General features: G+C 42.4%; 4 protein-coding genes across 6 annotated transcripts; 1 reads left to right on the top strand and 3 right to left on the bottom strand.

Moving 5' to 3' along the window:
* Positions 1-5,062: 5,062 nt before the first annotated feature.
* Positions 5,063-43,381, top strand: LOC110489192 (glycoprotein endo-alpha-1,2-mannosidase-like protein). Its single transcript, XM_021561815.3, has 4 exons — positions 5,063-6,472; positions 10,052-10,161; positions 25,386-25,462; positions 41,659-43,381. Exons 1-4 carry the CDS (start codon positions 5,977-5,979, stop codon positions 42,293-42,295), a joined length of 1,320 nt encoding a protein of 439 aa, XP_021417490.3. The 5' UTR covers positions 5,063-5,976; the 3' UTR covers positions 42,296-43,381.
* On the bottom strand, positions 38,296-46,513 carry LOC110533769 (threonylcarbamoyl-AMP synthase-like). The gene is made up of 7 exons (XM_036947870.2): positions 45,973-46,513; positions 45,519-45,716; positions 45,140-45,254; positions 44,831-44,950; positions 44,552-44,661; positions 43,642-44,340; positions 38,296-43,280 (listed from the first exon to the last, which is right to left on the bottom strand). Exons 2-6 carry the CDS (start codon positions 45,671-45,673, stop codon positions 44,277-44,279), a joined length of 564 nt encoding a protein of 187 aa, XP_036803765.2. The 5' UTR covers positions 45,674-45,716; positions 45,973-46,513; the 3' UTR covers positions 38,296-43,280; positions 43,642-44,276.
* Positions 46,514-48,982: 2,469 nt separating this feature from the next.
* Positions 48,983-77,850, bottom strand: LOC110489178 (metal regulatory transcription factor 1). The gene is made up of 11 exons (XM_090198962.1): positions 77,723-77,850; positions 74,636-75,157; positions 68,280-68,518; positions 63,952-64,083; positions 63,479-63,552; positions 61,478-61,614; positions 59,936-60,013; positions 59,621-59,727; positions 58,895-59,531; positions 58,723-58,789; positions 48,983-54,649 (listed from the first exon to the last, which is right to left on the bottom strand). The coding sequence occupies exons 2-11, from the start codon at positions 75,089-75,091 to the stop codon at positions 54,120-54,122; spliced, it is 2,457 nt and encodes an 818-aa protein (XP_090055088.1). The 5' UTR covers positions 75,092-75,157; positions 77,723-77,850; the 3' UTR covers positions 48,983-54,119.
* A 147-nt stretch (positions 77,851-77,997) lies between these two features.
* On the bottom strand, positions 77,998-111,835 carry LOC110489163 (type II inositol 1,4,5-trisphosphate 5-phosphatase). Of its 3 annotated transcripts, XM_021561777.3 has the most exons (23): positions 111,501-111,835; positions 110,435-110,514; positions 110,233-110,330; positions 110,093-110,122; positions 109,893-110,003; positions 104,751-104,894; positions 96,890-96,986; positions 96,104-96,298; positions 94,821-94,922; positions 94,070-94,184; positions 91,009-91,125; positions 90,104-90,291; positions 89,421-89,532; positions 88,915-89,024; positions 88,423-88,558; positions 87,850-87,960; positions 83,710-83,875; positions 82,379-82,614; positions 81,173-81,280; positions 79,907-79,991; positions 79,539-79,666; positions 79,172-79,283; positions 77,998-78,540 (listed from the first exon to the last, which is right to left on the bottom strand). In XM_021561777.3, the coding sequence occupies exons 1-23, from the start codon at positions 111,555-111,557 to the stop codon at positions 78,431-78,433; spliced, it is 2,748 nt and encodes a 915-aa protein (XP_021417452.2). In that variant the 5' UTR covers positions 111,558-111,835; the 3' UTR covers positions 77,998-78,430. The 3 variants fall into 3 exon arrangements, with proteins under 3 accessions (XP_021417452.2, XP_021417459.1, XP_090055079.1); XM_021561784.3 differs by lacking the exons at positions 104,751-104,894; positions 109,893-110,003; positions 110,093-110,122; ... (1 more) ...; positions 110,435-110,514; positions 111,501-111,835 and adding an exon at positions 103,837-104,062; XM_090198953.1 differs by lacking the exons at positions 104,751-104,894; positions 109,893-110,003; positions 110,093-110,122; ... (1 more) ...; positions 110,435-110,514; positions 111,501-111,835 and adding an exon at positions 100,732-102,125.
* Positions 111,836-112,081: the final 246 nt, after the last annotated feature.

Raw genomic sequence — 112,081 nt, 5'->3', positions numbered from 1 at the left:
TTTGTATTCCCTTACCGAAAGACTGAAACGAGGAACCAAAACCAATGCGTGGATGGTACAGACAACGCCATCAATCGTTATCTTCATTGGTTAATGAGCCATATATGGATGGTTCTGTTTATAACTTTAATTCTAGTTGGCAGTAGGTCCTGTGTCATCCATATAAACGTAATTGTCTTGTTCATTGTACAATGTGCTGTTTCTTGTTCGAAATAATTGAACAGCTTGATTAGGTTGCATCATACAATTACGAATTGACTCATAAAATGTAGTTGAGGAGAACGATGGCAATTGCTTCCAGTGGGGTTAAGGTGACACCGTCAATTCTGCAAAGTTTTCATTCTAAAAACAAAACACACAAAAAATAATTTTAAACTATAAGCTACAAAGTGCTTATGTTACATCTCTACGATAAACAAACTGTTGTATAAGGCTCCACACATCAGTAAGAGTTCATAATTAGCACAGTTGCACATAAGCTCCACACATTGAACTGGTTCACAACCTGTTGCTCAACTAAAGTTTACACAGGCAGACCAATTCTGATCCTTTACCTAATTTTTCGCAAAAACTCTGATCTGATTGGTCAAAATACTATTGGTTGAAAAAGGTCAGAATTGTGCTGCCTGTGTAACACATCAAAAATAATGATTTATTATTTCAAACCATGGATAAGACATGCAGTCATTTGCCAATATGGTCAAAAATAATATGCCCCGCCCCCCAAAAAGGAATGACCATCATGTATAGGCATATAAGACAGTGTTTCATCAAATGCGTTTGTTATCCCTTATTGATCCCTTATGGATATTAAAAAAATACACATGGCCAAAAGTATGTGGACACCAGCTCATCGAACATCTCATTCCAAAATCATGAGCATTAATATGGAGTTGGTCCCCACTTTGCCGCTATAACAGCCTCCACTCTTCTGGGAAGGCTTTCAACTAGATGTTGGAACATTTCTGCGGGGACTGTTTTCCATTTAGCCACAAGAGTATTAGTGAGGTCAGGCACTGATGTTGGGCAATTAGGCCTGGCTCGCAGTCTGCGTTTCAATTCATCCCAAAGGTGTTCAATGGGGTTGAGGTCAGGGCTCTGTGCTGGCCAGTCAAGTTCTTCCAAACTGATCTTGACAAACCATTTCTGTATGGACCTCGCTTTGTGCACAGGGGCATTGTCATGCTGAAACAGGAAAGGGCCTTCCCCAAACTGTTGCCACAAGTTGAAAGCACAGAATCGTCTATAATGTCATTGTAGGCTGTAGCATTAATATTTCCCTTCACTGGAACTAAGGTGCATAGCCCGAACCATGAAAAACAGCCCCGGACTATTATTCCCCCTCCACCAAACTTTACAGTCGGCACTATGTATTTGGGCAGGTAGCGTTCTCCTGGCATCTGCCAAACCCAGATTCGTCAATTGGACTGCCAGATAGTGAAGTGTGATTCATCACTCCGGAGAACAGGTTTCCACTGCGCCAGAGTCCAATGATGGCAAACTTTACACCATTCCAGCCGACGCTTGGCATTGCGCATGGTGATCTTAGACTTGTGTGTGGCTGCTCGGCCATGGAAAACCATTTCATGAAGCTCCCGACGAACAGTTATTGTGCCGATGTTACTTACAGAGGCAGTTTGGAACTTGGTAGTAAGTGTTGCAACTGAGGACAGACAGTTCTTACGTGCTATGCATTCAGGGGTCCGTTCTGTGAGCTTGTAGGGCCTACCACTTCGCGGCTGAGCCGTTGTTGCTCCTAGACGTTCCACTTCAGAATGACAGCACTTACAGCTTGGCAGCTCTAACAGGGCAGACATTTGATGAACTGACTTGTTGGAAAGGTGGCATCCCATGATGGTGCCACGTTGAAAGTCACTGAGCTCTTCAGTACAGGCCATTCTACTGGCAAGGTTTGTCTATGGAGATTGCATGGCGGTGTGCTCGATTTTATACACCTGTCAACAACGGGTGTGGCTGAAATTACAGAATCCACTAATTGAAAGGGGTTTACGCATACTTTTGGCCATGTAGTGTATATACAGTACAAATATATATCTGCATCAAGAGTTTGAAGACATAGTTGCATTATTGTGTATTTTATATTTCAACTGAAGTTGAAAAGGTACTATTCTGACTAGTCTCAACCATGCACTTCCCACCAAATACACATATGCACGTTTTTAGCACATTCACATAGATTGATGATCAAATCTGAACAAATAGGCTACAACGATATGCAGAACCATCAGGACCGAGTTTGGGAAAACCTGGTGTAAGCTACTGACAAAGCCAAACGTACACATACACAGGCCTACCAAGGCATAGTTAAAAAGAGGAAAAGATCCATTCACAATTCTCCCATTGAAATGCCCCAGTATAAAGGAGAGTCAAGATTTCATCCTTGAGTTGGTCTAGTTTTTAGAGTTGAGCATAAGATGCTGGATGTTCATGCACAGTGAGCCAAATATAATCTACCACTAGAGGCCACTGTAGTTCTTCCACAATACAGATAAGGTTTGCCATGTGGAATTGTTGAAATAATATGCTAATGACCACACAATACATGTTGGTAATACAGTAGGCCGCCCCCTACAATTAAAACGAAAACAGTATGTAGGTTTGACTTTCCAAAATGATCAGATGCACTGGGAAGGAATACCCTACTATGATGCTTGATGAGATTCATTCGGGGATGATCAAAACCTGAAGACTGAAATAATGTCATGCAGTTTGTATTAAACTAAGTAATCTCAAAACCAAATAAAATACAATGTTATTGGTTGCATACACATATTTAGCAGATGTTATTGCGGGTGTAGCGAAATGCTTGTGTTCTAATCTCGGTTACCCAGAAGTAAAATTCTCCCACGAGAGATTACACTCTGAGAGAAAAAGGTGTTATATAAAACCTAAAATTCTTTTTCGGCTGCTCCCCCCTTTAAAGAACCATTTTTGAAACCCCCCATCTAAGAGTGCAGTTTATTATCAGTCTTGTAAAAATGTTCTACAGTTGGCTTTACGCAATAGAATACAGTAGTCCTAGAACTGCTTTGTCCATACACAAATAGTTCAGGAAAGTCAAGTTGTGATGATGCTTTTGAAGTTTTGCAAACCAACGGACAAAAGCAAACAAACAAGAATCAGTCCCTATGAGTTATGCACAGCCCTTGCTTCCTACGCCTTCTCTTATGTGACTTTATTTGACACCTGACGTACTGACGCTGACCTCTGCGCTGCGGTTTATCCGTTGTAGGTAGACATACGGCTGCTGATGAGGATGTTGAAACAATGTGACAGACACCCTGGAGCTTTTTCCCTTTCACGAAGGTTAGAAATATGCCAATGAACTAATGAGTTCATACTGTATGTGTATGTATGTGTGTGTGTGTGTGTGTGTGTGTGTGTGTGTGTGTGTGTGTGAGAGAGTGAGTGAATGAGAGCTTATTGAAACCCTAGAGTCGATGTCTGCGCCCCTGCAGAAATCTAATTAGCATAATAAAAAAATCCCTATAAAAATCTGTAATTTTAAGATAGAGATAACTTTTTTGCATTGGATGCTTCTCAATCCACCACATCCGCCAATGTCACACTTCTGCATCTGTGGTGAAAGGTGACAGAGCTAGTGCTATGTTTGTCAGATCATGAGACACCCCCCAAAATCACCTGTACAGCCCAAACAGTTTGGCCTACAAACTATGCCCAAAGCCATCACAAAACTAATCAGAAGGTTCCCGGTACCAGTTGAAAAAAATAATGGAAGTATTTATGGAGTCTGTTTAGTGGCAAAAAAATAAAGGGTTAAATACATGTAAAAATATACACTACCGGTCAAAAGTTTTAGAACACCTACTCATTCAAGGGTTTTTCTTTATTTTGACTATTTTCTCCATTGTAGAATAATAGTGAAGACATCATAACTATGAAATAACACATATGGAATCATGTAGTAACCAATTTTTTTTAAACAAATCAAAATATATTTTAGATTTGAGATTCTTCAAATAGGCACCCAAGAAGGAGAGTGATGGAGTACTGCATCAGATGACCTGGCCTCCACAATCCCCCAACCTCAACCAAATTGAGATGGTCTGAGATGAGTCGGACTGCAGAGTGAAGGAAAAGCAGCCAACAAGCGCTCAGCATATGTGGGAACTCCTTCAAGATTGTTGGAAAAGCATTCTAGGTGAAGCTGGTTGAGAGAATGCCAAGAGTGTGCAAAGCTGTCATCAAGGCAAAGGGTGGCTATTGGAATAATCTCAAATATGAAATATATTTAGATTTGTTTTAAACTTTTTTGGTTACTACATGATTCCCTATCTGTTATTTCATAGTGTTGATGTCTTCACTATTATTCCAAAATATAGAAAATAGAAAAAAATAAAGAAAAACCCTTGAATGAGTAGGTGTTCTAAAACTTTTGACCGTAGTGTATATATATATATATATGTTTCCTGATCTTGCTTTTATTTTTTTCAGATATAGGACAACCACTTCAGAACAAACTTCCTTTAGATTATTTTTTGGGGACAATCTGTTATCCCATGTAGTGAATCTGTTATTCAATGCGTTTATATGGTCTAATAGAAGTTACGCCAAAAATAACTTTGCATCAAATATTTTTTTTATATATTTTTGTTATACTTCAAGGGGTCTTAACATTCAAAATCAAATTGCTAAATTGTCCTTGGTATGATCTTCTTAAAACAATTCCATATAGCTTAGTTGACCCCCATGGCTAAGACAGGGCTTAGACTGTTATGGGTTAAGTCAATACCACTTTCACAGATGACCACCTCATTGGAAAGGAAGAAGTTACGAGTTAAAGACTGGAGTCTATATGGCTTCATTGTTCATTTGACAGCATTTTCATCCTGTAGGCTACACTGCAACTTTCCAACCCTGGCTTTATTGTGTATGTAATTTACAGTCTATTATCATCATCAATAAGGCTCCAATATCCTACTGTGTATAGGTACATGCATAGCCTATAGTTGCCATCCACCAGTCCCCTTGCGCCAAACAAATCTCAGTATAACACCGGGCCGTTAAAAGCTCCGCCTCCATGTAGCAAAACATGGACGGTAAAAAGCAGCCATCGCTGATGGTGAATACCATGGACAGCGACCACGGAGTGTGCACGTCCAGGATCTTGTTGCATTGGATTTAGAACGTTTTCGTTGCTGTCCCCACGTGGGTTTACTTGCCAGCCTAATGTAAAGCATTGTGTAGGAGATATATCGAGCCAGCAGCGAAAAGCGAAATAGCGTAGCAGCGAAAAGCGAAATAGTGTAACAGGGTGACGGCAATTAAGCCATCAGGAGCCAACATCTGACTAGCCTATAGACGATAGAAAGATATCAGCGAGATTTGATCACTTGACATGGAGACTATTCTTAACTCGAAATGTGCACATTTTCTCCAAGAGCTCATATAATCAGATGGTGGTATAGCCTTCATCATTGCAATTGGGGAACACTAATACAAAATGTGTCATGCATCCTTATTTCACAATCTCCACTACAACAAGGTAAAGTGCGCTCCTTAAGACATCGATATTCTGTTAACTGATTGAATTGAGCAAGTTAACTCCGCATGTTAACCTGATAAAGGGCCAAATAATTTCACATCACTGAGATCTAAATGCAATGACAGATTCCACTGCGTCATGCAACGCGACCATTAGGCTTCATCCGCAATCATGTAGGCTAATAGTTAGGCTATTAATCATAAAGTTGTACATTTTCAGCGTTCCGACAGCGACTGCATTTATGAATACTCTATATGAAGGCCTGCATTGTATACTTTCCTAGAGTGTAGTAGGTGAACTTGTAAGATAGGCTAACTGTTATAGTATACTGCCTATAGGCTATACGACGTTTGGAGAAAAGCACGTTTTATTCACACCGCTGACTTCAGCCGAACACGAACCCCGGTTCACTCCAGCAGGAATCGCCTCTACGAGACAATCTATCCGCAATGGCCAGGCTGCGGAAGAAAACGTGCATAGCTCTGTTCTTATTTACACTCTTCGTTTTCGGAACCATGATGGGTTTGAGAACTCTGAAGCCGAGCGATGGGTTCTCGGACCTGGCCCCGGGGTTGGGCCTCCTGCCGATGATTGGAGGAAGGATGGACCGGCGCTCGGTGTCCCAAGACTCCGTCTCCTCCCCGGGGCAGGTACGCGCCAAAGTAGTTTTATCAAACTCTGGACCTGAAGGAACCATATTTTACGACGTCCACATATTTTACAGCGTGTGGTACGGGAACCCGTCGATGGATGGGAAATACATGCACTGGGACCATGTCCTCGTGCCACATTGGGACCCCAAAATCGCCGCCAGTTACCCTAAAGGGAGGCATATGCCACCGGAGGACATCGGCTCCAGTTTCTACCCTGAGCTCGGTCCGTACAGCTCGAGAGATCCGGATCTATTGGAGTCACACATGGAGCAGATTGGAGCGGCTGCTGCAGGTAGAGTGCAAAGGTGCAGTGGTTATTCTATACTGAAACATACAAACAAGTTTTAACATTCGCATTAGTCTTGCTGCTGCAGTGCTTGTCCAGTTAACTGTAAAGTTGTTACATTTGTTCTACTTTGAGCACAGCTACAATAGGATCTACAGTTGAAGTCGGAAGTTTACAGACACCTTAGCCAAATACATTTAAACTCAGTTTTTCACAATTCCTGACATTTAATCCTAGTAAAAATTCCCTGTTTTAGGTCATTTAGGATCACCACTTTTAAGAATGTGAAACGTCAGAATAATAGTAGAGAGAATGATCAATTTCAGCTTTTATTTCTTTCATCACATTCCAAGTGGGTCAGAAGTTTACATACACTCAGTTAGTATTTGGTAGCATTGCCTTTAAATTGTTTAACTTGGGTCAAACATTTCGAGTAGTCTTCCACAAGCTTCCCACAGTAAGTTGGGTGAATTTTGGCCCATTCCTCCTGACAGAACTGAGTCAGGTTTGTAGGCCTCCTTGCTCGCAAACGCTTTTTCAGTTTTGCCCACAAATTTTCTATGGGATTGAGGTCAGGGCTTTGTGATGGCCACAACAATACATTAACTTTGTTGTCTTTAAACCCTTTTGCCACAACTTTGGAAGTATGCTTGGGGTCATTGTCCATTTGGAAGACCCATTTGCGACCAAGCTATAACTGATGTCTTGAGATGTTGCTTCAATATATCCACATAATTTTCCTGCCTCATGATGCCATCAATTTTGTGAAGTGCACCAGTCCCTCCTGCAGCAAAGCACCCCCACAACATGACAACCCCGTGCTTCACGGTTGGGATGGGGTTCTTCAGCTTGCAAGCCTCCCCCTTTTTCCTCCAAACATAATGATGGTCATTATGGCCAAACAGTTCTATTTTTGTTTCATCTGACCAGAGGACATTTCTCCAAAAAATACAATCTTTGTACCCATGTGCAGTTGCAAACCGTAGTCTGGCTTTTTTAATGGCGGTTTTGGAGCAGTGGCTTCTTCCTTGCTGAGCGGTCTTTCAGGTTATGTCGATATAGGACTTGTTTTACTGTGGATATAGATACGTTTGTACCTGTTTCCTCCATCATCTTCACAAGGTCCTTTGCTGTTATTGTGAGATTGATTTGCACTTTTCACACATAAGTACTTCATCTCTAGGAGACAGAACGTGTCTCCTTCCTGAGCGGAATGACGGCTGCGTGGTCCCATTGTGTTTATACTTGCATACTATTGTTTGTACAGATGGATGTGGTACCTTCAGGCATTTGGAAATTGCCCCCAAGGATAAAAATACTTGTGGATGTCTACAATTTATTTTCTGAGGTCTTTGCTGATTTCTTTTGATTTTCCCATGATGTCAACAAAGAGGCACTGAGTTTGAAGGTAGGCCTTGAAATACATCCACAGGTACACCTCCAATTGACTCAAATGATGTCAATTAGCCTATAAGAAGCTTCTAAAGCCATGACATCATTTTCTGGAACATTCCAAGCTGTTTCAAGGCACAGTCAACTTAGTGTATGTAAACTTCTGACCCACTGTAATTGTGATGCAGTGAATTATAAGTGACATAATCTGTCTGTAAACAATTGTTGGAAAAATTACTTGTGTCATGCATAAAATAGATGTCCTAGCTGACTTACCAAAACTATAGTTTGTTAACAAGACATTTGTGGAATGGTTAAAAAACAAGTTTTAATGACTCCAACCTAAGTGTATGTAAACTTCCGACTTCAACTGTATATGTGCCAACATCACTCAATAGTTCCACTGACTTGAATGACTCACTTTGATGCATATAGTTTATATATCCTGCCAGATGTATACTGTTATGGCTCATTTGGAATACATTGCTTGCGTTGCACATTGCTCGTGATGTCTGTCTTCCTTATTCCAACAGACAACCATTCTACTGTATCTTTAGACAGCATAAGTGATGCCTCATATCTGAGTGATGAAATTTGCCTTCCTACATGCAGTGACTCTATAGACATTCTGTTTTAATCGTAATAGTAAGCGTCCTTCAGTACACGCATGAAGTGATAGCTCATACATGTCTATGTTGCAGCCAGATAAATTCTTGTCCACACCCTGATAGAGGGGAATATCAAAAACTGTTCTGTCAAGCAGCCAGCACAGCAGGCCACTTGCACACACAGTATGCATGCAGATAATTGATCAAGCCATGTCCACAAGCTGTATGGAATATTTGATTACAATATCTAAAAAGCCATGGTCGCGTGTATTAAAAAGTTATGGCCGCACGACTCATTTTTTTCACTTATCCTGCGGTTTGCCGGTTTATTTCAGCACTCATGTAGTGGACAGCTCCGCACGCTCACCTAATCCCACCAGCAGCCTTTTCTCACAGTCGTTTCGGAACTGCGTTTATCTTGACATCCACTTCCAAGCAACCTTGAACGTGAACAATTGAACACTTGAATAATATGTGTTTACTGCTTTTCTGTATTTCACTGAAATCGAACATACAAACAGTTGAAAGTCAGAAGTAGGCCACGCGAGTAGGATGTCCCCTTTTTACTCGAGAAAGTTATTGAAAATCCTTGGTCAGTAGAAGGAGATCTTAAGTATTATCAGTAAGTGGCCATGACTGTCCACTGCAAAGGTCAGCACTGAAAACCATAATCGGAAGTGGCATGTACATTGTCTGAAATAAGTAGCCTATGTTTTAAATAAAAACATGTAAGCTACTTTTATTGACCAAAATGGGAGTGTTGATGCCTTGGAGTTGGGTGTGAAAACAAGTGTTCATAAACGACTGATGGGACAGCCAATCGAGCCATGCTAATGTTGTCTGCCTTCGGCTGAACTGGTTATTGTACACCATCCGGGAAATTATTTTCCTTTCCCCTTTCTTTCCATTCCCTTCCCCCTAAACCGAACACTGTGACAGATGGAACACAGAAAGGGCAACTGAATGTGCTTAGTTAAAAAGAGTCCATTTAATTAAAGCCACTGGCACAAAGACCCATCAAAAATTCCAAAAAGCATCCTGCTGGCAGCGGTGACTGATACCACAACGCGAGGAGCCCATAATAAAATGAATCGTGCGGACATAACTTTTTAATACATTACTTTTTAGATATTGTAATCAAATATTCCACACAGCTAGTGACCAAAGTGGACATGACTTGATCAATTAGCTGCATGCATACGGCAGCAATCACATCAATAAGTCCTTCAAGCCAATCCGGAACCCTTAGGGGATGTAGGTAACGATCACATATATCAATGTCAACATCACACTGATCAATACGACTTAAAATGGTGTAACAGGGACATCATGAGGTTCAGGATTGGGTATCAGAGATGTGTGGTCATTGAAAGAGAATGACTAGAATGGACATTGAAGTCAATGTTCTGTGATAGGTGGACCAGCAGCCATATTGATTGTATTGTAAAATTGCCATGCTATGAGGGGCTTTTCCCTTTCTCGTCATTTTATTTCCCCATTCTAGTAATTATATGTTTGTGTGGGGTTTAGCCAACCTGAAATGTCCTGTGTGGAGACTGAGAGAGACTTGTCCTGTGTGGTCTAGGGGTGCTGGTGCTGTCCTGGTATCCTCCGGGCCTGGCCGATGACAACGGGGAGCCCACAGAGGACCTGGTGCCGGCCGTCCTAGACGCTGCTCACAGACACAACCTCAAGGTAAGGAACAGACCGACAGAGAGACAGACAGACACTTTGCTTTGGAATCAGTGTTTGGGATTCATGAGTTCTGGATAAGAATGTGTGCTTTGGTAAGGAATCTTCCAAAGAACACATTTACACAACCAAATGGTAAACAGATCTTAATACTGTACAATAGTATTGTAATACACAATAGTATACCATTACTTCAAAAAAGTTGATAGCCAAGTGTGCCATGACTTTGAGTAGGCAACGGGCAGGGAGGATGAGGACATCTCTAACTAAGAGCAGAGGGGACATAATAAAGCTGCCTGCGGGAACTGTTGTTTATGGGACTTGATGAGCAGGGAAACACATCAGGGAACTACATGACCTATTGCCAATTAGGTTGGAAAATGCCATCCCAGAGATAACGACTGCATCAACGTCGAGTCATCGAGTCCCCTCTGCCTGCTGTCACGGACTGCATTGAAGCTCATGAAACTTTTAGAGGGCCCCTTCTTCGTAATTCAATACGTGTAACATCAGATGGTAGATGCACATCAGATGCAGCAGAGACGTAGTAGCTATTCAAGATGTTTAAAGGAAAAAAGATACTGCAAGTGAGCTGTACTGGCTTGATCCGGCAGAATCTTTGATGACATAACCGATATATAAAAATAGCCACACAGCCGTTTGAGTGGTGTGTATCCATTCACCCTGAGCGGTTGGAAGTCTGTGAGAATGTGTCTAAGACCCTTTAAGGCAGTTTAAGTGGTGCATGCTGCATTTCGGTATATAGCACTTTGGGTGGTATATCCAGGGGTGAATTTTTCAAACACCTGAAACAGCATTTTCCAGCATTCAAGAGCAATAATCATTATGCATAATTCTATGTAAAAACAATGTATATTTTTCTGCCTGCGTTATCTAAGCATACCTCTTTTTGTGTGTGCCCCTCTGCAAAATACCGCTGACAGATATTTTTTTTAATAAAAAGTTATGATAAAGCGTGGGCTTAAAAATTAAGTTGAGTAATTCATTTAACATCTGAAAAATAAAAAACAGGACAAATCTGAGGGGGCATGTGCTCTTGTGGCCCATATGGGCAGGACACCTCTGGTTGTGTATCTGTGTGTCAGTAGACAGCTGTGCGGCAGGATGACTTGCATTTGTGTGTTTGTTTGTTTTAATACTGGTATGCCAGCAGCATACCACCCTGCATACCACTGCTGGCTTGCTTCTGAAGTTAAGCAGGGTTGGTCCTGGTCAGTTCCTGGATAGGAGATCAGATGCTGCTGGAAGTGGTGTTGGAGGGCCAGTAGGAGACACTCTCCCAATGCCCAGGGCAGTGACACTGCCCTGTGTAGGGTACCGTCTTTCGGTTGGGACGTTAAACGGGTGTCCTGACTCTCTGAAGTCATTAAAGATCCCATGGCACTTCCCTTGGCACTCCCTGTTCACCCACGACTGCGTGGCCACGCACGCCTCCAACTCAATCATCAAGTTTGCGGACGACACAACAGTGGTAGGCTTGATTACCAACAACGACGAGACGGCCTACAGGGAGGAGGTGAGGGCCCTTGGAGTGTGGTGTCAGGAAAATAATCTCACACTCAACGTCAACAAAACTAAGGAGATGATTGTGGACTTCAGGAAACAGCAGAGGGAACACCCCCGGATCCACATCGATGGAACAGTAGTGGAGAGGGTAGTAAGTTTTAAGTTCCTCGGCGTACACATCACAGACAAACTGAATTGGTCCACCCACACAGACAGCATCGTGAAGAAGGCGCAGCAGCGCCTCTTCAACCTCAGGAGGCTGAAGAAATTCGGCTTGTCACCAAAAGCACTCACAAACTTCTACAGATGCTCAATCGAGAGCATCCTGTCGCGCTGTATCACCGCCTGGTACGGCAACTGCTCCGCCCACAACCGTAAGGCTCTCCAGAGGGTAGTGAGGTCTGCACAACGCATCACCGGGGGCAAACTACCTGCCCTCCAGGATACCTACACCACCCGATGTCACAGGAAGGCCATAAAGATCATCAAGGACAACAACCACCCGAGCCACTGCCTGTTCATCCCGCGAGGCGAGGTCAGTTCATCCCGCGAGGCGAGGTCAGTACAGGTGCATCAAAGCTGGGACCGAGAGACTGAAAAACAGCTTCTATCTCAAGGCCATCAGACTGCTGCCAACACACTGACTCAACTCCAGCCACTTTAATAATGGGAATTGATGGGAATTGATGTAAAATATATCACTAGCCACTTTAAACAATGCTACTTAATATAATGTTTACATACCCTACATTATTAATCTCATATGTCTACGTATATACTGTACTCTATATCATCTACTGCATCTTTATGTAATACATGTATCACTAGCCACTTTAAACTATGACACTTTGTTTACATACTCATCTCATATGTATATACTGTACTCGATACCATCTACTGCATCTTGCCTATGCCGCTCTGTACCATCACTCATTCATATATCTTTATGTACATATTCTTTATCCCTTTACACTTGTGTGTATAAGGTAGTCGTTTTGGAATTGTTAGCTAGATTACTCGTTGGTTATTACTGCATTGTCGGAACTAGAAGCACAAGCATTTCTCTACACTCGCATTAACATCTGCTAACCATGTGTATGTGACAAATAACATTTGATTTGATTTGGTGATGTCACCAGGCAGGCTAAAACTCCATCCTTCCGCAACAGGCTGACATTTCAGGCGGTCTTTTCAAACAGGTCTTATACTAAAATGTCATTATTATGATTTTCACCATTTCACAATATTATTCCAACCAGAAAGTATTGAAATATATATAAAACACAGGAAATCACGTTTTTGACTGCACTGGGCCTTTAAAGACTGCTTTTAGGGGCATTGCGAGCCTCGTGCCTGTGTGAATGAATGTGGACCGAGTGCAGTGTGACAAGAGAGACAGGCTTAAGCTAGAGCCCTTTTCTCCAGCTGTGTTGCATCAATAATACACACGCTGTGTTTGCTCAACACACGGTCGCATTTAAAGACAATTGAGAGCGGATTCGTTTTTGTGTTTGCATGAGAATCTCTGCTACATAGAAAATCATGCAAATAATGCAGTCCGATTTTCAAAATTAATATTTATAAGAGCACAAGTATAGAAAATAAATGTCTGTTGTACATGTAAAGTTGTGAATGTTATTCCGTAATCCAGTCCGTGTAATTGTACAGAAATAGTCCAGTTCCATGTTTTACACAGGACCGATAGATGTGCTCGGAAGCCTCGTGAATAACCCTGTAATGCCGGCGTACTCTAAGTAAAGTTAAACTAAACTATATCAAACTCCCCGACCTCAGTCCTTATAAGCATAAGTAATCGAACAAAAAGCGGGACGTTACAGTACAGAGGTCCGAGCTAATTGCCTATATTTTTTCCACCAAAAAAGTGCAGTTTTACTAATAAGAGAGAGCAGTAAAAAAAATAAAGCCAAAGTAGGGAAAGATAACTTTAACAAGCAACAACTAAGTTGTTGCCACTTTTTTGTAAAAAGCTAAGGGATGGGGCCCAGATACACTATAAACACTGTATGTGGACACCCCTTCAAATGACTGGATTTGACGATTTCAGCCACACCCTTGGCTGACAGGTGGATAACATCGAACACACAGCCATGCAATCTCCATAGACAAACATTGGCAGTAGAATGGCCCGTACTGAAGAGCTCAGTGACTTTCAATGTGGCACCATCATAGGATGCCACCTTTCCAATAAGTCAGTTCGTCAAATGTCTGCCCTCCTAGAGCTGCCCCAGTCAACTGTAAGTGCTGTTATTGTGAAGTGGAAACGTCTAGGAGCAACAACGGCTTAGCTGTGAAGTGGTAGGCAACACAAGCGAACAGAATGGGACCACCGAGTACTGAAGCATGTAAAAATCATCTGTCCTCAGTTGCAACACTCACTACCGAGTTCCAAACTGCCCCAGAAAGCAACATCAGCACAAGAACTGTTCGTCTGGAGCTTCATGTAATGGATACCAGGAGAATGCCACCTGCCCAAATGCATAGTGTCAACTGTAAAGTTTGGTAGAGGAGGAATAATGGTCTGGGGCTGTTTTTCATGGTTCGGGCTAGGCGCCTTAGTTCCAGTGAAGGGAAATCTTAATGCAACAGCATACAATGACATTCTAGACAATTCTGTGCTTTCAACTTTGTGGCAAAAGTTTGGGGAAGGGCCTTTTCTGTTTCAGCATGACAATGCCCCTGTGCACAAAGCGAGGTCCATACAGAAATGGTTTGTCAAGATCGGTGAGGAAGAACTTGACTGGTCTGCACAGAGCCCTGACCTCAACCCCAACGAACACCTTTGGGATGAATTGGAACACCGACTGCAAGCCAGGCCTAATCGCCGAACATCAGTGCCCGACCTCACTAACGCTCTTGTGGCTGAATGGAAGCAAGTCCCCGCAGCAATGTTCCAACATCTAGTGGAAAGCCTTCCCAGAAGATTGGAGGCTGTTATAGCAGCAAAAGGGGGACCAACTGCATATTAATGCCCATGATTTTGGAATGAGATGTTCGAAGAGCAGGTGTCCACATACTTTTGGTCATGTAGTGTATCATTATTTTAAAAGTCCAAAAATGGATCTCCCTCCACCACTACACAGTTAAAACTGTCCAGATCTGGAATGACAACAGTATCACTTGTCTCCAGGGGTGTTTTGACTGTACAATGTGGGAGGTATTTGAGGACAGCAGCTCTGATCTGGATGAACTCACAGATGTTATTTCAGATGATGTAAACTTCTGTGTTGAGTCAGCTGTGCCTACTAAGACCTGTAAAATCTTCCCTAACAACAAGCTTTGGGTATCAAAACATCTAAAATCACTACTTGATAGGAAGAAGGCAGTTTATGCTGGGGGTGATAGACAGGCTTTAAGAGATGTACAACGTGAGATCAAAACATAGATACTGGTGGACAAGGAGGCATACAAGCAAAGGGTGGAGAGGACCCTGTCCTCAGGATACGCAAGGGTGGCCTGGCAAGGGATTAACGCCCCCCACATAGGCAGGGGGGAAAACCAGTGCTGACCTTGGGGGATATGAGGGCCAGAACATGGCTAATGAACTGAATGTTTTCTTCTCAAGATTTGAATCAGACATCTTCGTGTCGGAGGTAAAACAAATGGAAGCATCATTACAAATGTTTGAGAGAGTTGTTGTTCAACGGTCTGATGTTCTGAAGTTGTTCAGGGGATGAAACACATACAAAAGCCCAGGCCCAGACAAAATAAGTGGACATGTGTTACAGCACTGTCCTGAACAACTGGCTGGTGTTTTTACAGACATTTTCCAATCCTCACTCGACCAGCAACACGTGCCAATATTGTGGAAAAACTCAATAATTATACAATTTCCTAAAAAAGCATCTAATCCCACTGTGCTGAATGACTACCGCCCTGTCGCCTTGACATCCTTAGTAATGAAATGCCTTGGGAAAATTGTGAAAAGTCATATTCTCAGTGTCACCCAGAAGCTCCTCGACCCATTTCAGTTTGCCTATCAGCCTAGCAGAGGAGTTGATGATGCCATTCTTACCCTCCTTAACATGGTCTACAGACATCTAGAGGGGGCCAAATCCCATGTTAGGGTTCTGTTTGTTGACTTTTCTTCTGCCTTCAACACAATCCAGCTTTACATTCTGGCACAGAGACTCATTCGGGACTTCTCCTTAGATGGGGGGCTGGTTTTGTGGCTGTTGGACTTTCTGAGCCAACACTCACAGCGAGTCAAAATAGGTCCCCATGTGTCGGATATATGCAGGCTCTCCTCAGGGATGTGTTTTGTCCCCACTCCTGTACATCTTGTACACTAATAGTTGTACTAGTTCCCATACTGACAGACACCTCGTTAAGTTTGCTGATGACACTGCCTTGATCAGCCTGTTGCATGATGACGAGGAACATCATGGCCCGATCCTAGATGACTTTGTAGAGTGGTGTGAGGAATCACACTTGGTCCTCAATACCAACAAGACCAAAGAGATGTGCATAGACTTCAGGAAGCGTACAACACCTACCTCTGCAACATCTATCAGAGGCCAGAGTATAGAAATTGTAGAGGAATATAAATATCTGGGTGTCCTTTCGGACAATAAACTTCAGTGGAGTAAATGTACAAACCTGATCTACAAAAAGAGCCAACAGAGACTGTACTTTCTCAAAAAGTTGGGTTCTTTTAATATAGACTGTACTATACTGACTCTGTTTCACAAATCCTTTATTGAGAGTATTTTAACTTTTTGTATTGTTTGTTGGTTTGGCAACGCCACTATCAGCCAGAGAAACATGCTGAGAAGGATTATTACCACAGCAAGCAAGGTACTTGGAGTCAAACAGACAGGCCTGGATGAGATCTTTAAGGTCTCCATAAGGCTTACAAAATAATTTTAGACCCAAGTCACCCCCTGTACCTGGACTTTGAATTACTCCCCTCTGGGCGCAGGTATAGGGCACCCGTCAGCAGGAAAAACAGAGCGAGACAATCATTTGTGCCAGGTGTGATATCCCTCCTAAATAGCTTGGGCGAATGTTCCCCTAAGGTCAGCAGGCTAGTCTTTAAAAAAAAAAAAATGTTTTATTTCTTATTTCTTACTATTATTATTTTTATTGGTATGTAACTGTTATGAAAGTTGTATTGATCATTTTGTTTTGTATTTAAACGCCACTTTAAATGTGTACATGACACTGCAACAGAATTTCCCCATGGGGACAATAAAGTCAGTAAGTAAGTAAGTAATTGTTGGAGTGCCTTTAGTGAAAAATCTTCACAAACTGCTGACCGTAGAAAAATGTCTTGGGTCTCTAATAATTTTGAGCTGCGACGCACGCAAACATTTATTTTTCTGAAGCAAAAGAGGCCCTGTTGCATTACAATCTTCCTGGAATGTTCTGCAAAGACAAGGCAAATCAAAATGTATAATTGTGCCTCCTCTTTCACACCAATACGTAAGATGGGGGATGAGCAGTAGAATGCATAATCGTTCTTGGTTGAGTCCTAACATAAGATCCATGGGCATAACTTGACCCATTGTTATCAATGCATGACTTATGCAAAAACGTGTTAAGCATATGGGTTTCAAGGTAGGATTCGGACCTTTATTCTCAGCGGCAGCATCCCACCATCTCACTTCATCATAGTGCTCTTTGACTTCCATGTACAGTACATTCTATTGTGCTCCTTCGGAGGGAGAGTCTGCCGGATCAAGCCAGTACAGCTCACTTGGAGTATCTTTTTTTTTATTGTGCTCCTTCTGAAGGATCCTTCGGAGCAAAAGTGAGCAATCATTTATTTGAGGTCCCAAATAGCCTCTTCAAAGGAAATGTGAATGCAGTACATGAACGATAAATGATGTTATCTTTCATGGACACAAACGGTGTTGTCAAAGAAAGAGACTAGGAGAAAAAGTCATTAGGGGGCACCAGCGTGAAGTGTTTGTCACTGTTGCAGGTGAACGTCTTACATGGTACCTGCTCAGTCAGTCCATCTCTCTGTTTATCAGTCTTGTCATCCCTCTCCTGTCAGATCTGTCGTGACGGAACTTCTCTTTGCAGTCTGAGCTGAGGTGATCCCAATGAGGCTACAGAGCCTTTATAACTTGCCACTTAGCAGAGCAATCCAAGGGAGCTCTGTGTGTGACGTGGTCAGAATAACAGCAGACAGTCCCGAGACAGACACGCTGAATCTTCACAGTCTGAAAAAGCCTTAGAAAAACAGGCCAGAACAGGTCTAGACTAGTCTACCAGGGTTGGGGTCGTTTGTGGTGACGGTGGGCACGAGGGGTGTTGTACAAAACAAAGTCATCAGCGATTGGATCGTCTCAAACCAATCAGAGTATCAAACCCACATGTGTTCTGGCTCTGGCCCAACCCATCAGTTTTTGGACCAATCAGACGGCCCGAGTGTTCACATTTGGTGAAGGATTGAGGAGGTACTCCGATCCAGACTCATTACGGAAAATAAACGAACCTCTATGGTGGGTGTGGCGTAGCGTTTGGTCGGAGCGAGGAGTCTGGGTAGCCAGGCAATACTACTATGGCACTGACTTAGACTCCCAAATCTAGGACCTTACACTAGATGACATTGCAGAAAACAGACTGTTTTGTTTATATAAGAATAGCATCGGAAAAAGTCCCAAAATCAAGTATGGACACCCACACAGCTTTTATATTATGTATGCACGGTTGGAGTTTAAGAGCACATCCTCTTGCGGTTGAAGGCTCCAGAGCTCCACTGAGTTGAACAATTGTGGTCACACTCTGCTTGCTTGGAGAGTAGCTCAGGCTGAAACTCCCCTTTGGCCCTTGAGGGGCTGTTTGTGGGCTCGGGGGGGGGGGGGGGGGGAGAGATCGGGATAGGCGGGGGTAATGGTCCCATGACTCAGTTTTCCTCCCTGAACAATCCGGGCCCCAAGGGGCAGAAAAGTAGGGCATGTTACACAGCAGCAGCAGTACAGAGAGGCCCATGTGTGGGCAGGCCATGCTGTCAGGCACACTTCCCCATCTCCAGATGCCCAGCACAGCATGCAGCTACCATCTTCCATCTCACAAGACTTGGTTGTGTCCCAAATGGCACCCTATTCCATTGATAGTGCACTAATTAGGGGCCCTGGTCAAAAGTAGTGCATTACATAGGGACTAGGGTGCCATTTGGGGTGCATAGTTGGTGTGCCTGCTAGACGTTGATGTTAATGAGAAGTTGACAACTTAGCGTGTAGAACCCTACTGAATTGAACGAATATAACTGAAACGTTATTGGAAGTAGGAAGCGGCAACATCTCATGATACGTTCAATACTGTATGGTGTTGACTGTTTTGAAATGCTGTCTTGGTAGTTTAACGGATGGTTGAAATCCCCTCCTAAGGGCCTGTTACAGTGCATTAGGTTGTATTCTACTCGATTCAGCCTATTCTTTGCTCTGGTGATGGTGATAGGGCTGGGCCTGTCTGTGAGAAATGCTCTTGGTTTGCTTGGGTCTCTCATTTATGTCTAAATTGCTGCTGTGTAATGGGCTTATGTGTCTCGGGTGGAACATGAGCGGGCTATTCCAACGGTGTCATCTGCGGCGAGCGTGAGTTGAGATGGTGACAGCTCTTTCTCTTAGGGAGAAATAATTAGACAGTCAGTGAAACGGCAGGCTTTAAAAACACAAATGGATTATTATTTTTTTTTACAGCCGAGCCACTCAGCTTTTAATCCAAGTTATTAGCACAGAAAGAGTTGTAACTTTCTCTCTAATGATACCTTGCCTTGAGATGTTAATCAGATTACGGAGAGCTGTTCCTACACTTATCGCCTTCGACACGGATTTCAGAAGAATGGCCTACACAGCCATAGTGAACTACCCTGTCAAGGGGGCTCCGAATTCAAAGATATTTTCATCTGACACTGAAGCACTTAGCTGACACCATTAGCGATAACAACAATTTTCTCCCCATGTCTACATTTAACTATACAGGACAACAGTTTAAAACCGCCTCGCCTCCCATCCTTAGCCTGCATCACTCCAATCCATTAGCGCACTTCTGTCCCAATGTCATGGTGACACTTTGAGCCCTTGGTGTCACCAAGAGTTACATTACCACGGCAACTGGTAAGGAAGGCCCAGTAGCCACTCACTTTCATTTCACTACTGCCATACCCCCTACTCCAACATATCTTAATCGAATGCACTATACTTGGCTACAGTTCCTCGCCATAATAAGACAAAGACAATTCCCACTCCATGAAAAATACAAAACATGCATAGCCTAACAATGTGTAAAATGTTTAGAGCTTTATTCTCCATAGTGAATGGTATACTAACTCCATAATGATAAGTATTTTTATAGCATAAAATACATTTCCCAGTCATGAAAAATGCACAACATGCTAAACCTATACCATGTTTGGCACTTTAATCTCCACAGCCCGCGTTAAACACTAGCTAACCCCATAACGATAACAAAGTATTTAATAGTATAGTGCTACTTTAGAATTAAAATAAAATGTCACCTTTATTTAACCAGGTAAGCTAGTTGAGAACAAGTTCTCATTTACAACTGCGACTTGGCCAAGACAAAGCAAGTCTTGGCAGACAGAACCAGGGCGTGGCGAGGCGGAGCTCAGACAGGAATTTAATCAAGCGTCAGGTGAGAATGATGGATCTACATCAAAAGCAGCAGACGTATGTTATCAAACTGGCGAGGTGTTGCTGCTTCCATTCTGCTTACGGCTCTATCCATCCAGTTTCTTTCATGCTGGGCCCCTGCAGAACCCGTTGCGAGAGAAGAAAAGTGGTCCACATTGATCATATATAATTCAAAGTAGTGAAATTCTCCACTCTTACTCTTAAAAAATTCAAGTTAAATATTTTTGTATTTGTTTCGTAGCTGATCCATCGTGTGTTCAGCCACTCGGTTCCTCATGGAGGAATAGTCGGCTGGAATAGAACTATGATTCACTGGGCTTTAGGGGATGACGAATGAACTTGGGATATATGTGTCAGGTTATTTGTCATGGCATAACACCAGTGCTGAAACAGTCATTGTCTGAGACAATCCTATAACACAGTCTGTAAAGATTGGTCAACATATTAACACTTGTGAGTGTTAATATCGTATGAGGACATTTCTGGGCACCCACTTCGTCCACTTCTGTTGGCCGAGAAATATGACTGTTGCAGTTATACATGCTTGAGAGCTGGGGTTCAAATATCAGCCACAATTTGTGGTTCAATTTTCGATGATAAGTAGAGCATGGCATAATACAGAACATTAATAAACAAGAACAGTTCAAGGATAGAACTACCTCCATTTAAAAATGACACATTGGTGCGGCTGGCTTCCAGGTTGGATGCGCGCTGTGTTAAGAAGCAGTGCGGCTTGGTTGACTTTCAACCTTCATCTCTCCCAAGCCCGTACGGGAGTTGTAGCAATGAGACAACATAGTAGCTACTAACAATTGGATACCATGAAATTGGGAAGAAAAAGGGGTAAAAAAAATATATATCTCGGTCCAATAGGGGAGGGGCGTTGTGCCGGGAGGTGTTGCTTTATCTGTTTTTTGAAATAAGGTTTGCTGTTCATTTGAGCAATAGGAGATGAAGGGAGTGCCATGCAATAATGGATCTATATAATACTGTGCACTTTATTGAGTTTGTTTGGGATTTGGGGATTGTGAAAAGACCCCTGGTGGCATGTCTGGTGGGGTTAGTGTATGTGTGTCAGAGCTGTGTGTGACTTGACTATGCAAACAATTTGGAATTTTCAAGACATGAATGTTTCTTATAAAAACAGGAAGTGATGCAGTCAGTCTCTCCTCCTCAAGAGAGACTGGCATGCATAGTATTTATATTTGCCCTCTGATTACAATGAAGAACAAGACGTTCTGCTCTGTTCTGGACCAGCTGCAGCTTAACTAGGTCTTTCTTAGCAGCACTTGACCACGACTGGACAAGAATCAAGATAAGATCAAACTACAGTGGAGTGTGGTGTCAAAATATCAGACCATCTCTTTATCACAGACAGACCTATCCCCATCTTTACAACCATTGAACCTATATGTTTTTGACCATGACAGTTTGTAATCTTAGGTAACACCAAGTAATTTAGTTTCCTCAACTTGTCCAACAGCCACAGCATTCATTACCAGATTCAGCTGAGGTCTAGAGCTTAGGGAATGATTTGTACCAAATAAAATGCTCTTAGTTTTAGAGATGTTCAGGACCAGTTTATTACTGGCCACTCATTCCACAACTGACTGCAATTCCTTGTTAAGGGTTTCAGTGACTTCATTAGCTGTGGTTGCTGACATGTACAGTTGAAGTTAGAAGTTTACATACACTTAGGTTGGAGTCATAAAAACTTGTTTTTCAACCACTCCACAAATTTCTTGTTAACAAACTATAGTTTTGGCAAGTCGGTTAAGACATCTACATTTTTCCAACAATTGTTTACAGATTATGTCACTTATAATTCACTGTATCACAAGTCCAGTGGGTCAGAAGTTTACATACACTAAGTTGACTGTGCCTTTAAACAGCTTGGAAAATTCCCGAAAATGATGTCATGGCTTTGGAAGCTTCTGATAGGCTAATTAACATAATTTGAGTCAGTTGGAGGTGAACCTGTGGATGTATTTCAAGGCCTACCTTCAAACTCAGTGCCTCTTTGCTTGACATCATGGGAAAATCAAAAGAAATCAGCCAAGACCTCAGATTTTTTTTTTTAGACCTCCACAAGTCTGAAATATCCTTGGGAGCAATTTCCAAATGCCTGAAGTTACCACGTTCATCTGTACAAACAATAGTACGCAAGTATAAACACCATGGACCCACGCAGCCGTCTTACCGCTCAGGAAGGAGACGAATTCTGTCTTCTAGAGATGAACGTACTTTGGTGCGAACAGTGCTAATCAATCCCACAACAACAGCAAAGGACCTTGTGAAGATGATGGAGGAAACAGGTACAAAAGTATCAATATCCACAGTAAAACGAGTCCTATATCAACATAACCCGAAAGGCCGCTCAGCAAGGAAGAATCCACTGCTCCAAAACCGCCATAAAAAAAGCCAGACTAAAGTTTGCAACTACACAAGGGGACAAAGATCGTACTTTTTGGAGAAATGTCCTCTGGTCTGATGAAACAAAAATAGAACTGTTTGGCCATAATGACCATTGTTATGTTTGAAGGAAAAAGGGGGAGGCTTGCAAACCGAAGAACACCATCCAAACCATGAAGCATAGGGGTGGCAGCATAATGTTGTGGGGCTGCTTTGCTGCAGGAGGGACTGGTGCACTTCACAAAATATATGGCATCATGAGGCAGGACAATTATGTGGATATATTGAAGCAACATCTCCAGACATCGGTCAGGAAGTTAAAGCTTGGTCGCAAATGGGTCTTCCAAATGGACAATGACCCCAAGCATACTTCCAAAGTTGTGGCAAAATGGCTTAAGGACAACAAAGTCAATGTATTGGAGTGGCCATCACAAAGCCCTGACCTCAATCATAAATCATTTGTGGGAAGAACTGAAAAAGCGTGTGCGAGGAAGGAGGCCTACAAACTTGACTCAGTTACACCAGCTCTGTCAGGAGCAAAATTCACCCAACTTATTGTGGGAAGCTTGTGGAAGTCTACCCAAAACGTTGGACCCAATTTAAAGGCAATGCTACCAAATACTAATGGAGTGTATGCAAACTTCTGACCCACTGGGAATATGATGAAAGAAATAAAAGCTGAAATAAATAATTCTCTCTACTATTATTCTGACATTTCACATTCTTAAAATAAAGTGGTGATGCTAACTGACCTAAGACAGGGAATCTTTACTAGGATTAAATGTCAGGAATTGTGAAAAACTGAGTTTAAATGTATTTGGCTGAGGTGTATGTAAACTTCCCACTTGCTTTTTTTTCATTATTTGTTTCTTTATGCATTAATACGTTGGCTCACTGTTCGTTGTTGGCATTTTCTGCTTAAGTTTTCCCACTTTGCCAATGAAGTAATCATTCAAATAATTGGCAACATCAAATGGTTTTTGTGATGAATAAGCCATCTGCTTCAATGAAAGATGGAGTTGAATTTGTCTTTCTGACAATCATTTAACTTAAAGTACGGCACAGTTTTTTATTAAATGAATACAGTTTCTTCTTCTTTTTGTTAAGTTTAGTCACGTCATTTTTCAGATGTCAGATGTGCTGCCAGACTTATTCGCCTTTCCTTATGCCCCCTTTCGGTCAACCATACAGTTTCTAATTTCCTCATCAATACCATGGAGCCTTAGCAGTTCTAACAGTCAGTTTCTAATTTCCTCATCAATACCATGGAGCCTTAACAGTTCTAACAGTCAGTTTCTTAACAGGTGCATGTTTATCAATAACTGGATGAAGCAATTTCATAAATCAGACAAACAAATCTTTTTTTTACATCATCCACATAAGAGTCACAGCTAAATCTTTTGTATGATCTCTTTATACACTATTTTAGGCCCAGCTTTTTGAACCTTGGTTCTCCTAAATATAGCCACTATATTGTGATCACTGCATCCAATGGGTACGGATACAGCTTTAGAAAAGAGTTCCACAGTATTAGTAAACATTTGATCATCCATACATACTGTATGGATGATCTTGTTCCTTTAGTGTTTGTAAACACCTTGGTAAATTGATTAATAACCTGAACCAGATTAAAAGGCACTGGTTACAGCGAGAAGCTTCCTCTTGAGCGGACGGCTTGATGAAAAACAGTAAATTTTAAAGTTTCCAAGAAAGTAGACTTCTCTGTTTACATCAAATACACTATCAAGCATTTCACACACATATTATTTAGATAGTGTAATAGGCTTTAAATGAGGCAGGTGAACTTGAAGCCACACTACTTCAATAACACTTGACATGAGATCTTGTCTAAGCATTACTAGGATATGGTTCTGAATATATAGTACCAGTCAAAAGTTTGGACACACCTACTCGTTCTAGGGTTTTCTTTATTTTTACTATTTTCTACATTGTAGAATAATAGTGCATACATCAACACTATGAAATAACACATATGGAATCATGTAGTAACCAAAAAACTGTTAAACAAATCAAAATATATTTTATATTTGAGATTCTTCAAAGTAGCCACCGTTTGCCTTGATGATGGCTTTGCATACTCTTGGCATTCTCTCAACCAGCTTCATGAGGTAGTCACCCGGAATGATTTTCTCCTTCGATATAATCTGATTTCTCTGTCATTGTTATCATGGATTCACATACAGAACTAATGTTCTCTCTCAGAGGCTTACAGATTGTTGTCATCTTGCCGTTTCCCGATTAAACTCACCGAGCAGACCCTGGGAGAACTGCAAACTGTTCTTCAGGTCCTGGACCTCTCTGGTCAGATTATTTTATTAGTTGGCTCCACCAGTATTTGGACACACTTGAAGTAATTTTGCCGTTGTTGTAACAACTGCTTATTATAATGGCTGCATAATAATGGATGTATTGCTCCTGCTGCGTCCTTAGGCTTTGAATAGCTCTCAATTAGACCCAAGGGGCAGCTGAACACAGCCCAGCTCCTGTCACCTTTCCAAATGTGAATATTCTCTAGAGTTTGAGTCAATACTAACTGATCACCTTAGATGGTTGGGTTGGCTGCATAGACGCACTTACAAATATGTGACAACAATGCAATGAATGGAAAGCCGTGGACTAAGATGTTTTTTATTTTCTTCCCAGGTTGCATTTCACCTCCAGCCTTACAGAGGGAGGAGCGACCACAGTGTCCATGACAACATCAAGTATATCATCGACAGGTAGGTCTTGTCTTTGTTTAGAATAACTTCAAACTGAAGTGGACACAAAGTAAAACTTTGTTGAACTTTCCTGTTGAAACAGTAGTTTTCAGTCAACATAGACCCTTTTAATGGACTGAGACACAGTTCACTTCAAATCAAATTCTATTGGTCGTTTACACATGTTTAGCAGATGTTATTGTGGGTGTAGCAAAATGCTTGCGTTCCTAGCTCCAACAGTGCAGTATGAATGAACTTACAAAATATATAAATATTAAGACGAGCAATTTCGGAGTCCGGAGTGAGTGAGTATGTATGTATGTATGTATGTATGTATGTATGTATGTATGTATGTATGTATGTATGTAGATAGGTAGGTAGATACTGTACTAGTCAAAAGTTTGGACACACCTACTGATTTAAGGGTTTTTCTTTATTTTTACTATTTTCTTCCTTTCCTGTGGCGGTCCTCATGAGAGCCAGTTTCATCATAGCGTTTGTTGTTTTTTGCGACTGCACTTCAAACATTTTTTCAAGTTCTTGACATTTTCCTAATTGTCTGACCTTCATGTCTTAAAGCAGGTATTAACAAACTGGGGTACAGGTACGCGCAATGCTGTTGGGGGTATGCTAAATAAAAATGTGATTCACTTTTTTTTCCTTCAAATTTTCACAGTCCATTTATATTTTCCAACAGGGCTATACATTTGGGTGAGTTTTTTTCCCCTCACCTGAGTAGCCTCGTTTCACTGCCCAAAATAAAATTAAACCATCTAGTGTTCAGCAAAATAACAACACAATGTCAAATACAGGTAGCCTAGTAAAATAATTAACATCCAATCACATTAACCGTTACGCTCTCATGGGAATTCCACTAACGGTCCGTATGTAGCCAAACGTAGGTGCTGCTCATTCAGTTTGCTCGAAAATTGATAAATGGTTTAAAAAAAGTATGGCCCATGTCCATAGAGACACATACCAGCTCTACTGGTAGTACTGCTACTACCAGCACTACTACACCTGTACCTGTTGACGACACAAGTTGTTCTGCTTCCACAAGCACATCCAATGCTAGCATCAGTAATTCTACATTTGTTGTTAACCCAGCTAGCATGGACATTGACAGTTGTGAATCTCATGTAGCTGAAAAGCTAGTGCCTCTTACCCGAGAAAGCACAAAGAGGCTCAAATATTATGAGAACTACATTGATTTGGGGTTCACTTATATTGGGAGTAGTGCCTTTCCTTAGCCACAGTGTGTTATATGTGCAAAATTACTATCTCACAACTCAATGAAACCTTCACTGTTGCAAAGAAACAAAACAAAAAAAAGCCACAGGAGTTTTTTGAGTGAGAATTAAGACAGCTTTAGAGTAGTAAGACATGTATAAAAGCAACAGATACCATTAATAAGAAGGGGCTAGAAGTGTCTTATATGGTGAGCTATCGAATGGCTAGGACAGGCAAGCCCCATACTATTGTAGAGGACTTAATTATTCCTGCCGCCGCAGCTGGGACAATGCTGGGGGAAAAGGCCCCCCAAAAAACTATACAGACAATGCCTTCATCAAACAACACTGTTTCACGACGCATCAGTGACATGGCAGGAGATGTCTTGAAACCAGTGAATTTTATGCGTTACAGCTGGATGAGTCAACAGACGTGGCGGGCCTGGCACAGCTCCTGGTATATGTCCGTTACGTTTATGGGGGATCAATTAAAGATAACATCATCTTCTGCAAACCACTGGAAACCAGGACAACAGGAGAGGATATTTTTAAAGTAGTGGACAGTTTTGTGACATTAAATGGACTTTGGTGGTCAAGATGAGTTGGTATCTCTACTGATGGCGCAAAAGCCGTGACAGGGAGACATAGTGGAGTGGTAACGCGCATGCAAGCAGTTGCTCCCGACGCCACTTGGGTACACTGCAGCATCCACCAAGAGGCTCTTGGTGCCAAGGGAATGCCTAACAGCTTGAAGGACGTTTTGGACACTACAGTGAAAATGGTTAACTTTATTAAAGCAAGCCCCTGAAACAAGGCCCCTGAATACATAAGTGTGCTGGTTATCAAGGGGCAAAATAGACAAAAAAAATTAACTGAGAGACGAGCTTAAAGTTTTTACTGATGAGATTCTCACACGACTGGCCTATCTGGGTGATGTTTTTTCTCGCCTGAATGATCTGAATCTTGGATTACAGGGACTCTCTGCAACTATATTCAATGTGGGGGACAAAATTGAGGCTACGATTAAGAAGTTGGAGCTCTTCTCTGTCTGCATTAACAAGGACAACACACAGGTCTTTCCATCATTGTATGATTTTTTTTTTGTGTGTCCCGAAAGATGACACAAACAACTGGATTCGTCATCCCTTTCATGCCCTGCCTCCAGTCCACTTACCGATATCTGAACAAGAGAGCCTCATCGAAATTGCAACAAGCGGTTCTGTGAAAATGTCATTTAAATCAGAAGCCACTGCCAGATTTCTGGATTGGGCTGCGCTCAGAGTATCCTGTCTGGGCAAAACGTGAGACACTGATGCCCTTTTTAATTTTACCATGATTTAACTAGGCAAGTCAGTTAAGAACAAATTCTTATTTTCAATGACGGCCTAGGAACAGTGGGTTAACTGCCTGTTCAGGGGCAGAACGACAGATTTGTACCTTGTCAGCTCGGGGATTTGAACTTGCACTTGAACTTTGCAACCACGTACCTATTGTGAGAGTGGATTCTCGGGCCTCACTAGCATGAAAACTAAATACAGGAACATACTGTGTGTGGAAAATGATTTAAGACTAAGACTCTCTCTTGTACAACCTTGCAGAGTTATGTGCATCCTTTCAAGCACACCCTTCTCATTAACCTTTGGTGAGTTATTCACAATTTTCAATTAACAAACAAGGTTTTACATGTAAGATGGTTAAATAAAAAGCAAAATTATTGATTATTATTATTTGTGCCCTGATCCTAAAAGAGCTGTTTGTCACTTCCCACGAGCCAGGTTGTGACAAACTCACTCATTCTTATGTTTAATAAATGTATCGTATAGTGTGTGTGTGGCAGGCATACAATGATGGCAAAAAACAACATTTGAGAGTGTGCTGACCCCGGTGCTAGAGGGGGTACGCAGCTGGAGGTTGAATGTTTGAAGGGGTACGGGACTATAAAAAGTTTGGGAACCACTGTCTTAAAGTAGTGATAGACTGTCCTTTCTCTTTGCTTATTTTAGCTGTTCTTGTCATAATATGGACGTGGTCTTTTACCAAATAAGGCTATCTTCTGTATACCACCCCTACCTTGTTACAACACAACTGATTGGCTCAAACACATTAAGGAAAACAATTCCACAAATTAACCAGGCACACCTGTTAATTGAAACTGGTTGAGAGAATGCCAAGAGTGTGCAAAGCTGTCTTTCAAGGCAAAGGGTGGCTTCTGTGAAGAATCTCAAATATAAAATATACTTTGACTTGTTTAACAATTCTTTGGTTACAACATGATTCCATATGTGTTATTTCATAGTTATGATGTCTTCATTATTATTCTATAATGCAGAAAATAGTAAAAAAAAAGAAAAACCCTTGAATGAGTAGGCGTGTGCAAAATTTTGACAGGTTCTATATATACAAACAGTTGAAGTTGTAAGTTTACATACACCTTAGCCAAATACATTTAAACTCACTTTTTCACAATTCCTGACATTTATAAATTCCCTGTCTTAGGTAAGTTAGGATCACCACTTTATTTTAAGAATGTGAAAGGTCAGAATAATCGTACGAAAAAGTATTTATTTCAGCTTTTATTTCTTTCATCACATTCCCAGTGGGTCAGACGTTTACATACACTCAATTGGTATTTGGTAGCATTGCCTTTAAATTGTTTAACTCGGGTCAAACGTTTTGGGTAGCATTCCATAAGCTTCCCACAAGCTTCCTCCTGACAGAGCTGGTGTAACTGAGTCAGGTTTTTTCAGTTCTGCCCACACATTTTTTATGGGATTGAGGTCAGGGCTTTGTGATGGCCACTCCAATACCTTGACTTCATTGTCCTTAAGCCATTTTGCCACACCTTTGGAAGTATGCTTGGGGTCTTTGTCCATTTGGAAGAAACATTTGTGACCAAGCTTAAACTTCCTGACTGATGTCTTGAGATGTTGCTTCAATATATCCACAATTTTGATGCCATCTTTTTTTGTGAAGTGCACCAGTCCATCCTGCAGCAAAGCACCCACACAACATGATGCTGCCACCCAAGTGCTTCACGGTTGGGATGGTGTTCTTCGGCTTGCAAGCCTCCCCCTTTTTCCTCCAAACATAATGATGGTCATTATGACCAAACAGTTCTATTTTTGATTCTTCAGACCAGAGGATATTTCTCCAAAAAGTCTGATCTTTGTCCCAATGTGCAGTTGCAAACCGTAGTCTTTGCCTTTTTATGGCGGTTTTGGAGCAGTGGCTTCTTCCTTGCTGAGCAGACTTTCAGGTTATGTTGATATACTGTAGGACTCGTTTTACTGTGGATATAGATACTTTTGTATCTGTTTCCTCCAGTTTCCTCCTTCACAAGGTCCTTCGCTGTTATTCTGGGATTGTTTTGCACTTTTCGCACCAAAGTACATTCATCTCTAGGAGACAGAACGCCCCTCCTTCCTGAGCTGTAAGACGGCTGCGTGGTCCCATGGTGTTTATACTTGCGTACTATTGTTTGTACAAATGAACGTGGTACCTTCAGGCGTTTGGAAATTGCTCCAACGGATGAACCAGACTTGTGGACGTCTACAATCTATTTTCTGATGTCTTGGCTGATTTCTTTTGATTTTCCCATGATGTCAAGCACTGAGTTTGAAGGTTGGCCTTGAAATACCTCCACAGGTACAGCTCCAATTGACTCGAATGATGTCAATTAGCCTATCATAAGCTTCTAAAGCCATGAAATCATTTTCTGGAATTTTCCTGTTACGGTGCGTGAATGAGGACCCAAAAGCGAATTAACGTAAACAGAGCTTCTTTAATAACAAAACAAACGTAGGCTCAGATGGACCGGCAGATTCCGACAGGACAGGACAAGGTTGCAGCAAACATGACGATAGTCTGGTTCAGGCATGAAAAACACAAACAAGAATCCGACAAAGACAGGAACAAAAACAGAGAGAGATATAGAGGACTAATCAGAGGGAAAAAGGGAACAGGTGGGAAAAGGGGTGACGAGGTAGTTAGGAGGAGACAAGGAACAGCTGGGGGAAAGAGGGGGAGAAAAGGTAACCTAATAACGACCAGCAGAGGGAGACAGGGTGAAGGGAAAGGACAGAAACAAGACACAACATGACAATACATGACAGTACCCCCCCACTCACCGAGCGCCTCCTGGCGCACTCGAGGAGGAAACCTGGCGGCAACGGAGGAAATCATCGATCAGCGCACGGTCCAGCACGTCCCGAGAGGGAACCCAACTCCTCTCCTCAGGACCGTACCCCTCCCAATCTACTAGGTACTGATGACCACGGCCCCGAGGACGCATGTCCAAAATCCTACGGACCCTGTAGATGGGTGCGCCCTCGACAAGGATGGGGGGGGGGGGGAAGACGAGCGGGGGCGCGAAGAACGGGCTTGACACAGGAGACATGGAAGACCGGGTGGACGCGACGAAGATATCGCGGAAGAAGAAGTCGCACTGCGACAGGATTAATGATCCGAGAAATACGGAACGGACCAATGAACCGCGGGGTCAACTTGCGAGAAGCGGTCTTAAGGGGAAGGTTCTGAGTTGAGAGCCAAACTCTCTGACCGCGACAATATCTAGGACTCTTAGTTCTACGCTTATTAGCAGCTCTCACAGTCTGCGCCCTATAACGGCAAAGTGCAGACCTGACCCTCTTCCAGGTGCGCTCGCACCGTTGGACAAAAGCCTGAGCGGAGGGGACGCTGGACTCGGCGAACTGAGATGAGAACAGCGGAGGCTGGTACCCGAGGCTACTCTGAAAAGGAGATAGCCCGGTCGCAGACGAAGGAAGCGAGTTGTGGGCGTATTCTGCCCAGGGGAGCTGTTCTGACCAAGACGCAGGGTTGCGAAAAGAAAGACTGCGTAAGATGCGACCAATAGTCTGATTGGCCCGTTCTGCTTGACCGTTAGACTGGGGGTGAAAGCCGGAAGAGAGACTGACGGAAGCCCCAATCAAACGGCAAAACTCCCTCCAAAATTGAGACGTGAATTGCGGACCTCTGTCCGAAACGACGTCTGACGGAAGGCCATGAATTCTGAAAACATTCTCGATGATGATTTGTGCCGTCTCTTTAGCAGAAGGAAGCTTAGCAAGGGGAATAAAATGAGCCGCCTTAGAGAACCTGTCGACAACCGTAAGAATAACAGTCTTCCCCGCTGACGAAGGCAGTCCGGTGACAAAATCTAAGGCGATGTGAGACCACGGTCGAGAGGGAATGGGAAGCGGCCTGAGACGGCCGGCAGGAGGGGAGTTACCGGACTTAGTCTGCGCGCAGACCGAACAAGCAGCCACGAAGCGACGCGTGTCATGCTCCCGGGTGGGCCACCAAAAACGCTGGCGAATGGAAGCAAGCGTACCCCGAACGCCAGGATGGCCGGCTAACTTGGCAGAGTGAGCCCACTGAAGAACGGCCAGACGAGTAGGAACGGGAACGAAAAGAAGGTTCCTAGGACAAGCGCGCGGCGACGGAGTTTGAGTGAGTGCTTGCTTTACCTGCCTCTCAATTCCCCAGACAGTCAACCCGACAACACGCCCCTCAGGGAGAATCCCCTCGGGGTCAGTGGAGGCTACTGAAGAACTGAAGAGACGAGATAAAGCATCAGGCTTGGTGTTCTTAGAGCCAGGACGATAAGAAATCACGAACTCGAAACGAGCGAAAAACAGCGCCCAGCACGCCTGACGCGCATTAAGTCGTTTGGCAGAACGGATGTACTCAAGGTTCCTATGGTCAGTCCAAACGACAAAAGGAACGGTCGCCCCCTCCAACCACTGTCGCCATTCGCCTAGGGCTAAGCGGATGGCGAGCAGTTCGCGGTTTCCCACATCATAGTTACGTTCCGACGGCGACAGGCGATGAGAAAAATACGCGCAAGGGTGGACCTTGTCGTCAGAGAGGGAGCGCTGAGAAAGAATGGCTCCCACGCCCACCTCTGACGCGTCAACCTCGACAACGAACTGTCTAGTGACGTCAGGTGTAACAAGGATAGGTGCGGATGTAAAACGATTCTTGAGGAGATCAAAAGCTCCTTGGGCGGAAACGGACCACTTAAAGCACGTCTTGACAGAAGTAAGGGCAGTGAGAGGAGCTGCCACCTGACCGAAATTACGGATGAAACGACGATAGAAGTTCGCGAAGCCGAGAAAGCGCTGCAGCTCGACGCGTGACTTAGGGACGGGCCAATCAATGACAGCTTGGACCTTAGCGGGATCCATCTTAATGCCTTCAGCGGAAATAACAGAACCGAGAAATGTGACGGAGGAGGCATGAAAAGAGCACTTCTCAGCCTTCACAAAAAGACAATTCTCTAAAAGGCGCTGGAGGACACGTCGAACGTGCTGAACATGAATCTGGAGTGACGGTGAAAAAATCAGGATATCGTCAAGGTAAACGAAAACAAAGATGTTCAGCATGTCTCTCAGGACATCATTGACTAATGCCTGAAAGACAGCTGGAGCGTTAGCGAGGCCGAAAGGAAGAACCCGGTATTCAAAGTGCCCTAACGGAGTGTTAAACGCCGTCTTCCACTCGTCCCCCTCCCTGATGCGCACGAGATGGTAAGCGTTACGAAGGTCCAACTTAGTGAAAAACCTGGCTCCCTGCAGGATCTCGAAGGCTGAAGACATAAGAGGAAGCGGATAACGATTCTTCACTGTTATGTCATTCAGCCCTCGATAATCTATGCAGGGGCGCAGGGACCCGTCCTTCTTCTTAACAAAAAAAACCCCCGCTCCGGCGGGAGAGGAGGAGGGGACTATGGTACCGGCGGCAAGAGCTACAGACAAATAATCTTCGAGAGCCTTACGTTCGGGAGCCGACAGAGAGTATAGTCTACCCCGGGGGGGAGTGGTTCCCGGAAGGAGATCAATACTACAATCATACGACCGGTGTGGGGGAAGAGAGGTGGCCCTGGACCGACTGAACACCGTGCGCAGATCGTGATATTCCTCCGGCACCCCTGTCAAATCACCAGGCTCCTCCTGTGAAGAAGAGACAGAGGAAACAGGAGGGATAGCAGACATTAAACATTTCACATGACAAGAGACGTTCCAGGAGAGGATAGAATTACTAGACCAATTAATGGAAGGATTATGACAAACTAGCCAGGGATGGCCCAAAACAACAGGTGTAAAAGGTGAACGAAAAATTAAAAAAGAAATGGTTTCGCTATGATTACCAGAAACAGTGAGGGTTAAAGGTAGCGTCTCACGCTGAATCCTGGGGAGAGGACTACCATCCAGGGCGAACAAGGCTGTGGACTCCCTTAACTGTCTGAGAGGAATGTCATGTTCCCGAGCCCAGGTCTCGTCCATAAAACAGCCCTCCGCCCCAGAGTCTATTAAGGCACTGCAGGAAGCTGACGACCCGGTCCAGCGTAGATGGACCGACAAGGTAGTGCAGGATCTTGAAGGAGAGACAGGAGTAGTAGCGCTCACCAGTAGCCCTCCGCTTACTGATGAGCTCTGGCTTTTACTGGACATGAAGTGACAAAATGACCAGCAGAACCGCAATAGAGACAGAGGCGGTTGGTGATTCTCCGTTCCCTCTCCTTAGTCGAGATGCGGATACCTCCCAGCTGCATAGGCTCAGCACCCGAGCCGGCAGAGGAAGATGGTAGTGATGCGGAGAGGGGGGCAACGGAGAACGCGAGCTCCTTTCCACGAGCTCGGTGACGAAGATCAACCCGTCGCTCAATGCGAATAGCGAGTTCAATCAAGGAATCCACGCTGGAAGGAACCTCCCGGGAGAGAATCTCATCCTTTACCTCTGCGCGGAGACCCTCCAGAAAACGAGCGAGCAAAGCCGGCTCGTTCCAGCCACTGGAGGCAGCAAGAGTGCGAAACTCAATAGAGTAGTCTGTTATGGATCGATTACCTTGACATAGGGAAGACAGGGCCCTGGAAGCCTCCTCCCCAAAAACAGATCGATCAAAAACCCGTATCATCTCCTCCTTAAAGTCCTGATACTGGTTAGTACACTCAGCCCTTGCCTCCCAGATTGCCGTGCCCCACTCACGAGCCCGTCCAGTAAGGAGAGATATGACGTAGGCGACACGAGCAGTGCTCCTGGAGTAAGTGTTGGGCTGGAGAGAAAACACAATATCACACTGGGTGAGGAACGAGCGGCATTCAGTGGGCTCCCCAGAGTAACACGGCGGGTTATTGATTCTGGGCTCCGGAGATTCGAAAGCCCTGGAAGTGGCCGGTGGATCGAGGCGGAGATGGTGAACCTGTTCTGTGAGGTTGGAGACTTGGGTGGCCAGGGTCTCAACGGCATGTCGAGCAGCAGACAATTCCTGCTCGTGTCTGCCTAGCATCGCTCCCTGGATCTCGACGGCTGAGTGGAGAGGATCCGAAGTCGCTGGGTCCATTCTTGGTCGGATTCTTCTGTTACGGTGCGTGAATGAGGACCCAAAAGCGAATTAACGTAAACAGAGCTTCTTTAATAACAAAACAAACGTAGGCTCAGATGGACCGGCAGATTCCGACAGGACAGGACAAGGTTGCAGCAAACATGACGATAGTCTGGTTCAGGCATGAAAAACACAAACAAGAATCCGACAAAGACAGGAACAAAAACAGAGAGAGATATAGAGGACTAATCAGAGGGAAAAAGGGAACAGGTGGGAAAAGGGGTGACGAGGTAGTTAGGAGGAGACAAGGAACAGCTGGGGGAAAGAGGGGGAGAAAAGGTAACCTAATAACGACCAGCAGAGGGAGACTGGGTGAAGGGAAAGGACAGAAACAAGACACAACATGACAATACATGACATTTCCAAGCTGTTTAATGGCACAGTCAACTTAGTGTATGTAAACTTCTGACCCACTAGAATTGTGATACAGCGAATTATAAGTGAAATAATCTGTCTGTAAACAATTGTTGGAGAAATTACTCATGTCATGCACAAAGTAGATGTCCTAACCAATTGCCCTTAACCAACACAAAAACATCCTATGGCGTTCTGCATTAGCATTGAACAGCCCCAGTGATATGCAACTTTTCAGGGAAGCTAGAACCCAATATACACAGGCAGGTAGAAAAGCCAAGGCTGGCTTTTTCAAGCAGAAATTTGCAACACAAACTCCAAAAAGTTCTGGGACACTGTAAAGTTCACTGAGAATAAGAACACCTCCTCCCAGCTGACCACTGCACTGAAGAGAGGAAACACTGTCACCACCGATAAATCCACTATAATTGAGAATTTCAATAAGCATTTTTCTACGGCTGGCCATGCTTTCCACCTGGCTACCCCTACCCCGGTCAACAGCACTGCACCCCCCACAGCAACTCGCCCAAACCTTCCCCATTTCTCCTTCTTCCAAATCCAGTCAACAGATGTTCTGAAAGAGCTGCAAAATCTGGACCCCTACAAATCAGCCAGGCTACACAATCTGGACCCTTTCTAAAATTATCTGCCGGAATTGTTGCCACCCCTATTACTAGCCTGTTCAACCTCTCTTTCGTGTTGTCTGTGCTTCCCAAAGATTGGGGGACACAAAGGGGGGGACACTCTTGACCCAAATTGCTACAGACCTATATCTATCCTACCCTGCCTTTCTAAGGTCTTCGAAAGCCAAGTCAACAAACAGATTACCGACCATTTCGAATCCCACCATACCTTCTCCGCTATGCAATCTGGTTTCAGAGCTGGTCATGGGTGCACCTCAGCCACGCTCAAGGTCCTAAACGATATCTTAACCGCCATCGATAAGAAACAATACTGTGCAGCCATATTCATTGACCTGGCCAAGGCTTTCGACTCTGTCAATCACCACATCCTCATCGGCAGACTCGACAGCCTTGGTTTCTCAAATGATTGCCTCGCCTGGTTCACCAACTACTTCTCTGATAGAGTTCAGTGTGTCAAATCGGAGGGCCTGTTGTCTGGGCCTCTGGCAGTCTCTATGGGGTTCCACAGGGGTCAATTCATGGACCAACTCTCTTCTCTGTATACATCAATGATGTCGCTCTTGCTGCTGGAGTCTCTGATCCACCTCTACATAGACGACACCATTCTGTATACGTCTGGCCCTTCTTTGGACACTGTATTAACAACCCTCCAGGAAATGCCATTACAACTCTCCTTCCGTGGCCTCCAACCGCTCTCAAACACTAGCAAAACCAAATGCATGCTTTTCAACCGTTCGAAACATACCCTTGTAAAACTGACCATCCTACCGATCCTCGACGATGTCATTTACAAAATAGCCTCCAATACCCTACTCAATAAATTGGATGCAGTCTATCACAGTGCCATCAGTTTAGTCACCAAAGCCCCATATACTACCCACCACTGCGACCTGTACGCTCTCTTTGGCTGGCCCTCGCTTAATACTCGTCGCCAAACCCACTGGCTCCAGGTCATCTACAAGACCCTGCTAGGTAAAGTTCCCCCTTATCTCAGCTCGCTGGTCACCATAGCAGCATCCACCTGTAGCACGCGCTCCAGCAGGTATATCTCTCTAGTCACCCCCAAAACCAATTCTTCCTTTGGCCGCCTCTCCTTCCAGTTCTCTGCTGCCAATGACTGGAACGAACTACAAAAATCTCTGAAACTGGGAACACTTATCTCCCTCACTAGCTTTAAACACCAGCTGTCAGAGCAGCTCCCAGATTACTGCACCTGTACATAGCCCATCTATAATTTAGCCCTAACAACTACCTCTCCCCCTACTGTATTTATTTATTTTGCTCCTTTGCACCCCATTATTTCTATCTCTACCTTGCACATTCTTCCACTGCAAATCTACCATTCCAGTGTTTTACTTGCCTTATTGTATTTACTTCGCCACCATGGCCTTTTTTTTGTTTGTCTTTATCTCCCTTATCTCACCTCATTTGCTCACATTGTATATAGACTTATTTTTCTACTGTATTATTGACTGTATGTTTGTTTTACTCCATGTGTAACTCTGTGTTGTTGTATGTGTCGAACTGCTTTGTTTTATCTTGGCCAGGTCGCAATTGTAAATGAGAACTTGTTCTCAACTTGCCTACCTGGTTAAATAAAGGTGAAATAAATAAATAAAAATAAATAAACTTGCCAAAACTATAGTTTGTTAACAAGAAATATGTGGAGTGGTTGAAAAACGAGTTTTAATGACTCCAACCTAAGTGTATGTAAACTTCCGACATCAACTGTATACACACACACACACACACACACACACACACCAGTGCCTTAGGAAAGTATTCAGACTCCTTGACTTTTCCCACATTGTTACATTAGACTTATTATAAAATGGATGACATTTCAAAGAAATCCTCAGCAATCTCAACACAATACCCCATATTGACGAAGTGAAAACAGGTTTAGACATTTTTGCAAATGTATTGTCGTGTCTTTGGCTATGCCGGATTAATTGATATGACATGCTATTCTATAAAATAATTTCTCCGTAATTAATATTACCTGATTGAGCTAATCATGTAAATGTAATTAACTAGAGAGTCGGGCACCACAAAATAATATTTATAGAGCTGTTATCTTCCGAATAAACTCTTAAAGACCTAGTAATATTTTACATCAATAGCAGTCAATAATCGTCATCTTAATTCAGTCTCATCTAAAAGTTGTAAATTCTTGGTTATCTGCACGAAACCTGGCTAACAATTTGATTCAGCAATGCAAAATTGGGTTTAATTATTTATTTACTAAATACCTAACTAATCACACAGAATTACACATTCAGATAATTAAATCATAACTTGATTACAAATTAGGTCATAAAGGAAAACGTCCCTAGCAGGCGGAACAGATATGACAGCTGGGTTTGAAAAGGAGCTGGGTTTGAGTGAAAGAGCGGGAAGACTGAGGAACAAAGGGCGACGCTGTGCTATCGTAAATACAGTATCTTGTGCATTCTAAATTACCGCCCATATGGAAAAGGAAAATGCAATAAATATTTACTCTGAGCTGCGCTTCGGTAGGTTGGTGGTAGATGGAAGGCCGTGTTGCCCAACCGAGCCCTTTGAAGAATGTCTCTGCTGGTATATTGAATACGTTGTAGTAACGTCGTTGTGTGGTAGAATGGGATACTCTGTCTGTTCCTTCCTAACCCTCGTTTGCAGCGGCTGTTGCTAACTCAACGGCTAGGAGGTATCACTTCTGTAGTGAATAATAGTTCAAAGTTCATACCATTCGCAACCAAAGCTCACGCTGATGTTGGCTTCATTCTGTAGTTATAATCTGAACCATTCTGACATCGGACCGTCGTCCTCACGTCCTCGGAACATGAGGTTATATTGTCGTCAAGGGCTTATATAGGAAGGGAGAGGAGGGCGTGTTTGAAAAGTTTTATATCCTATGTCCCTTCACATGGGCGGGTCACTGATCTTATGAAATCCCAAATCTCACATTTTAGAAGCTAAAATCACATTTCATCCCATCACGAAACATTTCATATTCAAACATTTAAATTGAACAACAATTCCATATGAATCTGATAACTCTGATGTGTTGACTTTCCACTGCAGAGTTTATGTCATCTTATCATTGATGAGAATGTCTCAGATGACAACCGAACTGACATCAGATTCATTAAGTACCACCGCATATGTTCCATTGGTCGGATTACCAGAATATTGTTCATTTCCCCCCACCTTCTGATGTTCCCAGAATCTCTATGTTAACCAAGGATTTTGCAAATGTGACATCAGTATGGTAGAGAGGAAAAAGGGGAAAAGAGGTATTTATGACTGTCATAAACCTACCCCCAGGCCAACGTCATGACAGTATTAAATATTAAAAACAGAAATACCTTATTTACATAAGTATTCAGACCCTTTGTTATGATAAACAAAATTGAGGTCAGGTGCATCCTGTTTCCATTGATCATCCTTGAGCTGTTTCTACAACTTGAAATGAGTCCACCTGTGGTAAATTCAATAGATTGGATATGATTTGGAAAGGCACACATCCTTCTATATAAAAAGGTCCCACAGTTGACAGTGCATGTCAGAGCAAAAACCAAGCCATGAGGTCTGTCCGTAGAACTCAGACAGGATTGTGTCTAGGCACAGATCTGGGGAAGGGTACCAAAACATTTCTGCAGCATTGAACGTCCCCTAAAACACAGTGGCCTCCATGATTCTTAAATGGAAGAAATTTGGAACCACTAAGACTCTTCCTAGAGCTGACCATACCGGCCAAACTGAGCAATCGGGGGAGAAGGGCCTTGGTCAGGGAGGTGACCAAGAACCCAATGGTCACTCTGACAGAGCTCTAGAGTTCCTCTGTGGAGATGGGAGAACCTTCCAGAAGGACAACCATCTCTGCAGCACCCCACCAATCAGACCTTTATGGTAAAGTGGCCAGACGGAAGCCACTCCTCAGTAAAAGGCACATGACAGCCCGCTTGTAATTTGCCAAAAGCCACCCAAAGACTCTCAGACCATGAGAAACAAGATTCTCTGGTTTGTTGAAACAAAGATCGAACTCTTTGGCCTGAATGCCAAGTGTCACGTTCCGAGGAAACCTGACACCATCCCTACGGTGAAGCATGGTGGTGGCAGCATCATGCTGTGGGGATGTTTTTCAGTGGCAGGGACTGGGAGGCAAGTCAGAATCGAGGGAAAGATGAACAGAGCAAAATACAGAGAGATCCTTGATGAAAACCTGCTCCAGAGCGTTCAGGATCTCAGATTGGGGAAAAGTTTCACCTTCCATCTGGACAACGCAGGAGTGGCTTCGGGACAAGTGTATATCCTTGAGTGGCCCAGCCAGAGCCCAGACTTGAACCCAATCGAACATCTCTGGAGAGACCTGAAAATAGCTGTGCAGCAACACTCCCCATCCAACCTGACAGAGCTTGAGAGGATCTGCAGAGAAGAATGGGAGAAACTCCCCAAATACAGGTGTGCCAAGTTTGTAGCGTCATACTCAAGAAGACTCGAGGCTGTAATCGCTGCCAAAGGTGCTTTAACAAAGTACTAAGGTAAGGGGCTGAATACTTATGTAAATGTGATAGTTTCATGTTTAATGAATTTGCAATAATGTAAACATTTTTTTTTTTTAAATTACTTTCTGATTATGGGGTATTGTGTGTAGATTGATGAGGGGAAAAAACGATTTAAATCAATTTTAGAATAAGGTTGTAACCTAACAATATGTGAAAAAAAAGGTGTCTGAATACTTTCCGAAGGCACTGTGTATGTGTGTATACACACACACACGATGGGATGCGCATACACATCACATTTTTTAATGAGCATGGCCTTATTTCTTTTACAGCATATTGGATGACTCTCATTCATATTCCACTCACCCAGTTCAATGTAACAGTGACAGGTTTAGCTACTACATGACACTCCAATTTTCCCTAAACGCATCATGAGGTTGCTACAACCTAGCCTATGAATGAAAGTTTACAACGTAGGTGCACACAGGTCGAGAGACACATTGGTAATCAAAGTGACCACCTTGCGTACACTTGCCTGCATCGAGCTGATATAGGGTGTAATCATTAGTCCAACAGTTGCAGTCTCTCGGTCCCAGCTTTGATCTTCTTGGTCTTCCTGTGACACCGGGTGCTGTAGATGTCCTGAAGGGCAGGCAGTGTGGCTACGGTGATGCGTTGGGCTGACCGCACCACCCTCTGGAGTCCTGCGGTTGCGGACGGTGCAGTTGTCGTACCAGGCGGTGATACAGCCTGACAGGATGCTCTCAATGGTCCATCTGTAAAAGATTGCGAGGGTCTTAGGGACGAAGTCGAATTTATTCAGCCTCCTGAGGTTAAAAAGAGACACTGTTGCACCTTCTTCACCACACAGTGATGTGTATGCTGAGGAACTTGAAGCTTTTAACCTTCTCCACTGTGGCCCCGTTGATTTGGCAGGGGTCGTGCTCCCTCTGCTGTTTCCTGAACGCTAGATTACATGTAAATAACTCTAGAATGTGATTCATATCTTATTAGGATACTTCTAGGTTATTTCTCCTTCCATGCAGATATCCAAATCTTTATCAATAATCTTGTGTCCATTTATTTGTGTTTGAAGGTACGGGGACCACGGAGCCTTCTACAAGTTCACCTCTAGCACGGGGAATATCCTGCCTCTGTTCTACATTTATGACTCGTATCTGACGCCGCCCGAGAACTGGTCCGACCTGCTCCACCCCACGGGCTCCCACAGCCTGCGTGGCACGCCGTACGACAGTGTCTTCATCGCCCTCATCGTGGAGGAGCGCCACAAGCATGACATTCTTGCCGGTGGTTTCGATGGCATGTACACGTACTTCGCCTCCAACGGGTTCTCTTTTGGTTCATCCCACCAGAACTGGAAGGCGGTCAAGGCGTTCTGTGACGGTAACAACCTGTTATTTATACCTAGCGCCGGGCCGGGCTACATCGACACCGCAGTCAGACCGTGGAACAACCACAACACGCGCAACCGAGTCAACGGCCGCTACTACGAGACAGCCTTACAGGCGGCGCTGAACGTGCGGCCCGAGATCGTCACGATAACGTCGTTCAACGAGTGGCACGAGGGCACGCAGATCGAGATGGCTGTGCCAAAAAAGACGGTGACCAGGTTGTATTTGGATTACCAGCCGCACCAACCTGAGCACTACCTGGAGCTCACCAGGAGGTGGGCAGAGCAGTTCAACAAGGAGAAAGAGACATGGCTCATGTGAACTGGCACTGTGTGTGTGAAAGAGAGAGAAAAAGCACGAGTGACTGTAGAGGTTTATGAATGTGTGAGAGACAAGTGCGTGGGAATTGGACTGGAGAGAGAAAAAAAAGAGAGAAATGCTCATTTTAACTTTTTTTTTTGGGGGGGGGGGGGCAAAATTGCATTATGTGGTATATTTGGGATATTCTACAGTTGACTTATGTGCAACAGAAAGCTCCCCATCCTGCTTGCCATATCTCTGCCCTGGATCTTGCCTCCTGATAACCTCCAGACAACCCCCATCCTCGCTACCAGCATGGATGGACACGTCAATAGTCTAATATACTGTACACAGTACACGCTGTCCTACTTTGACAAACCACTGTCCAATGTAACCATCTGTTTGATACAATGCACCCTGGCATGACTTTTCTTTCTGCACAATCCTTTTAAGTTTTAAAATGATAATCCCAATAAAAATAGACCAGGTGACATTTCTAGGATTTCACTTTCATCCACAAGCCATCTCTTTCTTGGAAAGTATGAGAGAATAAAGGACATGAGAGAGATAGAGAGAGGGCTAGTGGAACTGTACGATTATATTTTCTCTTCATTAAGTCTAGCCTTTTCTCTTCACTCAAAGCAAGTGTGGTCATTGCCAAGTAAAGGGGTATTTCCTGTGTGGCTTAACAAGGATGTGGAGCTCAAAGACGTAGGGTGAAGTTGCCCCTAGGCACTGATCTAGGGTCAGTTTTACAGTTTTACATTTCCCCAACTAATGGTTAAGGTTTGGGGGAGCTGATCCTAGATCGGTACCTAGGGAAACTTCAGCCCGGAGCCGAACCAATGTGTAAGGGAAAACAGCATGCTTGACCAAATGGTTTAATGTCAGTGCACCAGGGAGAGTCTGAGGGCTCCACAGAGATGTTGGGGTATCGGAGCATGTGATTGCAGCCAGACCAATTCAGCCAAGGGGAAACGCCACGTCCACAGCAGTTTCGTTTTATCTGAAGACAGAAAACAACCACCACCAGTGAGAAACTACATTCAACAATTTCATATTTTAAGTCTAGCACAATTACCAGTTTTAATAAATGCAATCTGTTCAAAACAGGTTTTTCAGATTCATTCACCATTAGAGTTGGGACATTGTCTGTTAAAATAATTAGACTTTTTATAGAAATAAACAGTCACTCTCGTGCACAGGTATTGTAAATGTATAGTCAGGCAGTTTATTTTGAGGGTTAACTGCCTTGCTCAAGGACAGGTTACTGACCCAATGCTCTTAACCGCTAGGCTAACTCCTTAATGTATATGCAGTACTGAATAATGACCATCTACATTCCAAACATGTGAGAAGACACTTACCAAAAAAAAGTAATTGAGAGTGTTCTGTGGACAGGAGCTTCTGCAGTAGTTCATCCACCACACTGACATTCACCCAGTACTATAGGCGAGGAGAGAAAACCAACACAAGCCATCATGATCTGCATAATGCATGCCATTTATTGTCAACAACATACTCTCATTGGTCCATTATACAAACCAGTAATCAGGTACTCAAAACTGTTGAGCAATAATACACTAGATCACAGCTCGTAGGCTGCATTTACACAGGCAGCCCAATCCTGATATTCTTTTCCCCACCAATTGGTCTGACCAATCACATCAGATCTTTTCTCATCAGATATTTTTCAGAGCTGATCTGATTGGTCAGAAGACCAATTTGTGAAAAAAAGGGTTTTCCCATAGAAACGACAATGCTTGGACAGCTAATAACCCAGAAAGACAAAAACAAATCCCTTAAGTTTTACAAGAAACCCAGAGCATTCCACAATAGCATGCAATGTGCAAAAGGACCGTCCTTCCTTTAGAAATCATCACTCGCCTCAGCGTTGCAGGCATTGCCATCATTCAGAGTTGTATTTGGCCATGGTAAGCACAGGTTCTTGCTGGTTGTACATTTCAGCATGTGGTATGAATTTGAAGGGGGCAAACCTCACTCATCCCGTGTCTTCTGACAGTCCATATTTGTGCTCTAGCACATGAACTGTGGAAGAGAAGGCACTGGGGGGGGGGGGGGGGGGGGGGCGGTTATCACTACCACAGGTAATTTTCACTATACTGTATGTTTAAACTACTATTCACAAAATGTGCCCATGTACCTTTAACTTGGATAAATTAACAAAACGGAATTACCTGAACATAACTAGCTTGATTGAAATGTATTACAGTCAGTGGCCTGTAATCTGCTGAGCAGGCCAGTATCACTACTCACCAGCCAGGTCTGATGATGCGGTATTTGCCTGTTGACCCCAACCGACTCTTGTCTCCTATTGGTCCGCCATCCACCACCACTGATAACTGAGGCCACAGATCCTGGAAGTCCTGTAGAGAAAATCCCTGTATAACTACTATTTTGCCAAAGTCCTTTTAAGTATCAGTGAAAAATGATGCACTGATAAACCTTGGTTAGTTGTAGATGATGTAGTCCCACCTCCCCTTCAGTTCACGGAATAAAAACAGTTCTCACACACGGTGGGTTGTCTCTACATACATGTACAGCCACAGTGCTGGAGTGTGGGCTGATGTTGGCGCTGGTGACTGCAAGAGGTTCCCGACACATCTGGCAGAGGCGTCTCATAAAGGCCTGGTCCGGGATGCACACTACTACTAACTGGAAGAAAAAGGTAAACACATCATCACCAACAGCCCAATGCATGTAATAAATAACTTACTAAATGCCAATCCAAAATCTAGCATGCAGAAAAGCAACACACATTTTCAAATTGAGTGGTTTATGAATTACAGTATAATTTGTAATCTTTTAGGGGCAGTGAATTGTCCATGTCTATGGAAGTCTAACCGGAGTGAAGGGATTGAGGTCAGTGTTGAGTACTTCAGCTCGTTCCAGAACCAGAGTGACCGGGCCAGGCAACAGGTCCCCTATCAGTTCTTTCTTGACTGACACCTTACAGTACCTGCCACCACAAGGGTAAAAAACAACATTTAGGCTAGGCTGCAATATTGCCTGATTCACATTATAGGGCTGATGCAAACCGTACTGTGCTGGCACCGGTATTTTCATTTTGTCCTTTCCAGCAAGGTAGATTTTTGCAACTACGTTAGATGCGTAACAAGGCCAGGCCAGGCCAGTCCAGCTCAGCCCTATAGTGTGAGTTAGGCATGTTGCAAGACATTGAGCCACAAGAACAATGATACGAACACCATCAATGCGTGCTTACTTGTAAAATGTCTTTGATTTCTCCAACACAAATGGCCAGTGGTTTCTGACCCTTACGTCCTTTGATGTCATACACCTTTTTGATGGCATTGGAATTCTGAGCCAAGCAAGCCAGCCCGTATATTGTGTCCGTTGGCACAGCCACAACTTTCCCATCCTTTTAGAGCCTTCACTGTTGAATTCAGGACTTCTGCACCATCTACACTTCAAAAGCAAACCATTAGGAATGAATGGTCTTATGCAAACAGCTTACATTGATTGATGTATGATCGCATTTCATCAGGAGTAGACATTCAACAATCTCCCCCACAACAGAACGTGGCTAATGCAAAGCATTTGACAAAAAGCCTAAGAATGATTTAGTTTGAGACATGTTATTGCAGAATACATATATTTTTTAATATGTATCCTTTATTTAACTAGACAAGTAAGTCTAGCTTTAAATGACGGCCTACCTCGGCTAAACCCGGACGACGCTGGGCCAATTGTGCCCCACCCTATGGGACTCCCAATCACGGCCGGGTGTGATTTAGGCTGGATTCGAACCAGGGACTGTAGTGACGCCTCTTGCACTGAGATGTAGTGCCTTAGACTGCTGCGCCTCTCGGGAGCCCTAACACGTGCACTTGAAACCATGAGAATGATATATCTCGCTAACAACTATTAGCTTCTCATATGGACCTCTATTCAACTTATAATTTATTTTAATTGTAGAACCTTGCCGTTTGAGTTTGAATGGTGACAATGGACCGACCTTGCAGTCTTGCATCACACCGGGCAGATGGCCCATTTATGACGGATTGCGGTGACAAGCGCATCATTTTTGTCTTCAGTTCTTTGCACCTAGTTCTCCATCTCGGGTCGCTAGATTTATAAACGCGTCTTAATATCATGAAGTTAGAAATAAACTTTAAAAATGTATTCATAGAAAGTGTTGGTGCTACATGCTGTGTCGGCTGATGAAATAACATTCTGTCTTCTGGGTAACGCCCTCAAAATAATGACACACATTTCCTTAAAGTGAAAGCACACAGCTTCGCAAAACGTTTATAAAATAAACAAGATCAAAATGTGCTTTGTAATTTGCATAACAAGTGGCTGATATTGATCCAAACTAATAACAAAATAGTACATGCCCATTACATCAAATTTACAAGGATACCTTCAGTTATTCAACTTGTACCAGGCCTCCAATCAATTACTAATTAGTAAAACTATATCACATGTGTAACCCACAAGTGTACAGACCAGGTGATTTTCCAGGGAAACAAAAATGGCGTCGGTTCCAGGTAACATTATACTACACAAATGCCTATATATCTGTTCATTAGTGGTTGTTTAATTGTAATGCCATTTCCATTGTGCACGATATCTAAGGAAGTCTCAAGGTTTTGCTCGCCTGAGATAGTGTGGTCTACAGCTTATCTTGAGAACTCTAGGTAGATAGAGTTTCATCTGTATTTTTCATAACTGTCTTCATACCATCACAGACTGATGCTGGCACTAAGACCACACTCGATGAGCTATATACCGCCATAAGAAAACAGGAAAACGCTCATCCAGAGGCAGTGTTCTATTGGCCGGGGACTTTAATGTAGGGAAACTTAAACCAGTTTTACCTCATTTCTATCAGCATGTTAAATGTGCAACCAGGGGGAAAAATCTCTTGACCACCGTTACTCCACACACAGAGACATGTATGAAGCTCTCCCTCGCCCTCCATTTGGAAATCTGACCATAATTCTATCCTCCTGATTCCTGCTTACAAGCTAAAATTTAAAGCAGCAAGCACCAGTGATCAGCTGAAGCAGTTGCTAAACTACAGGACTGTTTTACTAGCACAGACTTGAATATGTTCTGGGGTTCTTCCGATGGCATTGAGTACGCCACATCAGTCCCTGGATGTATGAAGCTCTCCCTCGCCCTCCATTTGGAAATCTGACCATAATTCTATCCTCCTGATTCCTGCTTACAAGCTAAAATTTAAAGCAGCAAGCACCAGTGATCAGCTGAAGCAGTTGCTAAACTACAGGACTGCTTTACTAGCACAGACTTGAATATGTTCTGGGGTTCTTCCGATGGCATTGAGTACGCCACATCAGTCCCTGGCTTCAACAATAAGTGCATCAACGACGTCGTCCCCACAGTGACTGTACGTGCAGGATAACAACCTCTCCCTCAATGTGATCAAGACAAAAGATTGTGGACTACAGGAAAAGGAGGACCGAGCACGCCTCCATTCTCGTTGACGGTGCTGTAGTGGAGCAGGTTGAGAGCTTCAAGTTCCTTGGCGTCCACATCACCAACAAAATAACATGGTCCAAGCACACCAAGACATTCGTGAAAAGGGTACGACAAAACCCATTCCCCCTCAGGAGACTGAAAAGATTTGTCATGGATCCTCAAAAGCTTCTACAGCTGCACCATTGAGAGCATTACTGGTTGCATCACTGCCTGGTATGGCAACTACTCAGCCTCCAACCACAAGGCACTACAGATGGTAGTGTGTATGACCCAGTACATCACTGGGGCCAAGCTTCCTGCCATCCAGGACCTCTATACCAGGCGGTGTCAGAGGAAGGCCCTAAAAATGGTCAAAGACTCCAGCCACCCTAGTCATAGACTGTTCTCTCTGCTACCACACGGCAAGCAGTACCGGAGTGCCAAGTCTACATGTACATATTACCTCGACACCAGTACCCCCTGTATATAGCCTCGCTATTGTTATTTTACTGCTGCTCTTTCATTTTGTTGTAGGTATTTTCTTAACTGCATTGTAGGTTAAGGGCCTTTAAGCATTTATCTAAGCTCTACACCTGTTGTATTCGGCACATGTGACAAATAAAATGTGATTTGATTGTAGATATGAAGGTTCCAGCTACCCAAAATGGGACAGACTCTTCAAACACACAGGTCAGCAGTGGGACTTTAATTTATTCTTCAAAAAGTACTTCTAATTGGAGGTAGTAAACTGAAGGTATCCAGACACTTCATCCAAATAGAAATCATAACTGTAGTTAACCTTATTTATGGTCATGTGCTTTACTGAATTGAGGTTTTAACTTCTATTGGTCTCTGGTTAGTAGGATGACTGAACTTTTACCAAAAAGTCAACTCACCCTTGTTTTGGTCAGCACAGCTACTTGAAGACCTCCAAGACCAGTTGGTCTCCCTGAAGGAACAGATGGATCTATGCAACACTGTTCTGAAGGACTTGGTGGACCTGCGGGGTATTTTAAGGGTATGTTTCTCCATGCTTCAAGCTCTGAAAAATGTGTCAACCACCAAACTGAAGTATCTTTTCTGAACTCCACAGGAGAAGAACCTTAGCGATGGATCATTCCCTGCTCCGAAGTGACTTTTTTTACTCATGGTGGAAATGTGAATAATTTATGTCAAATAAACTATCATGGATCACAACTTTTTCGCTTGGGCAAAAATGGGAGACCTGTCAAGATTTCATTATATTGCTCTCAATTCAAAAAGTAATTACTTTATTATACAATACTACTTTATACAAAACAAGCATAAGCAAACCAATTTCACATGATACATTCTTTTAAAAATAGAAATCCTTTACAACTTCATTCTTTGGGTGTTGAAGACATTCCTTTGGAAGCATTACGTTTCCCCCTCGTTTTACCCATTGAGTGTTCAAATGAACATAATTCCAAAATACAAACTGTGCCTTCAAAGTGGCACTTTATCAAAACCTCAACTGCCAGTATTCTGCACCTATGAACTCACCATTCCAAGCATCTGACCATTGGCTAGAAAAAAGGACCGTTATTCGCCTGACAATTTAACCTAAAGGTAAGCGGTTAAGTGTATATAAAAGGCTGAACATGCCAGAAGACTCAAACCTTGTTTACACAGATCTACTGGGGTCAGAACCATGGATACATTTTTAGTCATTTAGCAGATGCTCATATCCAGAGTGACTTACAATAGCAATTATGCCTTGCTCAAGGGCACAGACAAATTTTTCACCTGGCAGGCTTGGTGATTCGATTCAGCGACCTTTCGGTTACTGGCCCAACACCCTTAACTGCTAGGCTACCTGCTGCCCTGGACACTGGAGCCAGTGTGAGATATGGGTCAGAAAATGTACCTCTGGGATATTCTACTATACTCAATTGTGCCTTAACACAGATCCATCCCTGAAAACTAATTTTTGTGCTCCTGCTAGCTAACAGTATTCACCGCAGCCATTTGGAATGGCAGTGTCAGCCAATCAGCTTTTGTTCAATGTGACGTGCTAGCTAGCTGCGACAGACACAGACCCTACCCTTTCTCTTCTCAAAATGTGATTTTAAACCTAATCACTGCCTAAAATTTAGAAAAGCTATTTTGTTTTCATGAATTGTCATAAACCCTGCCTATTTCTCTCCAAATGTGATTTTAAACCTAACCTTAACCGCACTGCTAATCTTATGCCTAACCCTTCAAATTAAGAGCGCTTGTTTCATGACGTTTTACAATCTAGATGGTAACTAGTGGATATCTGTGCCATTCCATAATGGCTGCTGTGGCTACTGCTAGCTAACATGGGGACAAAAAGGGCAGTTTTTGGAGTACAGTGGCAAATCCCGTCCCTGCATTGAGGTAACTTTTCCCACCCATATATCGCGCCGGCTCTAGTGTCTTAATGTTACCATGATTGCGTTTTGAGCTCAGTGTAAACAAGCGTAACAGTAGGGTCAGTATCTCCTAGCAAAGTTAGAACCAGCACTTTCAATTCTAACAATTGGTCTAAACTGTTAAATTGGGTTAACAAATCGGGTCCAAATTTGTATCACCCTTACAGATTAACAAAGTTAATTGAGATGACTTGAGTAAAAATAGCACATACAGTATGAGAACATGAAGATGATTATTCACCCAAAACTTAAGATGCAGCGTGCAACATTTGACCCAAATAATTCTTACAACAGAATCATATTGTAATTTTTTTCCCCCCAAGCAAATCCAGTTAGTGTTTAAACAGGTAAATGTAAAAAAACAAAACTCATTCAATATTCACTGGAAAGCAATGGAAAAAAAGACAAAACATTTCAATGCCCAGGCTCACAGCCCCACCTCAAACATGATATATCACACGTAATAACTTGGACCTTCACATAAAATGGATGATTATGATCAAAATAGGATGTCAAATTGGTCATGCCGCTAAGTTGAATACGGAAAGATTTAAGCAAAAATGTTTACGTATATGGAGTTTCGCAAATGAGAAAGTTGACATTAGCAAACCTGAATATTGATATAACTGAATAACTTGGACCAAGACAGATGTAAAACGTTGGTCATGATTTTTTGTTGCATTTTGTACTTTAAGGAATACTGCAGTCAAATCATTGCATAGATATTTTCTTAAGTATGCATCAAATTGGAGGTGAACATGTTGAGGGCAGTCAGGGTTCATAATTGTAATACATCAAGTTATTGATCAGCATTGTGAGGGGGAATACCTATACTGAACAAAAAATATAAAACGCAACAAAGTGTTGTTCCCATGTTTCATGAAAATAAAAAAAGATCCCAGAAATGTTCCATACGTACAAAATGCTTCTCTCAAATTTTGTGCACAAAATTGTTAACATCCTTGTTAGTGAGCATTTCTCCTTTGCCAATATAATCCATACACCGGACAGGTGTGGCATATCAAAAAGCTGACTAAACAGCATGATCATTACACAGGTGCATATAATGCCACAGATGTCAAGTTGAGGGAGCGTGCCATTGGCATGCTGACTGCAGAAATGTCCACCAGAGCTGTTGCTCTGGTGGACATCAATGTCGTTTTAGAGAATTTGGCAGTACGTCCAAACCACGTGTTACCACGCCAGCCCAGGACCTCCACATCCAACTTCTTCACATGCGGGATTGTCAAGAGACCAGCCACCCAGACAGCTGATGAAACTGATGATTATTTCTGTAATAAAGCCCTTTTGTTGGGGAAAAACTCATTCTGATTGCCTGGCTCCCCAGTGGGTGGGCCTACGCCCTCCCAGGCACACTCATGGCTGTGCCCCTGCCCAGTCATGTGAAATCCATAGATTAGGGCCTAATGAATTTATTTCAATTTTCTGAACTGTAAAACATTTCAAATTGTCACAATAAGAAAAATTCACATTTTATATTCAATTTTAAGTGTCAACTACATGAATTAATATTGCAGGTTATCACCAAGTTTTGGTATTGGTTAAATCTCAAAAGGGAAAAGCCCATGTTAGTTTAAACATTTCCCCTATTCAGGTCTGCCAGACAAAGATTTCCTGCATACTCTGTTATCATATGATACATGATGACACCTAGGTTGGATCTCAGTCCCTCTTTCCATGCTAAATAATAGAACATGATAGCTGCTGTCAATCAATGCCTGTGAAGTACCAATTCAAAATGTTGATGAAATTACAATTTCTGACTACAACATTGATGTAGTGATCTGTAAAATGAAGTATTAAGTTGTCTACAATACAGTACTACAAAAAACAAACAAAAAAATCAAGAGAAACAATTTCCGTCTACAGTATATCTCTGCAGTAACATCTTCACATAAAAAAAAATTACAATAGAAAAATAATAATTGGGGGATCATTTGATTTGTTGGCACAATATCTGTTAAATCTTCAAACAAAAAGTGATGTATTTCTTTTTAATGTACTTTTGTCCACTTGTAGGCAGCTGCTAAAAAGGCATTGAACAAGACTAGATTAACAGGAGGAAGTAGTCAGGCAGCGTGTCCAAATCAAGCCATAGGCAAAGATTGACAAGGCAAGGAGCCAGCTCAGTAAGCCACAGCAAGTGAGATCCTGTAGTAAGGCTAGGTTGCTCTACACATGATATTAGGGCATAATGCCTTCTCTCCAATTTTGTAATCATTGCATTATGTCCCATGTGAAATAATATCATCATATACTCCAAGAAAGTTACTTATGCTTGCATTTGAAAATAAATACTATGTTGACTGCACAGAAGCCAATGGCCCTAAAACTAACCATTATAAGGCTTAATTTTAAACTCTTCTGCATAAGATGTGTGAGCATCTGCATGGGTGCAGAATGCAAAGACAAAGGGCAGCGCAGGGGGTCTCCAAGGTTCAAGTCTACATATTCAAAATTATATACAAAACAAATACATTCTAAAACAATCTGAAGGAATAAGTGTTCATATTTAAATGTACCGTATTTACACCATCATCAACACCCTTCAGAAACAAACCACTTCTGACCACAGTGGTATTCAAATAGTGTCATAGTAATAACGCAGATAACTGGTCATATTAGACAGTGCACAAAGAGGGGAGAGTGCAGCCGAAAAAGGGGGCTACTACAATCGATGGGCAACAGGGCAGTTGACTGCTAAAATGTCTAAATGGACAATCTCTTATTAAATAAAGGAAAATCTCAAATTGTATAAATTAGATGTGTCACGATGCATCCCTGAGTGGGTTGTAATTCATTGAGAAACACTGAGAAATTTTTTTCATCCTTGATTGATGATTTCACTGTGAAGAGGTTTTACAGACCAAAAATACCATTGAGGACCTTTTTTTTGACAACCTCGATGTACAATTAATTGCAATAAGGTGCAGTGTTGAAACAGCTTTCTGGAAACTTAAGATTGAGGGGGGCTCCATAAAACAAAACTCAGTAACAACAGAAGGGGGACTAAAAAATAAACCTTAGGCGAAAAGTGGAATAAATTAACAATGATCAATAAGCTGAGACTTGATGACAGTCTAAGGTCAGAAATAGATTTTTTTTCTCCAATAATTATTATTATTATTTTTTTTTTTTACAAAATATTAATATTAAGTTTGGCTTATTACTAATGTATTGACTTCTAAATTATATTTAAAAGTCAAGTAAATTGTGTCACAGCCAATTTCTTTTTCAATTGGTAAATATACCTGTAAAGAAAGACAAAAACTAACAAACAAAGCGAGACGAAAGACAAAACAAAAATCTGGACTACACTAGCTAATTTATGTAAAACACTGGAAATTACTCTTCACATTATGGCATTAGCAATACATTGCTTTTAAGGGAATGGCAAAACTGCCACAAATTCCTTGTAGGAAATATAGTTGATGAAATTCCAATTCACTTCACATGCAGTGCATTCTGGTCAATCACTTACCAACTAATCGTATTAGTTACAGTTAGGAACTAATGTACAGTACATGGATATAGACAACAATGTTTTGTTTTGCTTCTCTCAGGAATCAGCTTCGCGCCATATTAGAAGCAGACAATAGTTCTTAGGGCCTTTCAAGACCGTGTCTTGTTTGATGGAGAGCCAGCCAATTAAGAACACTTTTCTTGACTGGCATGCATTTTGCAGCTTTTCCAAAACAAGCCCCCTCATTAAGTTTCACTTACAATACTTGAAAAGCGGACGTGTAGTGGGTAAATCAGAAAGTGCAGCTGCGTCCTGATTCTAAATCCTTCTCCTAAAGTGTGCATTTGCACACTCCCTTTAATTTAACAATGGTAGAAACTCCCTCTGCCCAACGCTTACACCAACTCAATGCTGTTAAATCCATGACTGGGAGTATGCAAGAGAAGGGTGGAGAATAGGGACAAAGCCTGAGTGTCCACTAGGGGTGGATGGTGGTGCTAGCGCCAGCCATAGTGAAGTCGTCACTGCTGGTCACCAGTAGCAGAGCCTCGATGTTGGCCGTGCTCTTGGGGCTCTGCAGGGACAGGAAGTCCAACACGTCCATGGTGGCCAAACCATCTGTGATAGGAGGGGGGTTGGTGGTCGCCGTGGCCACCCCTGTGGAGAACGTCTGAACAGAGGTCGAGGGGCTACCCGGTCCTAGCACTGCACCTGTTTGGGGAAGAGGCGGGGACTCGTTCACTTCCGAGGTGAGCGGTGGGAGGCAGCACAAGGGGAAAGAGGGTGCCGGGGGGAGTACGGTGGGAAAGGGCAGTGCCACGGGAGTGGGGGGAGGTGGAGGAGTGGCGGGCACTGTGGGCTGTTGTTGTGGTGCTGCCGAGGCGTTGCTGCTCTTGTTGGAGCTCTTGTCTTTAGAAGAGTCCCTGCAGACACACTGGCACTGGCAGGACTCCTCTTGTTTGATGATGATGACGGGAAGGCTAAGGCCGATCTGCTGGACAGAGTTGCCTGTAACACATTACAAAACAAGGGTTGTATTTCATTAGGCACAAAATGGAAGAAAACCCAAAACTGAGTGAACTCTCTTTTGCACAACACTTTGAAACACAATGTACCCTAATGAACACAAACCGGAGCTACAGTATGACTACAGACCAAGCCAGCTGTCCAAAAATTACATTCGATCCTTTGTAACTCAAATTCCATTAAAACGCTACGAGGGAACATCAAATGAATTTGTGCCATGTGAATGCATTCAACATGCATGAGTTTTCTACGTGACTGACTGAGTTTGTGCTTTTTAAATATCCTGATTCATTCAACATTGGTAGGCTACCCCACATTAAAAAAAAATACTACAGAATACTACAGTACTTACTATAGAATGCTGTAGTATGAGCACGTGATGCCGCGGAGCTGAGCAGACGTTGACAAACCGAGCTCTTCAAAGTTATTCTATTTTTACCTAAATAACAACGTTGAAACAATATTCTAACATCGGCTGATAAATTGTCAAGTACTTACCTTTCCAAAGAGCCATGGACCTCCGACCGAGAGGCAAGAAGGACGACCAAAACGTTGTTGATTCCCAAGATAACGCTACAGCTAGCAAGATTAGCATTAGCCCTCATAACTCAGATGACAGTTCCAGACTGTTGCTCTCAGCAGCCTCTTGCGAGCCTGCCGACATGCAGGCTACTCTCCTCCGGGAAATTCAGGATGGTGACAGAGGTCTTTCTATGAAAATTGCTAAGAAATCGGATGAACTCCATTCTTCCATTAACGACCTGAAATCCTCCATGAATGATCTCCTTTTGAGAACGACTGAGGCAGAGTTGCGCATTAGCACAGTTGAAGATACAACTGCAAAAGGACAATGCCTACCTCAAAAACAAGGTAGATCAGATGGAGAATCAGAGTAGACGTAGTAATATCCATGTGGTGGGATTGAAAGAGGACAGCGCGGGCCGTGACCCGGTCCGTTTCTTCACTCAATGGATCCCGGAGGTCCTAGGCATAATCAACTTCACCAAGCCGCTGGAAATCGAACGCGCCCACAGAACATCAGTGCCGAAACCCCGGCCAGTTGAGCCCCCACGAGCCGTCCTGATCAGGTTCCTCCATTTCCAAGACAGAGAGAAGATACTGCAACTCGCAAGAGCCAAAGGGGACATCACCATCGATGGAAAGAGGGTCAGCCTTTTCCCAGATATGAGCGTGGATCTCGCCAGACGTCGCAAGCAGTTCAGACTTGCCGCCAAAGCACTGAAGGAGAAGAACATCACCGGCTACCTCATCCACCCTGCGCAGATCAAAGTTCAGTACATAGGCCGAAGCAGTCTCTTCAACACACCGGGAGAAGTGCACACTTTTCTCAAAGAACTGAGCAACGTCTGAGCCAGAACTGTCTCTCTGGGGGATAAAATGCAGTTTGTTTGTTTTCTCTTATCCGGACTGAACTGCTGGTATCTTCCAGTCACTATATTTGATTTGTACATTTTCAACTAACCGTATCTTTCCGGGGTGAGCTCTATTACATTTACATGAGAGTATATTTTGGTTTAGTCCATATCCACTGGGTGAAGCATTAAGTGGGCTTAGGCCCACTGCTTTCCCCCTCATTTATGTTAATCTTTCGAAAAGAGACTCAAGCAGCCCTTACCGTGGGCAGTAAATATTCAGCCATAAATATCTATTCACAACGTTTGTTTTCAACTTAGAGAGCTCGCAGGTTTTAGTTTACGCCAAGGTTTAGCTAGTAAGAGCAAGATGGAAAGCGAGCAGCAACGTATCTCTACAAGTGTATTCATGTTTGATTGTTGGGATTGTTGTTTTAGTCTGACAATCGGGGTGGGTGGGGTTTTTATAATTTTTTTCTTCCGTTTTGCTATGTTTATTGTTTCCTTCCTAAAGAGACACATAGGTCACTTTTGTGCTCAAACCAAAGTTGAAACATTTCCTAATTATCTGCATATGATAGATTTCCATTCAGTTACATATTTGAAACCCAACCTATGCTTAATCCACTAAAATGTCACATTCAACGTAAAAGGTCTTAACAGCCCGATTAAAAGGAAAAGAGTCTATACATACCTTAAGAAATTAAGGGCTGACATTGTGTTTTTACAAGAAACACATCTTATACAAGAAACACAACTGTTTCATAGAGTGTTAGATGTCGAGTATCTCCCCAGATTGCTTAGTGACCATTCTCCTCTGGTATTATCAATCTCCATTCCTACCAAGGTAAATGGAGCATATAGATGGAGACTAAATTCTACACTCCTAAAGCAACCTGAATTTTGTGCATTCATCAAAGAGTAGATCAATATTTTTACTTTGACAAACAAACCCTCCGCTCCTGAAAGTTTCATTCTTTGGGACAGATCATTTCCTATACTACAGGGCTGAAGAGAAAACACGGTGCGGAACTGAGTGCCCTTGAATCTGAAATCTCAGAGCTAGAGAAAACCTACCAAAGGAGGCCCGACTAAAGATCTATACAGGCTTTTGGTAAATAAAAAAACTCAAATATAATATTCTGAACACATATCAAGCTGAGCGGGCCATCACTAAATCAAAACAGCGTTATTACGAGCTTGGAGAGAAAGCTCACAAAGTATTGGCATGGCAACTGAAAGCAGAGGAAAGTAAGAGGACAATTAATTCCATAGAAACTCTTACTAATGAGATATCTTTTGACTCTACTGAAATTAATAATACTTTTAAGAAATACTATGAAGACCTCTACACTTCCCAATCAAGCGATGATCTATCAGAGATCAACTCCTTTCTCTCCTCTCTCAACCTCCCATGCCTGTCAGGGGAAGACAGCGAGCGCCTGAGTGAACACTTCTCAGTACCTGAATTGTTGGAGGCCATTAAATCCTTACCTTCTAATAAATCTCCTGGGGAGGATGGCTTCCCTCCATAGTTCTATAAAGAATTTAGGGAGCTGTTGGTCCCCTACCTTATGGAGGTACTTAAAAAAGCCAGAGAAGACAACTGCTTTCCAGAGTCCTTCTCTCAAGCAGTGATTACTGTAATCCACAAGAAAGGGAAAAACCAGCTAAAGTGCACCTCCTATAGACCAATCTCTCTCCTTAACACAGATTGTAAACTGGTCACCAATATGCTATCTAAGAGACTGGAGTGTCTTCCCCTGTTGGTCAACCCAGATCAGACTGACTTCATAATTAATAGATTGTCCTCCAATAATCTCAGAAGGTTCTTTTGATATAATTCACCTTGCTAACAAAAACAAAATACCTAGTGTCGCAGTCTCCCTCGACGCTGAAAAGCCTTTGATAGGGTTGAATGGCCATACCTCTTTCGCGTCTTGGAAAAGTTCGGTTTAGGTACCGTGTTTGTAAATTTGATAAAATCACTCTACAAATCTCCTAAAGCTAGGATTGCTACCAATGGGATTACTTCCTCCTCTTTCCCTATTTATAGGGGGAACAGACAAGGTTGCCCAATTAGCCCCCACCTCTTTGCCCTCGCCAATGAACCGTTGGCTGAGGCTATTAGAACGTGCCCTGACATACATGGCTTTGAGGTGGGCCCCCATACCCATAAATTATCACTCTTTGCGGACGACCTTATCTTATTTCTAACAAACCCAGAACACTCCCTCTCTCACTTGCAGATCCTACTACAGTGTTATAGTTCTGTCTCTGGATATAAGGTCAATTTTGATAAAAGCGAAATCTTACCGTTGTCTGTCTTTGACCATTATACCATCAAGCACAAGTTTCCTTTTAGATGGTCGCCTATGGGCTTCACATATTTGGGCATAATGGTGGATGGTAATCTGAACAACCTGAACAACCAGTTTATAATAGCAATAAGGCACCTCGTTAGTTTCTGATATATGGCCAATATACCACGACTAAGTGCTGTGTCCTAGCACTCCGCGTTGCGTCCTGCTTAAGAACAGCCCTTAGCCGTGGTATATTGGCCATATACCACAACCCCTCGGGGCTTATTGCTTCAGTATACTATATTATTTTTTCATATGGGTCAGTGCAGCATTATTGCTGTTAATAATCACACTGGTAAAAGTAGGGGACAAATCTCACCTGAATTTCCTCCCACTGGTATGGCTGTGGTAAAGAAGACCTTCTCTACTTTTGGACCTCCGTGTGGCTGGAAACAAACAACATTGACAGCATTGATGTCCACACAAATTCATCACCACTCAACCAAACTATCAAATCAATGTTAACCGGCATGTCAAACCGCCACTCTTACAGCTTGCTCTGGGTTCTGCTGGTTGTTGGCTGCGGTGTTAAGGATCCACTGCAGGTTCTGGTCAGACATGACAATGCTGGGCTGCAACAGGCTCTGGGTGTGGCTGTGGCTTGGGGTGAAAGTGGGGGCAGAGGCTGGGGGCACCAGGGCAGGGTTGGTGTTGCTGGCCAAAGGCACGGTGTGAGTGTGAGCCACGGCCGGCAGCGGCACAGTCTCTGTGGTGGCGACTACAGCGCCCAGAGCCGCGAGGGCTGGGCTTGGCACCACTACTGGCGCAGTAGAGGGCACTATTGGAGCAGTCTGGGCGGGCAGTGCCACATAGGGGGCAGGCACATCTGGCGCCTGCAGGGCAGTGGGTAAGGGTACGAAGGTGGCGTGGGGCTGGGTGGAGCTGACTGTGGTAATATTACTAATGGGGGCAGGAGGTGCTGGAACCTGGGAAGAGGGGGTTTGGCTTAGAGGAAGCTGGGAGGAAGCCTCCAGGACAGTGGTGGTGGTGGTGTGGGAGTGAGTGTGAGAGTGGGAGTGGGAACAGGAGGATGAGGAGGAGGGGACAAGGGAGAACGAGAAGGAGATGGGGGTGGAGCCATCGCCCATGGTGGACTGGCCAGTCTCCTGGCCAAAGGCTTCAACAAGGCTCTCTGAAAAAAAATACAAAGAGCAAAAGTTAGCATGAAAATGCACTGAAATCAACCCAAGTTACAGTTTATAGATTGTGATGGGTACTTGCCGTGAGGATGTGCATCGTCTTGACTAACACTGTTCTCCGGACTCTGGAACATGAGCTCGAAGATCCTCACGGGGGTAACACTGCTCAAGTCCAAGTTCTGAGACTAACACAGATGTAACCAAGCATTAACACGATAGTACATGTCTGTCTTACAATACATCTTTATTGATCCCTTATACAGAAACAAAATAAATATGGTTGTTTTTGCTGTCATAGTAACCCACCACAATATAAATTGTTCATACATGGACAAAAGCAGAAGGACCTATGTAGTCAAATAAGGGCTGATGAAATAAAGCGCACACACTCACATTGTGGATGTTTTCTCTGAGCTCCGAGTCAGTCGAGATGAGGCTCAAGTCACTGAGGCACAGTGAATGATTTGCATCCTGTAATTAGAGATGAATAGGCCCAAATTACATTTTCCACTGCCTAAAAACATTAACAGAACGAGACATGGGAGAAGCCAAAAAGCCTTCCTTTCTAGAGCAAAAGAGGTCTGAAGTCATAAAGATGCATAAGGATAGAATGTAATACATTAGATCATAAAAAAACAATCAAAACAGACTATACTGATAGCAGGCACAATGTTGAAGGAAAAAAAAAACCCTGACCATCTTGGATATAGGGGGCGCTATTTTAATTTTTGGATGAAAAACGTTCCCGTTTTAAACAAGATATTTTGTCACAAAAAGATGCTCGACTATGCATATAATTGACAGCTTTGGAAAGAAAACACTGACGTTTCCAAAACTGCAAAGATATTGTCTGTGAGTGCCACAGAACTGATGCTACAGGCGAAACCAAGCTGAAATTTCAAACAGGAAGGGCCCCAGATTTTGAAGGCGCTGTGTTCCAATGTCTCCTTATATGGCTGTGAATGGGCCACGAATGAGCTTACACTTTCTGTCGTTTCCCCAAGGTGTCTGCAGCATTGTGACGTATTTGTAGGCATATCATTGGAAGATTGACCATAAGACACTACATTTACCAGGTGGTCGCTTGGTGTCCTCCGTCGCAATTATTGCGTAATCTCCAGCTGCAGTACTTTTCCGTTTGCTACTGAGGAGAAACCCAACTGCCACGAATGATTTATCATCGAATAGATATGTGAAAAACACCTTGAGGATTGATTCTAAACAACATTTGCCATGTTTCTGTCGATATTATGGAGTTAATTTGGAAAAAAGTTTGGCGTTGTAATGACTGAATTTTTATTTTTTTTTCTTAGCCAAACGTGATGAACAAAACGGAGCGATTTCTCCTACACAAATAATCTTTTTGTAAAAATTGAACATTTGCTATCTAACTGAGAGTCTCCTCATTGAAAAATCCGAAGTTCTTCAAAGGTAAATGATTTTATTTGAATGCTTTTCTTGTTTTTGTGAAAATGTTGCCTGCTGAATGCTAGGCTTAATGCTATGCTAGCTATCAATACTCTTACACAAATGCTTGTGTAGCTATGGTTGAAAAGCATATTTTGAAAATCTGAGATGACAGTGTTGTTAACAAAAGGCTAAGCTTGTGAGTGAATATATTTGTTTCATTTCATTTGCGATTTTCATGAATAGTTAACGTTGCGTTATGGTAATGAGCTTGAGGCTATGATTACGCTCCCGGATACGGGATTGCTCGACGCTAGAGGTTAAAATGACTTCACAGGCTAATTAATCCATGTTAATAATATTAACAATACACTCTATTCAGCAACTTTTATCCAACAGTGAGTGCATACTTTTTTAAATTGGTGGCCACAAAGGAGTCAAACCCACGGCTATGACGTTGCTAGCGCCACGCTCTTAGCAAAATGAGACACTGTCTGAAATAGTTACTTTGATTTATGTATGGCTCACCTCAGACAAGGGGTGGGTGAGGGTGACACTGAAGGGCTGGCCCTTAGCCCCATGGCCCCTGACGTGACTCTTCAAACTGTACTGGCTGCTGAATGCTTTCTCACAGCCGTCGCTGGGACAGTTGAAAGGCTTCTCCCCTGAGGGAAGGATGGATGAAGGGGGAAGGGGGGGCGAGACAAGGGAGAATGAGAGGAAGGGAGAGGGTCACCTTCACTGTATGCCAAGGGAAATTCAATTTCCAATTGAAAAGTTGTGTCAAATCAAACACGATCACTTCCTAATATAAAATATCGGAAAAAGTTCAAATAAAATCAAATTTTATTGGTCACATACACGTGTTTATCAGATGTTATTGCGGGTGTAGTAAAATGCTTCTGTTTCTAGTTAAGTAATATCGAACAATTTCACAACATACACCCAATACACACAAATCTAAGTAAAGGAAGTAAGAATATATAAATATATGGACAAGCAATGTCAGAGCAGCATAGACTAAGATACAGCAGAATATAATAGTATATACAGTGGTGGTATTTACAGACCGCACCACCCTCTGGAGAGCCCTGATACAGCCCGACAGGATGCTCTCAATTGCGCATCTGTAAAACTTTGTCAGGGTTTTAGGTACCAAGCCAAATTTCTTTAGCCTCCTGAGATTGAAGAGGCGCTGTTGAGCCTTCTTCACCACACTGTCTGTGTGGGTGGACCATTTCAATTTGTCAATAATGTGTAGGCTGAGGAACTTGAAGCTTTCCACCTTCTCCACTGCAATCCCATCAATGTGGACGGGGGGGGGGGGGGGGGTGCTGCTTCCTCTGCTGTTTCCTGAAGTCCACGATCATCTCCTTTGTTTTGTTGACATTGAGTGAGAGGTTATTTTCCTGGCACCACACTCCCAGAGCCCACCTCCTCCATGTAGGCTGTCTCGTCATTGTTAATCAAGCCTACTACTGTTGTCGTCTGTAAACTTGATGATTGAATTGGAGGCATACTTGGTCACACAGTCATGGTTGAACAGGGACTACAGGAGGGGGCTGAGCACACACACTTGTGGGGCCCCAGTGTTGAGGATAAGCAAAGTGGAGGTGTTATTTCCTACCTTCACCACCTGGAGGCGGCCCATCAGGAAGTCCAGGACCCAGTTGCACAGGGTGGGGCTCAGACCCAGCGCCTCGAGCTTAATGATGAGCTTGGAGGGTACTATGGTGTTGAATGCTGAGCTATAGTCAATGAACAGCATTCTTACATAGGTATTCCTCTTCTCCAGATTGGATAGGGCAGTGTGATGGCAATTGCATCGTCTGTGGATCTATTGGGGTGATAAGTAAATTGAAGTGGGTCTCTAGGGTGACTGGTAAGGTAGAGGTGATATGACCCTTGACTAGTCTCTCAAAGTACTTTATGTTGACAGAAGTGAGTGCTACGGGGCGATAGTCATTTAGTTCAGTTACCTTTGCTTTCTTGGGTACAGGAAAAATTGTGGCCATCTTGAAGCATGTGGGGACAGCAGACAGGGATAGGGAGAGATTGAATATGTCCGTAAACACACCAGCCAGCTGGTCTGCGCATGCTCTGAGGACGCGGCTAGGGATGCCGTCTGGGCCAGCAGCTAGGGATGCCGTCTGGGCGGTTAACACGCTTAAATGTCTTACTCAGGTCGGCCACGGAGAAAGAAAGCCCACAGTCCTTGGTAGCGGGCCGCGGCGGTGGCACTGTGTCATCCTCAAAACGGGCGAAGAAGCCATTTAGCTTGTCCGGAAGCAAGACATCGGTGTCCACGACGTGTCTGGTTTTCCGTTTGTAGTCCGTGATTGTCTGTAGACCATGACACAGAAGCGAGGCAACCCTCTCTGTGGCACCATTATAACAATAAAATTGAGATATTAAGCGCTACTCGGTGTCTCTGAGGTGTGGAATATGGATGAATGATTGTTTTACTGTCATTCTGAAATTTGACTGAGAATTTATTTTCCAAACAGAAGTAGCCTAAGTAAAGCGTACCTGTGTGTGTCCGTACATGCGTCTTTAGGTGATGGCTGGCAGCAAACGCCTTGCCACAACCATCATGGTCACACCTAGTGGGAAGATCACACAAATTATCTGTCAATGTAAGCCAAACAGCAATAGAGAAAAACATGTGGAGATTAAGCTGATGAAGAATAAAAAATGAAGATTAGAAAAACTGGTGCATAGAAATTAGGAAAAATTGGTGCACCACAAAGCAGTGTCATGCCCCTCACTGTTCTTCCAATACAAAACCATATATCTAACTAATAAGTACAGATGAAATATATAATCCCCTCAATGTGCATTTTTCCCACTCACTTAGGCTACATTTGTTTATATGCATAGAAAACCTCAAACCAAGAAAAGGGCATCCAAACATTAGCAGATAATGTCCTATATCCAAGGCAGCGGTCTTCCTCCCCTTGTGAAACATAAACCATAGTGGTGCGTGGAGTCGGAGAACTCACCGGAATGGTTTCTCCCCAGTATGAGTGCGAATGTGCTTCCTCAGGTCACTGAGTGTGGTAAAGTACTTTGTGCATCCCTCCGATTCACAGTTGAACGTCTTCCCCGTGTGCAGTCTCTGGTGTGCTTTCAGTCTGCCGAGAGGAGATAATTACAAGTAATCAACCACGGGGAAGATTTAAAGGAGCTATGTGTAACGTTTGGGGGATAAATTCAATTTCCTTGTTTTTGAAGAATATGGCTTAGAGATGGTTTATTACTGCTTTCTAACCATGTAATAATCCCCCAAAAAGTTGTATGGGTGTGAAGTTGTGTACTATTCTCTGTTTTCAAACTCAGCAAACGAGAGCCAGTCGTGAAGTAGGAAGCAGTGGGCCAGACTGGATAGTTACAGTATAAGTTTTGATTTGAAGGGTTAAGCATTGTTTGAAAAATGATGCACTCCTTTCGGGGAATTTTATTCCTTTACTACAAATATATATAAATACATCATTGACATTTAAAATTGTAGGCCTAATTCCAAGTGGAAATGTAGCTCTTTTAACAAGAGCAAAAATATTTAGCATCTGAAAATGTTCTCACCATCTTGAATTAAATAAACATTAGTACACAGCAGATGTGCAAACACTTGTTAATGTGCAAACACTTGTTAATGTGCAAACACTTGTTAATGTGCAAACACTTGGGCCTAGAACATTAGGTGGCACTCCAAGAGAAAGACACCAAATTGGGAAAGAACCTAATCTTGCTTTAAAGTTTAAGGACACAATCCAGGGTCATGTTGATTAGGGCAAGTAATGGAAAACCAACTTTCGCTTTTCTTACTGGACAAGTCTAGGTAATCCTTCCCTGTTTCAGTCCGTTTTCTTCTGTTTGGTGCCTAATGAACAGGACCCTTGGCCTAGTAGACATGTAGTGCCAATGTTTTCCCTTATAGGAGGGGACAGGGCAGCATGGTTCTGAGAGCAAAGTAATGTGATTAGGGGGAAACAACACATTGGCTTGTCCGTGGTGTTAAATGGACCTTGACAGGGGAGTCGATGGTGGCATGCTTCCACCACCGCCAGTCTCTGTGGTCTTCGGTTCAATGTCACAACACTGGAGCCACTGGCTGACTAGCCTACTACTGGCGTGGCTGAGGGTCTCCTGTCATGCCTTCATTGAGTGCTAAACCAAAGAAGCTAAATGCAGCAGATACTACAAAACCAAGAACAAATTAGAAAACAAATTAGAAAACTAAAATTGGGAGACAAAGTCCTTACCAATTAGGCTAGAACACCCAATAATGAATAAAAGCACTTCAGTACTTGGGAGAAAAAAATAACAAAATACTAACATTATTAGATCACAATGAACTGACAAAACGATTGGGCCTACAGACAGACTGTGCTGTAGATAAGAAAAGCAAGCACATCCTCTTTTTTGATACATCCTTTTTTTATGCAATGTCAGACTGAATGAAAAAAACTAGGCCTAAGGCTGGCACAATTACCATATAACTGCATAACTGACGGTTATGGATGAAGACAGTCAAAAATAAAAAATAAATTAACTGTCATATCTGGGGGGGGGGGGGGGGGGGGGTTGTGGAACGAACAGCTGCCTGAAGATGGGAAAAGTTTTGCTTTTAGAACTGTTATAAACGTGACCTCAGTAAATTAGCTGACCAATAACAGGCTGACCACACCGTGTGCGAGCTTTGCAAAATAAATGTAGGGAACTGTTATTCAATTATTGCACCCACACTGCTCACGAGCGTCTGCGTTGCCAAGGGCTAAAATAGAAGTCCTTACAATTTGATGATGCAGATCGCGCTGCAAGTCCTGCCTCTCCCATCTCCTCATTGGTTTATAGAAGCAGGTACCCACATGCCACCTCCTCATTGGTTATACCCACGTGGGTGATTGAAAGACGAACTGTGTTGTCGGTGTAGTAATACTATGAAAGTTTAGATGCCAATCACCATATAAGTTCAAAGATGAAAAAGCCTGGAAGGAGGAGAGATGACTAGAAACTATTCGATTGACTGTTTTGTGTGTGGATTAATTGTCAGAGTAGAGGGCCTTGTGCATTTCAGGTAAAATAACCTAATGTTTTTATCCCAGGACAAATTAGCTAGCAACAGCAAGCTAGCTAAATATGAAAAATTAGCTAACTAGCTAAATTGCATAAATGTTAAATGCTTTTCGAACAGTCCCCAAATTAATGTCACTGGTTCAGAGTTTGTTTTGATATTTTAACCTGCGTGTCGTGATTGCGTTTGGTGTAGGTGGACAAAATAAATGTATCCACGATGGGTTTGGGTTCCGTGTAACAGTCAATCAAAAGTCCATGACTGTCACAGCCCTAGGCCTACACATTGTTTGCTAATCTACTATGGAAGAATACCTCTGAATGGATGAAGGCAGAGAATAAAATTAACACCCGTCACATGCAGGTAGATTTAGGTATTGGCGGGTAAGAATGTCTATTTCACCAACAACATTGGTGGGTGGTCAATTTGCACGGCTCTACAGTGAGTATTACATTCGCGAATAAAAAGTCAAAAGGTCAAGCATGATCACGTGCTGGTTAGAAAGATGCTGCAGTAGCGTTTTCAAATTATTTGTGCCGTTTTGTTTCATAACTACGAATCGCACAAAGAATTACCAATCCTATATCTCACCTCGCGTAGCAACACTGCCTTGCAGGGGAGCTGTGCGCACTGAGTGAAGTGCTGATAGATTCATTTTTGGAGGCGCTGCGCACACACGGTCAGCCCGCTCATTAGGCAGGATTAGGCGCCCGTTTGTGACGGCAGATTGACGAGAGCGGCATTTTCTGAGCCAAACTAGCCAAGATGCACCTCTAACAACAACACATAAAAACCTAACTTAATTCTCCCAAAAATAATGACAATTTCTCTCAACCAGTGGCATATTGGCTTTTTAGGGGAGCGCTGATGCCTCCCTTTGATAAGCAGTGCCCACTTTTTGGAGGCAGAGCTCAAAAATAAAACCACTGTCTATGCTTGGTTCAGATTTTGTACGGTCTAATCCATCCTTGATTTGGCCCAAACATAGATGTTAATAAATTACTTATTTTCAACTTTCAATCAGAACCAAACATTTGCCTGACTTCAACATACGGAAAATACATGTATTTTAAACATACGGAAAATACCCTTTCACCTTTCATTCAGAACCTAATTTGAATGTAACTTTAACGTCTGGAAAATACGCCATTTTGCTTACTGGGACTGGGGGGGTAAAAATGTGTCTAATTTAGTCTAAAGTCTACAAAGTTAGACTTTGTCCTCGTGTTTATTGGCCATTTACATTGTTTTGTTCACAAGCTGAGTTGTTTTTCAACGTTAGTCGAGTCTGCTGCCTCAACTGATACTGATGACAGACACACTTGACACTACTCAAGTAGCCCCATTACCACGGTAACCTCCCGGCCTTAAAGAGGCAGCCGAACATTTTGTCTCTGATATTTTGGATAAAGGAATGAAATTGAGCAATATACCACATTACTTCTAATACATTTCTTATTTAAGAAACAAGCATGGTCATCTGCTGTTTTGTGTTTTTCTTTTTTTAAATGGTAAAATCTGAGTGGCTGTGGATGGTGGACCCAAAAGTATATTTTAGGCCCGACGTGTAGGCTGGATGTCACTTGACATTTTTTATATTCTATTGATTTTATATGTAATTTATTACCTGTCATCTTTCATCTATTATCGATCCATCTTCAGTATAGGCCTACATATACAGGTAACTGCCAAAATAAAAGGAAACACTTGAGTAAATGAGGGATACAATGTATATTGAAAGCAAGTGCTTCCACACAGGTGTGGTTCCTGAGTTAATTAAGCAATTAACATCCCCATCATAGATGAAAATGCCCAGTTGCCCATTATTTTGGCTACCATGATTACAATAAGAGATCTCAGTAACTTTGAAAGAGGGGTCTCAAAAGAGCTTAAAGGGTGTGTGTGTGTGTGTGTGTGTGTGTGTGTGTGTGTCTCAGTCACACTTATGGGAGATTCTGGAGTGGCGCCTAAGTCAGCATTTTCCAACACCATCAACAAAACACCAAATGGTGGAATATCTTGTGGAAGAATGGTGTTGCATTCCTTCAAGAGAGTTCCAAACACTTGTAGAAACTATGCCAAGGTACATTGAAGCTGTTCTGGCTCGTGATGGCCCAACACCCTATTAAGACACTTTATGTTTGGTGTTTCCTTTATTTTGGCAGTTACCTGTAGATATACAGTCATCTGATTAGTCAGCATGTCTGGGAATATTTCGACATGCAGCTAGTAAGTTTTGTGTTAGTCAAACCTCACCTGTACAGGGTGTTGAAGGCCTTCTCGCAGCCCTGCACGTCGCACTCAAAGGGCTTCTCCTTGGTGTGAACGCGCACGTGGATCTTCAGGCTGTAGGAAGTGAGGAAGGCCTTGCCGCAGCCCAACTGGTTGCACACAAATGTGTACTCGCCCCGGTGGGTCTTCTGGTGCGTGCGCAGGTTGCCTGCCGTGCTGTAGGTCCGTGTGCATCCCTCAAACATGCACTGGTACCTCTTCACCTGAGTGACAGACAAGAAGATAATTACTTTCTTAATTCATCTTTCCATGATTCTTTGCGACATCTCTCCTCGCCTATCGAAAGACTTTGGATAAGGTCAGAGGGGAGGGACCTTGGACCTTCTCCAATATGGTTGAGAAGGAGGCGAGGCGATAGGATGAGAGCCAGAGTGAGAAACAAATGAGGTATGTTTGCACAGGTAACGATGATACGGAGCGTGTACAGTGCCTTGCGAAAGTATTCGGCCCCCTTGAACTTTGCGACCTTTTGCCACATTTCAGGCTTCAAACATAAAGATATAAAACTGTATTTTTTTGTGAAGAATCAACAACAAGTGGGACACAATCATGAAGTGGAACGACATTTATTGGATATTTCAAACTTTTTTAACAAATCAAAAACTGAAAAATTGGGCGTGCAAAATTATTCAGCCCCTTTACTTTCAGTGCAGCAAACTCTCTCCAGAAGTTCAGTGAGGATCTCTGAATGATCCAATGTTGACCTAAATGACTAATGATGATAAATACAATCCACCTGTGTGTATTCAAGACTCCGTATAAATGCACCTGCACTGTGATAGTCTCAGAGGTCCGTTAAAAGCGCAGAGAGCATCATGAAGAACAAGGAACACACCAGGCAGGTCGAGATACTGTTGTGAAGAAGTTTAAAGCCGGATTTGGATACAAAAAGATTTCCCAAGCTTTAAACATCCCAAGGAGCACTGTGCAAGCGATAATATTGAAATGGAAGGAGTATCAGACCACTGCAAATCTACCAAGACCTGGCCGTCCCTCTAAACTTTCAGCTCATACAAGGAGAAGACTGATCAGAGATGCAGCCAAGAGGCCCATGATCACTCTGGATGAACTGCAGAGATCTACAGCTGAGGTGGGAGACTCTGTCCATAGGACAACAATCATTTGTATATTGCACAAATCTGGCCTTTATGGAAGAGTGGCAAGAAGAAAGCCATTTGTTAAAGATATCCATAAAAAGTGTAATTTAAAGTTTGCCACAAGCCACCTGTGGAAGAAGGTGCTCTGGTCAGATGAAACCAAAATTGAACTTTTTGGCAACAATGCAAAACGTTATGTTTGGCGTAAAAGCAACACAGCTGTAAGCTGCACATGACATCAGTGACTCGACCCCCCCATCCATTTCCATCTGACTGATTCTGCTGTGCACCATGTTTCAACTCAGCAGTCTCCGCAATCAGCGGCCGTGGCAGTCAGTCAGTCTTATGGCTCTGTTCTGTTCTCACACAAAAGGCCCGGGGAGAGAATAAAGCCGGCTCTTTTCCCCTCCTCCGTATTCCCATAGAACACACTAACCCACAAAGCCTTCCCATCCAAGCTTTATCTCCCACCCCCCTATTTACAGAGCTTGCGTTATACCCCATAACTTAATGCCTTGATCCTCTTGTAGACTGGGGGTAAAAAAATAACGCTTTGTTACGCAAATTTCAAGAGAAAGTCAACCAGCCCTGACCGCGTTAAAATGACACTTTTCCCTTAATAAATAGTGAACAACAGCTCACATCCCCTTATGTAACTCCTGGATAGCCACATTGCACACAGAGAGGCCCTACTAGACACAATAGTGAAGCAGCCTGTCCAATCCAATTTTTTTTTTGTGTTTTTTTTGTTTGTTGAGCTAGCGGTCCTCTATTATTTCTCCAAAAGCATGGATTCCAGCCATGACAACTGGTCCACTAGCAGTCTCCGCATGACACTACAAATTATTGGAACCTAACAGAGAGACGCAGCGGGAGATGGCTTAGACAACTGTTGGCCTATGTTAAAGGAGGAGATAGGATAACCCCCCCCCAGCCAGAGGTCTTATTCATCAGGGACCAAACGGAAGAAAACTGACCGAAATACAGAGGGACTACCTGAACGTTTTGCTACATTGTGCACTAATGAATACGACCCAGCATAACCTGTCCCTTGGTGATACTAGGCCTAATGACTGACTGGTTGTGCTATTCATTCAAGTTTCAATGTCATGTGCACAAGTAACAGTGACATGCCTTTCTTGCAAGCTCTAAACCCAACAATGCAGAAATCAATATCAATGTGGTACAAATAAAAGGTAGCACAAAAACACACGAGAAATAGAACATGAGAATGCAAGAAGCTATAAACAGGATCAGTTCCAATACCATATTCACAATGTGCAGTTAGTGTAATGGAGTGATAGAGGTAGATATGTATAGGGGTAAGGTGACTAGGCATCAGGACATATGACAAACAAAGTAGTAGCAGCATATTTGATGAATGTGTAGAGTCAGTATAAATGTGTGGGCATGTGCGTGTGAGAAAAGTACAATCAGCTGTACTGTATTGTTATTCAACCCCCACAACTTCACGACTGACTCTCCCACTTCTGCAGCATCACTTCAAATCAAACAGGTTCACTAGAATGGCATGCCATCGCCTCCCACATGCACAGTGGGGAAAGAGCACTCCAGTAGTAGGCTACACAGAGAGTGTCGAATGCAACTAGATGCTGCTAAGTGTACTGAAAAGGTATGTAAGAATGCTGCAAGGCCTACTGAAAAGGTATGTAAGAATGCTGCAAGGCCTACTGAAAAGGTATGTAAGAATGCTGCAAGGCCTACTGAAAAGGTATGTAAGAATGCTGCAAGGCCTACTGAAAAGGTATGTAAGAATGCTGCAAGGCCTACTGAAAAGGTATGTAAGAATGCTGCAAGGCCTACTGAAAAGGTATGTAAGAATGCTGCAAGGCCTACTGAAAAGGTATGTAAGAATGCTGCAAGGCCTACTGAAAAGGTATGTAAGAATGCTGCAAAGCCGACTGAACTGCTATGCTAAGGACGGCTTTGTGTTGCATTGAGAAATTTAGGACACCTAGGCTAGAGAAACATTGAAATTAACATCTGCAATGTTATGAATCCACATCTGCAATTATGACAAAACGTCAAAAGGAAATAAGGAGGACACACATTTTGGAGAAGCAACATGAACAGATGCCAAATGAATTTGGAGTGATTGTATCTTTGGATCAGAGTCTGTAGATGAGATTTCATAAATCCAATTGTAAGTAAGCAAAATGCATTTTCTCTCCCTCAATCACATCATGCAAGTAGCTAGGTTAGGAGGGGACAGAGTGGACTGGATGGGCTCCAGCAGAGCACTTCAACACAAAGACAGCACAAGTACCCTAGTGGCACTGGCCAAGTCGCCAACATGGTGACAGAGGGGGACCCTGGTAACAAACAGAAACTTGTTGCATTGAGGGTGCAATATTTGGCCGGGACTCATCATGATTGGTCAGGAGTAGTGTTGAACTGACCACTGGTGTGACCCTTAGGGAGCCTGTTGTTACGGTGCTGCTTTGCATTCTACGAAGAAATAGCCTGGAGGTGCAACCCTCCAACAAACTCCATTGTACAGTGCTCTTTTGCAGACCAGTGTGCCTTACACAATGATTAAGAGCTATATGTAAAGTCTGCAACCACGAGACCTGCCATCATAAAGTACAACACAAATAATGACACTGCACAAAATTCAGATGAGTAATTTACTATGTGTGCTGTTCTGTACACAAGGGAGGAGGGGTTAAACAATTATCATATAAAAAAATGCAGTGGTGGAAAAAGTACTAATTGTCATACTCAAGTAAAAGTCCCCCAGTAAAACCCTACTTGAGTAAAAGTAAAAAAGTGTTTGGTTTTAAATATACTTAAGTATCAAAAGTAAATGTAATTGCTATATTTACCTACAGTGAGGGAAAAAAGTATTTGATCACCTGATAATTTTGTAAATTTTCCCACTGACAAAGAAATGATCAGTTTATAATTTTAATGGTAGGTTTATTTGAACAGTGAGCACAATTTGAACACAATAACAACAAAAAAATCCAGAAAAACGCATGTCAAAAATTGTATAAATTGATTTGCATTTTAATGAGGGAAATAAGTATTTGACCCCCTCTCAATCAGAAAGATTTCTGGCTCCAAGGTGTCTTTTATACAGGTAACAAGCTGAGATTAGGAGCACGCTCTTAAAGGGAGTGCTCCTAATCTCAGCTTGTTACCTGTATAAAAGACACCTGCCCACAGAAGCAATCAATCAGATTCCAAACTCTCCACCATGGCCAAGACCAAAAAGCTCTCCAAGGATGTCGGGGACAAGATTGTAGACCTACACAAGGCTGGAATGGGCTACAAGACCATCGCCAAGCAGCTTGGTGAGAAGGTGACAACAGTTGGTGCGATTATTCGCAAATGGAAGAAACACAAAAGAACTGTCAATCTCCCTCGCCTGGGGCTCCATGCAAGATCTCACCTCGTGGAGTTGCAATGATCATGAGAGCGGTGGGGAATCAGCCCAGAACTACACGGGAGGATCTTGTCAATGATCAAGGCAGCTGGGACCATAGTCACCAAGAAAACAATTGGTAACACATTTACGCTGTGAAGGACTGAAATCCTGCAGCGCCCGCAAGGTCCCCCTGCTCAAGAAAGCACATATACATGCCCGTCTGTAGTTTGCCAATGAACATCTGAATGATTCAGAGGACAACTGGGTAAAAGTGTTGTGGTCAGATGAGACCAAAATGGAGCTCTTTGGCATCAACTCAACTCGCCATGTTTGGAGGAGGAGGAATGCTGCCTATGACCCAAAGAACACCACCCCCACCATCAAACATGGAGGTCGAAACATTATGGTTTGGGGGTGTTTTTCTGCTAAGGGGACAGGACAACTTCACCGCATCAAAGGGACGATGGACGGGGCCATGTACCGTCAAATCTTGGGTGAGAACCTCCTTCCCTCAGCCAGGGCATTGAAAATGGGTCATGGATGGGTATTCCAGCATGACAATGACCCAAAACACATGGCCAAGGCAACAAAGGAGTGGCTCAAGAAGAAGCACATTAAGGTCCTGGAGTGGCCTAGCCAGTCTCCAGACCTTAATCCCATAGAAAATCTGTGGAGGGAGCTGAAGGTTCGAGTTGCCAAACGTCAGCCTCGAAACCTTAATGACTTGGAGAAGATCTGCAAAGAGGAGTGGGACAAAATCCCTCCTGAGATGTGTGCAAACCTGGTGGCCAACTACAAGAAACGTCTGACCTCCGACTGCCAACAAGGGTTTTGCCACCAAGTACTAAGTCATGTTTTGCAGAGGGGTCAAATACTTATTTCCCTCATTAAAATGCAAATCAATTTATAACACTTTTGAAAATAATTTTTCTGGAATTTTGTTATTCTGACTCTCACTGTTCAAATAAACCTACCATTAAAAGTATAGACTGATAATTTCTTTGTCAGTGGGCAAACATACAAAATCAGCAGGGGATCAAATACTTTTTTCCCTCACTAAGTATCACACAAAAAACAAATCACATTCCTTATGTTAAGCAAACCAGATGGCATGATTCTCTTGTTTTTTAAATTTACGGATAGCCAGAGGCACACTCCAACACTCAGATATAATTGACAAACAAAGCATGTGTTCAGTGAGTCCGCCAGATCAGATAGAGTAGGGATAACCAGGGATTTTCTCTTTAAGTGCGTGAATTAGACCGTTTTCCTGTCCTGCTAAGGATTCAAAATGTAACGAGTACTTTTGGGTGTCAGGGAAAATGTATGGAGTAAAAGTACATTATCTTCTTCAGAAATGTAATGATGTAAAAGTAAAATTTGTCAAAAATATAAATAGTAAAGTAATGTACAGATACCCCCCCAAAAAACACTTAAGTAGTACTTTGAAGTATTTTTACAACACTGAAACCATGTGGAAGCAGAAAGGTCTTGAGGAGAACATAGCTCGCTAGGCAAATCAAAGCATTTCATTCATCCAGTGAATTTACTCTCCCTGCTCATGCCTCACATTGCTCCCTTTCAACCTGGGGTCTCTATTTTTACTTAACACAACACACTAGGCTAATTGTGTGTTGAGATCAAGTACATTTAAATCAGGGAGCGCAAAATCCCTGATTTACAAACTACCTTGCATTCCAAATGACTACTCATTATGTGATCAAGATTAGTGATTCTGCACCTTGCCTTGCCCAAACTGATCCCCTCAAATACGCTGTATGACCTCCACACAGCGTCACATAATGCATTTCAGTGGTGGTAAGCCAACATACCTCCCTTTGCTTGGTTTCTGGACACTCGGAGTGCAGAGTGAGGGTGGCCCCCTCGATGTTGCGCGGCATGGCCATGGACCCCGGGTTGATGATGAACTGGATCTGGTCGGGCGAGATGGTGTGATGCACGTACCCCTGCGACATGCCATCCTGGTCGCCCATGAAGGTCATAGAGCCCTCCTCCTCCTCCTCCTCCTCGTCCCCGTCGACTAGGAAAGTGCCCCCGTCGTCATCCCCCACGCAGTGTCCATGGTCCTCCTCTCCCTCCTCGTCCAGCCGGATGGGGTCCTGCTCGATGAGCACCGTAGTGCGGTCGTAGACGCGTGAGCCCGAGGGTGCCGACATCAGGTCGGCGTCGTCGTAGTGCGCCATCTTGTCTTCATCGTTGTTATCGCGCTCGAGGCGGTCCACCTCCAAAAACACGGAGGCCTCCGTGCGAGGGCCACGCTCGCTCATGGTCCCGGCTGGGCTGGCCGCCTCTGGTGGGTGAGTGTGCGCAGAGGACGGCGTGCTCACTTGTTCCTGCACAGAGGAGGATAGACAGGAAAGTGTGAGGGCGGTGGCTTTGATGAGTCGTGCTGTGCCACTTCAAAGTCAATGTGTTCATTTTAAATGCAGGGAAGCAAGTGCTGACCTACCCTTCTCTGAATTTCAAAACAATTCTGTTTACAGAAACAATCTCCCTGCTTGCTACATCCTGACCCATTGAAGTAAAGAATATAACAAATTATGAGTCCTTGCAATTAAAGTACCTAGAGCCTAGCTTCATTCAGTGACCTGGGCTAACTCTGTAGCTATTTGGCTAAATGGGGAAGGCCTACGTGACTCCCAAGCAAATACTGTAAACAGGAAATTTGAGGGAAAAACAAAAATGCGTTGACACTTGAGGCTAATATTTCCACCTTCCAAGAGCAGAATATAGATACTTGGAAATATATTTGGTGGAGTATTGCAAAGATAGGTAAGTGGGACAATGCAGAGCAGTTATTTTTTAATCCAAAGACAAGAGTGGAACATTTGCTATTGAAGACAACACCTGACTATATTGAGAATGCAGCTAGAGAAGATAACTGAACAGTTCTCTGGCAGTGCCAGTTAAAAGCCACCAAATCTATAGCCTGAAGTTTGGTTACAAAAGTGGTATAGTGTAGGCTACTCGTCATCTTCAAACATGCCATGCATAGCATCATATCCATTTGTCTAAGGTGGACAGTTATACCCATTCCCTAACGCTGGAGTGAAATAAAACGAATCTATTCACTACGATGCATTGGAGTAAGGTCTAGATGTAGCTATAAATGGATTTAGGCTAATTCATGCAACAAATTCCATGAGTATGACAGTTACATGGGAAGATTTGAGTCCTTTCTGCTGATACAGTTTATGATCTATCCTGTTGCTTAGTCACTTTATCCCTACCTATATGTACATATCTTCCTTCTATTACCTTGACTGGTACCCTGTGTATATAGCCAAGTTATCGTTACTCATTGTTTATTTATTCTTTGTGTTATTCTTTTATTATTTCTGCTCTGTATTGTTAGGAAGGTTCGTAAGTAAGCATTTTACCATTAGTCTACCTGTTGTTTACGAAGCATGTGACAAATAACATTAGATTTGGTTTAATTTGAATGGTCTATGTTCCTAGGCACTAACCATCTTGACACCCATGGAGTTCTAGAACGTTCTGATATCGTTTGACAGCACAGTGATTTATCTTGGGAAATAAGCATGTTTGAGATCAATTGACACCCTTGACCATGAAGCATTGAGATTTATTTTAAACTGCAAAACCCTTACGCACCACTGCACTTTCATATACCAGGGTTGGCTGGCCTTCTCTAGTCAATGGTAAGCTCAGTCACTGGTATACTTTTATTTACAAAGCCATTTTGGGTTTACAACCATTTTATTCACAGGACTTGACTGTTCCATACTAACTGTTCCAAATGTCCGAACTGAATTTGGTAAAAATGGCTTTTATGAACTCTGCGCCATCTGCTTGGAACGCCGTACAAAATACTTTTCAACTGGTAGAACTTATCCCGATTGGTGTTTTTAAATCATTAAGTATTTTGAGGCTGATTCCCTGATCTGTCAATCTTTTAAAATGTGCTGTTTAATGAATTCTGTGTTGTTTTTTACTAGATTACCTGTCGTTTTTCATTTTCTGTCTGTAATTGTGTAATGACTTGGTGCTGCCCATATTGGCCAGGAATTTAAATGAGCCCTTCCTGGTTAAATATTTTTTTTTAACCGTAGCTAGGATTACACCAAAGCTATTTACAAACACTTTCAGGAGACAAGTTAAAGATGTCATGTCACACTCATCTGTGATTTCGCCTTTTGACTAAAGGCTCCAGACAGCGTGACCACATAACTAATATCTAACGTTAGTTCGTGCAGTTGTGAATAGTTGAAATTATTTGGCAAGGTAGCTAACGTTGGGTGGGCAGCTAACTTTAGAGTTGCAAGGACAACCAACTTCCATCCTGATAACGTTCGTAATAACTAGGTAACGTTAGTTAAATACAAAACAACCAGCTGTCAATAGTTAACTAGTTGACTTCGATCGACATGACAGTTCAATTAACTAGCTGGTTAGCCAACGTTAATATGCAAACGTAAATGTCTCGCTAGTTGAACACTTACGTAGCATGTTAACTAAAAGGAAAACATGACAGCTAGTTTTTTTGACAATGCAACGGTATTTCGCAAACGTTAGCTTTAAAGATAATGTGTGGGTTGAAAATGTCAAGCTAGCTAACGTTAATCAACGTTTCAGACTAAGGTTAGCTATAATACTAATGAACGCGTTCACGATAAGCATCTACCAAGCATACAGCGTAAAACAACAAGCAGGGTATCTTACGCTTAAGATATCGAACGTTACTAGCTAACTAGTTAAGCAACGTTAGTAGTTAACGCTAGCTACAAATCTGTGAACTAACGTAGTGCTAGCTAGCCAGCCAGCTAACGTTAGCTTGACTGGCTGTATGTCGCTAAATCTCCCGTCAAAACAGCTACATTGAAGTAAAAGTTACAGGGCTCCACTAGAAACATATATACAAGACAGAAACCATTTACCCGTGCAGCGCAAATGCCGACTTGGTTTATGTTTCGGGTAGCTTAGCACTTTCTTCCCATCCCCTCCCTAGTGATACCATGATTAAATAGAAACGTCATATTTCACCCTACCCCTCGTGTTGTATTCTGGGAAATATACCCCTCCCATGTACACTAGTACCCCCTATAATGAAATCGAAACTACTAAAATTAAATATACAATTTAGAATAATGCAAAGCTACAAATGCTAATCATTTGATTTGTAATTCCCAATCAGTACTAACAGTCAAAGGACAAATGTGACAGTGGGTTTATTAAATTCCAAAACAAACTTTTTCCATTTGCTTGCTAAATGGGAAAGAAACATGAAATCGCCAAACCACAACTGTTTGAAATACTTTCATATATAAAACGATCCACTGTTTTGCCTTCACAAAACAGCACAAATTTCTTTTCTTTAAATAAACTGGTAAATATACATTAAAAATGGTCAGTTTACTACAGCTACTCAGTGACAGAATATTAGCTGTGCATCAACAGCTTACAGGTTAAACATTGCTTGTCAAAACATAGTTGATTTCAAATCAAAGGAGAGTAGGCCTAAACAATTGGACTGACTGGATATATACAAAGAGCCATCTATATGAATAGGAACTTATTACAAATACAGAGCTGTACATTAAACTAAAATAGTGTCTAAAAGACACAGCAGGAGCACCCTCTTCTATTCAGGAGAGGTCCTGGACTAGGAAATGCTGAAAGAATTCTTGGGTTTTCCTCTTCTCTGCAAGGTCCTGCTTCGTGGGTGACCTCAGTAGCAAGGCAGCAAAAATAGTGGCTGTGAGGGATGACACAGGGCACAATGTCAATAACATAATAATTACTAACTGGCACTTGATGTAAGATTAAATTAGGTTCACTTTTTTTAATATTATGCATCATAAACTAATTTAATTTAAAAGGAGAACACTGAAAAAGGAACTAAATCCAGAATCTGACCCGCCAATATTGTAGCTTTTGCTAGTTTTGTATTACTAGGCTATATTTTCAACTAAGTAAATAAATTATAACTGATTGCCCTAAGGTGTGATTTTTTTTTTTTTTAAACATATGCACAGTATCACAGCACAGATAGACTACTATGGCCTTCGGAATATAAAACCCCAACAAGCTTCCATAACCATTTGCATGCAGTGGAATAATCAGGCATTTATCGCAACAGTCCTTGGTCTTTTTGTTGTATTGCTTCATTGCATATTGTGACATATGGAAACCAACAAATAGGAAAGCTTGTTACGGCTTCTGATCTTAAACTTGCACTGCTCGACTTTGTAAACATTGAACCTCTTGGGTACTGGTCAAGAAGACCATGAAGTTTAGTTTTAACCCTTTCAAAACACATTCAGTCAATTGTTTGTGTGTTTGATAAGAATGCAAAATGTGTTACACATTTTTCCATTTCACCTTACCTAAAATATTGACATCCAGGCTATTGTGTGTAGAATGCTTCAACAACTCACGGAGAAAAGCCGCTATATAGTTAAACACGTTTTTATGGCACTGAGGTAACAAGGATACAACCTGAGGATGAAGAAAAACATCACTCAATACCATAGACAAGTTAAAACACGAGAGCAAATCACAGCCAATTCCCCACAACTGGGTTGGGTTCATTATGGCGCAACAGAAAATGTTGTCCCTCCCTATTTCAGAACATTTGAAGCCTAATGAACAAGACCTAGTACAGTAGACAATCATTACATACAGAATATCCTACTATAGGGGCACTGAGAAAAGTAATGTCTACTTTAAAGAGTGAGTTGAATTGGTACTGACCTTTTTACACTGACTGGTGTTGGAGCAGCACTCCAGGCACTGCTGGTACAGGGAGAAGGGGACCACAGGCTCAGGGAGGGCATCAAGGAAGATGAGCAGTGCTTCTGCCACAGAGTGGTTACTGCCAGCTAGGGGTCAACCTGGGTCAAGGGGCATCAACCACTTAAAAAATACAGAGTAGACACTAAGACCTAATTTATCCAGGGTTGTGTCCATTAAGGCTCAAAATTGAAAACTTTTACAAAATGAAATGAAACGAGTGTTTCTTATTGGACATGTCCAGGTAGTCCTTCCCTGTTTCAGGCCATTTTTCTTCCGTTTAATGCCTAATAAACACAACCCAGGTGTATATCAGTTGTTAAGGATACGGAGCGAGTCTGGCATGCCAGTGTCAAGACAATCCCTTATCTCCACAAATTCACTGCGGAGCCCAGGTTGTTGAAATAGTTCCCCCTAAAAATAGAGGCAAAAGGTTATAGAGTTGTACTGTAAACACATAACTTCAAAGCACACAGAAAGGTAGCCGGCAGGGATCAGGAGAACTCCATTCATGTCAGTATTGTAGAGTATTATGCATTTCACTTTTTTGATGAATAAACAAATAAATATATTTATTTGGCCCTTAACATTCAGCCAGTTCTGTTGAGTCATTCCAGCCTGTTGGTGGTTGCCAGAGACACAGAAAGTTTCCAAATGTTCCTATTTTCAATCCGCTGGGTTGCTGTGGTGAAAGAGACTAATATGTCTGCACACAGCTGGGAGGACGCCAAAAGCGGCCCAACTCACTTTGAATTCTTTGATGCTGTGCAACTAACTGTGAAAGGGGAGGTAAGTAGGCAAAAGGTACTAGCCAACATCCTTGAAAACTAGAGTATTGTCAAGAAACTAATGCCTGATTCCGACCCGAGCTGTACTGGTTCAGATTTATTTATCTTTTTCATTCTCCCTCCCAGGCAGCAACAACTATTGTGGAGGCATAGTACAGCTCAGGGCCCATTTTCCCAATATTTTATATTTATTTATTTAACTATGCAAGTCGGTTAAGAACAAATTCTTATTTACAATGACAGCCTACATGTAAATGTTCAATCTTACCTTAACATTAGAATTATTCCACAATACTGACAACAGATCAGCTCCTAGAGAGATATCACCTTATGGCTGCAAATATTGAGACAGCATATTCTAATCCTTACCCTATAATCACAGATTCATTTGGCACATCATTGCACATGTTACAAATCATGAAATATATTGAGGCAATTTTTTTACAAACATGTTCAATAGAACTCAATTGACTGAGCATGAAATTGATTTCAATATGTTTGAAATATAAAGGGCTATATAGTCTATAGGTCTACTGTAGGCCTATTCATTATTTAATGCAATCTCAGTTTTCATTTGAAGCATCTTTTTCTTGTTCAGTTGTAAAGACACTGGCAACTTTGTATTTGTAGTCAACTTCATTCTGAAGTTATCGGCGGTCACAGAGAGACAGAAAAACAGCTTGATTCTATGTTTAGCGGAGATCTTCTGTGTATAAAGTGAGGGGCAAAAACAGCATCCAATGACACACCTAGCTGTTCTAGGTTTGGCTCAGTAGTGCGAAAATGGTAAAGGATTTTGGTCCTGACCTGTTTAGGAGCATTACGGTATAGGTGGTCCACCATCTGCCATATCTCTTTAGGGATATCCAGGGGCTTATCGATGATTAAAGTTCTGGTCTCATCACCTGACAACGTCTTTAGAAAGAAGAAAAAAAGTGACATTTTAGTGAAATGGGTTTAAATCCTTTACCTAACCTTTCTTGAACAACATGTCCTTAGAGGACAATGTGTTGTAGCTATTTATGCTGCCTGTATTAATAACTAGCGAGCCATAGACAAAAAAAAATGTGTAGTTAAAAAAATGGTGAGACATCTTTGGGCTTCTTTATTCTCAGAATCTATCATCTTTTCATCTGGTCAATTTTAGAATAACACTGATTGAAGATCAAACAAAAAAGCAGAAGTTTCTGAGGAGGGTTGCTCTAGCGTACACGACAGCATGCTGTTTTGCAACACTAATGACCCTGTGGATATTCCCCCCTGGCAACAGTGTGTTCTGGGCCAATGAGTGATTTGATTCCCTGTTTGGAAACCCACTTCACACACAAAATCTCCTATTTGGTTCACACAGCGCAAAAAGCAGTTTGTTTTTACAAAAGAAGTACACTTTGTAAGACAAAAAAGGAAATGGGGGCTATAGCGAAAAGCTTACAAACAGAATTTCACTTTAGCTTTTATGTTTAGTGCAAATGTGTCTAGTCTCTCGTTTCAATGAATTGGGGGAATTTTGACTGCAGCTGGTTCAAGATTTGCACTTCCTGGTCATTTTTAGATAACTGTTAACAAAATCATACAACAATTATGAGCAGGACAGAATCCCCCCAGAGCACTTTCACATTTAACTGTTTTTATTCTGGGCAAGGCTTTTCATACAAAACAGCCTTGAAGAGTGGGACATTTCCAGGCCACGGTCAGCTTCACCCATTCTTCACCCTTCTCCCAACATGTGCACTTGCATACTCCATATTTCACAATGGTGGAAACTCCCTTCAGCCAATGCTTAGGTTACACCAATATAATACTTTTAAATCCACGATGGGGAATGTACCAGACCACAGCACACTTTTGGAGAAGTGTGAAGAATGGGAAAGCAGCCTTCTGAGTCAGACTGCACCTGGATCGTATTCACTCAGAACCATGAATTTGTCCAATAAGAAACGCACATTTTTGCTTAGCATTGCAAAATATATATACAATAGTGAACACACTCCTTGCTGGCTATACTGAACTCACCAGCTCCCGGATGGTCTCCAGGGGCATTTCCTGGATGGGGTCCCTCAGTTGGCACAGGGTCTGGATGGACGAGCCGAAGCAGCTGGGCAGGTAGTTGCCCGACACAGAGAGAAAGTAGTCCTTTCCCCGATCCAGGTGGAGCACCAGTATGTCTTCGATTTGCTGGCGGCCTGCGTTGAGCTCCGTGGCGGTGGAGCGGTTCACAAACACCTCCAGGTCGATGTCCACGTTCCCACCTTGGTGAACAGTGCATGGACGGGTTCAGGTATATTTCAATGATTTATCAATGGAGGAACATTTCAGAAAAGCACCAATTCCTTATTAACAATTCCCTGAGACACAGATGAACAGGGTTGTGTTCATTTGGGATCAAATGAAAGAAAACTCCACTGACAAACTGAAGGGACTACTTGGACATGTCCAATAAGAAACACAAATGATTCAGTTTCAAAACGTTTGAAAATGTTTTCTGTTGAGTGACCTAATGAACATGATCATGCTCTATGTAAATGTTCTGTGTGGAAACTTGTTGACAAATGGTGCTGATGAACCACAAGCAAAGGTTGTACTGTACACTAAGCATTACTAACTGCAATTGAATGTGTGAAGGGAACCCTATTATTTTTTAGCTGCATCACTACATTGTCAATTATAGAACTAAATGAGACAAACGGTAAAACCCAGAGAGGCAAAGAGCACTGAGGCACATCCACCACTCCTTCCATCCTAAGCCTTGAGATATCGCCATTATTTACAAGTCTCACGTGCTAGACAGATCTGAAATTGCTTCCCTGCCATTAAATACTGAGTTGAGAAAATGCCTCTATCAATTGCAGTCACAGGGAAAACTCAAATCTATCATTCACTCAGAACAGAGCTATGATGTGGTCTCTCGCGTCATAGGTCATAGAGCTCATTACATTATGTCTAACATAGCGGGGAGGCCAGGTGCTTACATAAATTAATATCCATTCCTGAATGTAAGTCTTAGACCATGTTCTAATAAGTCAGAAATGCCATCCGACCTTCCTTGAAGAACTCACTGATCTGAATTAGTTAGGTTGAAGAACGTAATGTGGTGGCAACCTTGCTTTCACACAGCCAAACTCTAGATCTGGGGCTGAATGTATCAGATGTTTTAGAGTAGGAGTGATAATGTAGGATCAGTTTTACATTTGAGATAACAATGAATTGGATTACATGGACAGGGGGGGTACCAGATCCTAGATGAGCACTTCTACTCTGACATACTTGATACACACCTTCATACAAATGCTTACCTCAAGAAAACACGGAAGAAAGACTAGGGCCATAAGTCCTGCTATACTCACCCTGAGCGATGAAGCCCTTGGCCGGGTTGGCGGTGAGCCAGGGCTTGCAGTAGGTGCGCTCATCCAGCTTCTGGATGAACTCAAACTGGCACGGGACCTGCCCGTCGTTGTGGAGGGTCAGAGTCTCTGCCTGGTGCTGCATGAACTTCACATCTATGAAGTGGAACTGGGGAGGGAGAGTGATTTGGATTAGATTACACAGGTAGGGAGTAGGGGTGTGAAAATCACAGCGTTGATTACAGAAATTATTACAGTTGATATGCAGCCATTGTCAATGGTAGGGGATGTCGGCTTCAATATCCTAAATGGCATATCTAGAACCAGACTACAAGATGTCAGGTCGAAAAACCGCTACGGCCCTGATGGAGAAATTGCAAAATAATTGCTCTACAAGTGCAAGCACAAAGTGCATGCTCTCAAACACCATACGTGGCATTAACAACAGATTGTTGGACGTCTATGAACACGCCGTCATACATCACTGCAACGAGCAGTGGGACATGATCTACGTACTGACAACATGGAGAGGCACACAACATAGAACTTAAAATTCCATTAATACCATTGTGAGGGGGACAGCAGTAAGGCAAGTGTCGTCTGGTAGGGTTTCCTCTAGTTAACACAGTCAAACTTGGCTATAGTGTAAAAATTCATGAAAACCTAACGTAAGGTTAGGATTAGACTAAGGTTAGCAATGTGGTTAGGGTTAGGTTTAAAATCTCATTTTAAGAAGATCAATTGCAGAAATAGGCTTTATGACTTTGTGGCTGTGGTAACTTGTGACGACCAGTATTCACCAACTACTTCTCTTATAGAGTTCAGTGTGTCAAATCGGAGGGCCTGTTGTCCGGGCCTCTGGCAGTCTCTATGGGGGTGCCACAGGGTTCAATTCATGGACCAACTCTCTTCTCTGTATACATCAATGATGTCGCTCTTGCTGCTGGTGAGTCTCTGATCCACCTCTACGCAGACGACACCATTCTGTATACTTCTGGCCCTTTGGACACTGTTAACAACCCTCCAGGCGAGCTTCAATGCCATACAACTCTCCTTCCGTGGCCTCCAATTGCTCTTAAATACAAGTAAAACTAAATGCATGCTCTTCAACCAATCGCTACCTGCACCTGCCCAACATCACTACTCTGGACGGCTCTGACTTAGAATATGTTGACAAATATCTAGGTGTCTGGTTAGACTATAAACTCTCCTTCCAGACTCACATCAAACATCTCCAATCCAAAGTTAAATCTAGAATTGGCTTCCTATTTCGTAACAAAGCATCCTTCACTCATGCTGCCAAACATACCCTTGTAAAACTGACCATCCTACCAATCCTCGACTTCGGCAATGTCATTTACAAAATAGCCTCCAATACCCTACTCAATAAATTGGATGCAGTCTATCACAGTGCCATTCGTTTTGTCACCAAAGCCCCATATTACTACCCACCATTGCGACCTGTATGCTCTCGTTGGCTGGCCCTCGCTTCATACTCGTCGCCAAACCCACTGGCTCCAGGTCATCTACAAGACCCTGCTAGGTAAAGTCCCCCCTTATCTCAGCTCGCTGGTCACCATAGCAGCACCCACCTGTAGCACGCGCTCCAGCAGGTATATCTCACTGGTCACCCCCAAAGCCAATTCTTACTTTGGCCGCCTCTCCTTCCAGTTCTCTGCTGCCAATGACTGGAACGAACTACAAAAATCTCTGAAACTGGAAACACTTATCTCCCTCAATAGCTTTAAGCACCAGCTGTCAGAGCAGCTCACAGATTACTGCACCTGTACATAGCCCATCTATACTTTAGCCCAAACAACTACCTCTTTCCCTACTGTATTTATTTTGCTCCTTTGCACCCCATTATTTCTCTCTACTTTGCACATTCTTCCACTACAAAGCAACCATTCCAGTGTTTTACTTGCTATATTGTATTTACTTCGCCACCATGGCCTTTGTTTTTTGCCTTTACCTGCTTTATCTCACCTCACATTGTATATACAGTGCCTTGCGAAAGTATTCGGCCCCCTTGAACTTTGCGACCTTTTGCCACATTTCAGGCTTCAAACATAAAGATATAAAACTGTATTTTTTTGTGAAGAATCAACAACAAGTGGGACACAATCATGAAGTGGAACGACATTTATTGGATATTTCAAACTTTTTTAGCAAATCAAAAACTGAAAAATTGGGTGTGCAAAATTATTCAGCCCCCTTAAGTTAATACTTTGTAGCGCCACCTTTTGCTGTGATTACAGCTGTAAGTCGCTTGGGGTATGTCTCTATCAGTTTTGCACATCGAGAGACTGAACATTTTTCCCATTCCTCCTTGCAAAACAGCTCGAGCTCAGTGAGGTTGGATGGAGAGCATTTGTGAACAGCAGTTTTCAGTTCTTTCCACAGATTCTCAATTGGATTCAGGTCTGGACTTTGACTTGGCCATTCTAACACCTGGATATGTTTATTTTTGAACCATTCCATTGTAGATTTTGCTTTATGTTTTGGATCATTGTCTTGTTGGAAGACAAATCTCCGTCCCAGTCTCAGGTCTTTTGCAGACTCCATCAGGTTTTCTTCCAGAATGGTCCTGTATTTGGCTCCATCCATCTTCCCATCAATTTTAACCATCTTCCCTGTCCCTGCTGAAGAAAAGCAGGCCCAAACCATGATGCTGCCACCACCATGTTTGACAGTGGGGATGGTGTGTTCAGCTGTGTTGCTTTTACGCCAAACATAACGTTTTGCATTGTTGCCAAAAAGTTCAATTTTGGTTTCATCTGACCAGAGCACCTTCTTCCACATGTTTGGTGTGTCTCCCAGGTGGCTTGTGGCAAACTTTAAACGACACATTTTATGGATATCTTTAAGAAATGGCTTTCTTCTTGCCACTCTTCCATAAAGGCCAGATTTGTGCAATATACTTTGTTGTCCCTTGGACAGAGTCTCCCACCTCAGCTGTAGATCTCTGCAGTTCATCCAGAGTGATCATGGGCCTCTTGGCTGCATCTCTGATCAGTCTTCTCCTTGTATGAGCTGAAAGTTTAGAGGGACGGCTAGGTCTTGGTAGATTTGCAGTGGTCTGATACTCCTTCCATTTCAATATTATCGCTTGCACAGTGCTCCTTGGGATGTTTAAAGCTTGGGAAATCTTTTTGTATCCAAATCCGGCTTTAAACTTCTTCACAACAGTATCTCGGACCTGCCTGGTGTGTTCCTTGTTCTTCATGATGCTCTCTGCGCTTTTAACGGACCTCTGAGACTATCACAGTGCAGGTGCATTTATACGGAGACTTGATTACACACAGGTGGATTGTATTTATCATTAGTCATTTAGGTCAACATTGGATCATTCAGAGATCCTCACTGAACTTCTGGAGAGAGTTTGCTGCACTGAAAGTAAAGGGGCTGAATAATTTTGCACGCCCAATTTTTCAGTTTTTGATTTGTTAAAAAAGTTTGAAATATCCAATAAATGTCGTTCCACTTCATGATTGTGTCCCAGTTGTTGTTGATTCTTCACCAACAAATACAGTTTTATATCTTTATGTTTGAAGCCTGAAATGTGGCAAAAGGTCGCAAAGTTCAAGGGGGCCGAATACTTTCGCAAGGCACTGTAGACTTGTTTTTCTACTGTATTATTGACTGTATGTTTGTTTTACTCCATGCGTAACTCTGTGTTGTTCTGTGTATCGAACTGCTTTGCTTTATCTTGGCAATTGTACATGAGAACTTCTTCTCAACTTGCCGACCTGGTTAAATAAAGCTGAAATATTTTTTTTTTTTTAAATGTAGGAATTCCAGGACTGCATTGACCCCTAGCGGTTATACACAGAACCACATCTGAATTGTGAAATCACATCATTTGATTTTTGTAAAAACATTTAAAGCAATTTTTTAAAAAGTGCAGTTTAAATGTTAAGAAAAAAATGTAAAAATTTGACATGTTGCACAGACGTTCTCCCTCAATTTTACTGCTGTTCGTAAAGAGCAGAGCTCAATTGATAAGCGTCGTTCACAAGGTTCTGCTGCTGTCAATGTTCACTGATAATGATGCATTGTGCATTATGAAAGACCAGAGAAATGTTAACATATTCTTCATCTATAACAATTCACAGTAGAATCACTTGGCTCTTGACCACTCACCTCTCGCCTGGACAGCGTTACGGACGGAATGCACTCGTTCTCCATCTTGTCCAGCGAGCGCACAATTTCCTCAAATGTATTTTTGTAAGACTCTTCATTCACCAGCTTGATCTGAAGAAACAGCAGAGAAGGGAGGTTAAAACACAGATGAATAGGGGAAACAAGAGGCATATCATTATTTTAACATTGTAAAAAATGCCATGCAACAGAATATCTAGAATTAGAATCCAAATACTTGTCATGAATGAATAAATGAAATGCTCAAAAGCACAATTCTAAAAGTTGTCTGAACTCTAAATATATGGCTCTGGGGGAAACTCAGACTGGTCACAAGGATAAAAAAACAAATAAAAAATATATTTCCACTATGGAATTCCCATATTTGGTCAAGATGAAACTCTTCCCACCACTTTGCTTGCTCTGCCCCATAGTGTGACTAAGATTGTTCAGATGGGCCTTTTACAATCTTGGGTTATCTATAAGAATCTTTGGTTATGACTCCCCAGGCTAAACCAACCAAAACCTCATGGTCTCTAAGAGGTCAAAGGACAGATGGTGGAAACTAATTCTCACCCCCATCTCCAGCAGGGAGCTGACTGGCTTGTGGTCGCTGGTCTTCAGGTCCATGTGACTCTGGTAGTGCAGCTGCCGCACATTCTTGCCTCGCCACAGGATCCGGTCACACCACGCCGGCACGCGACACTTTTCACTGAGGGCGTGAAACATGAAACTAAGACATTTCGGAGACAGATTCTACGCAATAAGATAAAAGTTTTGTAATACTTTATTCTGCAGCTATAATGCTTTAAAACGTATTATAAGAATGTATGAGCCTTTGTAATGCATTATAAATCAGGCTTATGATATATTCTGTCTCCCTATGTATCAATATTCCAACTCAAAACGCCTTAGACTCATTATGCGACAACCATAAGACATTATACATGTTCTTACGATGCATTATAAATGGTATTATAATGCAATATATCTGCAGGCTTTTAGTTAAGTGGTATTGTTTTCTCCATTGACCTTTATAGAAATACTAGACATTTAGAGAGAAGTTACCTTGTGTCCCATTGGTCGGAGCCAGTGTCGTATTTGTAAGTGGGCAGGAAGCCGATTTCTCCCTCCACAAAGCCCACGAAAACAGCCTTCTCATCGATCTGCCTCTTCAGCTGAGGACCACAGAGCCACAACAAGACATCGTGACAATTACCACACTCATCAGGGTGTAATGTGACTGGCACTGAACACAGAGATTAGCAGTCTTATTCATTAGGGCATACTGTAGCAAAACGTTTTGCAACGGAAAAGTTGTGTTTCTGATTGGACAATTTCAGGTTGTCCCTCCCTGTTTCAGATCAGTTTTCTTCAGTTTGGAGCCTAATAAATTTGACACTGGGAACAATGTTGTGGAACTTTCAGATATTACATAGAACAAACCTGCCTGTCTGACAGAGTAAGGAATCATGACATATCTATCTGCAATGTTCTACAACATTTGCCAACTAAACGCACCCTAGAAGTAGACATTTAAATGGCTTGAAGTTAAGCGGCTTGAGATTACCTACCTGGTCATAACTGTGCAGAGTTTCAAAATCCTTCTTGGCGATTAAGTCCTTCACATCGTCAACATCAAGGTCACTTAGCCTGTAGTTGAGATCTCCCAGCCATAGGACCACACTGTAAGCAAGGAAAAGATGATGCATTGAGAATATGGAAAATCATAGAAATATAACTACTCTTCTATAATTCTATTTCAATACGGAAAATGGTGGCGGTGGCTTTGCATGTGGTTCTAGAACTCATCCCATTCTACAACTGCATCAAAACACTGCATTAATTTCAAATGTTCACCTAAGACATTATAAAGTTATGTGAAATTGGCAAGATGCACTGGTCTTGTGATCAAAGGTTTACATAATACATTCGCTATTTTGTTTCCTTGAGAGAATGTCACCCTGACGGAATAAATACAAAGCATGGTGTTTCACCACGACTACCAAATCCAGGGTCCTGTTCATTAGGCACAAAATAACAAACAAAAACAACAGACTGAAAAGACAGGGATCTTCTGGATTCGTCCATAAGAAAACTCCTTTTTGTATTCCTTTGCAAAATATTTTCAATGTGTGCCCTAATGAATACGACCCAAAACATATCCAATAAGAAACACTCATTTAAATGTTTTGGCCCTAATGAACACAACCCTGAAAAGTGGAAATACTGCTTTGTACTAAAGACTTGTTCATACTTGTGCTTCATGATGGTGAGTGGGACCAGCGCGGGGTCGTGTTGGCGGAAAAGCAGCCTACTGCAGATGTCCTTGTAGTCCTGGTTGCGCCTTTCGTACTCCTCGATGTGGGCGGCCAGGTGGGAGTTGACCACACAGATGTCAGAGTTGTGGAAGCGGAAGCGGATGGCCACAGCACCTTTGTTTCCCTGAGGTGAGAGGTTTGTAAAACATTTTATATTATGTGCCCTTGTAGAACAAACTATTTCCCTGCTGCGTCATGAAAAGTAGCACAATCAGTACGGTTTCAGAAAAAGCTTTATCTAGCAGTGGATACGATCACATGCAACTTCAAAAATACAACTAGTGCAAGTTATTAACAAACACGGAATCAGATGGTTATTGTCAACAACATTGCAGATGTCAGAGGAATATCACAAATAGACCTAGATAAAGGCAGAAGAATAATCAACCTGTTGAACATAGCTATAGCCATCAGTCTTGTGTGTTTTTACGGTCATCACTCACTCACTGTTAAGTTTGTCACGGTCCCGACTTTAGCGTTAGCTATCCTGCTACAGAGCTTGTACCGGGATGCGCTCGCATCACCCGAACTTGACATCTGTTTGTATACAAAAAAATAGCTCTATGAACAATAGGAAATCCAATGCGTTTTCCAAACATACCTGGGTTCCATGTCTGGTGTATTTGAGTGAGAAAAACTGGTTTTCTGAACCCTGGTAAAAAGCCGAGTTTGTAGGTAGAAGGGGTTGTAGTGCAATAGAACTCCTTATCCAACTGTCAAATGGAAGCTAAATGAAACTTGTGGACGCCAGCCAACCTCCTGCTCTAAACTGCTAAGCAATTGATTACAACCCGCTTAGCGGCCAAGGATATGTACTCCTACCATCCCTCACTCCACCTACCATTCTACCCATGATGCCGGTGCCCACGGTCTCTGCCTCCATCTCAGAGATGTGCTTGGCGTGCTCATTCCTCACGTAAAACAGCAGCATGATGCCCACCAGACGAACCAGTTTCACCTGTAGGGATACACAGGGGTCATGGGTCACAGACAGAACAAATACACTGATCAAGCATTTGCTATTAGCCTGATCCTGGATGTGTTTGTGCTGTTTACGAAACACCTAAGGTCGTTCAGGTAGTTTTAGCGGAAGGGGTAACCAAGAGGACCGCAGTGAAGTGGCATACAGGACAATGCAATATTGTTCATGCCAATACTGCAGGAGCAAAAATGCTAAATTGCTAACAGTCAGATTGTTCCACAATCAATCCTGTCAAGAATATAAACCGAAGTAGGATATAACCCAACATTACCATATTAATGTGAAACCAGCCATTTCACAGATTCAAGATTGAAAAAGAGAAGCTCATGTACAAGCTTTCACCAGGTTAACAAAACCACACTTTACAGTATAAAAGGGAAGCAAATAAGTCATTACAACATTGTACCACTTTGCTTTGGAAACATCTGTTGTACTCAATTGGTACACTCAATTGTACCAACTGTGACTACATGCATCCTTCCTTACTCACTGACATGCATGTGTTCGGATAAGTGAAAGGAATATTAGCACCCCACTTCTTTTACCAATCCAACCCTCTCATGTCAGTGAATATTTGATTTTAAGGAAGGAACGATGTGTTTTTGGCATATTCAAACAGGGCCTTAGTTATAAAAAAGAAACATGTATGTAACCTTCCCCACAGTCACATTAGGTGACTCCTATTTCTCCCCTTCTCTGCTGTCTATCACAGCCTCCTGGTTTCAGCCAATCAGTGTGGCCGAATGGACAAAGCAAAGTGGTATGATGTTGTAATGACTTATTCAAAACTGTAATATCTTATGCTTCACGGAGAAGTGGCTGATCGACGACACTATCAACATACAGCTGGCTGGTTATACGCTGCAACGGCAGGATAGAACAGCGGCGTCTGGTAAGACAAGGGGCAGCGGTATTTTTGTAAATAACAGCTGGTACACGATATCTAAGTCTCAAGCTATTGTCTCGCCTGAGGTAGAGTATCTCATGATAAAACTGTAGACCACACTACCTACCTAGGGTGTTTTCATCTGTTTTTCGTAGCTGTTTACATACCACCACAGTCAGAGGCTGGCACTAAGACAGCATTGAATAAGCTGTATTCCACCATAAGCAAGAAAACGCTCACCCAAAAGTGCCGCTCCTAGTAGCCGGGGACTTAAATGCAGGGAAACCTAAATCCGCTTTACCAAATTTCAAACAGCATGTTAAATGTGCAACCAGAAAATAAGAAAAAAACAACTCTGGACTATCTTTACTCCACACAGAGACGCATACAAAGTAGGAGGTCGACCGATTATGATTTTTCAAAGCCGATACCGATTATTGGAGGACCAAAAAAAGCCGATACCGATTAATCAGCCAATTTATTTATTTATATTTGTAATAATGACAATTACAACAATACTGAATGAAAACTTAATATAATACATCTATTTAGTTGCAAATAAATAATTAAACACGTTCAATTTGGTTTAAATAATGCAAAAACACAGTGTTGGAGAAGAAAGTTAAAGTGCAATATGTGGCGGTGTCAGAGGAAGGCCCTAAAAATTGTCAAAGACTCCAGCCACCCTAGTCATAGACTGTTCTCTCTGCTACCGCACGGCAAGCGGTACCGGAGCGCCGAGTGCAGGTCCAAAAGGCTTCTAAACAGCTTCTACTCCCAAGCCATAAGACTCCTGAACACCTAATCAAATGGCTCCCCAGACTATTTGCATTGCCCACCCCTTTACACTGCTGCTACTCTCTTATCATCGTCACTTTAATTACTCTACCTACATGTTCATATTACCTCAACTAACCGGTTCCCCCGCACATTGACTATACTGGTACCCCCCTGTATATAGTCTTGCTATTGTTATTTTACTGCTGCTCTTTAATTACTTTTATTTCTTATTCTTATCCATATATTTTTTTAACTGTGTTGTTGGTTAGGGGCTCGTAAGTGAGCATTTCACTCTAAGGTCTAGGTGTAGACCTGTTGTATTCGGCACATGTGACTATTCAAATTTGATATTTGGACTCTGGCCCCTCCCACTCTAGCTCAGAGTGGTTATCATCTTCAGCCGATGAGGACACCAAGTTTGGCTGGGGAACAAGTTTACAGTGTGTTTTCTAGAAGTGTTTGTGCATGCATCAACAATGAAGGTTGAGGCCTTATATTGTTGGGGATGTTTAATGCATGCTACTGAAACCTTGCTAGTGTTGGTTATCTTGTTATATATATATACACATTTGTTCTGTCGCCAGCTGGTAGCATTGTTACCTCCTGCATGTTGTCGATTTACAGAACTGCCAGCCACTGTAACTATTGCATGTTTGTAGCTATTAAGTATTAAGCGCATGTTTCAACTACTGCGAGAGAGTATGTTATATTCAAACTAAAGTTGTGGAAGAGTCTAGAAAGCCTGGTGCACTCAAGCATGTTCACTTGATTTACAGCCTTGGCCTAGTAATTAAGCAAAGGTGCCCCTTAATCTCTAGCTGGTTGGAGAGACATGGCCATAAATCCTGACTGTCAGCTAGCTTCATCAGTGATTAGCTCCTCTCTCCACTGATATGTATCCTGTAGTAGGTCTACTGTGTTAGCATGCCTAATGTGTGTGTAATGCTACGCTATGTACAGACCTGACAACATTACCCGTTGTTAATTTCCTTTCTTTCACAGAACCACAAGATCGTTTGTGTGTGGTAGTGAACTAAAGAATACAACTCTGAATATGGCCACATCTGCCTGGTTCTTGCTGGACCGCCTGTAGTGGGTCAGAGTAAAGTAGAGTCCGCATTAAGCCACTAGAAGATGAGGGCATCTACAGCAAGATGTTTTTACATTACTATTAGGACACACAACCTTGTGGCAGTAGCAAGACTGGGCATGACAAGTGGCCAGTGGTTAACTGAAGGAGAGGGAGGTTCTTACTAAGGCGTACTTGGCGTCTGGATGCAGCCCCTCAGACACAGCCTTCATCCACTCGGTCTCCTTGGGCGTGTCGTTGAAGAAGAAGGCCTCCTTGCTCAGGTCCAGCTCCTGGAACCTGCAACACAGGGTCATGTTCAGTAGGCACGGAACGGAACAAAAAACGGGGAGGTACTATCCGAAGGTAACCATTTGATAATCATTTTGGTTTTCCGTTGCTAAACGTTTTGCAACAGTGTGCCCTGATTAACATGATCAAGGGGAGCATAAGTCCTCTCTTCTCAACTGACTCTGTATTTCCGTTTTTATTTAACCTTTATTTAACCAGAAAAGGCCCATTAAGACCCAGAGTCTCTTTTTCAAGGGAGACCTGGCCAAGAAGGCAGCAACAATCAATACATTACAGAATTAAAACATACAACATAATCCAGCCGAAAAAGAAAAAAAAAGCATTTACACTCCTCCGTAAGTCTCCCATCAATATTTTAAATTCAAATTCACTCTTCTACAATTGAAAACCTTGTGTTCAAGATCCTAATTCGCAGATTAGATAAATGTTATTTCATCTGAAACACCACAAGACTAGTCGTGCACACTGGAAAGGAGACACGATTCATTGAGTCTGCCCACTCAACACAATCTATGACTTAATTCATCCTCTTGTTGTGGGGTCTCAGACACTGACTGTACCGTCTATGTGGGCTATGGATTTAGAGGGGAATTTATTTTTAAGGCCTGGGTGGATGGGACTTACCCCACGCAGTACATGTCAGGGGGAGTGGATGTGGAGCCCAGCCAGGGACGGAGGCTTTCTTTGGGGGTTTGGCCGTTCACATTGTATGTGCCTATGAAGAAACTGAGAGAGAGACCGAGAGAGCGAGAAGTGGTAAGTACAAAGTCAGAGAGTGGGAGCAAAGCCTAACACTGCCTAATATAGGCGTAACTGGTGAACTGTGCGGGTGTATGGCAGACATGACCTTAGCAAGTCCCTTCAGCAAGAACCTAAACACTTCACAGAGCTGTGTGTGTGTCCACCACCAGAGGGCATTGCAGTATAAATCACTTGTCGTCATGACACTGTCCATGTTCTGTACAAACCTGCGTCCTAATAATACTTCCTCCTGAAATGTGTACTTTTTCACTACCATAAACCAATCATTTACGTTCAAGTTCATGAAGGGAATTAAAGTGGGTGGAGAGATTGGGACAGAACCAAAGCTTGCTATCGCCAAGACATTTGTAAAACCCCTTTTGCTTAAAACCTGCATTAGAAATTAATTACTAGGAGTTTGGATAGTAGTAATTCAAAAGCAACAATTTCCTTCAACATTACATGGAAATGGACAATTTGTCAGTTATAGCTATGACATGCTTTTTCACAACTCAACACTGACATCCTGTTTAATGCTAAATGTGTCAACCCTGTAGCTTGCGGTACTGACTGTTGTTCCTGCTATTTGTGATGAGTCATCGATGTTAGTTTGCATAGTACAAGTTGAATAGCTACAAATACAAAACCTGGGTGGTTTGAGCCCTGAATGCTGATTGGCTGACAGTCTTGATATCAGACCGTATACCACAGGTATGACAAAAAATATATACATTTACTGCTCTAATTACTTTGGTAATCAGTTTTTAATAGCAATAAGGTACCTCAGGGGTTTGTGATATATAGTCAATATACCACAGCATTGCGTAGTGCCTAAGAACAGCCATTAGCCGTGGTAAATTGGACATATCCACAGCCCCTCTGGCCTTATTGCTGAAATATACCCTTTTCACACTATTGTGCCAACCCGGAGCAAATTGTGGTAGCTGGGATATTTATTTTAACATTGTCCTTTCCAGATGTGTAACCAGAAAAGCGCAGTACAAGTCAGCTTGGCTTGTGAATCAAGCAATATAGTAGCGGGCTAGTAACTGGTCCAGCAATGGTGGATGCCTAACCAGCCCAGCACAGTATAGCTCAGCAACATGAAAATGATATAAGAATACATGTTCAGTGACATTGATAGGGACAGAGGCAGGGCGGGTTACCTGAAATTCTCCAGGTAGGTGTAGATGTCCTCGTTCTTGAGCAGCTCACAACGGATGAGGTTGTCGCGCAGGCCAAACTGCGGCATGGCTAGCATTGTGGCTTTGTTGGACGCTGTGTGGCTGGACTGGCGTACCAGGTCATGCCTGCCCTCGCGCTTCAGCTCATCCCAGCCCTCACGCTTCACTTTCCCTTGGCTGCAGGGCCCACAAGATGGACGTTTTTAGTTGCATTGTGCTATGTGGAGGTTTCAGCTACCTTAGTTGAATGCACTGACGGTAGGTCGCTCTAGATAAGAACGTCTTCTAAATGACCAAATGTGTGTATGTGAGGGGACAGGAGTGTCAGAAACGTAGTTACACCCCGTTACTACTGTATAACATCTCCCACTACATATCTCGTTTCAGACTAAACCAACTAAAGGTATCACAAGAGTGTGTTTGCACTTGGCACCAAGTTCTTTCTTGTGCAGAGCTACAGTTAGGCTATCATTATTTAATGTCCAGGATAATTTGTGTTGTGGGTGCTTGTTCTTTCTTAAGTCATGATGTTCATTAACCTGGCTGGAAGCTAATGTCGTGAGAGACATTATATAGTGATTTTGTAATAGGGTCAAGGGCCTAATGTACCCACAACACAAACATTTCAATGTCGTCATCAATACAGGACAGGGGTTAGAGGGCGAGAAGAGAAATCCAATATGGCACACTGGTCCTTTTATCCTTCTTCAAGCACCAAGCCATTTGCATACCACTGTCAGAGAGAGGAGAGTGGTGTTCAGTACTTACCTCTCTGGGCCGGACTCCACTCTGGGGCGCTCCACTCCACTGTTCACCCTCTTGTTCCCTTCTACTGGGGATCTGCTTACTGCGTTCAATGAGTTCCCTGTTGAGTGAGTGAGTCATAAAGCAAGAAAGAGAGAGCGGGAGGGAGTTGAAAGAGAGAAAGACAACAAGAGAGAGAGAAAGAGCGAGCCAAAAGGAGTTATAATCAGGTAAAAACATTGCCATGTGCCAACACTAATCCTATAAGGCCCCTGGAGCTAGCAATGCAAATGCTTCACCTGTGAAGAATCAATCAGCTCATGCCTGAAATAGACCCCACACAAGTCAATAGTGAAGTCGATTTGGTCCTTGCCTACTCGGAAGTACGGAAAATGGACTGAGGCTGTTTTCAAAAGCATTGCATTAGATATAGCATTTTATTATATAGTGAACAAAAATAAACATGTTAAGTGTTTGTCCCATGTTTCATGAGCTGAAATAAAAGTTCCCTGAAATTTTCCAAATGCACGAAAAGCTTATTTTCTCACAAATGTGTACAAACTTGTTTACATTCCTGTTAGTGAGGACTTCTTCTTTGCCAGGATAATCCAATCCACCTGACAGTTTGACACATCAAGAAGCTGATTAAACAGCATGATCATTACACAGGTGCACCTCATGCTGGGGACAATAAGGCCACTAAAATGTGCAGGTGTCACAACACCATGCCACAGATGTCTCAAGTTGATGGAATGTGCAAAAGGCATGCTGACTGCAGGAAATGTCCACCAGAGCATTGAATATTCATTTCTCTACCATAAGCCACCTCCAAACATTGTTTTAGAGAATTTGGCAGTACGTTCAACTGGACTTACAACCGCAGACCACGTGTAACCATGCCAGCCCAGGACCTCCACATCGGATTTCTTCACCTGTGGGATCTTCTGAGACCAGCCACCCGGACAGATGAGGAAACTTTAGGTTTGCACAACCAAAGAATTTCTGCACAGACTGTCAGAAACCGTCTCAGGGAAGCTCATCTCCGTGCTCGTCATCCTCACCAGGGTCTTGACCGGACTACAGTTCGGCGTCGTAACCAACTTCAGCGGGCGAATGCTTACCTTTGATGGCCACTGGTACACTGAAGATGTGTGCGCTTTACGGACAAATGGTGGTTTCAATTGTACCAGACAGATGGCAGACAGCGTGTATGGTGTTGTGAGGGCGAGCAGTTTGCTGAAGTCAATGTTGTAAACAGAGTGCCCCATGGTGGCTGTGGAGTTATGGTATGGGCAGGCATAAGCTACGGAAAACAAACAACTACATTTTGTCAATGGCAATTTAAATGCACAGTGCTACCACGACGAGGCTCTGAGGCCCATTGTCGAGCCATTAATCCGCCGCCATCACCTCATGTTTCAGCATGATAATGCATGGCCCCAAGTCGCAAGGATCTGTACACAATTCCTGGAAGCTGAAAATGTCCCAGTTCTTCCATGGCCTGCATACTTAGACATGTCACCCATTGATTATGTGGAACACGCTGTACGACAGTTTGTTCCAGTTTCCGCCAATATCCACCAACTTCGCACAGCCATTCAAGAGGAGTGGGACAACATTCTACAGGCCACAATCAACAGCCTGATCAACTCTATGCGAAGGAGATGTAGCACTGCATGAGGCAATTGGTTGTCACACCAGATACTGACTTTTTTTTTAAAAAAGGAATATGTGACCAACAGATGCATATCTGTATTACTAGTCATGTGAAATCCATAGACTAGGGCCTAATTAATTTATTTCAATTGACTGATTTCCTTATATGAACTGTAACACAGTCAAATCTTTGAAATTGTTGCATGTATATTGTTGTTCAGGCATAACCTTTATTTATCCAGGTTAATCTCAAATGACATCAACTCTCTATTGCAAGATACCCTAGACAATACATTGCATTTTAAGTTGTTCAAATCAATGGAAGAGTCAAAGCCTGAGTCTAAGACAATATGGCCACTGTCTCCTACTGTTTGGAAGAACAAACTCTAAGAACATGGCAAGTGTAATAGAGGAAATTGCTTTAGAGGGTGTATCGTTTTGTTTTTGTTTAACCACCATATACTGTAGCAGTATCTGATTGCGAGTTCATCGTTTATTGCATTCTGTTTAAGAGAATCAACTCAATACAAGCAGCTGTGCAAGAAATTAGCCAACATGTTTTCATGCAATAGGCCTCGGCCTACAAGCGTTTGAGATTTGTTGTCCAGTATGAGGACAAGATAGCAAAAACCGATCTGGGACCAGGGGTGTATTCACTAGGAACGAAACTGAAGCAAACAATGAAAACGGGGAGACATACCTGAATGTATCCAATAGAAACTCATTTGTTGATAAATGTTTTCCATTTTGCAATTGTTTGCTACGGTTTGGACTAGAGGTCGACCGATTATGATTTTTCTACGCCGATACCGATTATTGGAGGACCAAAAAAAGCTGATGTTTCTTTTGTAATAATGACAATTACAACAATACTGAATGAACACTTATTTTAACTTAATATAATACATCAACAAAAATCCATTTAGCCTCAAATAAATGAAACGTGTTCAATTTGGTTTAAATAATGCAAAAACAAAGTGTTGGAGAAGTAAAAGTGCAATATGTGCCATGTAAAAAAGCTAACGTTTAATGAAGTACCTTGCTCAGAACTTGACAACATATGAAAGTTGGTGGTTCCTTTTAACATGAGACTTCAAAATTCCAAGGTAAGAGGTTTTAGGTTGTAGTTAATATAGTATTTATAGGACTATTTTTCTCTATACCATTTGTATTTCATATACCTTTGACTATTGGATGTTCTTATAGGCACTATAGTATTGCCAGTGTAACAGTATAGCTTCCGTCCCTCTCCTCGCCCCTACCTGGGCTCGAACCAGGAACACATCGACAACAGCCACACTTGAAGCAGCGTTACCCATCGCTCCACAAAAGCCACAGCCCTTGCAGAGCAAGGGGAATAACTACTCCAAGTCTCAGAGCGAGTGATGTTTGAAACGCTATTAGAGCACACCCAGCTAACTAGCTAGCCATTTTACATCGGTTACACCAGCCATTAGGCTGATAGGCTTGAAGTCATAAACAGTGCTGTGCTTGCGAAGAGCTGCTGGCAAAACGCACAAAAGTGCTGTTTGAATGAATGCTTACGAGCCTGCTGCTGCCTACCATCGCTCAGTCAGACTGCTCTATCAAATCATAGACTTAATTATAACATAATAACACACAGAAATACGAGCCTTTGGTCATTAATATGGTCGAATCCGGACACTATCATTTAAAAAACAAAACGTTTATTATTTCAGTGAAATACGGAACCGTTCTGTATTTTATCTAACGGGTGGCATCCCTGAGTCTAAATATTCTTGTTACATTGCACAACCTTCAATGTTATGTCATAATTATGTAAAATTCAGGCAAATTAGTTCGCAATGAGCCAGGCTGCCAAAACTGTTGCATATACCCTGACTCTGCGTGCAATGAACGCAAGAGAAATGACAATTTCACCTGGTTAATATTGCCTGCTAACCTGGATTTATTTTAGCTAAATATGCAGGTTTAAAAATATATACTTTTGTGTATTGATTTTAAGAAAGGCATTGGTGTTTATGGTTAGGTACAGTCGTCCAACGATTGTGTTTTCTTCGCAAATGCGCTTTTGTTAAATAATCCCCCAGCATTGCATCGATTATATGCAACGCAGGACATGCTAGATAAACTAGTAATATCAAACATGTGTAGTTATAACTAGTGATTATGATTGACTGATTGATTGTTTTTTTATAAGATAAGTTTAATGATAGATAGCAACTTACCTTGGCTTCTACTGCATTCGCGTAACAGGCAGGCTCCATGTGGGGTGCAATGAGAGGCAGGTGGTTAGAGCGTTGGACTAGTTAACTGATAGGTTGCAAGATTGGATCCCCCGAGCTGACAAGGTGAAAATCTGTCATTCTGCCCCTGAACATGGCAGTTAACCCACCGTTCCTAGGCTGTCATTGAAAATAATAATGTGTTCTTAACTGACTTACCTAGTTAAATAAAGGTATAAAAATATATATATATTTTTTTTAAATCGGTGCCCAAAAATAGATTTCCAATTGTTATGAAAACTTGAAATTGGCCCTAATTAAATCGGCCATTCCAATTAATCGGTCAACCTCTAGTTTGGACCAATGATTACACCCCAGGCTAAGCACAAGATGTATTGAGTTGCTTCGTGAACTAGGCAAGGATAACTTCAGGAACCAATAGCTTACTGCAATTGGACAGGACTTGGGAGAAAAACAGCTGGAAGTTAACATAGGCTAATACAACGTAAACATAGGCTCATCCTTTAGCAAAGCCTACCACGGAACCCAAACCTGCTGTGCACGTGTGCCATCGTGCATAAATGCATTTTGTTCCCCTACAACAAACGCGATCACGACATGCAGGTTAAAATATCAAAACAAAGTCTGAACCAATTACATTAATTTGGGGACAGGTCAAAAAGCATTAAACATGTATGGCAATTTAGCTAGCTAGCTTGCACATGCTTGCTAATTTGTCCTATTGCTGTCTGTTGCTAGCTAATTTGTCCTGGGATATAAACATTAGGTTATTATTTTACCTGAAATGCACAAGGTCCTCTACTCCGACAATTAATCCACACACAAAACAGTCAACCGAATAGTTTCTAGTCATCTCTCCTCCTTCCAGGCTTTTACATCTTTGAACTGATATGGTGATTGGCATCTCAACTTTCATAGTATTACTACACTGACCGGCAACACAGTTAGTCTTTAAATCACCCACGTGGGTATAACCAATGAGGAGATGGCATGAGGGTACCTGCTTTTATAAACCAATCAGGAGATGGGAGAGGCAGGACTTGCAGCGCGATCTGTGTCAGAAATTGAAAGGACTTCTATTTTAGCCCTTGGCAACACAGACGCTTGTTGGCGCGCGCAAGCAGTGTGGGTGCAATAATTGAATAACATGGATTTCTACATTTATTTTGCAAAGCTCGCACACGTGACGTGTCCAGTCTGGTCAGCATGTACTTCTAATCACGTCACACACAAGTTCTTACCATCTCGGGGTAATTCCTTGCATACTATACACTCTCAAGGCAGTCAAGGTAAATGTTAGCTTTATCTATTGTTTATGGAAAGTGGTTGCAAAACAATACCAGAGGAAGAACTCAAATTTCTGTAGTGCAATGGAATCACTTATAATCAGAGGCTACAGCTACCCAAAAAGAAAGTCTAATAGTTCACCACAGATACAATTCCTGATAAAGACTGCATTAAGAATGGAATATATTGTTTCAAAGGCTAACCAAGAGGGAGAAGTCCAGGCTATTGAATGCTGGCTTTAGGCATACTGGTGTACAAAACATGGGCATTGGAGAACCAGAGTGCTATTTTGAGTCAACAAAATGACAGTATCAATTACAATGTAGTGGGGCTGTGGTCCATTTGTACTGTGTGTGTGTGTGTGTGTGTGTGTATATGTGTGCGCGTGCTATTGGAACACAGGAAATGGAAACAAACGTGAGATCAGATGGAATCTCCCAGAGAGCTGTGGGAGGCCAAAATGGAGGAGTAAGCTTCAACACACAAGATCCCTTGTTCCCAACTCCCTAGAGCCAGGCTCATGTTGAAAGTCAACATCTAGACCTAGGACTTCATTGGATCTCAGCTATTTCCAAAGGATGACTTACTGCATTTCACCTAAGTCCTAAATAATACACCACAAGACCTCAACGGAGCTTCCCAGTCCCTGACCTAATATTTAAAGTAAATATCTAGGCCTACATTGGTTTTCAGTAGGCCTATTTCAGAAGTATGATTTACTGCATTTTACCCTGCTTCTGTCCACAGAGAACAGAAGATAAGCTAGCCTATAAAGTGTCTTATTAGCAGGATTTTTACATTAATCTGTGGTCATGGTAAGGCTTGTTAAACCTGTTAAACGCTACACCAAACAAACAATCCACTGTAAAGGCAAAGTTAGTATTGCGATCATCACGAATTAGTCTAAAAATAGAAACATTAAAAGGCTGCCCTGTCTTGGTTCAATAAAGAAAAGTGTGAGTCAACCACTTAGCTGCAGCATTCTACAGTGTGGGTGCACAAAAGTCAGTGCTCATCACAAAGTTCAGCATTGCATAAAATAACCATTTGTATCTAGGAGTAATAAAATGGGCAGATAAATATGTTCTTATCTGCAATCTACTAATATGGACACTTTCCAAGATACAAAAATAAAGAGAATCCAAGACAATCAAACTACAGCGTCCAACCATTTCCAATTGAAATGAGTAGCTATTAATTGCCTGTCTAGCTTTACACCTTCAGTTGACAGATACTGAGATAGCTAAAACAGTGAAAATCCAAAGCTGCTGAACGTCAGGTTTTCATGGTGCATTACCAAACCCAAATCAGGCCACAATGACTGATGAAATGTCGCAAACCTATAGAATATGGCCTATCTTAGCTATCTTACAAATATAGATGGCGAACCTTAACAAACCATAATATTGACATGCTATATATGGATAGCTAGCTAATTACCGAACTAGCGCGCTCGTTCCAAACCATAACTCTGCTCAAAACATCCAATAAAGAAAGCCACTTAACTATATAACGTTACTCTAGCTAGCTACTTCAACTAATAAGCTGGCTAGCTACATATCATTTTGTCAACGTTTTAGCTTGAATCAAGGGAGGACAAGTAACGTTAATCGGTGCATATTTAGCTAGCAAGCAGAAAGTAGAGCTAGCACAAAAAAAGCTAGCAGAAGTTATATTCTTATCAAAGATAGCTAATGTGAACAAGCACTGCTGCACAGAAAAAAAGTTACTTGCGTTTCAGACTGCGCTAGCAAATAGACAATCTAAATACAACAGAAAATCATAAACATTTCCCCCTACCAGTTTCTTTATTCACTCCAGACATTTCCAAGGAGTGCTTCCACGCATGATGTGCAGTGCAATGTCCAAGGACCTGTTCTGTTCGTGCAAGGAATGTTGATTCATTTTTTTTCACGCGCACTTGCGCAAGTGACGACGGTGTCACAGACCAAACTAAAAAAACCAAACCAAAAAAACACTGGGCGGTCTCTGGCAAGTGGCAAATTTAAAAAAAAAGATTCAGTACAAATGTTTACACAACTATGACGCGTTTATGTCGGCCAAATGTAGTCTTACAATTATTTCCATGTCAACCAATTTTTTAACTAATGTGAAATGATATGCATTGTACACACATAAAGAAATTGCATGAAATAATGAAACGTATATTTCAGTGGCAGGAGAAAATCTAAGAAGATACAACAACAACAACAACAACAACAACAAATCAACATTGCAAATAGCATCTAGATGTACAGGTTAGGGCGCTTATCAATCGGAGTGCCAGAGCAAATAGCTTCCTTTGACAGTGGCTGACACTGACAGGCACACATGTGCGATAGTTTGCTCACAGTGTGAAGATAGATCCATTGTGAAATAGTAATTCTAGAGTTAAAGCCAATACTTTCCCCAAAGTTTAACAAGACCAACTAACATCAACAAGAGACATGTCACAAAACCATAAGGAATGACATAGCTTTGTGACGTCACTTTGGAGGGCACCTCCGAGACTTTGGATCAGATACAGTTATCATGATTCAAGAATCATGGTTAATTATCAATCATGTGCTTTCTTAGTGTAGGCCTGTAATTTAACTCAGCTGTCAGCTACACATACTTGCTAGATATTACCACACAATGGGCTCTGTGTGATAAGGGTAGACGTTCAGGGAGGGTACTGACTGAGAGGGACACGAAGAGGGCTATTGGCTTACCTGTTTCCTTATGCTGGCTGATCTTGGTGTGTGTCGTTCCCAAAGGTGCAAGGGTCTGTTTGACACCACCTTGGCCTTTGGAGGCTTTGCGGTACTTGTGGAGCCACTCAAACTTCGGTGCTTCCTTGGGAGACTTGCAAACATCTGAAGGAGGAAAAAGGGAAGCATGAAAAAGGCACTTACACAAATCCCAAAATATGCCATTTCAATTGTAGGCTATAAACACACAATTGTAGGCTATAAACACAATTGTAGCCTATTTGTTATTCAAATGGTTTATATTTGTTGCCCCAATCCTCCACGGAAGTGGAAAAGCTGGAGGAGCATCAATGACAAGGAAACAATTCCAAGAGATCCTCAGCAGTGATTCACAGAACACACAATGAGGATAATCATCAGTAATACAGTGAACTGAAAATGACTCACAGCATTTGCTTCATTCAAATAAGTACTAAAAGTAGAAAGGGATTCAGAGGCAGGTTACTTCACATTCTCACAAGCTAGTTGCCTCGTATGTTGAATCAAAATATTTTGTTACTGTGTGGCTGAAAAGGGTATTCAGTTATGTCCCCTCTTTCACATGGTTCACACACACACACAAACACACACTTCCTAGTACACATACATTTGCGCTGCCTTGAGAATATTACCGCACCAAAATCACTCATTCTGGTATTTTACTTTCAATAAGACCACACGCTCGTACAAAGATGTCCCTTTTCTGCTTACCTTGTGAGTTTCTCACATTCTTCCTGTTCACAACAAAACCTGCCAAGTTACCAAACCTTTCCATCACTGTTTCCTCTCACAGAGTAAAAATTAGTGTGGCCCTTTAAAAAAATAACTTTAGTCATCCATCTTAAATTTAAGAGCTCCATTGTGTAAAGTAGTGAGCTAATGCCAAAAATGACACATACATAGCAAAGGAGACTCTGTGTCTCAACGAATCCAGTGGCTCATCCGATTGAGATAAACAGGAAAAAAACATGTAAAAGACGAATTCAAATACACTGCTCAAAAACACTTAAACAACACAATGTAACTCCAAGTCAATCACACTTCTGTGAAATCAAACTGTCCACTTAGGAAGCAACACTGATTGACAATAAATTTCACATGCTGTTGTGCAAATGGAATAGACAACAGGTGGAAATTATAGGCAATTAGTAAGACACCCCCAATAAAGGAGTGGTTCTGCAGGTGGTTGACCACAGACCACTTCTCAGTTCCTATGCTTCCTGGCTGGCGGTGCTTTCACTCTAGTGGTAGCATGAGACGGAGTCTAAAACCCACACAAGTGGCTCGGGTAGTGCAGCTCATCCAGGATGACACATCAATGCGAGCTGTGACAAGAAGGTTTGCTGTGTCTGTCAGCGTAGTGTCCAGAGCATGGAGGCGCTACCAGGAGACAGGCCAGTACATCAGGAGACCTGGAGGAGGCCGTAGGAGGGCAACAACCCAGCAGCAGGACCGCTACCTCCGCCTTTGTGCAAGGAGGAGCAGGAGGAGCACTGCCAGAGCCCTGCAAAATGACCTCCAGCAGGCCACAAATGTGCATGTGTCTGCTCAAACGGTCAGAAACAGACTCCATGAGGGTGTATGAGGGCCCAACGTCCACAGGTGGGGGTTGTGCTTACAGCCCAACACCGTGCAGGACGTTTGGCATTTGCCAGAGAACACCAAGATTGGCAAATTCGCCACTGGCGCCCTATGCTCTTCCCAGATGAAAGCAGGTTCACACTGAGCACGTGACAGACGTGACAGAGTCTGGAGACGCCGTGGAGAACGTTCTGCTGCCTGCAACATCCTCCAGCATGACCGGTTTGGCGGTGGGTCAGTCATGGTGTGGGGTGGCATTTCTTTGGGGGGCTGCACAGCCCTCCATGTGCTCGCCAGAGGTAGCCTGACTGCCATTAGGTACCGAGATGAGATCCTCAGACCCCTTGTGAGACCATATGCTGGTGCGGTTGGCCCTGGGTTCCTCCTAATGCAAGACAATGCTAGACCTCATGTGACTGGAGTGTGTCAGCAGTTCCTGCAAGAGGAAGGCTTTGAGGCTATGGACTGGCCTACCCATTCCCCAGACCTGAATCCAATTGCGCACATCTGGGACATTATGTCTCGCTCCATCCACCAACAGACTGTCCAGGAGTTGGCGGATGCTTTAGTCCAGGTCTGGGAGTAGATCCCTCAGGAGACCGTCCGCCACCCCATCAGGAGGATCAGCCTGTAGTGTGGTTTTCCACTTTAATTTTGAGTGTGACTCCAAATCCAGACCTCCATAGGTTGATACATTTGATTTCCATTGATATTTTTTGTGTGATTTTGTTGTCATCACATTCAACTTTGTAAAGAAAAAAGTATTTAATAAGAATATTTAATTCATTCAGATCTAGGATGTGTTATTTTAGTGTTCCCTTTATTTTTTTGAGCAGTGTATATAATTCAGATGGAAGGAAATATTATATTTATCCTACACTTACATAGTTACAAATGCTTAGTTAAGCAACAGACATAAACTATTCAGGAAGAGCACACAGCACTAAAACTCTGCACCTCCCCAGTCTCTTTTCTTTCTTTCACTCTCTCTCTTTCTCTGATGCCATCGCTCTCTCTCTCTCTCTCTCTCTCTCTCTCTCTCTCTCTCTCTCTCTCTCTCTCTTCCTCTCAACTATGCATCATATTTGGCTGTTGTCTTATAAGTGACAACTGGTTCCCCTCTTTTTAGAGTTTTGTGTAACTTGTGGTGAGTAGCTACTGTGTCTTTGCTCATCTATTACATCACTTGTACTTTTGCCAACTTGAATTAAGCCTATTGTTGTCAACTGAACATTTTCTGAACCATCTGCCATTTTTCTGAGTAGCAACAAGTACATACAGAACACAATAGACTTACGGCTAAAAAATATGTGATTGTCAAGGTTGGGTAGGTTACTTTCTAAATTTCATCCGTTACAGTTACTAGTTACCCTTCCAAAATGATCATCAGTAATGCAACTTTTGGATTACCCAAACTCAGTAATGTAATCTGATTACATTCCGTTACTTTTAGATTAGTTTCTCCTTAAGAGGCATTAGAAGAAGACAAAAATGTATGTTACTAATTGAACGCCATCAATCACAGGATAAATCAATGTTAAAGTTTACATAGCTGGCCATATGTTATTGACTGTATGTTTGTTTATTCCATGTGTAACTCTGTGTTGTTGTGTCGCACTGCTTTGCTTTATCTTGGCCAGGTTGCAGTTGTAAATGAGAACTTGTTCTCAACTGGCCTACCTGGTTAAATAAAGGTGAAATAAAAAAACAAAAAATATATGGATGTTTAACTTTCCTTTATGGGTTGGGTAGGCTTCTTCTAATCCATCGCTTTCTACTACATATAATATGATTATATATTTACATTAAAAACCATAGTCTATCAGAATATCAATCATTCCAATAAATGTTATTCCCCTCGATCTTCAAGAATAGGACTTGGAAATATGTAAGTATAGATTAGTAAAATGATTTTACTTGAGCATAACCCCAAAATTAAGGACTTATTAGCCAGCCCTACTCTGTTTATGATTTTGTTGTCATGGAGGACTGATTGGGCTCATTGATTCGAGTTGAAAAATAAATGATGTGCTCATGGAATGGCATGCTTTGAGCACTACTGAAAAGTGCTATTTACAGTACATGTGAAAAATGAATGCCATATGCTGCATTTGCTATAGGCCTATTGTTTACCCTTTTGTTGGTGACACTTTGATATCTTGAGAATATGCAGCGGTTTCAGGGCAAATCCACAGATGTTTTGGTAAAAAAGCTGAGGGATGGGCCTGGAGAAATGTAACCACTCTCAGATTAATAGACAAGAGTTATGGATGCAAGGACTGACCAATCATGAAATCCAAATGATTGTTTTAACCATGTTATTAGGCTATACAGTGTTTGTTTACATTTGCAATGTTTACAAACATTGGAGAATAACAGGCATACATATATTTTGGGTTCTCAAGGAGTATGATAGTTGAACTAAGCTCTCGAGGCATTTATAAGTTACATTCTTCAAGAATCAATGGATATATATATATATATATATGCATATATATATAATTTATAGGTCCAAGAATGGATGTAGCAACTACAGATTGCCCCTTTAAGTCTGTAGCCTACAAAAGCCTATTCCTGCTCTTTTCCCACACTCCAACAAACACATTTGGTGTGTCATCATAGTGGTCTCTGACTTGTGGTCAGACTTGCTCTGGTGGAACAAACTTTTTTTGTCATTGCTGATTTGAATGTCGATGAGAAAACAGAGAAGTGTCAAAGATGTTCTTTTGAAAACATCCTTTCTAAATTTAAAAGTCATCCTTGAGGTAATCATCTAGTTTTTCAAACATGTAATCCAATAATCCCCAACCCTGGAGATTGTACAGTTATTCTATGTGTGAAAAAGCCCTTCTGTCTTTCAGTAGTTTATTAGTCATCTTAGGCAAACTAACAAGACAACCCCCAGTGATTATTATTATATCTTACTCCTCTTAGTAATTCATGACATGAAATTAACTTACTGGGGGAAAAAGTGTTTTATGTGAACCACCATCTACCAAATTACTAAAATTGAGAATAAAACCCCTAATCCATTATCTTAGAGCAGTTCACTTGCAACTGAACTGAAATTATAATATATTAAATGGCATATATTAAATGATAAGTCATACAGAAATGAGCACACATCTCAAATCACTGGCCCGATTTGATTATTGCAACATAAACAAGTAAACCAGGGTCGTGGTCATCAGGCCCCCATCAGAGGAAAACACTTAAACCGGGAGGAACTACCTGGGCTTGTCCAATAATCAGATTTTTGTTTTGTCAATTCAAATTATTTTGTAATGGTGTGCATGACCCTATACTTGGTTATGTCCCAATTCTTTATCCTTCCTTCTAAAGTGTGCACTTTTTCACTTCCCCTCACTGATTTGAAAGGAAATGAATGGTTTACAAAATATGGTGGAAACCCCCTCTTGCCATGCCTCCACCGATCCAATGCTTATAGATTTGGGGTAAGTAGCGACCAGGTGTACACTTCAGGAGAAAGTATTTGGATACAACACTTGTGATCATTTTATGGAAAAGTAGGCCATGCCTTACCGCTCCAGGCTTTGTTGACCTCACTGAGGAAAAGGCGAGAGTGGGAGCCAAAGGGGAGCCTCACCTCCAGATCCCCATCCTGGAAGTTCAGCCTCACTCTAGTGTCTGCACCTATAGAAATATCACGTGATAGACATTTAATAACTTGGCCCTATGAACATACCAGGGGGAAATTGACCCAGAGAAAAAAGAAAACTCACCCACAAAAGAAAGCTCATCTGCCGAGGACACTGAGGAAAGAATAACATGCTATTACAATGCATTATAAGGCCCACACCTCCACCTCCATTGTGCATATTATAATAATCAAGTTAAAACCAATTAATTAACTATTGCATACCTTCCACAACTGCAAAGTCATTAGAGATGGGAAAAATGTCATACAATGTGACATCTTCACCAGTTATCGCCATTCTTCTATGGGTAAAAACAAACAGCCTATAGGAAACAAAGGTAGAACATTACTATGGGCAGGTGTAACACATTTTTTCAGAACATTTATATTTCATAAATCTGGTGGAATAGCACCAATTTCAACTCACGCATGTTCCTTGGTACGCTCCACCAAACCCAATAGTCTGCTTTCAATGACATTGTCCACCAAGACAAGACATTGAACAGCATGTTTACAACAATCTAGTTAAGGGAATTGCAAAGATGTTTTCACAATGTTACATTTGAAAATAGGCCTACACAATTGTTGATATAAAAATTAAATACTCTTTTTATACATTGGGAAAAACATTAAGCATCAAGTATCTTCAAAGAGCAGAGGCATAGTCATTGCTATAAAAAAAAATCTAATGTCTGGGAAATATGCAGTCCTACAGTAGGCTATTGTTATGGGCTTGTATTCACGGTAAGGTCTACTACACCTGTTGTATTGGGCGCATATGACAAATACGATTTGATTTGAGTAGCTTGTATAAGATTGCCACCCAGTGGAGGGCCTATCATATTGCAAAAAAATTGGACAGTAGCCTCTACATGTCACACCAGTGCATCATCCAAAAGGATCAAACTTTTATGTTTCCATCTACGCAGCCCGGGCACCCGTGTCTCATTGGCCATGGCTTCAGCGGACCTGCTCTCACTTGGGTCCGAAGCCAGGCCACTGGTACTTTTCAGTTGTCATGTACATAACACTGGCTAACTGTGAACTTTCACACCTTCTTATGCAGAGGTTGTTGATTCTGCTCTTCACACATCTTCACTGTTAGCCCTAGTTATTTAAACACAATGTCCATTGTATAGCATAAGGGCGTATACTAGTGTAGCCCTTGTGTTACGGTCGAAAAGCAGCACCAATCCTCATTGAGCAACTTGCATTCATTCTGGTTCTTTACACTCAAAGCCTATTAAATCCAAATAATTGTACTATTGAATGAAATATATAAAATATCACTACATTCAGATACACACACGTATAGCCTATTAGGCCTTGACAAACAAACTCCACGGCCTCGCCTTGGGTGAACTGCCCGTAGGCTACTTCGGAATGAAACATTGAGTTCTTCTTCCAAAGGAAATCAAACATCAGCCTTTAGATAACGCACTCGAAACATCCGAGTGATACAAAAAAATTTTAGTGCATGGTATAAAGGATACTATGACGCAATTTTCGCCTTCTGCCAAAATCTCTTGAATTACGAAGGATTGATCCATTACTTAAAACCGTTACTTTCGTGCGAACTCTCTCACGCCCTCAAAATACAGATTGAAGCGAGAATAGATACAGGCCAATCGTTTCTCTCTTACGAAGTTGGGCTAGACCACCTACTTATCGAGAACACAAAACAACAAAACCGAATTCATTTTTGCTTTCACAGTGCGTAAAACTGTATTGCCGTGTTCCCGACATGATTCCGTATTCTTCTAGATGTCCTTATTCCCTTTCCCTTAGATACTTGTGGACCTGCCACGCAGAGATTTCAGCGACTAAGAGTGACGTCATGTTTTGGCTGTCGTTCGAGGAAATATTAATTGGATTACTCACTGTTTCAATCAATCAAATATATTTATAAAGCCCTTTTTTACATCAGCCGATGTTTCAAAATGCTATACAGAAACCCAGCCTAAAACCCCAAAGAGCAAGCAATACAGATGTAGAAGCACAGTGGCTTGGAAAAACTCCATAGAAAGGCAGGAATCTAGGAAGAAAACTAGAGAGGAACCAGGCTATGAGGGGT

The sequence above is a fragment of the Oncorhynchus mykiss genome, chromosome 2, assembly GCF_057628025.1.
Source record: "Oncorhynchus mykiss isolate SJ-2025 chromosome 2, ASM5762802v1, whole genome shotgun sequence".
Lineage (NCBI taxonomy): Eukaryota > Metazoa > Chordata > Actinopteri > Salmoniformes > Salmonidae > Oncorhynchus > Oncorhynchus mykiss.
Note: the sequence above shows the minus strand (reverse complement) of the source record. Positions and strands in the feature narration are given on the sequence as shown.

Bases quoted from the DNA above. Each gene is read 5' to 3' on its own strand.
- LOC110489192 (XM_021561815.3), top strand. From the start codon at position 5,977: ATGGCCAGGCTGCGGAAGAAAACGTGCATAGCTCTGTTCTTATTTACA. The intron at 6,473-10,051 runs GTAGAGTGCAAA...TGTGTGGTCTAG, and splicing joins GATTGGAGCGGCTGCTGCAG to GGGTGCTGGTGCTGTCCTGG. The intron at 25,463-41,658 runs GTAGGTCTTGTC...TTGTGTTTGAAG, and splicing joins ATCAAGTATATCATCGACAG to GTACGGGGACCACGGAGCCT.
- LOC110533769 (XM_036947870.2), bottom strand. From the start codon at position 45,673: ATGGGAAAGTTGTGGCTGTGCCAACGGACACAATATACGGGCTGGCTT. The intron at 44,951-45,139 runs GTTAGACTTCCA...TTTTTCTTCCAG, and splicing joins ACCTCAATCCCTTCACTCCG to TTAGTAGTAGTGTGCATCCC. The intron at 44,341-44,551 runs GTGAGTAGTGAT...CCCCCCCCCCAG, and splicing joins CGCATCATCAGACCTGGCTG to TGCCTTCTCTTCCACAGTTC.
- LOC110489178 (XM_090198962.1), bottom strand. From the start codon at position 75,091: ATGAGCGAGCGTGGCCCTCGCACGGAGGCCTCCGTGTTTTTGGAGGTG. The intron at 63,553-63,951 runs GTGAGTTCTCCG...TCTTCCCACTAG, and splicing joins ACTGGGGAGAAACCATTCCG to GTGTGACCATGATGGTTGTG. The intron at 54,650-58,722 runs GTGAGATTTGTC...AATGTGTTACAG, and splicing joins ACCAGTGGGAGGAAATTCAG to GCAACTCTGTCCAGCAGATC.
- LOC110489163 (XM_021561777.3), bottom strand. From the start codon at position 111,557: ATGGATCAATCCTTCGTAATTCAAGAGATTTTGGCAGAAGGCGAAAAT. The intron at 110,004-110,092 runs GTGAGTTTTCTT...ATATTTCTATAG, and splicing joins AGATGAGCTTTCTTTTGTGG to GTGCAGACACTAGAGTGAGG. The intron at 81,281-82,378 runs GTGAGTTCAGTA...TTCTTTCTAAAG, and splicing joins TGGAGACCATCCGGGAGCTG to ACGTTGTCAGGTGATGAGAC.